At 41.8% G+C, this 144,179-nt stretch overlaps 1 pseudogene; it reads right to left on the bottom strand.

Moving 5' to 3' along the window:
• Positions 1-74,768: 74,768 nt before the first annotated feature.
• On the bottom strand, positions 74,769-140,419 carry LOC129519866 (tigger transposable element-derived protein 1-like; annotated as a pseudogene).
• Positions 140,420-144,179: the final 3,760 nt, after the last annotated feature.

The following is a 144,179-nucleotide window of genomic DNA, read 5'->3' as shown; positions in this document are numbered from 1 at the left end:
CACACACACACACACACACACACAGAGAGAGAGAGAGAGAGAGAGAGAGAGGCAGAGACACAGGCAGAGGGAGAAGCAGGCCCCATGCAGGGACCCCAATGTGGGACTCGATCCTGGGACCCAAGGATCACGACCTAAACCAAAGGCAGATGCTCAACCACTGAGCCATCAGGTGTCCCCAGTAATAGAGTTAATTGAAAGGAAGTATCATGGTCACCTATCAAGTTGTCAAAGATTATTTAAATACTAATGCCAGCTTTGTTAGGATGGCCATAAGAGTAGAATGCCCTTAGACTACAGAATGTGTAAAACTCACACAACTTTCTGGAGGTGTTGCAAAAATGTATCAAGAACTTTTTTTTTAATGCTACAATTTTTGAAATTATCTTCTAGGAATCTATCCTAGTTTTAAAAAGCTCACAGACAAGATAATGGTAAAAAAAAATCTGGTGCAGCCACAACATAAATGAATAAATGGATATTACACAGACATTAAAGTTATGATTTTAAAGAATATGTGTTGACATGGGAAATTGTATGATATAATGTAAAATAACTAAAAATAGTATATAAGTCAGTATGTACAGAGGGCGTTGGTCAGGATAGGCTAGGGTCTGCTGTCCTAATTTCATGATACTAACAGAGACATTGAGTTGATGCGAGAAATCACATAAGAAAGTTCCCAAGCAGTTTAATTAATAGTTTCTCAGATCTTGAGGGCCTAATGCAGGAAAGGTTTATTTCTTCGTCGTAGTCCAGTTAGATGCACATCACACGGCTCTGCTCTACTGCTCTCCCTTGAGCATTGACCCAGGGACTCCAGGATGCTTCCGCCATGAGTCAAATGAGCTTGTAGCTCAAGGATAGTATGTGGATGATTGTACAGGGAGTTTTGATACCAGTCCTGGAAATGTGTGCATCACTCCTGCACGTTCTTTTGACCAGACTGAATCTTATGGCCCAGCTAACTCTGAAGAAGGTGGTGAATCATAGAGGAACAGATGGATAGTTGGAGAGAATGAACAATCACTGACACATTATGATGTCAAATGTTTATAATATCCATACATGTATCTGCTTATCAGTTTGGCCATCCACTTATTCACCCACCCATGCTCAATTCACCCAATCCATTTCTCAAATCGTATTTAAGATGACATCGGAAGGAATTCACAGACATGCTTCCAGTGATCAAATGCAGACATCACGGGTAATTGTATCCGCCTTATCTTGTTCTGAATTTTCTAAATTTATTACATTGTAGGTACACTTATATAATCAGAAAAAAAGATGCTCTGTGTAATTTTCAAAAGAGCAAGCCAACACACTTCAGTAATCTCCTTGATTGAGGGGGAGGCTAATTTGAATTAGCAACATCCTGACTTATAGATTGTTTGCAAAAGGATGCAGCTTTATTACTTTTAACTGGCATCCTGGACCTGCTATAATGAATAGGTAGGAATGGTTTATAATTACTCTAGTAATTGTTTGTATCTAATTGAATACTTCTAATGTGCTTGGAAAGTTTGTTACGTGCTTCCTCGCATCAGCTCAATTTCTCTGTTAGCATCACAATGTCTTGAATGGATAAAATACAAATTCATGAGCTTTTATGGTGAACAAATCAAAACAAATGCTCACATTAGTAGGAAAATGAAACTCTACATGAGTAGTGGGGAGAGGCACTGACCAACGGCAGCAAGTATTTACTAGTGTCTACTAGGACTTAGGCCCACGAAAGCATGACGTTCATCATATAGGAATGCACAGCAATATTTTTTATTTTTCTCTAACCCATAGACACAAAGGGTTTAAGACGTTAAATTCTGCCCTAAGGCAGACTAAAAAATATCTCCCGTTTTCATTTCATCAATACAGGAACATTTCCTGGAGGGGGTTCTGAATGTGTTTCACTGCCTCTTCTGTTTTATCTCAGAGCACACACTCTATCAATCTTGCTCTACAGCCTTCCTAACCAACATACTTCCTGTCACCTCAGGGCCTTTGCATAAGCTCCCCACTGTGCTCTCATTGAGCCTCTTTCCTCCTTTTCTCTACTTTGTTCCTACTAATACTTCTTAGAACTGCCTGTTTATGCCAAAGCCCCTCGTCACGCACCATGTACCTCTCTTTCAAATACTCATCACAGGAATAATCTTACAACTTGCTATGTAGTATTTTGATTTATGCCCATTTCCCCCATTAAAGCACAAGTTCCAAGACAACAGAGTAACTCATCATTTTGTTCTTTATTTCTCCAGGGTTAAACACTGGGCCCGGCCCAGAACAGGTACTCAGTGAATGTGCGGTGCACTCATGGGTAAATGAAGGATTCGGTGAGAAATCTGTGGCACAGAGAGTTTACATAACTTGCCCGAGATCTTGCAGCTAGAAAGATCCTTCTGCCTCCTTAGAGATTTGTATTATGAAAATAGAAAAGAAAATAGTAAGTGGCAATTCATATTAATAAATAATGCTAATGATGTCTAATAAAGATAGCCACCGTTTATTGTCTCAGGCACTGTGCCAATGGCTTTTTTTTAAATTTTTTTTTAATTTTTTTAAATTTATTTATGATAGTCACAGAGAGAGAGAAAGAGAGGCAGAGACACAGGCAGAGGGAGAAGCAGGCTCCATGCACCGGGAGCCCGATGTGGGATTCGATCCCGGGTCTCCAGGATCGCGCCCTGGGCCAAAGGCAGGCGCCAAACCGCTGCGCCACCCAGGGATCCCTGTGCCAATGGCTTTATTATATTTTTCAATCCTGGAAGAGCTTCCATGGTTAGTTTCATTAGCGATATTCTACAAATAGAAGATTGGGGAGTTAACTAACTTTGGGGGGCTTATAAAAGTTGTTTTTTAAAATATGAAATATTTCAGGATGCCTGGGTGGCTCAGTGGTGGAGTGTCTGCCTTTGGCTCAGGTCGTGATCCTGGAGTCCTGGGATTGAGTCTCGCATCAGGCTCCCTGCAGGGATCCTGTTTCTCCCTCTGCCTGTGTCTCTGCCTCTCTCTGTGTGTCTCTCATGAATAAATAGATAAAATCTTTAAAAAATATGAAATATTTTAAATTTACAGGGAATAACCAACCACAAGGTCAGACAACATTAAATGGCAGAGTGAAGATCCACATTTCACTCCACCGCTTGACTCTAGACACCCACGTTTAACGGCTTTGTTAACTTGCCTCCTAAGATTCAAACAAAAATAACGAGATAACCCTGCAGAGAGTGATCAGGGAAGGTGGTTCTGTGAGAGCTCAGGGAGTGGAGACACAGGTCTTGGCTGCAGGAATCAGTGAACTTTCAGTGGGAAATTTGATATTTGAGGTGGTCCATCTGTGAACATGTGGAGATGTCAGTGGCAGGGATTCCAGACACAGGGAACAGCACAAGCACAGGCCTTGCAGGGCATGCAGCTGGGGCTGCAAGTACAGTGGGGAGGCACATTCAGGTGCAAACATGCATGGCTTTCCCTGCTGTGGGACTTTTTTTTTTTTACTTTATTTATTTATTCCTGAGAGACACACAGAGAGAGGCAGAGACATAGATAGAAGGAGAAGCAGGCTCCATGCAGGACCCCCGATGTGGGACTCGATCCTGGGTCCCGGGATCACGACTTGAGCTGAAGGAGGCAGATGCTTGACCACTGAGCCACCCAGGCGCCCCCGTGCCATGGGGTTTAATGGCCTGGGAGGGGTCAGTGGCCCCTCAGAAGATCAAGTGGCTTAGCAGATTAGAGCTCAGGTGTGCATTTGGCCTGAGCAGTAATATGTCCTGATCAAAAGAGGCAAGATTATCAGGCAGATTTCCAAAAGAATCCATCTAGTAGACTTATTTTCAGCTTTTTATTTTTTGCCTGGACATTCATGATGGATGACACTCACATGAGCAAAAACACATTTTTGTCATGAAGGACTGCTCATATATTAGCCAGAGTTCTTTACAGAAGTAGAACCAGTATTATAATGTTATATTATGTTAATTATATTTATCATATTACATTTATTATGGAAAATGCATTACAGATTATATAGTTATTATTGTATATTATTATATAATAACATATATAGTATATAGTATATATTAGCATATAAATTATTCCATATTCATATAAAATTTATTCTATATTGTTATATAGAACATATATAAAATTTATTATGCAGAATTTATTATGTAAAATGTGTTATATTGTAATATAATGTTACAATGTAATTTATTGTGTATATATCATTTATTATGAGGAGTTAGCTCATGTAGTTATAGAGGCTAAGAAGTCCCCTGATCTGCCATCTACAAGCTGGAGACCCAGGAAAGTGTACTTCAGTCTGAGTCCAAAGGTCTGAGAACTAGGAAGGCAATGTCCAAGGGCAGGACAGGCTTAAGTAGTCAGGCAGGGAGAGAGAATTTGTCCTTAGTCTGCCTTTTGGTTCTACTCAGGCCTTCAAGAGATTGGATAATACCCACTCACGATGGAGAGGGAGATCTGCTTTACTCAGTCTATCAAATCAAATGCTAATCTCTCCTGGAAATAATCTCACACACATGTACAAGAGATACTGTTTAACCAAGTATCTGGGCATATCTTGGCCCAGCCAAGTTGACACCATTAACCGTCCTACTTTGTTATGGTGCAAGCTGCTGCGTAGACAAGATGGGTGATGGGCTGTGTGCACTGCCTGCTGAGAGGCAGCTCCACACCTTCCTCTCCACCTCTCACAATACACCCTGTGCCTCTGGACAGCATGAGGGCCAACTACTACTTTAGGCTAAGACCTCTGTTTTCAAGGCTGGGGATGAGACACTTGACATATTTCTTCCTTCGGTGATCCAATCCATGGTCTTAGAGATTCCGAGAGAGGCAAATTTGTGGCATTGCTAAAAACAGGGGCTTTGTAACTGGAGACTCCTAGACTCAAATCCCAAATCTGCACCTACTAGTTGCTTGAATTTGGGGACATATCTTAACTTTTTGAATCTAAAACTCCTCATTTGTAATGTGATCAGAATAGGTCTCATCTGGGAAGATTTGCTATATATATGTATGCATATTTCATGAGGGAATATTTATACATTAATACAAAGAACACACAAAATCCTTCAAGGACATAGGCCAAAATGTTAAATGAGTTGTTTCCTCTATGGTGGTGGAAATACAAGTGATTTCCATTTCTTTTTTGTATCTTTCATTGACATATGAATTATTAATACTGAGAATGCACTGTTGGCCACACTTAAGATTTCAAAACGGAACATGCCTGGATGGTTCAGTCAGTAGAGTATGTGACTCCTGATCTCAGGGTCATGAGTTCAAGCCCTGTGTTGGGCATATAGCCTACTTAAAAAAATGTGTCCCTCAAAATATGAGCTAAATTCTAACAAAAAGAAAAAAACATTTTTAAAAATGATTTCAAAATGCTTTAAGGAAGAACTAACAAAAACTTGTAAACTCATCTCTAGTTTCAAAAATAAAATGCTACCAACACACATGTGCACACACACACAGCCCAGAATCTCTGCAGCCTGAGGCTTGTTTTCAGAACAATTAAGTCACTGGGTGGCGTGGAGCCCATAGAGTAGAAGTCCACTGAGCATTAGTGGGAGACTTTCTGCCATGTCATGGTCCCTAGGCTGAAGAACTGCCACAGTCTGGAGTATCTGCTTAAGAAATCAAGTACTGACCTGACCCTCAGAACTTCTACCTCATGGTGACATGTATCACATATATTCACATTTCATTGTCCAAAACAAGTCACATGGCTCAACAAAGGGCAGGGAGGCTCAGTCATTCCTTGGATCCAGAAAGTGAAAAGCCAGGCATATTTGAGGGACTATCATAACTATCATTAGCTGTGTGACTTTATGCAAGTTTCTCAACTTCTCTGTACCTCAGTTTTCTCATCTTCAGAATGGAGGTAATTATAATATCTAACAAGTTGTTGTGAGAAATAAATGCAAACTTGTAGAAGTATGTTCAGCACAATGCATAACTCATACATGGTCAGTGAGCATTGGTTTTATTATAGCTAATAAGTAAATTCCTATCATTTGAAGTGACTTGGTTCTCCTTTCCCCCTAGTCTCAATCAATGCAATGCGACATCTCTCCCTAGAATCTCTGTAGGTTAAATTCTCTCTAATTAGACATCCATCTTTAGGAGGTCAATAAGTTATATCCAGTAATCTATGACTATGTAAAGTTTCAGGTGAGTGAATCCAGAAATGTAGCTACATATTTTTTTTTTGGACGGGTCATTTGTTGAGTCAAGGAAAGAGAAGTGTGTAATTTGGAGAGTTAAAAACTGGGCAGACGCAAAGCACAGCAGGAGAAATAGGTCTAATAGGGGTGCCTCCAAAGCTTGCTCAGCACTGGGAACAGAGACCAGGGAAGCTCACGACTCAGAACGATGAGCAGGAGGCAGACTAGCAGATGGGAGTTATTTTTAAAAAGAGGCAGCAAAAAAGTCGTGGGAGGAGAATGCTATAGACAAGGGAGCTCTGCAGCTACAGGTTGGAATATGGTTTGGGAGCCCTGTGGAGAAAAATGCCTAACTGGGTTGAGAGCCGGGACCACTATTCTGGGAAGAAAGAAATTCCCTGAGATACTAGGAAAGCTCATCCCAGAAGCACCTCCCATTTTGATGCCCCAAGCTCCCAGAATAAGAACAGCATTGTTTCAGTCAAGAAACAGTTTTCAAGTGACAGAGAACTAACTTGAGCTGGCTTAAGCTCAAAGGAAGTTATATTGCTTTACAGAATGGCAAAGTCCAAGATCAGGTTCAATTTGAGGCAGAGCTGAATCTGAGTGCTGAAACAGTATCATACGTGTTATTGATTTCTCTAAGTTTTATTTTCTTGGTTTTGGTTTCATTTTCAAGCAAGTACTTCCTGGTGCCAGACGGCAGCTAGCACTCTGGGCTTGCATCCTATCTTCCCTTCCTTCTTACTTAAAGGGGGCACTCTTTCCCAGTCACTTGGGCAAGAGTTCTCGCGTTTTCCCTGACTGGTACGCAAGCACATTCTAGAATTGACCACTGTGGCAAGGGGGATATGATTCTCTGATTGGCCAGACTTGGGTCACATGCAGCTAACAAGGATGCCTGGGTGGCTCAGTGGTTGAGCATCTGCCTTCAGCTCAGGTTATGATCCCAGGGTCCTGGGTTAGAATACCACATAGGGCAACCCTCAGGTAGCCTGTTTCTCCCTCTGCCTATGTCTCTGCATCTCTTTCTGTGTCTCTCATGAATAAATAAAATCTTTGAAAAAACAGTAAATAAAAAAAAATTTAAAAAATAAAAAAACAGTAAATAAATAAATCTTGACTTAAAAAATTTTTTTAAATAAATAAATGTGCAATAAATAAATAAATAAATAAATAAATAAATAAATATGCAGGAGACAGATGGAATTAGCTCCCCTTGAACTACATGAACTGAACGAAAATAAAGAATATTCTCTAAGGTGCTCAATTAAGATTGCTAGGGTGGAAATAAGGGCAGGCAAATAAGAAATGTGAACAATTTTTATACACATCTAAGGACAACTGCAGTGTTCATCACTACCACCACCACTTTTTAAAATTAATTAATTAATTATAGCACTTGAGTTCTTTGACATTAATTAATTAATTAGTAATCTCTACACTCAACTTGGCGCTTGAACTCACAACCCCAAGATCCAGAGTCACACACTTTACTGACTGGGCCAACCAGGTGCTCCACCATCTTTTTAAAGTATCACTCTCTGCAGGAATGGATGACATTAATCATTGAAACTCTGGAGCCTGGAAGGAGTTCAAAGACCCATGGTGTCCTGGAGCCACAATGTCCCTCAGTCAAACCAATGAACACTGGTTTCCCTGCCTAGCTCTTTGGTTTCCCAGAGGAGCCCAAACCTTTCTTTAAATCCCAGAACATTGGCTGAGAGCTTGAGAGCAGATTTATTTGTGCCTGTTTTATGTCCCCAGATCAATGCATCTTTCCTTAAGACACTGGCTTGAGTCTTGCTGTATATTAGAGAGATAACCTAAATTAAAACACCAAACTCATATCATATTGACCACCGCCACTTTGAGGTGGAACTTACAAGGTAAAACCCAATCTTTTTTGGAGATGAGATTTAGAAATGCCTCTCAAAGTAAGGGGACTTTCCTTTTCTGGTTGGATCCATCACAATCGAAGCTATGCAAAATCTGGAGTGAAATAATAAGCCTCTTATTTGGGACCTTTTTTTTCCTTATTTGGTAAACCTATTCTTGAAGTTCTTGAGGGGGCCTTTCAAATATCACTTGTTCTCTGAGCCATTGCCATCTGCCCTAGGAGTAATTAGTTCCTTGTTTTCACCTTGCTCCCATAATGCATAGATAACATCCATTATAGCACTTGAGTTCTTTGACATCAATCTTTCTTATTCATTCTGGTATCATCAGTCCCTGAGTGGTAGGTAGGTACTTAATAAAAGTGTGATGGATGAATGAATGAATGGTATATGCAGATTGAGCCAGAAAAAACATTGGGAATTTATCAAATCCAAATAATTGATCATACAGAGGGAGAAAGTGTCAGCCTGAGAGGGTAAACAACTTGCACAAAAGAACACAGAAAATTCATAGCTATGCAACATTTAAGGTACCCTAATTCTCAATCCAGAGCTCTTCATGATACAAGTCTGTCCTACAGGGGCATTTTGCATTTTGCATATACTATTTCTTTCACTTTACCTGGTTAAGCCTTGTTATTACTATTTTAATGATAAGGAAGCAGAGGGCCAGAAAAATGACTGCTAACTGGTTCTCCCAACTCTGTGAATGCTTCAAGAACTGAACTCCAACAATTTCTGACCCTCTTCCTGATTGGTAGAGAAACTGAAAAGCATCTGGAACCCAGCCTGCCTAGTAGAACTTACACTCTTTTCTATCTCACTCCTTCCCCCAGGCAGAGGGCCCAGTAACCTGAAATAGAAACTCTTCAGCACAAACCAGTGTGGTTATGCCTGTAGCCTGGAAGCCTACTTCTGGCTGCCAGAGAAAGAAGGAAGGCTTTGGAGGTTCACACAACTGATTCTGTCTTGGTGGCAGAAACAGACCCTGACATAGCTTCTCACAACTCCCAACCTGGGCTTATTAGAAAGAGGGAAGAAATAAAGGGACATGCTGCAAAAAAAAAAAAAAAATAGATAGTTCTGTGCTGAAACTGTCCACAAAGTATCTTTATTTTCTTCCCTGGAAACCCAGTAACTAAGGCAGGCTATATTCACTCTTGATCATAATTTTAACATCTTACATATTACCTGCCATATGTGCATTATATATATTCTTGCTTTGATGCTCACGACAACCTCACAAGGAAAGTACTATAATTATACCCCCTTTATTGATGAGGAGAAAAATGAATCATACTATGATTAGAAAACTTACCTAAAGCCCCTCATTTAGAAACTAACATAAAACAGAGTGGAACCTAGGCGGTCTGACTCCAAAGCCTGTGCACTTAGCCACTGAATGAAAGTGTCTCATGATAAAATCAGAATATTAAAGCTTACATCCTGCTTTGGGATCTCTCTGCTTGTTCAACTCTGTGCAAGTCTTGGTTTCCTCATCTATAAAACAAAGCTTAAAAAAGTCTATTTGATAAGTTTATATGGTTGTCATATAAAGATATGTACATGAGTATGCATCACGAAATACAAATTATTTTTTCAGAAATATCACAAAGAGCTTTGGAGAAAAGACCTAGTTTCACATCTAATCTCCATTTCATAAACTCTCTGCCCATAAGGAAATTCTTTAAGCCAGGTGAACCTCTGACTTGAAATTAGATACAAAACATTGTTAAGTAAGAGTAATGATTGTTCCTTATTTCGGATAGTTGTGAGTATTGAATGAAAAACCATGTGCAAACCTCTAGCACAGTGACTTGTGTATAATCAGCTTCCAGAGATGCTAGTTTCCATTCTTTACCCTTTGCCAATTTATTGCCTGTCACTTCTTTAAATATTCAGGCTGAATCTCACTATAAGGAGACCCAAATCCAAGCTCCAAGCTGTCAGATGCAAAGTAGGAGCTCAAAACTTGAATGTGGAGGGAAGGTGCTTAGAAGATAAGAACATTTTCAGAATGTAGATGAACTTAGAGAGATAATGAGGGACTTCAGATTTTGAAGGGCACAAATATAATAGAATCCATCATATACTTCTTAAGTCAGGAGCTGCTTAATACAAGCAAAAGTTGAATAAAGGAGAACTGGAGATATTTATCTAGCTTTTGCTGTTCTTAAAAGCTCAGGGACTGCCTTTAAAGGCAGAAGTAGAGAATTCTGATAGTATGATAGTGGTCATCACTGCAAGGCTAACAGAGCTGAGCTGCAGTTTCAATGCTTAACAGCAGGTGTCAATGTTGGTATGATGTGCAACACTGTGAAGATACCCTGTGTGCAAAGCTGTTGGTTCTGGAAAGCAAATTAATTGTAAATTTACATAAGTCAATAAAGCTTTTGTTTTAAATAGGAGTCCTCATACTCTCCATCACGAGTGCAACATGATCATGGAGAAACAGAGACCCGGTCTTAGGACTTCTCAGAAATCCTTACTCTCAGGATGCCTGGGTGGCTCAGTGGTTGAGCAGCTGCCTTCAGCTCAGAGTGTGATCCTGGAGTCCCGGAATTGAGTCCCACATCAGGCTACTTGCGAGGAGCCTGCCTCTCCCTCTGCCTATGTCTCTGCCTCTCTCTCTGTGACTCTCATGAATAAATAAAATCTTTTTAAAAAGAAAAAGAAATGGTTACTCTGATTATGGGCTAGGAACATGTTCTCTAAATTCTTAAATCTTGTTTATAGCCTCTCCATGGAAAATGAACCCATTAAAATATGCCCAACAGGGGGGTAATCCCTGGGTGGCCCAGCGGTTTGGCGCCTGCCTTTGGCCCGGGGAGCAATCCTGGAGTCCCGGGATCGAGTCCCACGTCGGGCTCCCGGCATGGAGCCCGCTTCTCCCTCCTCCTGTGTGTCTCTGCCTCTCTCTCAATCTCTGTGTCTATCATGAATAAATGAATAAATAAATAAATAAATCTTTAAAAAAAATATGCCCAACAGAACGGGTGGAAAAATACAGGAGAAGATGATGGGGGAAGGAGAGAATTAAGGATCTTCAATGAGGCCGATTCTATTACTTAGAAGAATCTTTTTTTTTAGATTTATTTATTTATTTATCATAGAGAGAGAGAGAGGCAGAGACACAGAGGAGGAAGAAGCCCACTCCATGCCAGGAGCCCGACGTGGGACTCCATCCCGGGACTCCAGGATCGCGCCCTGGGCCAAAGGCAGGCGCCAAACCGCTGAGCCACCCAGGGATCCCCTACTTAGAAGAATCTTAAGTAAGATTCATGGGTATAACAGTGCAAATGCCAGATGGAAAACTTACAAACACACGCAAACACACATAAATGAATATATGAAATATGAAAAGGTTATTTCAATTCTGTAAAAATACATGCATCTGAAAGGAAATTTAGTATGGTAGTTAAGAGTGACAGTTTGAGTTGAAATGTCTGGATTCAAATATCAAAGTCATTACATGCTAATTGAGAGAACTTGTACACATTTATTAATCTCTCTATATATATATCAATTCAGTTTCCTCATCTATAAAATGTAGATGGTACTAGTACGTGCCATGCCAGTTTATAAGAGTAAAATCATCCATGCTAAATGCTAAACAAATTACCCGCATTAGTGAGCATTCTTCAAATGTTAGCTATTATGTTTGCATATAAATATGTGTCTGTTTTTGCAGGGGAAAGGCTGGAAAGCTATACATAAACATGTTGACAATAGTCATTAGAATTTTTTTTTTCCATTAGCTTTTGGGTTACCTTATCCTCTAAAAAAACTTATTATTTGTATCATAAAATTATTTAAGGGAGGGATAAATAACTGGTTAAAGTTGTTTTTTTTTTTGAAAAATAGTAACAAAAACTTAAAAAGCTGAGCTCCAAAATGTGTCATTTATTTCCATCTAGATCTGTGTAACGTCTCCAATGTCAAGGCCTCTGATGTATCTCAGACCCATCTCTGCAACATGAGGTCTCTTTCCTTCTTGACTCTCTCCTATAGAACTTTTACTAAAATCAGCTAAGTAACTTAATGAGACTCCCCAAAACTAGGAGCAAAAAATGAGCTTTGAAGATAGAAAGAGTAATATGTTCAAATCAAAGTCCTCCTCTCACCACATAATGTCACTTAAATACAGAATCTCATAACACTAAAACAACCAATAAAATAACAAACAGGTGTAGATAATAAGTCAACAAAGGAGATAAAATGGAATAAAAAATCAATCAAACAGAGGACATAAAGAGGTAAAAGGGAACAAGAACAAATTGAGTAAGTAGAAAAAACAGCAGTATGATTGACCACATCATATCGATGATCACATTAAATGTTAATGGTATAAATACTTAAGTTAAAAGGCAAAAGATTGCCAGATTAGACTTCAAAGGCAAGACCCAAGCGTTATCTGCCTACAGAAATACATTTCAAACATAAAGGTTTAATAGGTTAAAGTAAAAAATGGAAAAAGATACACCATGTGGATACTAATCCAAAGAGAGTTGGAGTGGTTATATTAATGTCAAACAAACTAGATTTTAGAGCAAAGAATATTACCATGAATGAAGAAGGTCATTTCCCAGTGATGAAAGAGGCAATTCATAGAAAGGACATAATAATCCAAATCCTCATGAACTTAATAACAGAGCTTCAAAATACATGAATCAAAACCCAGTAGAACTGAAAGTAGAAACAGGCAAAGTAAAAATTATAATCATAGATTTTAATACCCTTCTCTCAATGATTGATAGAATAATTAGAGAGAAAATTGGGATGAATATAGAAGTTTCAAATAATAATATCAACAAACTTGACCTAACTGATATTTATGGACTATTCCATATAACAATGGCAAAACAGACATTCTTTACAAGGACACTTGTAATATACCCTTGTAAATATTTATCACAATAAGCCACATTCTGGGTCATAAAATAAATATCAATAAATTTAAAAGGACTCAAATCATATAAAGCATGTTTTCTGGACACAATGGAATTAAATAAGAAACCTATAACTAAAAGATTTTTAGAAAATCCCAAAGTATTTGGAAGCTAAATAGTATACTTTTAAGTAAGACATGTGCCAAAGATGAAATCAAAAGGGAAATTACAAAGTACTTTGAAGTGAAATAAAATGAAAAATCAATATATAAAAATTTGTGAGATGACTAAAGCAGAAGTAAGGGGAAAATTTTATAGCACTAAATGTTCAAATTAGGAAAAAGAGTCTCAAATCAAAGGCTTCAGCTTCCACTTGGAAGAATGAATAAAGAAAGAGCCAATTAAATTCAAAGAAGAAAGGATACGATAAAGAGTAAGAGCAGAATACAATGCAAGAGAAAACATAAAGAATAGAGTATACCAATAAAACAAATCTGGCTCTTTGAGAAGACTAATATAATTACCTCTGGCTAGGAAAAATAATGAAATACAGATAATCAATATTAGGAATGAAAGAGATGCCATCATCAGAGATTCTACAAATATTAAAAGAATATTAAGGGAATATTATGAACAACTTTGTGCCAATCAATTTGAGAGCTTAAACGAAATAGACAAATTCCTCAAATGACCAAAACTTCCAAATCACATTGAAGAAAAAAATAGCTAATATGAAGATAGCCCTATGCTTCTTATAATACATTGAATTTTTAGTTAAAAACCATTCCACAAAGAAAACTCCAAGTCCAGATTATTTCTCAGATGAATTTTACCAAATATTTAAAGAAGAAATAGTATCAATTGTATATAAACATTTCAAGAAAATTGAAAATGAGGGAATACTTTCCACCTCATTCTGTGAGGAAAGCATTACCATGATATCCAAACAAAAAATATTTTAAAAAATTACTACAGATGACTTCCCTCATAAATTTTTTAAACAAAACTCTAGTATGTTGAATCCAACAATATTCAGTAAGAATGTTATTTAATTATAAAATGATCATTATGTATTCTTGGGTGCTTATTCCAAGAATGCAAGTTTGGCTTAATTTTGAAAGGACAATCAGTTGTAATTCACTATGTTAACAAACTAAAGACAAAGATCATTCTATAAATGCAGAAAAGGTATTTGACCAAAAGCCATCCATTCCTGATAAACACTGTCAGTCAACTGAAAATAGAATAATCTCAACTTGGCAAGAAGCACCTATGAAAAATCTACAGCTAACATCATACTTACTGATAAAAGGCTAAATGCTTTCTTGAATGTGACATATCACAAATTTATATATGTTGAATTTTTATATTAATTCATTTAAAAATACTTATAATTTCCCTTGTAACTTCTTATTTGACACCTGTGTTATTTAAAAGGTAGATACCCGCTCTAATCATAGTTATTTGATATTGTACTGGAGATCCTAGAAAATGCAATTAGACAAAAAAAAAAAAAAGAAGAAGGTATCTGATTAGAAAATGTAGGAAACACACACACACACACACACACACACCAAACTTCTAGAACTAATGTACAAGTTTAGCAATGACATAGGATGCAAGACCAATATACAAAAGTCTATCATAATTTCTCTATACTTGCAAAGAACAGTCCCAAAAGGAAATGAAGAAAACAATACCATTCACACTAGCATTAGAAAGGGCAAAATAGGGACGCCTGGATGGCTCAGCGGTTGAGCACCTCCCTTTGGCCCAGGGCATGATGCTGGGGTCCGGGGATCGAGTTCTGCATCAGGTTCCCTGCACGGAGCCTGCTTCTTTCTCTGCCTGTGTCTTTGCCTCTCTCTGTATGTCTCTCATGAATAAATAAATAAAATCTTTAAAAAAAAAAAGAAAGGGCAAAATAAATGCAAATCTTGTACACTGAAAAACATTGGTTACTAAAACGTTGGTAATAGAAATTAAGGAAGAAGTAAATAAATAGTGAAATGTATCATGTTTATGGATAAGAAGACTTATTATTAAGATCTCAATTATCCTCAGATTGACCTATAGACCTCATTCCACTTATTTAGATTTCCCATACTCAGTTTTCTCCTTGGCAAAATACAGATAACAATAGGACTTAATATGATGAGACCTGAGAGAGTTAACTCAGTCACAGAAGATAACTATCAAGAGCATGGCCCAGTGAAAGTACAAGGCCTGATGTAGAATAAGTTTTCAATAAATATCCATTGGGAGAAGAAATATAAGAGTTGTCTAAGGTGACGTAATTTTCTCAATTTTAATTTAGAAGAGATTGGTACCCATTTCCAATCCAGCCATCATGATCCAAGTGAGAAATGCAAGCTATGATTGAAAAGGATGAATTATTACCCAAGACTCGACAATTTAAAATATATATATAAGTATATAATGCATATGTCTATATATATAATAATGTATGTATACATGTTCATATACAAATTATTTATATAATGAATATAGCTGGATATTATAAATACATAATTATTCATATATATTCTGATTAGCTGAGGAAGTAATACAGGAAGTCATGTTAAGAACTATCCTGTTTCTTAGGATACTACTCACTGAGTGAATGGTGGTAACTTTTACTGAGAAGATGGAGCCCCAAGGGAACAAGTTTTAGATCTCATTGGCAAATTCAGTGAAAAGCTGGAGCTAAACATGCAGGGAATGATCAACAGTGCAAATCTACATCATCTAAATCTGTTTTCCCATTTTTTAATATCTCATTTGACACTGGGCTACTTTACTTTTTTATTGTTAACAGTATAGTTGACATATAATATTATATAGTTTCAGGTGTGCACAGAGTGATTCAACAATTTATACATCACAAAATGCTCACTGCCATAAGGGTAGTAATCCTGCAAAATTATTATATTATCATCAACCATATTCCCTATGCACTAGGCTACTTTAACTTCTAAGATCTAGAGTCCTTGCCTGTTCCATTCCTACATATTTGCAGTGCTTCCTCAGGTGGTTACCTACACAAAATCATCACCTGTAACCTTAGCAGGAATCCACCACCAACTCTCTAAGCCCAACCTCAAGGGTCTTGGGCTATTCGACGGGAAAAATCACCAGATTAGGCAACTGACCTAAAATGAGGAACAGCTGTAGATTTTCTATATTAAAAAAATTTTTTTTTTCAGCTTTGAATCTGGATCTCTGGCATGAAGCTCTGTGTCCTTGGTCCCATGCATGCTCGTCTCCAGTGCTGCTTATCTGTTTAGGAGCTTCTGTTTACAAAGATGTTAGGGATGGTGGATAAGAGATTGTATAAAATATGGGCCGATTTTCAAACAGGAAGGTGATAAATGAACAGATTTTCTCCCAGATTGCTGAGCAAACATCAGCAGAGCAAACTAATGTAAAGATATAATCGTGATTAATCTCTTGATTAAAATAATTAATCTTGGTTAATTCTGCATTTAATCATTTCTTTTTATCAATGTCTAACATGCAGCTTTATAGAAATATTCATTTAGACTAATGGATGTTTCATTCCTTCAATTAGTCTGTTTATTCTGAGCTTCTAAATGCCTCAAACTCCAGCTCTTTCATTTGTGGCAAATTTCGGTCATATTGTAGCTTTGGACAGAATGTTCTTTTCATACCCAAGAAGTCCCTACAGTGTTCAGTTAAGGACAAAGGTGGAGAAGTGGGCATGAAGGCGAACTGGGGGCTTCCTGGAGGAGGTTATCCGGATAATCCTTGTCAAACATTTGCTTAGGGATCCAGTTTTACCTTGTGGCCACTAAACCATTTGTCATAGTAATAACAATGCCATGCATTTGATAGGAATTTACAATTCATTTTTTCACACTCAACATCTGACTTAATTCCTGCTAAGACGGGATTAACTTTCCTATTTTACTGATGAGGAAACAACAGTTTACGGTGGTTATATGGCTTCCCCAAATTCACAGCTAAACATTGGGGTAACATGGGATCCTGGCTTCCCAGACTATCAATGCTTTCTCCCAATTTGGGTAAATCACACAGAAAACAATAGTTGCCTGGAAAGCCAAGGGCTGTAAATTCTTATACAGGTTCTACGGTGGGCATACTGGGGGAGGCTGAACAAGTATTTTTCCCACCTGTGTGGAGAAACGGTAGATCATTCATGCCTCTGATTTGGGGCTCACACATTCAGTGAACATTTTCTGAGTACCTACTCTGCCAGGCACTGTCCTAGGAGTAAGGGCTACATTAGAGAGCAAAAAAAAAAAAAAAAATGTCTAAAACTTTGATTTCCAATCCTAGTAAAGCCACATGGATTGCAAGTTCAGCGCCTGAATCAATAAATTGAAGGTTGCTTGACCCAGCACTACAAGAATATATGGCAGGAGAGTGGTTCAGAGAAAATAAGTGAAGAGGAGAGGAAAAGGTTGGTTTGGGGACAGGACTGGGGGAGATGAAGTTGCCCCCTTAAGTCACTTGCTGTAACTTTAGCTTCTCAAACTACTGACTTGGACCATAGCACTCTATGTTTATCACATTACTTGGGCCATATGAGTTTATCTGATTTATTTATCAGTTCTTTTGTTCGTTTGTTTGTTTGTTGTCTCTTTCCCCACCAGAGGATAAGCTTCAGGAAGACATAAATAGTGTCTTGTTCATTGCTATATGCTCAGTGTCTGACTCATGAAAAGTACTGGGTAAATCCTTTTTGAGTGAATATAGGGGAGAGTTTAGTGTCTGCATGACATTAGTTAACACCGATTGAGCTATATACCAAACGCTTTGCAGATCTATTTCATTTTACAGATGAGAACAATGAGGCACAGAAAAGCAATTAAGTAGCTTGCTCAAGGTCCCAGAACTGCCAGCTGGTCTAAGTCCAGGGCCTGCCTGTTTGCCAACTCTGTCCTAATGCCCCTGTATGGCAGCTATGAGATACCTCGGAGGATCCATGCACCCTGTAGGACACCCCACAGGTAGATTCCGAGAGATCTTCTTGCATGAGGCTTCTCCACCCTGTATGAAACTTTGGGAAGGATGTTTCAAGTGCCATGGATTTTGATGAATTTACTCTTTCTATAAATCATAATAAATTCAAAGCTATCATTATATAACAAGTCCCTCTCTCCTTTTTTATTTTGATTGTGATGTCTTTTATGAGAACTGAAAGCAATGAAATCTAAATGATTTAGTTCAGCCCCTTCTTTTTTTTACTCATAAGGTATCCAAGCCTCAGAGATGATGCATGGCTTGTTTAAGGTCACACAACAGTTTTCTAGCAAGCCCATAACAGGCTAGTGACTGTAAGGTCTGCCATCAACACCACTATACCTCCAGTTCAGAACTGTGCCTGACACCAATTTTCTGGCTGGATCAGGGATGCTTTTTCCATCATCCATCTGATTTCCAGTTTGGATCACAAGCCTTTCAAAACTCCTCCACCTTCCTGTGAATCTTCCCTTACTCAGATTCTTCTTTGGGCTCTACACATTATGGAACCTGATCCCTACCTCTCTACTTTTAAAACAAGACACAAAGTTTATAATACGATTATAAAACAGACTTCAAAATAATTAACCTGCAACCATATCACCCTAGTTTATCTTATTGCCACAGTATAACTTCTGCTGCAGTTCCTCTTTGCTTAAAATCCCTAGTTATGGTCTCCTAGCCCCAGCTAAGCACAGAGCTTACTGCCTGATGTGCCTGCCAGTTAACCCTCTAAATCCAGAGATAGGATCATAAACTCTGGAATGAACTATGAGAAGTTCTCTAATTTGACTCTTCACTTCCACAGATTGGGAAACAGAATAACCTAAGTCATATGGCAGGTAAGTGGCATAGTTGGAATTTAAACCTATCCTGTCTTTTTAGCTCTTGTTTTCTTTCAACCATGTCCATCCACTTTGAAGAAGACCTTCTCCGGACACCAAAGCCCTCCAAAGGCCTTGGGGCAACCAAGCTTCATATATGCCCAAGCACACTGGCCAAGACCGTCCTCTGTATTCAAAAGTTTGAAAAACAGCAGAGTCACTCTCTTAACAGCCGCCATTTGTAGAGTTTCTATCATGTGCTGTCACTGAAAAAAATTCAACACTACTATAGCCCTGTGGGATCCATGCTACCATCCCTGATCTGCAGATGGTAAAACTGAGACACAACAAAGTAGGGTGACTTATCCAAGGTGGCCCATCTGCTAAGTGTGGTCAAAAGTGAAATGGTCTGTCCAAACAACCCATTTGTGTTTTTTCCAACCTCATCCATTTCCTTTTCTTATGAAACCCAAAAGCTCCTGAGATAAGAGAGTGGGAATTTTTTTTTTTTTGCTTAGATAGCATCATAAACTAACTTGACTTTTCAGATTAACCCTAAGCCAGAACAGGGGTTGGATGAATGAGACAGAAGACAGATACACTTCCCTGCAAAACTTTCATTTGTTCAACCGCCCAATAAGTATTTTTCAAGATTGATTTATTTGAGAGACAGAGAAAGAGAGAGACAGCATGCACATAAGCAGGGGGAGGGGCAAAAGGAGAGGGAGAGAGAGGAGCCCAATGGGATCTTGGTGAATCCCAGGACCCTGAGATCATGAGTTCATGGCTCAACCAACTGAGCCACTCAGGCGTCCCCACCCAACAGGTATTTTAAGAAATTTCAGTAAGGCCAGCCCTTGTGATACAAGACTGGACAAAAGGTGTGACCAGGGAGAAGGCTGAAGCTCTGCATCCTTAGGCTGAGTGTGTTCTTAGGACCTTTTCTCTTCTTTTGACTCTTTAGAATTCTAATCTCCCTTGTGGTCATTACGACAAGACTGTCCTGATGCTTCCCTCTGCTTGATGACAGATATCCCCTCTCTGTAGAGAGGCAACTCCAACCTTTCAAAGCCAGTCCTCATGAAGAAACACTCTTTCCCCATCATAGGCTGTGATAGGCTATGGGTCTTGGGTAAGGAGACTGTGTGGCTGCCTAACCCTGTTTAAGGCTATAAACTTAGTTTTTTACTAAGCTGGCTGCAGGATGCTCGGATCTACTTTCAGTATCCACTTCACTGAAAGTCTGCAGTAGCTTTTGGAGCAAAATCCTGATAAAAATAATTGTTTTTGTTTGTTGTTTTTGTTTACTTGTTTCATTGTTCTTTTTAGATTCCACATATAAATGAAATCATCTGATGTTTGTCTTTCTATGTTAGACTTATTTCATTTATCATAATAGCCTCTAGGTTCATCCATGTTGTTACAAATGGCAAGATCTTATTCTTTTTTTATGACTGAATAATATGCCTATATATATTATTGGCATATTATATATATAATATATATATGAGATATATATATCTCACATCTTTTTTTATCCATTCATCTATTAATGGGCACTTAGGTTGCCTATATCTCTTGGTTATTGTAAATAGAGAACAAACTTGTGGTTGTCAGAGGGGAGAGAGTGGAGGATGGGCAAAATGGTGAAGGGGATTAAGGGATACAAACATTCAGTTATAAAGTCAGTAAGTCACAGAGATGAAAAGTACAGCATAGGGAATACAGTCAATAATATGGTAATAATGTTGTATGGTGACAGATGGTGACTATACTTATCATGGTGAGCATTGCATAATTTATAGAATTGTCAAATCGCTATGCAGTACACCTGAAACTAATACAATATTGTATGTCAATTATAGCTCAATAAATTTTTAAAAATGATTCTCAACTTAACTGACCTTCAGAATCAACTGGGATGAAAACAATGGAAATATCTGCCCTATCCCCAGAAATTCTGTTTCTGAAGATTTTCGGAGACAGCGGTACATATCCAGAGCGGAGAACCATTGCATTTTGAACAATATAATGAATGATTTTGCTTGGGATGTCTCTTCCCCAAGACTATTTTTTTTTTGTCTCATAGCATGGGAGGCAGTTGGCTGGGAATCTGAGCATTTGGAGGTCCTAGGACCAAGCCACATACCATCTCCTCATTATCATAGGGGTTGTGTGAGGTACTGAGCTAGCCATTAACAGAGTCCCTTCCCTTAAGGACCTCACATTTGTAAGCAATCTGAGGACCATGGAAGGGAAGAGATGGGTTAGAAAATGATGATGTGATGGCATTGCCCTCCGTTTCCTGCCCCTGCCCCACCCCAAGAACTCAGATCTCTAAGGGAAATTTCACCTCTTTCTGTTTTAGAGCCACCCCCGGCAAAGAGAATGCCCAGCTTTGCTTTCAGTGAGGCATGGAATGAAGCATATCTGGCTCAATTCCTCCAAGGTCAGAGCGCTGTAATATCTCTCTTGGGAAGGAGAGGTGCAAGTTGTTTGGAGGCAGAGGGATGGTCTGGTTGACCTTTCACCTCACCAGCTCCAGATGCTTTCAGGACTGTTCCACCTCAGCAGACAGAAGTCCTGTAAGTCAGCCTGGGGCTGGCATCCTTTAATTAATCTCATAACCTTCCTTGTTCAGGAGGTGTAATTGCAACTTTGAAAGCCATCAGATAAAGTAGAGGGGGAGTCTCGACATAGAGCTAGCTATGTTATAGAGGTGACTATAGTCTGAGGTCTGGAGCTACGGGGCAGAGGAGAGATGGATTAGAGGATGTGTGTGCCATTTCCAATATTGAAATTGGATTCTTCCCGACTGGGGATCTATCATCCTGTGGAGTCAGATCAATGTTCAGAGCATGATGCAAACTCATGCTGGGTCTCCACACAGGCACTGCTCCCTCCCCACCCAGCTTTTGACAGTTAGTTGTTCCATCAATAAACAATTACTGAGCCCCCTGCAGTGTTCTGGCCACTGGGGTGGGGATTTATTTATTGCTTCTAAGTTCAAACTGTTCATGGGACAGTGGGCTAGGTGTTCCTTCATTCACAGACACTTCCTAAACATCTATAGTGATAACTCTTATTGTTTCCTAAAGAAATGCTAAAGTTTTGGCAGGAGCTGTTCTAAATGCTCTAAAGTCTTTTATGTTCCATCCTCCCAACAACTCCAGGATGACAGTATCATCATTCCCATTTTACAGATAAGCAAACTGAGAGCTAGTGAGTGAGAAATTTAGTGATTGAACCCAAGCTTTGTAATGCAATTTAGTCCTCTGTAACTATTCCTTGTGTGCCTGGCAGAGTGTTAGGTCTGTACCATGATATGGGAGTAAGAACACTGACGTCATTCAGGTTCTGGATGATAGAGTCCATGCTGCTTCAGTCTGAAACTTGTGTCCACTGCTTACATCTTGCTTCTGGCAAATTGTTTAAACTCTCTGTGCTTTGTTTTCCTCAGCTGTAAAATGGGGAAAATAACAGATGATATTCAGAGCTACTCTAAGGATTGCTTGACAGAATTAGTGTGTGGCACTTTATCAAGTATAGGGTGTGGCATGTAGGTATAAATCAGTAAATACCAGGGGTGATAATTATTAATTATTAATAACATAATTATATAACATACTAATATATAGTAATATACATCTTACCTGGAAAAGTCATAGTCTAGTTAAAGAGAAAGAGTTTCCATCCCCAAATGTCTTACATTCCAGCTAATTTATGTGCAAGATCTGGGGAGAGACAAAATGCCCAGAGGGGCAGTTCTCTGCAGGTCTCTTGAGACAATGGACTTTTCTGTCTCATCTTTCACAACATAGGTGAAACCCAATTATTACATATTTAATCAATCAATTGGTTCACCAATCAATGGATGAAAATGCCAGAGTGAATCTGATCTGTGTCTAACAAGCATGGATCCATCATATCCATGCTGGGGTTCAGAAAAAAGAGAAAAAATCTTTAAGGCACCCTGAGGTCTGTATCTTAAAAAACAGTAAGATGGCTTGGATGGGAATTAAGGTGGTGGGCACATCTGGCATATGTCAATGGCAAGACATCTAAGAGTTCAAGATGCATTTGGAGGACAGGGTCCGATCAGTCAGGCTGCGACGAGCATGTTATTTATGTGAAGAGGAGAAAGACTATAAAGAAGGCATGGAGCTCCATTGTGAAGGGCTGTCCAAGAGTCTGGACTTTCTCCAGTCATCATGAAAACATGTCCCCTGATTGTGATACACTTGAATAAACTGGGAAACTGACCGCACTGGAAGGGGCATGACTGGAGTCTGGGATATTCAATAGAGACACTTGCAATGATACAAGCAACAGGCTTGTGAGATCTAAGGAAGGGAGAGTGCCAATAGAAAGGAGATAAGCTAGTCCATTGCTGGGATTCTGCTAACAAAAATAATGGATGAAGAGACACTGGAGAGATGATGGGCAGAGTCTGAGCTACTCAGCCATCATCTCTGGGAGCTACACTTTGGCATCAGTTGATTCTGGAAGTGAACCCAGCTCAATTCCTTACTGGCTGTATGAGCGTGGGTGGGTTCAGTGTTCTCTGTGAAGCTCTGTGTGCTCATCATTAGGAAATCAATTTCAATGCATATACATGCATTACACATGGGTAGGTATGTGGGTACAGGTGTACCTGTATGTAAATCCCAATGCCTGATATGTGTAAAGGATCCTATGTATATAGGATCTTTGCCACTTTTTACTGTATAATTGAAGAACAAAGGCTCTGGTATGTTTTGCCTTCAGAGTCCAGGTACTGACTCTAAAGACAGACATGCATTTAGAGAAGGTAAGTTGGAACAAATCTCATTCATGGTTTAGTTTACTTGTAACATGAGACAATGATATTTACATCATAGTGTGGCTGAAAATGTACAAAATGCCACTACATAAAATACCTAGTATTGTGTCTGGTACATAAGACTTACACAAAATAAACAAAAAAAAAGCAATCCTCTCTGACTTGTTCACTCTTTGCACATGAAAACATTGGCAAATGGTTGAGAGAAGTTACCCTAGCTTCTAAGAAACATCTAGAAGCATGCTCATCAGGTTGGGTACATATCAGTGCCCAACCTGGTGCCATCTGATATGACTATGATTAACAGACCTACTAAAGTTATGATTTTTCGGCAACAAGACCTGGTATATTTGACACACAAAAAAAGTGCTAAGTGAACATCATTCAATTTTCCTTTGGAATTGAGATTTTCTCTGTTGTTTTTTTCCCCACAAAGCTGCAGCATGACAGGTAGCAACCTATTTTGGAAAAAAAAAAAATCCCCAATTCCTTTTTTATTGCAGATGTCTGCTTCAAAGGAGCAGTTTCCCCCCACCTGCTGCCTCTTTTTCCCAGAATCAATCACAGGTTATTTTGGTACCTCCGTGCCTTTATCTTGCAATGACTGCCCAAATATAGATGCAAATATTGTTTTCTTCCTGAGAAGCACCTCCCACGCTCACATGGTGACTTAGCAGCTCCCTGTCTCCCTACTGCTTGTGGCAAGCCCTCCCGGCACCCCTCTCCACCTCCCTCCCCCGTTCTCTCAAATTGTGGTCCTCTCTTGACCTAGTTCACTGTGTAGGGTAGGCTGGGCAAGAAGGCTGCTGTCCCTCGTTCTGAAAATAGATTGGCTCTGCCCCTCCCACCCGACCCCTAAGAAGTGACACATGTGTGCAGGAGGAAAAGCCCTGACCCACTTTGATTCCCCAGTATTCCCTGGCAGATCCTGTCTTCTCCAGAACATTCAGTGTGATCTACTGAGGGCCATTCATCTGTCCAACAGAGGCAGATCTGAGTCAGACCTGATCTGAGCTTTAGCTAAAAATTGGAAGTGAAATGGTGCCCCTAGTCAGAACCAGAATGCCAGAGGACACCACAGACTTTGGCACAAATCTCTCTCCTTAACCCTCACGGAGGCACCAACTGATGAACTGGAATCCCCATCCCATGTTTTTCTAAGTTTCTCTTCCTTGAATATTGCCTCCCTTCCTCTTTTCACTTGTATTCACCTTACTACTCTTTTGCCATATCACGGTTAGTGTGTGGAAGATAAGTATATCTGGCATGATTCCTTCATATAGAGGATCACACAATACTTTATCTTTCCTTTTCTGAAGAACAGTTTTGCCTTTATTTTGCCTCCATTAATTTCTTCCAGTAACATTTTGGAACTTTCAGTATATAAGTCTTTCACTTCCTTGGTTAAACGTACTCTTAGGTTTTTTATTCTTGATGCATTTATAGCTGGAATTGTTTCCTCAATTTCCTTTTTTGAGTATTTGTGGTTGATGTATAGAAACAATACTGATCTTTTTGGTGTTGATACTGTACCCTGAATTTTTTATCAATTCATGTATTAACTCTAGTAGTTTTGTGTGTGTGTGTGTGTGTGTGTACTTGGATTTTTCTACATATAGGATCATGTCATCTGTGAATAGAGATAGTTTACCCTACAACCCAGCAATTGCACTACTAGGTATTTATCCAAGGAATACAAAAATAATGATTCAAAGGGGCACAAGCACCCCAATATTTATAGCAGCAATAGCCAAACTATAGAAAGAACCCATGTCCATCAACAGATGAATGGATAAAGAAGATGTAGTCTGTATACACAATGGAATATTTCTCAGCCATCCAAAGGAATGCAATCTTGCCACTTGCATTGACGTGGATGGAATTAGAGGGTATTATGCTAAGCAAAATAAGTCAGTCAGAGAAAGACAAATACCATATGATTTCACTCATATGTAGAATTTAAGAAACAAAATAGATGAACATAAGGGAAGGGAAGGAAAAATAAGATGCGATTAAAAACAGAGAGGAGGAAAACCACAAAAGACTCTTGACTCTAGGAAACAAACAGGGTTTGCTGGAGGGGAAATTGGGGGGAGATGAGGTAATTAGGTGATGGGCATTCAAGAGGGCAGGTGATGTCATGAGCACTGGATGCCATATGCAACTGATGGACCACTGAATTCTACCCCTGAAACTAATAATACACTATTTGTTAACTAAATTGAATTTAAATATTAAAAGAACAGGTAGTTTTTCTTCTTTTTTTTTTTCTAAATTAGATGCTTGTTTCTTCTTCTTGCCTAATTTCTCTATCTAGACCTTCTAGTACAATTTGGAGTAACAGTGGTGAGAGCATGCATCCTTATCTTTTTCCTGATCTTGGGTAGTGAGCTTATAGTCCTGCACCACTGAGTAAGATTTAGTTCATTTCTTTTTATTACAGAATAATATTCCATTATCTGATTTATTCTTAAGTTAAATATTTGCTTTGTCTAGAATGTATTTATTTTAAGGAGTGAAATAGGGACCTAGATTTTTCCATATGCCTTGTAATTTTCCCAATAAGATTTATTGAGTAATTCACCTTTTTTCTCACTATTATGCATTTCCTTTATTATTCGTTAAATTCATCTCTGTATTTGCTTCAGTTTTCATATTCTCTATTTTCCTCTATTGATCTGTCTTTATTCACGTGCTGGAACCACACTACTTTAATTACTGTTGCTTTATAATCTTTCTGTATATCTGATAATATTGTCATCAAAACCCTTCTTTTTAAAAGTCGTCTTGAATATTTTTGTTTTCTTCAGTATACTTTAATATCAATTTCTTTGGTTCAAGAAAAGTCTGTTGGTACATTTTAACAAATCATATTGAATGTACAGGTTAATTTAGAGAGAATTAACAATTTGTGATAGAAATAATATGGCTTTCCATTTGCTTATGTAGTATTGTGTGCCCTCTACTATCTTTTAAAGATTTTCCCTTTGTGTCTATTGTATGCGTGATTTTTAAAAATGTATTTCTGGGCAAATTGAATCATTTCTCATAGAAAAGCTTTCATCTTTATTTGATTTTGAGGTTTGGAATATCCCCACAAGCACCCTGTAAATCTGTTGTTATTATCCTTGTATTATGCAGAGAGTATCAGAGCTCGTTTTCAAACTCAAGTCTGTCTGACAACCAGCAGCTGTGCTGTTAATCACAATATTATATCACCTGGTTAAGGGAGATGGCTTGGGTTGCACTTAATACTTAATAAGTCAGTCTTCCCCAAAGAAGGTTAGAACATAACACCCACCGTGCATAGAATTGGACTCTGAAACTTAACTAATAAAAATAAAAGTACAGAGAGCTACTCCTAGTCCATTTGGAAGGAACTGTCTTAAAAATCAACCAGCTGGGGCATGTGGGTGGCTCAGCGGTTCAGCATCTGCCTTTGGCTCAGGGTGTGATCCCAGGGTCCTAGGATTAAGTCTGGCATCAGGCTCCTTGTGGGGAGCCTGCTTTTCCCTCTGCCTATGACTCTGCCTCTCTCTCTGTGTCTCTCATGAATAAATAAATAAAATCTTTTTAAAAAATCAGCCAGTCAAGGCCCTCCTTTTTCCAAGCCCCAAACCCCACTGTGATTTATATGTTGATTTCAGCCCTAAAGCCCCAGGAGTAGAAACACATCCTGCTTGCCCTGGTGAAGAAGGTGTTCATGGAGGATACCATCTTTGACTTGTGGCTCCAAGATGACAGAAGGTAGAGAGGTACAGCCTGGATTTATTCCATTCTAAGATTTTTAGTAAAGTTAGGTTTTGCTCCTTAAATGATACTCTTTGTACTATTAGGAGTATGAGTCAGAATGAAGGAGGTGGAAAGCCATAAAAGTAAAAAGAGTAAAATTTCTTGAAAAATCAATTTTATTGGAAATATGTGGGGAAAAACTATTTTTCAAATACGTATCCACATATTTATGCGGCTTCAGTTCTGAAATTTTTGGAACAGCACCCCAAAGATATTTTGCCTGCATAATGAATCTGATATGTAGAGTTACTGTGCTTTAATGCAGTGGCACTTTGAAGAAAATATAATAAAAAATAAATTTCTCCATGACGTAGGACACTGGCAGGCTCTGCTTTTTTCATTGCTTGAGGACCTAGATTCAGTCTCTAAGCAATTAGGCAATCTTCAGTGTGTGAAGCTCCTATCGAGAAATAACTAATGTTGGTATTTGATACATTTCCCCTCTTATCTATTATCAATGTGTTTATATGCTCCTGTATTGGGACCATTCTACAGCCCACTTCAACTTTCCATGTAACAGTATACCTCATATTAGCCAACACTTTTTTCAAAATATTATTTTTCTAAGTGTGTAGCATTCATATTATTAATATACCAGTTTCTGACTCTAACTCCTCTTATGAGAAATAAGGTTTTATTATGAAGGATGAGGCTATGAAAACATATTTATGTTGTGTACCACTCTGCAGGCAAAAATCTAACCAACATTAATTTATTGCCCCTACCTCAAAATACAGGCTGTGGACAAATGCATGAATCAAGGGTCTCACTTATGCCAACAGCTTTGCTCTGCACCCTGAGAGGAACCAGTTGACAAATACCTCTGGTGCTAGCTTTGACTTCCAAGAAGGTAAACTGGAGAGAAAATATAGTGAGAATAACATAATAACAATAATAATACTAATAATAATGCTTATAAGGCACAAACCACACCCCAGGCATTATCCCAAACACTGTGTGGATTGGTTGATGGAATTGTCACAACAACCCTGTTCCCATCACCTAAAGGGTAGGAGTAAGGGAATGGAAAGGGTAAGGGGAATGGAAACATAAAAGCTATAAGCGAGCTGCCTAAGGATGCATAGCAAGTAAAATGGCAGAAACAGAGCCCAAACCCACATGGTCTGGCTCCAGCATTTGTGCTCTAACATCTACACCAAAATCTCTGCTGAAATCATAAAATCAGATACCGATGTCTGATAAAGAAGACAAAAAGGAGGGGAGAATGGAGAAGAATGGCAGGAAGGATAGGGGAGGCTGCCAAGGTGTACTGGTCCCCTTCACTTCTCTTGAGCCTCCAAGTAACGCTGAGTGGTAGAAACATTTGTCCCACTTTATAGATGGGAAATTGAGGCTCAAAACGCTGATTTTACTTCCCCAAAAAGACAGAAAATAACATCCCTCCTGTGGGATGTAGCCTGCATTGTCTCCAGGAGTGCCTTATCGGAGGGCCCCATGAGAGCTATAAAAGAAGTCTTTATAGTCCAGATTTGGTTTTCATTTGGATAAGTCTTTAAGTCACCTGAAGTCTCTTGCATGTATGCATGTATGTCCACAGAGCATCTCCCCAGGCTTGCACTGAAAGAGGATATCTGTCATCAAAAATGGCTCTCCAACCACCCAGCCTATCTGTTAAGGACCAAACATGCTGAAGAATTGCTTACCACTGGATTTTATTGACTCTAAACCCAAATCATCCTTCTTTAAATAGGGTGTTTTCAAAGGGTGAGTGGAGTGAAGTGACATTCTATTGCACAACAGCCAAGACAAATCGTCAAAGATGTTGGCAGCCTGGAAGAAAACATTTCCTGAAGTTACAGATGTGGAATTAACCTTTACATCCATCCTACAAAGTGGGAAGACACAGGCAAGCGAGATGTAACTGGGGAAATGAAAAGAAGATTCTTAGGCAATGTTCAGACAGAAAGTGGAAAATGCCTGAGGAATCTATTACAGTATTGGGCAGGCATCTCCAATCATTAGAAAAGCCAGAGTCTTGGCTTCGTCTAGCACCTTGCAGCTGTGAGCTCTTTGCAGCATACAAATCTACGGAGCTCTCCTCGCTTGTTGGTGAACCCTGAGAGAGACTGTACTGGTCACTTAGCACTGGGCCACTACTTCCAGCACCTATAATCCCCCACCCCTTTAAAATTCTCTCCCACAAGAGGTCTTCTTTAGGAAGCCACAGGACTACTTGACAACTGAACAAACCTTTGGTCAATCATCTTGCACAATCAGACCTCTGGCCTGCACTCTGGCATCATCTCTTCCCATCCATCCTTTTTATCCCGATTCTTCAGCCATGCTGATCTCCCCACCAATCTTCCACATCCCCAAACCTTTGTCTTGCCTCAGGACTTTGGATTATTTCTGTCTCCTTTTCATATGAACAGCCCTCTCTCAACTATCAAATCTCACAATATCCCCAAGCCCCTTGAAGACCTTCTGTGTCTACATCATGTAAGATGTCAGAGGCAAGAGAGAAGAATGTGTGAGGTGTGAGATGGGGGTGGAGACAAAGCTTAGCTGTAGAAGTTATTTGATCACAAAGACTTGCTTGCCCCTTTTGACCTTTGCTACTCTCTGTCATATCACATGCTTGTCTTTGTAGAACTTATTGAAATGTACCCTCTCTATGTGTGTTCTTGTTTACTGTCTCCCTCATTAGACCAGAAGCTCCACAGAAGCAAGAGTCCTGTGTCTCTTTGGGCGCCTGGGTGGCTCAGTTGGTTAAATGTCTGATTTAATTTCTGCTCAGGTCATGATCTCAGGGTCATTAGATCATGCCCCATGTCAGGCTCCACACTAAGCGCAGAGTCTGCTTGAGTTTCTCTCCCTTTGTCCCTCTCCTCCCACTCACACACACACTCTCTCTCTCAAACAAATAAATAAATCTTTTAAAAGAATACTAAGTAGCTCTGTCACTTGGGTAAGCTTCCCTTTCTCATGGTGTGATGTAAGCCCATTTTCTCTGTTTCTGTTCCCAGTGGAAGTCAAAAATATCCACTGAGAAAGTGTAAGCAAAAGGAAAAAGCTCACTAGGACTGGAATCAAAAGAATAGATTCTAAGTTTTATCTCTGTTACTTAATTATCAGGTATTTTAGAGCAACCCCAAAGTCTTAGAACATTAATTTCCTAACTTTTTTTATGAGAGAATTAATGGGTCTTCTGGACAAATGTAATATGCTCAAGCTGAACATACATTCCCCTAATACTCATGAAATTAATAAAATAGTAAAAGCCACAAAAAAAATTGCTAGCAGCAACCATATAATGAAGGGCTCCCACTTAATGTTAAAATCCTTACAACATGAGAATGAAGAAAAGGAACAGAATATTCTGTCAAAGTGCCACAGAGCTTCTAACCCAGCCTGCGATCTCCAGCATAGTAGTAGGCATGGGGAGCAGAGGGAGTCAAGAAAATGCTTATCAATACTTCTTGGTTTAAGGAGATTTGGCCTGAGGAACTGCCCATTAGAAGTTATAGAACAGCTTTCAATCTTGGCTACTCACCAGAAAATTCTTTTTGCTGAGACAGGTGAAACCATTAAGTTCTGCTTTTTTTTTTTTCAGCCCCCTAGACCTAATTAGGTATAATATTCAAAGTGTGAATTAATTTTCTCGAGTCATTGAAATACACCTTCAAATAAGGAAGAAGACCTAGATCTCAGGCATTTAACGAGAAGGGAAAGATAGAGATGGAGAGTGAGAGAGAGTGGGAGGAGGGGGAGGGAAGAGAATGAGAGCAAGCCTTGGTGATCTAGCAATTTCTATAGCTATAGCCTCTCTCTGCCCTATCTCACTTTCTTCTTATGTATGTATATGAGTCGGAGTACGTGTATGTGCGCAAGTACATGTACATATATGTGTATGAGTATGTGTGCGAGTACATGTGTATGTATGAGTGTGTATATATGTATGAGTATATATGTGTGTGAGTATGTATATACACATGTGTATGTGTGAGTAAACGTGTGTATGCGTATGAGAATGTGTATATGCATACACATGTGTATAAGTAGAACATCTGTATGTGTGTCAGTATATGTATGTGTCCATGTGTATGAACATGTATATGAGAATGTATATATATATATATGTGTATGAGTGTGTATATGTATGTATGTGCATGAATATGTGTATAAGTATTTGCATGTGTGTAATGTGTATGAGCATGTGTATGTGTATGAGAATGTGAATATGTTTACATGTGTGTATGTGTATGACTGTGTATCTGGATGCATGTATGTGTGTATAAAAGTGCAGGTAAATAATGCTCAGACTCAGGTTCCTGCTTATCAGAAAGATAAGCAGCTTTCAGAAAAGGACCAAAGAGGGCAGAGAAAATCCACTCTTTTTTTTCTTACTTCAAATAGAAGGTGTGAAAAGAGCACCCACTGTTAGTATGAACAAGAAGCTTATAAATACACTGCAACACTGAACATCTACTAATGCAATTAAAAGACAAGTAATAGAGGAATATACAATATAGCTCACAAAAGACTGGTGAAGAAACCTGTTGGAAAGAAAACAGCTCAGAGAATTGCATGAGGAGTACCTGAAGCTGCAGAAAAAGATGCTGATTGGAACAAGATTTCAGTAATATGAAAGCTCAGAGTTGTGGTAATAAAACAACAGAATGGAATAAAAGAGGTATTGCGGATTTCAGGAAACAAATTGAGACCCAAACCATGATTATTAGATTAATGAATTAAATGGAAATCACAAGAGTAAAATAGGTTCAGCAACAAGGAAAAGAACTGCACAGAAAACCAGCTTTGGATAACCACATGAAGGGAGAGGGAAAATTCACAAGAGCTTCAAAAGTTGAAAAGATCATAAGTATGTTTTTTCTTGTTTTGCCACCATGTAGGGAGAGCCTATTTCAGTGTAAGACCAACAGAGAATAAACACAGCCAAGAGATAATAAAGACGGATTCCAGACAGTATCACTTAATCACTGGTTCGTCTATGCCTAAAGTTAGGAATTCCCCCTATGGACTTTCTAGTTACCTGAGCAATAAATCCTCCACTTCTTTGCATGAGACAGTTTTGTTATATTTTTCACTTGCTCTTAACAACAACTTCCTTAATAAAATACTAAGAGGTGAGTGATCCAAAGCAACACTGTAAGCTTATACCCTCACCTGCAGCACAAGAATAATAATAATTATACAAATCCCATGTTCATGTGGTAGGTACACATGTACAGCACCTAACATAATGTGTGACATCGAGTGGTATTCATAGAAGCCATTATTACTCACTTCAGAGTGAATTTTGCTCTACTTCTCTGCATGAAGTGGAGATTCAAACTTTTTTTTTAAAGATTTTATTTATTTATTTGACAGAGAGACAGTGCAAGAGAGCGCAAGCTAGGGGGAGGAGCAGAGGGAGAGGGAGAGGCAGGCTCCCCACTGAACAGGGAGTCTGACTCCAGGCTTGATACCATGACTCTGGGATCATGACCTGAGCCGATGGCAGATACTGAACGGACTGAGTCACCCAGGCACCCTGAGACAAATTGTTTTCATAGTGTTTGGATTTGAAAGATTTTGTTGACTAACTCTTATGTGGCACTTATTATATGACAGGGGTTTTGCTAAGCATTTTTACGTACATTAAATCATTTAACACTTACAAAACCTATCTGGTGGATATGTTATTATTCCCATTCATTCTCATTTTATAGGGGGACAAAGAGATTAAGTGATGTGCCCAAGGCCAGACAGCTAGTTAGTGATGGAGGGGGGATGGCTCCAGAAGCCATACTCTTTGCCAGAGAACTTCCTGCTGCCTCAAAGACAGAGCTGAAGAACTTGCTGTGTTAAGGAAAAAGAAATCACTAAAAATTCCTGACCCAAGAAATGACATTATAAGGAGTGAGGTATGAATTCCAGGTAACATAAGTCAAAAAGTTCAACACGAGATGCTATCGTAGCAGTGTCTGCCAAGCATGTGCATGAATGAGTATCTTCTGTCCGCCCTCTCTTGGGGAATTAAGTGAAGACACCGTGTGGGTTCGTTTCAGCACCTTAGAGAGAACTTTGGGTGTAAGCTGAGCTCTACCTAATGACTTCCAAGCAGTTCTTCCTCTAGCATCTAAAATAATCCTTTGACAAAGATAATTAAAATGTACATAGAGCAAATATGCCTTTATTGAGAAAATTTCTGAAGTTCACGAAATGTGACTCTTTTCTCTTGTGATATATAGTCAATCATCTTAACAACATAACAAGTTACCATTGTGCATCTCAAATGAAGAAGGAACAATAAAAAGCCAAGAAAGGGCTGTTAATGGTTTGAATGAAGGCAGCTGCCTCACTGAGCTGCGGGGGTGAAGAAGGTGCTGATATGAACCTGACAGCAAAGGTGGGGGTGGAAGGCAGAGGGCAGATGCCAAGAAGCTATCCCAGTAAGGGAACAGGAGAGAAAAGTAGAGGACAGATTCATAGGAACAAGAAAATGAAGATCATCTCCCCTATTTATTAAGAGCCTACTATATCCAGGCAATGTTAGGAATTTTATTTTTTTTAAAGATTTTATTTATGTATTCATGACACACAAACACACACACACACACACACACACACACACACAGAGGCAGAGACACAGGCAAAGGGAGAAGCAGGCTCCATGCAGGGAGCCCAATGCGGGACTCGATCCCGGGTCTCCAGGATCAGGCCCTGAGCTGAAGGTGGCACTAAGCCACTGAGCCACTAGGGCTGCCCAATGTTAGGAATTTTAAATGTGTTTTTTTTCCTAAACATTGAAACAGGATGATACAGTTAATTTTCCTTACTTGACAGATGTAGGAATAGGAAGGAAGAATGAGACATGGAGAAAAGCAATGTGTAAAGCAAGGTGTGGTAAGGGAAAGAGAAGTAGAAAAAAGAAGCAAAGGCTCAATATATAAATGGGGAAGGTAAAAAAAGAGGAGAGAAAAAAGATAGTGTTCTTATAGAGGTACAGAGAGAGAGAGAGAGAGAGAGAGAGACAAGAGACAGAGACAGAGAAATAGGAAAACCAACACAAATCTAAACACCAGTGATCCTAGAGATAAGACACGTTGAGCTCTTTTTTTTTTTTCCAATACAGATTCCATGAAATGAGAAAGATTGTTCCAATTTTTGCCTGAGCAGAGGACACAGAAGGAAAAATAGACCTTGTGCCGGTTGAGAAGGGGGCAGAGATTTGGAAACTACTTCTAGGAAAAAAGGTATCAATGGATCTGCAACCCTGGTCTGGATGCTGGGTGGCCACGGAGCATGTCTTCTTTCTACAGGGGCCTTCTCTGTTGAAGGAGACTATCAAGGTACTTCTGAGGATGCATCACCTCTCCTAATCCTCAGAACACACAACTTTAGGTGGTAGACATTATCATTAATACTATTACAAAGCTAATAAGCAGCTGAGATGGGATTCAAGCCTCGTGTGTTGTAGACACCACTGTTTAATTGTTGAATGAGTGGAAAGAAAATTATCATTATTTACTCATTCTATGAAGATAGCTGGATGGAAGTGCTCCATAGTTCTCTTGATTGGCTCTGCTCAGACCACACCAGATGAACAGCTCACAGGGCTGCTCTAGAAGCATGCCTTCTTAGAAGGTTTAAGCCAGAGTTGACAAAGATACTGCCCACTAGTTGCAACCAGTGTTTGTTTGAATCACACCATGTTCCTTCTTAAAAACTGAAGTAGTTGTCGGGCACCTGGGTGGCTCAGTTGGTTAGGATCCAACTTAGTTTTGGCTCATGTCATGATCTCAGGGTGGTGGGATGGAGGCCTGCATCAGGCTCCACATTCAGCAGGAAGTCTGCTGAAGATTCTCTCACTCCATCTGCCCCCACCTTCCTCTCTAAAATGATAAATATATAACCTTTTTAAAAGATTTGAATTAGTTACAAATATTAAAATATTGGAAGATTTCACATACAAAGTGAGAAAACTCCTTCCTCACATGGTAGATCCTGGAAGCTAACGGTACCCTCATAAACAGAATCCTTTTCTTTTATAATAAGACCAACAAAAATATAGAAGCAGAAATCTGTTAGCTCTCAACAACCAGTGCTTTCTTGTTCATTCCATGCTCTGACTCACTAGGCCTTGCACACATGTCCACCATCCCTGTCGCTGGGGTTGTGGTCATTAAGCCCCAGGCTGGGTAAGTGGGGAGAAATAGCTGCTCAAAAGAAAACCAACCATACTATCGGGGCACATGGGTGGCTCAGCAGTTGAGCATCAGCCTTTGGCTCAGGGTGTGATCCCAGAGTCCTGGGATGGAGTTCCGCAACAGGCTCCCTGCAGGGAGCCTGCTTCTCCTTCTGCCTATGTCTCTGCCTCTTTCTGTACGTCTTTCATGAATAAATAAATAAAATGTTAAAAAAAAACAGCATACTGTCATAGGAAGAGGAGAAAAGGATGCTATAAAAACAGATTTCTCCTACAATTCCAAGAAATAACCTCTGCCATTAAAAATTTTTAAGTGAATAAATAAAAATAGGACACTAAAGAAAACCTCCTGGGTCTGATTTTGAAGATGTTTAAATCTGCCTGCTAATGACTTGCTGGGACTCACTCATGATAAACACCACCCAGCCTCCTCAGAACCGCTCTGAGCATTTTCAAGGTGATAGGCATGATGGTTTTCTGCATCCTCGAGGCACACTGGGTCTATTAGGACACGTTTATAGGTTAATACTGTTCAACAACAGAGGCTGTATTATTTACTCTCAGAGGGTAGAACTTCATGAGATGAAGTAAATGCAGGTTGGGAGAAATGCCTCCCCTCCAATCCTTGAAACTTGCCTAATAATGGAGAAAGGACACAGCACAGGGATTTGAGAGAAAGTCAAAGATACATAATTTTACCAGGATTCTACTATTTTCCAAGCACTCTGATAGACAATTTATAGTTACTATTTCACACAGTCCTGTAAGTTGGGGGATTTTTAGCACTCCTTAAAGAGGGGAAAACTGAGTCTAGAAATTTCTATGCACATACCTATGTATTTATTGTGTCAGAATATGAACATAGGTATTGGCCTTTACGTTCACTGAGTTGAAGTCAACTGCCCCTTTTCTAAAGTTTTCCCATTAAAGCATTTATCGCAGCATTGTGTTTGCTCACCTGCTCACACCCAACATCATATTGGGCTGCAAACTCCTTGAAAATACAAATCACATCTGTTATATCTGTTTAGGTCAGCACTGTATCATCCAACGAGGTGCTTGGCTTAATGGATAACTTGAACGAATATATGGATGAATGGTTTAACCCATGGTTGTAAAATTTGTGATATTTATTTTACTCTACAATCATTTCGTGTGTTTGTTTAAGATGCCTCTTGGCTACCCCAACCACTGGAATACATTGTTCATAGCTATTACTCACACAATCCCGTGTAAACTTATACACAGAACATTTTATGAAAATTATTTTACAAAATTAGGTAAGACTCAGATGAGCTCTTGCAACCTTGTTTTTTGCATTTAACAATACGTTGTAAATATACCTATAGAATAATAAGTGTGAGTATAATTCACTATCTCTCTCTTTCTCACTCTCTTTTTTACAACTGCATAACGTCTCACAGAATAAATGTACTGAGATTTGTTCAACTCATCTTTTACTGATTAACATCTAAAATGTTCTGGTTTTTGTTTTTGTCATTTTAAACATGTCTCAATAACATCTCTATATACACATCTTTTAATTTATTCATACATTTGTTTTTGTGCAATAGATATCCTAAAGTGGGATTTCTGGGATGGAGGCTATATATGTAGTTTTTTAAAAAAGTAAAATAGATATTGTCAGGAACCTTTCCAAATAGACTGTAGCATTTCTTATTATTAACAGAAATACATGAAAGTATTCCTTCCCCTCCAATCTTTCCATACCTGTGTATTAACACTTTTATTTCTTTTCAGTCCATCGAATGAGAAGTGATGCTTTAATTTGATTTTCTCTAATACTAATAAGCCTGGGGATCTTATCATGTGTTTATTGGCTACTAATTTCTTCTCTGGTGAATTGCCAAATTGTGGCAATCTGATCATCAAGCCTCACTTCCTCCTCTTCTTGAGCACGCAACTAGACTACACTTCCCAGACTTCTTTGCAGCTTAGTAGGGTCATGTGACTGATTTCTGGCCAATCGGTATGAAGAGAAGTAATGTGCTTTCTTTATTCCCACATCTGTTTCCCCCAAGCCTCCCACCTGTGATGTTTCATCCTTTTCTCCCAAGTGTCAGCTTAATGCAAAGACCCTGAGGCCCTAGAGAAGTGTGGACCTGTAAGATGGAAGGAGCCTGGGCCTGTAATAACCACAGGAGTGACCACCTGTACAGGAAGACCCATTCTGGTACCATACAGAAACCTATATTATGTTATACTGTGGAGATTTGTGGGTCATAAAACACCTACCATTGTCTTTACTTATACTCTATCGATATCATTTGTTAGTGACATTTTTTTGAGATGCTGAGGTTTTTTTCTTAACGTCCTGGAAGGATTTCCACAAGATGGTGGTATAGGAAGATACTGAATTCACCTCCTGCCATGGACATACCAAATCTACAGATACATACAGATTATTGACCTCTGAAAAAGAACTGAGAACTAGATGAACTGCTTCTCCACACAAAAGATAAAAAGACCAACTAGAGAAGGATAGAGAGGCAGCGATATGGTCTCACCAACCCTTTACCCCTCAGTGTAATAAGTATAATAGGGGGCAGTCTCACTAATCTAGTGCTCCTCTCAGAAGTTCAAGGGGTTTGTACCCTTGATAAGGCATCCACACCCCTGGGATCTACACTGGAGAGATGATATTCCAAAACATCTGGCTTAGAAAAACAGCTGTACTGATGTCCAAGAGACCTAAAGTACTATAGGAAACTGAGATTCCCCATTTAAAGGGGTCATGTGTGGTCCCATTTACCCCTGTTGAATTCTACCAAACTTTCAAAAAAAAGTTTTAGTATCTATCCTTCTCAAAATGTCAAAATTTGAAAAGGTGGAAACACTTCCTCATTTTACAAGGCCAGCATTACCCTGATACCAAAACCAGACAAGGACACCACAAAAAAAGAACATTTCAGGCTAATATCTGTGATGAATGTAGATTCAAAAATCCTCAACAAAATACTAATGTACCTAATTAAACAATACATTAAGAATCATACATCATGATCTTGTGGGATTTATTCCAAGAATGCAAGGATGGTTCAATATCTACAAATCAATCAACATGATATACAATACACCACATCAGCAAAATGAAAGATAAAAATCATACGATCATCTCAATAGATGGAGAAAAAAAACATTTGACAAATTCAACATCCATTAATGGTAAAAACTCTCTACAAAGTGGGTTTAGGGAGAACATATTTCAACGTAATAAAGGATATGTGATACACTCACAGCTAATATCATACTCATTGGTGAAAAGCTGAAAGTTTTTAAAAGATTTTTGTCCATTTATTTGAGAGAGAGAATGAGCAGGGGTCATGGGCAGAGGAATAAGCAGACTCCCTGATGAGTGAAGAGATAATCCAGGTTTTGATCCCAGGACCCTGAGATCATGACCTGAGCTGAAGTCTGATGCTTAACCAACTGAGCCACCGAGGCACCACAAAAGCTGAAAGTTTTTATTCTAAGATCAGGAACAAGACAAGGATGCCTGCTCTCTTCGTTTTTATTCAACATAGTACTTGATGTCCTAGCCATAGCAATTAGGCAAGAAAAATAAATTAAAGGCATCCAAATTGGAAAGGAAGAAGTAAAACTGTCACTATTTGCAGATGACATGATACTATATATACAAAACCTTAGATTCTACTGAAAGCTATTAGAATAGATACATTCACTAAAGTTGCAGGATACAAAGTTAATATACATAAATGTGTTGCTTTTTTCTAAAAATAAATGATTAGAAATAGAAATCATGAAAATAATTGTACTCACAATCATATCAAAAAGGATAAAATATCTAGGAGTCAATTTAAACAAGAAGGTAAAAGACTTATACACTTAAAACTATAAGACATGGATGAAGGAAATTGAAGATGACACAAATATGTGGAAAAATAGTCCATGCTCATAGACTGGAAGAATTACTATTGTTAAAATATCCATACTACCCAAAGCAATCTACAGATTCAATGCAGTCCCTACCAAAATTCCAATGGCATTTTCCACAGAACTAGAATGAATAATTCTAAAATTCATATGGAACCACAAAAGACCCCAAGTAACCAAAACAATTTTGAGAAAGAGAAAAAGCCAAAAGTATTACACTCCCTGATTTCAAAGTATACTACAAAGCTATAATAGTCAAAGCACTACAGTAGTGGCATAAAAACAAACATATAGATCAATGGAACAGACGAGAGAGCCCAGAAATAAAACCATGCATATATGGTCAATTAATTCATGATAAAGACAGCAAAAATATACAATGGGGAAATGACAATCTCCTCAATAAATTATGTTGGGAAAATGGGGCAGCTATATGCAAAAGAATGAAACTGGACCATTTACTTACACCATATAAAAAGTTACCTCAAAATAGATTAGAGACGTGAATGTAAGATGTGAAACCATAAAACTCCTAGAAGAAAAAAATACACACAGGAATACTATTCAGCCATAAAAAAGAAACCTTTTTTGACAACATGGATGAAACTTGAGAATATCATTGTGCTAAATGAAATAAGTCAGATGTAGAAATACAAAACTGCATGATTTCACTTATATGTGTGGGGGGGGCAAAATGAGCAAAAAGGATCAAGAAGCAAAAATTTTCAGTGAAAAAATATATCATGGGCATGTAATGTACAGCATGGGGAATACAGTCAGTAATATTGTATCACCCTCGAATGGTGAAAGATGGTAACTACAATCATTGTGGTGATCATTTCACAGTGTATACCATCAAATCACCTGAAACTAATATGTATGTTAATTATACATATATAATATATATGATAAAATGACTAAAAACAAAAACTCTCATTAACAACCAAAATTTCTCAATCACCTGCATAAAAACATTAACTTTTTATTTGCTATGTCTCAGATTTATATTTTTCTGAATGTATCACTTGTCTTTTGATTTTATGACAATATATTTTCCCTTCCTTTATTTTTTCAATAATGGTTTTTGAGTGTTCTGTGTTATTTAAGACATTCTCGTTCAACCTGAGGTCTTGCAAATATTTTCTTTAAGTGCATATTCTTATTTTACTGTGAATTATTTTAATTATTACATCATTCATTCATCTGGAGTTTATTTCTATATGTTGTTTATTATAGGGGTTAACCTTTGCATCTTCCCAGAAAGATGGTCTGTTGGGTCAGAACATCTTGTTAAATAACCTTTCATTTTCTTATTTGAATTAAAATATCATCTATATCATATATTAAATTTACTTATATACCAGGATCTTTTCTGTATTCTCTCACTTTCTACTACAGAATATGTTACTATACCAATATTGTTTTGATTGGAGAATCTTTAGAGTATGTTCTTATATAGCTGATAGGATAATTTCCTCTCTGACATTTCTGATTTTCAAAATATCTAAATTTGTTCTTTAATCAACTTATTTTGTCCTATTCCCCTAAAAAATAACCAAGGCAAAAAAGAAAGATATATTTTTTTTAAAAATGGGGTTTCTGATAGAAATTTTGGTAAATAGTTTTATTAATTTGGAAAGGATATTTTACAATACAAAGTCATCCCATTCAGGAGCATGCTATATCTCTCCATTAATTCAAATCATGTTTTATGTTCCTCAATAAAATTTTATAGTTTTATTCAGATAAGTACTGTGCTTGCTAAATTTATTCATAGATATTTTATAGTTTTTATGACTATTGTGAATGGGCCTCCCCTCCTCCCACTTTCATTTCTAACTGGATATTTTTAGTATTGAATGATCTTTGATTTGTTGCTTCTATAACTCACACTATACTAGGAGACCCTCCCTGTAATGCCATAGAGAATGTGGAGGAATGCATACTACTGATGCTTCTTTTATTCTGACAAAATACAGAGCTTCACAAAATATGCATTCTAGATAAGATATTCCAGAGACTTGGTTTAAAAACTGGTGGCCTACATGTGTCTAGAGAATGGGATGAATGATCAGGGTATGGGCAGAGAATGAGCTAAACCAATTTATCTGTGGCAGCTGAATTTGTTTATCTTGAAAAGGTATAGTAAATATCTTGGGTACAATGTTTCTCAAGTGGGCATCAACACGTGGTAGTAAACAATTGTGAGGTCAGAGTAACTTGTAAATGATGAGCTCAGGATAAGCTGGCCTTCACGATAAAGGCATGAGAACTGGGACCAAGAGTACCATGTAAGGGTCCAATACGTGGGCTGAGACTGAGGCAAGTAGTAAGAAATACTCAAAAGCTCAACAGCGTAATGACACAGAACAAGAACTGGAGACCAGTGGAGGACCCAGGCACATAGACAAGCTCAAAGTGCTGTTGTAATGACTCAGGATAGAAATTCAATTGCATTTCTCCATATTACTTTTTTTTTTAAAAATGAAAGACATATGTATGATTTTGCTAAAAGATGTAGGATACCTATATGCCAAAAATGATTTTTTAAATTGACAAGATAAATTAAAGTAGACCTTAAAAAGTGAAGAGATAGACTGTGTTTGTAGATCAGAAAACTCAATATTTGTAAGATGCCTATTCTCCTCAAACTCCAATCAAAATCCCAGCAAGCTATTTTCTTGTGGTAATTCATAGGCTGATTCTAAAATTTATATAGAAATGCAAAGGATTTAGAATAGCCAAAACAACTTTGAGGAACAGAGTTGGAGAACTTATATTATCTGACAGTGCACTGGTGTAAAGATCTATCTACATCTCTATATAAAGATATATATGTATATATAATCTACATAATATATATAGTATATAAAGATATAAATTATATAGATAGGTAATTAAAGTCCAGAAATAAACCCCACATATGGTCAATTTATTTTCCACAAAAGTGTGAAGCAATTCATTGGGAAAAGAATAATCTTTTCCATTATTTAGCCATATGCAAACAAACAAACAAAGAACCTCAACACTTGCCTCATATACCAAATTTAACTCAAATGGACTATGGATCTATGCATAAGAGCCAAAATATAAAACTTCTAGAAAAAAAACATGGAGAAAAATGTTATTGACCTAAGCTGGGGAATATTTCTTAAGCAGAACACACACACACAAACCCCAGGAATTATTTTTAAAAACAATATAAATATATGAAAAAGTATTAAAATTTAACATTTTTGTTCTTTGAAAGATGTACAGAAATCAAAGGGCAAAGCACAAACTGGGAAGAGATATTTTCATAGTATTTCACAAAAATTTGCATGTCAAATATATAAAGAATGCTTACATATTTCACTCCTAAGAAAACAAACAATCTGGTAAATTGATGTGCAAAAGATTTGACATATTCTTCACCAAAGAAGATATATGGATAGCAAATAAACACATGAAAATATGCTCACTGTCAGTCATTACAGAAATTAAAATAAAAAATTTAATGGCATACAACTATTGAAATGGTTAAAATTAAGAAAGACACCCATGCCAAGTGTTGACAAGGATGTGCAACAGGAGGATCTCCCATACACTGATGGTGGAGTTTGATGTATAACCATTTTGCAAGACAGTTTGTCAGTTTCTTTAAAAGTTAAACATCCACTTACCACTAGACAAGTTATTCCAGCCCTTGGGATTTCCCCGAGATAAATGGAAGCAATTGTTCCAAAGACTTGAGCATGAACGTTCATAGCAGCTGTATTCATGATAAACCTAGATGGGAAATGATCTAGATTCCCATCAAGAGGTGATTGGATAAACCAACTATGGTATGTTCATACAACGGATTATTATTATTTATTTTTTTATTTATGATAGTCACACACAGAGAGAGAGAGAGATGCAGAGATACAGGCAGAGGGAGAAGCAGGCTCCATGCACCGGGAGCCCGATGTGGGATTCGATCCCGGGTCTCCAGGATCACGCCCTGGGCCAAAGGCAGGCGCCAAACCGCTGCGCCACCTAGGGATCCCACAACGGATTATTATTCAGCAACAAAAAGGCATGAATCAATAAAACACACAACGGCATGGTTGAAAATTAATTATCCTGAGTTAAAGAAGCCAAAGGAAAAAAAGTAGAGTACGTGCTGTATGATTCCATTTCCAGAGAATGACAGAAAGTGCTCACTAATCTATAGGGACACAGCAGACTGCTCAGGAATGGGCCGTGTGTAATGTAATGGCAGGGCTGACAAAATGGCTCAAGGAAACTTGTGAGCATGGTGGTTGTGTTTCTTAACTTGCTTTTGGTGATGGTTTCCCTGGTATATGCATCTATAAAAACTCCTCAAAGGGTACGCTTTCGATAGAATGACTATAATACGTCAATTATCTCTTAATAAAGCTGTAAAAAAATACCAAGTTTCAGACAATGCCACTCTCTCCATCTCTTCCCTGCGCTTTCCTTCGAGTAGGCCCTTCCTGCAATCTCGTAGCTTTGAGCCTGTATTTCTGAGTGTCCATGCTACTTATTTACCAATCCCAGTGGATAATTTCTCTTTCTCAGTAGCTGCAGCGAAGCGCCATATGGCCTTAGGCAGCTCAGTCACACATCTAACTCTGAAACATGATCTGTTTCTGGGTAGGCCAAAATTATATCATGGGTACCAATATGGAACCAGAGAGTGGGGTCAACCTGACTCTAAGGACTGAGGGTTGGGAGGTTCACAAAGGAAAACTGGCATCTACTAGGAGATATATGGAGGGAATGGGTTCAAAGCACACACAGTCAAGAGGTGTTCACTAATGTTGCTCACCACAGGATTCTCAGTGGATTTGGATTTAACAGCCAGAAGCCCCACTGTGGAGTAGCTCCTGCTATCCCACCTGCTCAGGGAAGGATTGGCCTAGCAGTTAGTGATGCCTTCAGCATGCAGATGTGGCCCTTGAGAAGCCAAAGTCCTTGGGATCCCCAACAAATATTCAGTAAAGGCAGCATCAGCTTAGGGCTGTAAAAGCCCCCAGATGAGCAAAGCAATGCACCAAATACTAATAAAACCTGGAGCCAAGATCAAAGCCTGAGAGCTCCGAATGTTGGCGAGGTCATGAGCAACTGTACTGTCACACATTGTTAATGGAGGCGAAACATGGTGCAACCACTTTGGGCAGGCCAAATGGATAGGCAGATTGTGGTAAAGTCACCACACTTGACAACTATTCGGCACCAAAAGGAACCAAATACAGATAGATACACACTGCTTGGGTATAGCTCAGTAGTCATGAATCTCAAAAACAATTATGTTGCAGAAAAGAAGAAAAACACACTCAAACAATATACATGCTCATTCTATTCCTGTGGCTTTCAAGAACAGATAAAACTAACCTATGATGACAAAAGTCAGAAAGTGATTGCCTCTCAGGGAGGGAGCACTGACTGGAAAGGGAATCAGGGAACTTTCCAGGCTATGGAAATATTCTTTGTGTTTGTGGGATGGTCATCAGCCTTTTGAGTGTAGGGATCTTTTCTGCCTTATTTGTTGATACTGCTCCAGGGTCTGGAATAGTGTCTATCCAATGTCTAACTATCTGGTAATTAAATAAATGTATCCACCCCTCCTTCCACCATTCTATCAACTGCAAGCCCTCTGACCACTGTCAGCCTTGTTGAACTTTACCATAAAGTTAGGCATGCACTATTGCTTGTGGCCATATTAAACCCATTTGAAGGCATCTCTAGAGAACCCAGATGTTTTTGAGGACAGATAGCCTTTCTATTGTAGACTAAGGAGAGTGGACCACCATGGACCTCCTGCACAGGCCAGTTAGAACAAGAGCCCCAAGCTCTCCTTGCTCTGCCTGCTTCCAGAAGCTCACAGAGCCAGCATCCGACAGAGTTAAGATTTGATTTGACACCCCATCGGGGCACCACTCAGGAACTCAATTGTGCCAAGCAATGGAGTAGCACTTATTGGTTTCAGAGGGGATGGAAAACAATTTAAGCAACCTCTGTTCTCTTCATCCCAGACACACACCATTGCTCTGTTGACTTAGGAGCAGCTGCTGACACTGAGCACAGACAGGAGCTCTCTGTGAAATCCCACCTTCATTTGTCTCCAGCACATCAAGGAAAAACTGCATGCACAGATCAGTCAAAATCCTTTCCTTGGACCATTCTTCTAATTCAAGTCCTGACTACTTTTCTCTGGGAAGTCAGGGTGAGGCTGTGAGATATGAAAAGACCTTGAGACTTGGGGTTGTGGGTTTTTGAAAGGCAAGCAGAATATAAGAGAGAGGTTTCTCTAAGGATAATGCTGGGGCCGCAGGGAAAGCTAAAAACCTCTGGAGACGCAAAGAGAATGAAGACGTGACCCAGGAATTTTAACTGAGACCAAGTAGGTGGATGGCCTTACACAGGCAGGAAGTGGCATTGGAACAAATTTACTTTTCAAAGTCCAGAGGGCAAGAGACCACAAAATACAAAAAACAAAAAACAAAAACAAAACAAAAAAAAAAAAAAACAAACCTAAAACCAGTTCAGTGCAGGTCACAATAAACACCCAGGATGTGACAGTAAATTTCACATGTCAACCTGATGGTGTTAAGGGATGCTCAAACGGTCGGTAAAACATTTTTTTCTGGGTGTGTCTGTGAGTGTGTTTTCAAAAGAGATTAGCATTTGAATCAGCTGACAGAGTAAAGAAAATTGTCCTCACCAACACTGGGTGGGCGTCAAGTGGAATAAAAGGGTGAAGGAAAGGCAAATATGCTCTTTTTGTGTCTTGAGCTGAGACATCCGTCTTCTGCCCTTGGACATTGGTACACCTGGCTCTCAGGTCTTTGGACTTAAACTGAATTATACCATCAGCTTTCCTGGTTCTTCAGCTTATAGATGGCAGATCATAGGACTTCTTGCCCTCCATAATCACATTATACAACTCAAGTGTCCATCAATACATGAATGGATAAAGAAGATGTAGTGTATATACATACAATAGAATTACTCAGCCATATAAAAAGTTGAAATCTTGGGGCGCCTGGGTAGCTCAGTCGGTTGGTTGAGGGTCTGCATTCAGCTCAGTTCATGGTCCTGGGGTCCTGGGATTGAGCCCCGAGTCAGGATCCCTGCTCAGCAGGGAGTCTGTTTGTCCCTCCCCCTCCCCCACCACTCATGCCCCCTCCTCAAATAAATAATCTTAAAAAAAGAAATTTTGCCATTTGCAACAACATGGATGGAATTAGAGAGTATAATGCTAAGTGAAATAAGTCAGAGAAAGACAAATACTGTATATGATTTCACTCACATGTAGAATTTAAGAATCAAAACACATGAACAAAGAAAAAAAAAGAGACCTTTAAAAAAAAGAAAAGCAGAATCTTAACCATTAAAAACAAGCCAGTGGTTGCCAGAGGGGAGGTGGATTAGAGGGATGGATAGAATGGGTGAGGGGATTAAGAGTACACGTATCATGGGGCACCTGAGTGGCTCAGTCAGTTAAGTGTCCGACTCTTGATTTCGGCTCAGTTCATGATCTTAGGGTCATGAGATCGAGCCCCAGGTTGGGCTCCATATTGGCCATGGAGCCTACTTACAATTTTCTCTCTTTCTGCCACTCCCCTCCCTCTCTCTAAAAAAAAAAAAAAGAGTAGGCTTTGCTTTTTTAAGATTTTATTTATTTATTCATGAGAGACACAGAGAGACAGAGACACAGGCAGAGGGAGAAGCAGGCTCCCTGTGGGGAACCCAATTTAAGACTCGATCCTAGAACCCTGGGATCACGACCTGAGCTGAAGGCAGACACTCAACCACTGAGCCACCCAGGCACTCCCAAAAAGAGTACACTTATCATGATGAACACTGAACAATGTACAGAATAGTCAAACACTATATTGTACACCTGAAACTGATATAATACTATATGTTAATTACACTGGAATAATAAAATAAAGAACATAAAAACATTATAATATATATGTATATATAATGTACATATATATATATCCTTTTGAGTTTTTTTTTCTGAAGAAACCTAATATAAAAGGAATCTGAACTGTCAAGATGTCTGAGTAACAGAGATTTTCAGAATTAAGTAGACATGTAGATTCTAGTTGGAAGAACTTGAGACACCAAGAGAAATTCTAAAATCTGGAGTCAGTCCGAGTTGGAATGTGGAGTGGCAGGGAATAAGAGATATCAGAACAGTCATCAGAAGCCCCTGTATTTTGGGGTTAGGTCTGTAGGGTTAGATTTTAGAAAATATCAGTGAGGGTGACAAAACATGAGAGACACCTAACTCTGGAAAATGAACAAGGGGTAGCGGAAGGGGAAGTGGGTGGGGGGTTGGGGTGACTGGGTGATGGGCAATGAGGGGGGCACTTGGCAGGATGAGCACAGGGTGTTATGCTATATGTTCAATATGCAAATTGAACTCCAATAAAAAAAAATTAAAAAAAAGATTTTAGAGGTACTATGAATACAGTCCAGCCTGTCTTCAGCAAGTTCATTGGCCACTGGGATGGACACAGAGGGGCTGACAAGCACAGTGAGTTGTGGTTGTGAGTTGTGGACTGTGCGGTGATCAAGGAGCATGGGGTGTGGCAAGTGGAGTCAGGTATGTTTCCTTGCGGATGTGACCCAGAGTTACTAAGGCAAAGGCGCACATGTGCATGCAGGTGTGCATGCACAGTATCTGTCAATCTAGGAAGAGGTGACAATAGAACAATACATTGTGCACAAAATACATGTGCACGAAAGCAATGCATGTTAAGGTCCAGGTGAGAAACAGTAGCAGTCAGTGCAAGCAGAGTTTAGAGCAGAGATTTTCAAACCTGGCGACAAATTGGATTCACCGAGAATGGAATCACTGATGCCCAGGTGTCACCCCGAGAGATACTGATTTAATTGGTTTTGGGTAGGACTTCAGAATCTGAATATTCATAAAGTTCATCAGGTTATTCTAAGGTACAATCTCAGTTGAGAGCGGATTGAGAATAGCCGGTAGATATTAGCAGGTTGGTTGGTTGTTGTTTGTTTTTGTTGTTGTTATTTTGTGGACACTCAGCATACACCCTCACTTCTTTACAGATAGTCCTTAATTCTCTTTTGAGGAATTACTTCTCCCCACCTGTGAGCAATCCTGACCAGGTGGCCACATGCAGTTGTGCAGGTTGTGCACCTGCATAAGGGTGCCCGACCAAGTCTGAGCTGCGGGCTGAAATCAAGCCATGGGTCTGGAACAGTGGTGGAGGGCTATGCCTATCTCAAAGGAGGACATTTTCTCCAAAGTTGCACCAAGATACCACACGGGCTAGCAGCCACTGTGGTTGTCAGACAAGATGCCATGCTCCCGCTTAGCCAAGAATGAGATCCACAACCACATATATGCTAATAGGAATTGATCTCTCCTTGGAATTTGCATCAAGCATGGAAAAGTCATGAAAGCTAACTCACCCCAAGGATGTGCAGCAACCCCTTCCACTCCTGCCACAAGAACCTTCCAAAACCCCTTGGCCCCTGCTCTTTCCCAGCCTGCTCTCCTGCCTTCCCATTGACCCAGTGCTTTGGAGAAAACTGGTGCAGTATGGGGGATTCATGGCACAGGAAGAGAGCTCTGGTTAACACAGGTATGGTGGCCAGGGCAAGGCTTTTGGCAGAGGTGACACAAGGACCCACGCAGAGTTCTGACACAAGGATGTTACAGGCACGGGGATTTAGCAGGAGAAGAGGCCCAGGGGTTGGAATGGATGTGTTGAGTTTGAAGATCAGCAGCAGCATTAGGGAGACTGCCAGGTGGACCAGGACCGTGCCAGACCCCCGGCCGCATCTGGTGTCGCTTAGGGAATGAGATCTAGGGCTCTGGACTCAACCCATCCCTTGTGAATTCACTACCTTCCAGACCTGTGCCTTGATCAAGCTGCTTGAGCTCTCTGCTCCTCAGCTTCTCCATCTGTCAAATGGGGCTCATAAGAGAATCTACCCCACAAGGTTGTTATGACACGTCAGGCACTCAGAAAAATGCCTGGTACATTAAGCGCTCTGTGAAAGTTGCCTATTGTTGCAAATCTTGATGAGGTTTTGGGGTTATTCTCAAGGAGATGGGAAGTCTTTGGGAGGGTTTTTAGCAGGGGAGAGACGGGGACTGATTCAAGGCTACAACAAGTGCTCTGGCTATTATACAGGCTGGCTCTGGCAAGTAGAAGGGCACAGATCCAGGCAAACAGCAGTGGGAGCTTAGAGTCAGGTGACGGTGATCTCTTCATTCTTCCTTTGCTGCTTTGGTTACTCAGAGCCACTTCCTGCTGCTCCCAAACAAAATTCCCTAAGGTGATGGGAGATGAGGCAGGAGAGCCAGGCAATGGTCAGATCCCACGAGGCCTTAAATGTGGTTCTTAGGAGGCTGACTTTTAGCAAGCAGACAGTGGGGAGTCATTTGAGGGCAGAAGCCTGCTACAATCAGATTTGCATTTTCCAAAGATCGCGCTGGTGCTATGTGCCATGTGGAAGGTGAACAGAAAAAAAGAGATTTAGGATCAGAGACCCAGAAATGAGTATGACTGGACAGGAGGCTGGAGGGAGGATGTTCTGATGCCGACATGAAGGTGGGGGGAATAATGACCAAGCCGATTTCTCGCTTCTGCCGGTGGTGGTTTGGGACTTCTATTTTTTTTTTGTAATAATAAATTTATTTTTTATTGGTGTTCAATTTGCCAACATACAGAATAACACCCAGTGCTCATCCCGTCAAGTGCCCCCCTCAGTGCCCGCCACCCAGTCACCCCCACCCCCCGCCCTCCTCCCCTTCCACCACCCCTAGTTCGCTTCCCAAAGTTAGGAGTCTTCCATGTTCTGTCTCCCTTTCTGATATTTCCTACCCATTTCTTCTCCCTTCCATGCTGAGTGAAATAAGTCAATCGGAGAAGGACAAACATTATATGGTTTCATTCATTTGGGGAATGTAAATAATAGTGAAGGGAATAGAGGGGAAGGGGTTTGGGACTTCTAATACAGGAACTTCGGGTTCCTGGCTTGCAGTGGGTGAGTTGGCTAGAATCCAGAGAAATACCATCCCAGGCTGGTTGGTTTTAAGCTGGTGCTGGGAGAATTCTTTCAGGCAAAAGCAGCATGACTTAATCAAAGCCACCAGAAATAATCCCAGATTCTAGCCTCCAAGCCAGAGGTTATGACGAGGCTGCAAGGGAGAGAAAGAAGACACAGACATGCTTTGTTGACCTACTCACTATTTAAAAATATGAATTAGGGACACCTGGGTGGCTCAGTGGTTGAGCGTCTGCCTTGGGCTCAGAGCATGATCCTGGGGTCCCGAGATCGAGTCCTGCATCAGGCTCCCCACAGGGAGCCTGCTTCTCCCTCTGCCTGTGTCTCTGCCTCTGTGTGTGTGTGTGTGTGTCTCATGAATAAATAAATAAAATCTTTAAAAATATATATGAATTAGTTGCTATGGAGATTTCATATTAAAATTTGAGTTTTCTATACAATAAAAATCTGTCTGACCAGGTCAGGCCCCCCCCTCCCCACGGGCAGTAAAGAATTGGAGGAGGCAAATGGGCCTCATCTCCAGTTTGCCTGAGACCCCAGCTGGCCCATCTACCCAAATCTACCCTACTGCCCAGCTCCTAGAGGGCCTTTGGGTTGCCGACTCCTACAAAGATGCATTCTGCACACAGTTCTGGGCTAAAGAAAACATTCAAAGCTGCAGTGAGGCTCAGTGCTTTCCTCTGAATAAAGGGGTCTGGGGTGAGTTACCTATTCACCCCATCAAATATGCCCAGCCCCCTGGACACCCTGTGCTTTGCACCCAAAAGCATCGTGGTCTTTATCCCCGGGCTCTGCTTCCCCTGGCAGCCCTACTCCCTCCCTTTATGCATCACTTTCGCCCAGCTTCCAGGCCCTCAGAATAATTGGGTCTGAGCAAGCATTCCATCTATAAATATTAATTTGGATATGCTTGGAATACTCTGCCTCTTTGAGATGAATTGTTAACTAGCTTTCTAATCTGGAGCTTCTTGACGAGCAAAGCAAGATCTCTCTGCTGGCTTCCTCTTTATTGGGGGGTGGGGGAAGGTGGCATTCGCTAGAAGATTCAAGAGTTTATTTAGGAGAGGTGAGCTATGCATGGTCAGGCTCCCTAAAGCTGCAAGTACCCAGGCTCTTCCAAAAAATCTCTAGGGGACTACCTTCGCCAAGATATCAGTACTGGTTAGGAGACAGGCTTTAGCAACCGGCAGATTATAATTAGATTCTCAGCAATGCCACTAAGTAAAAGTAAGAATTGGGCAAGTTAGATAACCTGTCCAGGCATCAATTTTCTCACCTGTAAAATGGCATTGATAACATGTGCCTACTATGGCTGTGACAGGGATTTACCTAGAATCCCTGTCATATATAGCATATATGGTGGGTAGTGTGTAGTGGCTTTCAGAAAAAAAAAATATTATTAATGAAATGCAAAGGATTTTTTTAAAAGGATTTTATTTATTTCTTCATGAGACACACAGAGAAAGGCAGAGACACAGGCAGAGGGAGAAGCAGGCTCCCTGCAGAGAACCTGATGTGGGATTCGATCCCAGCACCCCAGGATCACACCCTGAGCTGAAGGCAGATGCTCAACCACTGAGCCACTTAGGTGTTCCAAGGCATAGGATTTTAAAGCAATTTGAGGGAACTCCATGCATTCAGACACTTCTGGCCACCTGCACAAACGTCAGGTCTTTTCCTGGATCATAAAGAGTGCAGAAGTGGCCCTAAAACACTAGTGTCACATTTAAGTCACAATGTGTCTTGGGGTAGCAAATCCACCCATTCATTCAATGAACAATTACTGAGTACTTACTATGTGCCCTGTGCGTGCCAGCTCTGAGGCTGCAGTGGGAAGTGGGCACGGTGGATGGCGCCTGACAATGGGAGGGCATTTGTTGCTGGAAGTGGGGTTCTGATGGTTAACAGCACAGATTTGGTACTACAGGGTTCACCACCATGCAGCTGTGTGACCTTGAGCTCACAACTGACCTCAGCCCACCTACACCCACTCTCTACATCTATGACATGGGAAAAACCTCTCCCATCAAAGCTGGGAATAATAGTTTCTGCTTTTCTCACCTACCAGGACTTATATTTTTAAGATTCAAATTCAGTGAGCCAATGAATGTGAACTTGCTTTGCATGCTGTGAAATGCAAATGAATGCATAGTGTTCCTTTTATGAAAGGAAATTTGCCAGGTCCAGCTTTCTCAGAATTTACACCAGGCTCCCATCACTGTCATGGGAAGCCCGCCTTGAACTGACCAGCTGGCCAGTAATCAGTTCCCTCTGCCAACCAGTTTCATTTCCTGGGGGAATAGGGAGGTAAGAGAGGGTTTGGACCACCCTTGGATGAATGGATGAGTGGGTGGATGAGTGGATGGATGAAAGGATGGATGGATGGATGAGTGGGTGGATGGATGGGTGGATGGATGAGTGGATGGATGGATGGATGGATGGATGGATGGATGGATGAGTGGATAGGTGGGTAGATGGGCGGATGGATGGATGGGTGAGTATATGGATGGACAGATGAGTGAATTAGTGAATTTCTCTACATCTCCTGTTGCAGCACCCCTATTGCTGTGTCTCTTAAGGTCCACAGATAATCCCAGACTAGCTCTCAGACTCTTCTCTCAGAATTAGAGGTTTTATAGCCAGTCATTTCTTAGCACTTCATCAGATGGGCTCAGTGCCACCTGTCTCCACCCCACTGGCTGACTCCACTGCAGGCTCCTCAAGGTTCACCAGACCTTAGAGTCCCAGCTATTACTCTCTGGCTAACCCAGTCTCCTGTACTTAAATTCTGAACACAGGTATCCTGGTCAGGGTAACTCACACCAGTTACTGCAACAATAGTTGTATCTCACAGATTTAGCACGATGGCACATTTCTTACTCATGTTACAATCCAATCAGCTATTGAGTCAACAATCTCATATGCCAAAATTTAGTAGTGAAATTTCCTTCTGTCTTGAGGCTCTGCCTTCCACATAGTTATGTTGTCCTAAACTGGATCCTCGTGATCTGAATAAAGACAGTAAACCAAGGATCTCCTGAGAGATTAGGAGCCAGGACTGGAAATAGCACACATGTCCCCCACCCAGATTCCACTGGCCAGAACAAAGCACACGACTTCAGCTTCAGCAAGGGAGAGTCAGAAATATGGTGTCCCTATGTTTTTAGGTCAAGGACATGGGGTTGGTGAGCACCTAGTCATTCTTTGTCACAACAAGCTTCCTCTGAATTCCAGCTCATGCTCTGATCCACAGGACAGATCTTCTGCTCTGATTCTCGTACCAGTTCTTCCCTAGGCCTTGTATAAGATGGAGGCCATGCCATGCTGTTACACATTCTCTTCACCGGGGTCTGTAGCTCTGTCCTCTGAATGCCAGACTAGGGGCTGAGGTTCTACTCCCCAAAAACCATGGGTCTGGCTTCCTTATTACTGTTTCTGCCCATCTGCCAACAGACCTGGATGTTTTCCTCACCCCAGACCTCAATGTCCACCATCTACCTGTACATGATAAGTGATGGCCAAGATCCTTGGGTAACATGACTTGTCTACCTGGTTATCAATCACTTCCTATTTGTCAGACTATTCATCCAACTGCTCAAATCAGAAACAGAAAAGTAATACTTGACTCATGTCTTTCTTTATCACCCCATATTAAATCTATAAACAGGTTCTATCAGGCTTTCAGGACCAACCTCTAAAACATGTCCTCAGTAAACCATTTCTGTTAACTACATCATTTAGGTATAAAATACACACAAAATTGCCTACAGATCTTCAGTATTAAGCCCCATCTGTTTTTATGTATGAATGCAAAACTGTACATAAGCATTAAGCTCCTTTCATTTTTACGTATGAATGCAACTCTGTCACTATCCACAAGACATACATTTCCAGCAACCCAGAAGGTTCTTTGTGTCCCATTCCAATGAATATCCTTCTAAAAGTAACTACTGTTCTGACCTCTATCATTTGTTCCTGAATTGGACATTAATGGACTCTTACACTATATACTCTTTTTTTAAAGATTTTATTTATTTATTCATGAGAGAAAGAGAGAGAGGGAGAGACACAGGCAGAGGGAGAAGCAGTCTCCACACAAGGAGCCCGATGCGGGACTTGATCCCAGGACTCCAGGACCACGCCCTGAGCCGAAGGCAGATGCTCAACTGCAGAGCCACCCAGACGTCCCAGTATATACTCTTTTCATCTGGCTTGTATTGCTCAACATGATCTATATGAGTTTCATGCATGTTGTTGGATGATTCAGTAGTTGGTGTACTTACCCATTTTCCATGCTGATGGACGTTTGGTTTTCCAGTTTGGGGCTTCCATAAAGAAAACTGTTATAAATTCTTTTGTTCTTTTACTCTCTTTCTCTGCATGTGTGTATGTGTGTGTGTGAGAGAGAGACAGAGAGAGAGACAGAGAGAGAGAGACAGAGACAGAGAGAGAATACTCATTTCTGTTGGACATATTCCCAGGAGTCAGTTTCCGGGGTCCTAGGATAGATGTATCTTGAGCTTTAGAAGATACAGCAATTTTCAAATGGTTTATACAAATGCATATGCCCACCAGCAGTGCCCAAGACTTCCAAATGACTGCATTTCTTTGCTATCACTTAGTATCATGAGTCTTTTTAATTTTGGCCATTCTGATGGGTGTAGATATAATGACATCATCTCCAGGCCCCTACTCCAAGGCACTGTTCTCTGTTGCTGGACAGCTGCAGTGCACTCCTATCTGGTGCCCTAACTTTCTGTAATCTATTTCCCACCCAGCGTCCAGACCCTCTCACTTCCCTAAAGCCCTTCAATGGCTTCCAGTGGCACTCAGAAATAAATCTTGTGCTCTTCCGCTGACCTTTAAGCTTCACCTGTCCCTTCTCATCAGTCATATTTCAGCCCAAATACTGCCTCCTCAGTGGGCCTTTCTTGACCAACTGATTTAAATAATATCCCCAGTGCATGACCAGCTTTTGAATCAATTGTTATAATTTCTACACATCTCTTCCCACTGCCTGCATCATCTAACTCACTGGCTCAGCTCTAAATTATCTCTTTCTACTTAACTATGGACTCTGTAGGAAAAGGACCTGGTAGCCCAGGCATTCCTTGCTGTACCCAGCACCCAGCTAAGTGCCCAGCCCACTATCAAGCCTCCCTAACTGGTGCTAGATGAGTGCGCTCACCTCCATCCAGGGATGGGGGTTTGTGAGACCCCAGGGCATGTTCTTGCAGCTTTTCCTGTCATCATCAAGCCACTACAATTCCCAAGTAAATCACAAATCATGGCAAATGATCTTAAAAGCAGACAGGCCCAGTGCTCACACTTCCCAGTGGGTTGATCCAGCTGGAATTCAACTCTGCAACAAGATTCTGACTCAGGACAGACCAAATCCACAACTTGGCAGCCAGCTACCATCATTCCAGGCTTTTTTTCACCTGTGCCTCCTTGAAACATATCGCCTCTTCTCTGAACATGCCCTCCCCTACCACTCCCTCTGCGGCTTCTATAAAATCTGCCTTCCAGGGAACTCCTGGCAAGTAAAGATTTACTCTCCTCTTCCAGAGTCACCTGTGAGGGCAAGAAAGGTATAGTGACTATTTTCCCCATTTTTCTCTTGGACGACCTGGGGCATGATCTAATGGGATGTCTTTCTCCCTCCCCAGCCAGCCCCTCCTTCCCAGGATAACCTGGAGGCCTTGCCACCTCGCCGGAGAACGGAGATGGGCTGCGGAGAATCCATCTACTTCTCTGAGACCACATTTGAGAGAAAATAGAAACAGGGAAGAGCAGCTTTTATTGGTTTAAAAAAATGAGGTCTTTCCTACGCAATTTCTGGTCATGTCGAGGAGGATTGACATGCCATCAAACGGACAGGATAATCACAGCATGTGGGGATTCAAGTCACTCTGGGAGAACAGAAGTCCCCCCAGGGAAGGTGGGGGGTGAGCCTAGAGCCTCTGGGAGCCCCTGTGTAGGCAGTACCCCTCGGGTCTTTCTACCTCTCTGTCTTCTCTGACTGTCTTTCTCTAAGTTTCTCTTTCTCCACCTGCCTCTTTCTCTCTCCCTCCTCCTAATTCCTCCCCAGCACCTTCACAAGCCATAGGGATCCAAACTCTAAAATGACAGAAATAATGTCTCCAAACCTCTTTCCCTAAAGCAAACAAACACCCCCTGAAATGTGACTCCTCAGAGGCATCTCTCAAGGTGCTTCTCTCATTTACATGCACGCACACCAATAAAAACACACATAAACACAAACGCAAACAACCACTGGTGCGCGCGCACACACAGCCACACACATCCCCGTACACCCTCTCTGTTCTCAGGGAGCAATTCTTGCTCTGTCCTCTGTGCTCTCCCTTTCTGCCCCTCTGTTTCTCTTCATGACTTAATACATACCTGGACCTCTGAAATGACCGCACTCAGAATCCTCTTTCTGGAAGACTTGGTTTCTCTCTGTCTCTAGATGTGGATATCATATATCGGCACATGCACTTACCTTTTCTTTCTGCTCACGGATTCTTTTCCACACACCTGTGTAAAAGCAGCCCATGCATTCCTGCTCCACTTTGCTCCATAGTGGAGCTTCAAGACATTCTTTCCTCAATATAGCTGTTCCTTTGGTGGGCAATGCATGGTGGTGACTTCTATCAGCCTCTTGGCAAGGTGTCACCATGAATGAGGGCAGTAACAGGTGGTCCTGGATTCTCTTCTTAGTACAAAAGGGTACACAACAGTATGGCAGCAGCCACAGCCATGGGTAAGGGCCCTTATAACTAGGGTCAGCAGAGTAGGATTCTAGTTCTGCTCCCTGTCTCCCATGTATGTCTACAGGCCAGATGCTTTCCTCCAAGAACCAGTGTTTTCATATTCATCTTAAGGGTGGCACAGCATTTCTTCTTCATATACAGCAACAGCCTATTGCTTACCATTTTTCACTTGCTCTCTATTGACTGAGAAAATCTTAGTCAACGAGCTTCTTACAGGAAATCAGTATCTCGTTGCATTCAAACAGCAAGAAATCAAGGATAAAAGGCACAAACTGTGCATTCCTTTAGAGTTGAATCATCACTGAGTCATCCATCCATCTACCCATTCATCCACCCATCCACCCAACCATCCATCTATCCATCCAACCATATATCTATCCAATCATCCATCCATTCATCATCTATCCACCCATCAATCTAACTATTCATCTGTCCACCTCTTTCCATCTCCATTTTTATCACCTAATCAAAACCGAGTTATCTTATCCTGCACTACTGCAATGTCCTTCCAGCTGACCCTCCCGCCTCCATTTTTTTCCCATGCTTCTTGCAATCTATTTTCCACCTAGCAGCCCAAGTGATCTTTCAAAAATATAAACCAATTCATGTCATTCCCTGTCTAAAACCTGTTCAAAGACATCCCATATTCTTAGGATACAATCCAAATCCCTTATTTATTGGAAGGTTCTGATAGCTCTGTCCCCTACCTCCCTAGCTGACTGTTCTTAGACCATAATCCCTCAGCTTCATTGCCCTTTAGCTATTAAGTGTTCTTTCAGTTGTTTTAAGAAAGACCTCTCCCATCTAAGGTTTTTCCATTGCTACTTAGATTACTGTTTTCCATGAGCAACATGGTCTTATTGGCCATCGATGCCAATGTCTAACTGACTAAACTAGAGTTGACCACAGTCCCTGGGATGTCCCACTAGGCCATGTCACATCTGGGTAATATTCCTAATTCTGATTATGCAAAAATTTTTTCTTATTATCTCCTCCCACTGTGCCAACTTAATGAACTTCCCCCTGACATAATTTATTCAGATTATGACATCATTGAATTAAAATTCAAGACACACTAAACACTTTTGGGCTCAGAGCTCAGTAGACCAGATCTATTTATAAGATATGACATTAGGTAGAATTTCCTAATATAAATAATTATGTGGTTCTGTAATTAGTCTCTAAGGACAGCAAGATCTTATATACAAGGGCACCTGGATTTTCTACTATATTTGGTAAGGCCACACTTAGGCGCTGGGACTCCATCTCCTCAAAATACATCTCTTCCACTTGCCGATTTCAGAATTCCATTGCAAATCCTCTACTGCGTGTTTCGTTTTTCATATCATTGCTTCGGATGTAACAAGTGTTCTCAACTCCTCCTAATCTTATTAGACTGCTGTTCCTGCAAAGTAACTGGGTGATTTTCAGTCCGTGCACGTTGGGATTTAGCACAGCATGCAAGCAGCTGGGCTGATGTCAACTCCTGAGTCATGAAGCAGCCATATGCATCCAACGTTCCCCTGCTCTCGCCTCAGCCAAGGGGCTTCCCTATCTGTGAGGGCTGGGGGCACACTCCACCTCTCTGACTTCTGGGAGTGAGGTAAACAGGAAGGTCAGAGGTGGCTGAAGGAGGCAGAGGAGAAAGCTTTTTCTTCTAGTTCTCTCCAGCGTGTGGAAAAAGAAAAGAGGACTGGGAGCTAGGACACCCAGGTCCTACCTGCAGTTTTGCCCCTCCTTACCCATCCCTCCCTGGATGATATGAGTCCGCATGGGCCCCACTTTCCTCATCTGTGGCAAGTTGGACAGTCATTCTGAGTCTTTTGTGCTCAGGTGGGTGGGGATCAAGTTCTCCAGGTTATGGCCTGATGACTGCCTGACTCGGCGGGGATGACAAGTCTGACACACTGGCCAAAAAATCCATCCCTCCAGATACTCCAGATATACATAAACATTTTTTTTAAACTCTAAGAGGAAACAGAATTGGTCCCTCTGAAAAATTGTCTGCAGAGTGTTTCTTTCTAAAAATTTTTTAAAAAATAAAAAATTAAAAAAATTAAAAAAAAATAAATAAAAAAAATTTTTTAAAACTAGTCTATTTCCTCCTTCTCTCCTCCTATTTCTCCTTCCTGTCTTCCTTCTTTCGTTTTCTTTCTTTTATACCCCACCTCCTCTCCCTCCTCTCTCCCTCCTTCTTTCCTTCCATACTCTCTCCTCCCACCAACCTCCCTTCTTCCCTTCTCATTTTCTTCTTTTCCCTTCCTCTTCTTTGATGACTACAAGCCAGCCTCATTTTTTTCCTGGAGTCTACTTGCCTTAGACCCCTCGGTGGTACTAGGAGCTTGGGGTGTATCACTACCCACTAGAACTCCCCAGAGAAAGAGAATGTGTGTGCGTGTGTGTGCAGTGTCCATGTACATGTGTACATATGTGTATATATTAAAAGATTTATTTTAAGGAATTGACTCATGATTGTGGGAGCTGGCACGTCTGAGGTGTGTTGGGCTCAGCAGCAGGCTGCAAACATGGGCAGGAGTTGGTATTTCAGGCTCAAGGCAAAAATTTCTTCTTTTCCGGGAAACCTGGAGTTTTGCTCTTAAGGCCATCAACTATTGAACAAAACCTACCCATTTTATCAAGGTTCAGCTCTTTTACTTCAAGTCAATTGATGGTAAGTGTTAAGCACATTTGTGAAAGAACTTCAGAGCAACCCCTGCATGAGCATTTGATGAAATAACCACATACTATTGGAGGGGAATAAACCCAGCATCCAACTGCTCCTGGTGGTTCAGATCAGCAGGCTTGTCCATCCAGATTCTTTTTTTTTTAAGATTTTATTTATTTATTCATGAAAGACATAAAGGCAGAGATGTAGGCAGAGGGAGAAGCAGCCTCCAGGCAGGGGGTCTGATGTGGGACTCGATCCTGAGACTGCAGGATCACGCCCTGAGCCAGGGACAGGTGCTCAACCGCTGAGCCACCCAGGCGTCCCTCAGATTTTGTAGGTTCATCCGACACCATCCTCCAGTGAGGCCCCCTTTCTTCCAGTTCGGGAGCGCTGACAGGCAGTAGCTATGGCTGCAGGGCTGGGCATCCACCTGAGGGTAACTCAGGGAACCTTCTGGAGGGCCAGCCGTACAGTGACTATGTAGGAGCAGCCCTGGGGAGTGAACAGGGGTATTGAGGACAAGCACATGGCTCTGTCCCTCAGGTTAGGCCTTGGGGCCGGTAGGGTCAGGTCTTCTCTTCTTAAACCCAATCAATGTTGATATTCCAGTCTTTCTGGCAAGAAGGCAAAGAAATGGCTGATGCTCATAATTTGAGATAGGACGACACAAGAGAACAGTGAAGGTATGTGTTCCCTAAGGGGGCACTTGGTCACTGTATGATTTTATTTTTTTTATTTTTTTATTTTTTGTATGATTTTAATTTAAAAAAAAAATCTTGGATAGCTTCAGATTTGGGCAGATAGAGAACTCTCCACAGGGAGAGTTAAGAGAACAGAACTGGATGGAAAGTTGGGCTTTCCTCTGTAACCATGAGGCAGCCCATCTATACTATACTTCACAGTAATCTTGATGGTGGTAATGGTAGTGATAAAGAGCTAACGCTTGTTCGTCTCATAGTATGTACTAACACTGTTTTATGTGCTTTTTATGTATTGACTCATTTGACCTTTGCAGGAATGTTATAAGGTAGTAACTATTATCATCCACGTTTTATGTATGGGGAAACCGAAGCACAGAGAGGTTAAGTAACTTGTGGAAAGTCACACAGTTAGCAAGCGGCAGAGCCAGGATTCAACCCAGGAACCCAGGAAGTCTGACTGTAGACTCTGAGTTTATAACTACCATACTATATCATAAGAGAACCGGATTCAAGAGGGGACAAATTCGGGCCTGGCTCTGGCAGGAGGCCACACCTAACATCACAATCTTATTGAGTAGCAACTATGTTCCAGGTGTTGTTGTTGTTTAAAGATTTTATTTATTTATTCATGAGAGACACAGAAGGAGAGGCAGAGACACAGGGAGAGGGGAGAAGCAGGCTACCTGCAAGGAACCTGATGTGGGACTCGATCCCAGAACCCTGGGATCATGACATGAGCTGAAGGCAGACGCTCAATCACTGACCCACCCAGGCATCCCATTTCGGGTGTTTTTATAGGCACTAGTGACATAGTGGGGAAGAGGATGTGGTCATGGGTTCTAGTCATAATGGATGGAACACAGCAAGGAGGACCTCATGGATACTTCCAGCTTACTGGTGGTCAGCAGCATATAGATCTAAGTAAATCTGGATGTCCCTAAAATTAGAGGCTTGAGGAATAAAAGAAGTCATTTTCTTTCGTCAAAGTCAAGAAATATGGGAAACTCAGTCACTTGCAGATCTGTGGTTTGATACTGACATTCGCAAGGGCGATGTCATAACCTGGCAGTCTGGAGAATGAACTCTGGGGTCAAAATTCCCAGGCTCCAATGCTCACTCGTTACATGACACTGGACAAGTTCCTAAACCTGTGTGCCTCAGTTCCTCATCTGTAAAAGGGGGATAATAATAGGAAAACCTGCCCCCTCAGGGTTATGAGTATTTAATGTGTCAATATATGTGAAGTACTTAGAAGGTACTTAGAACGTGTTTGACTGTAAATGCTGTAAGAACGCTATCAAAATAAATTCCTTGATCTTTCATATCAACAGGTCTGAAACAGGTGGAGAAGTTTATTATACAGAACTATTTCCTTTTTTTATCTCTTTCTCACATCCATGGATGACATCAGTCATTACCCCAGTCTCCCTGATTCTCAGGGGACCCACGCGGAGCATCCTCCGGCTTTGCCCTGGGGAGGCTTTGGCGAGAGAGAGTTGTGGAAACCCAGCACTCAGGGGACACCCTCAAGATCCCAGGGGTTCCCTCTGTCCTCTGTAATGCAATCAATTTCTTTCTACTACTTGCATGTTGACAACATTTAATGGCTCCTTACCTGCTACTCTTCGGTGTAGCGTTTTGCATCAGCTACGCCCACACTACAGGTTTGGTGTCCTGTCCCACATCCTATTCAAGAGGTTCCCAAAGTTCCAGTCTCCCTAAACCAGGGGATCCCTTCCATTTCCACCTCCAGGCCTTTGTGTGCATTTCATTTCTATCTGGGGAGCATCCTAGCTCTATTCGACCAAATGCATCACCTCCTCCAAAGGCCAGCACACCGCTGCTTGCAGGATGATGCGTCCCTTGATTTGCTCTCCAACAGCAGAGCTTTGCTCCCTGCTCTGAACCTCCCAGGTGAGATGCTTGCGCTGCATTCAAGGAGGATCATATCCAGCCTTTGGCTGTCATTATCTGGGAGACATCAGATCACAGGGGTTAATGGCAGAGATTCTGTAGTCAGAATGTCCTGGCTTTGTCCTCCTGTCTTTCCACTTAGTAGGATTGAAACCATGGCTAAATTTCAGCTTCAGACCTCAGCTTTTCTTATCTACATGGTAGCAATAGTAGCACCTGCCTCCTTAGGACGTCCTAATGGGTCCCCTGATTCTACTCTTGCTCCAGCAGGCCATTCCTGACCCAGTGGCCACCAAAATTCTTGGCAGACTTAAACCAGCGAATGTTACCCCTTTGCTTTGAAATCCAGAAAAAAATCCACTGCCCTCAATTCAATCTAGCATCCTTCCCTGGGCCCGTAACACTTCTCTGGTCAACTTTCTCACCCTGTGCACCCTCTCCCACTCTGCTTCAGCCTAGGTTAGGGTTAGGGTTAGGGTTAGGGTTAGGGTTAGGATGGTCCAAAATATGCCTCAGGGCCTTTGCACTTTGCTGTGTCTTCCACTTGGAATGATCTCCCTCCCAGATATTCCCCCTGGGACTCATTCTCTTACTTCCTTCATTCATTGGAGAGGCTTTCCCAGACTTAACTCAGCATAAAATGGCACTTGCACCCTTTTCCACTTACTGGACATTTTAAATTCTCACCTCCAGATATACTATGTCTCTCTTTGTTAATTTCCCGTTATCCCCCTCCTCAGCACCCATCATTGGGTATATAAACTCCACAAAGGTCGAGGGCCATCGTGTTGTCCATTATTTTATTCCAGGCACTGGAAACAAAGTGTTCTTGGCACACATTCAACACTAGAGTGGTAATTATGAAGTGGATGAAGCTTAGCACAGTGCCAGGCTCCAAGTGGTCACTCGACGTGCAACCACCGTTCTCATGGAACCTGTATGTGGGAGCTCACATCTATCCTCTCCGCTGACTGAGGAGTTCCTCAAGGGCAGTGACTGTGTCTGATTCATCTCTGTATCCCCCACAGAACCTAGCACAGAGCAGGAGCCAACCCATGCATGTTGATGGCAAAGACCTCTGCAGATATCAGAGGGCAACCCCCCCCCTTCCGTCCAAAAAGAACAAAAACAGCCCCTTGATGGGTATGCAGGCACTTGATGGATGGGCAACATTCCATCACCCTGTTATCTCTGGCAGCGAGGACACAGAGCCTTGACAGAATGGAGAAAGAAGAGCTGCAGGGAGACCCTGTGGGTCCAGCCACCTCCCTCGGGGCTGCATGTCCCCAGGACCTGGCCCATGCCTGCCTCCCAGTCCCACAGTCCCTCCCTCGCCCCTCCCTGCCTGCTGTCTCCTATGTAAGCATTAGTCACTCTCCAGGAGAGAGTGGTGACAAGATCCCATCTCAGCGGTGCCCGGGGAATCCGACACCTGGAGAGCCAGGTGTATTTTCTCCCAACTTCTTGTCGTGCTGTGAATATTATTAAAATGTCCTATTTATCAGAGGAGAGGAGTTGGGGTGGAGGAATCCAGCTTAAGCCAAACAATATATAGGATTTAAAATACAGGCTGTGAATTTAATTTCTACAGAAACAGTAGTGAACAAGGAAAGGGAGATAATTTATGATTCTCCTGAGACAAAAAGCAAAAGGCAAGCCAGACACTCAGAGGCGATCCTTTCCTCTCCCCCTGGCCTGTTCAGACCCTCCCTCCCAGGCCTCCTCAGCTCCCCACTGTCCTTGGAGCAATGCTGGTCCCCAAGCACAGAGGAAGTGGAGAGCCCAGCTGGTGGTGGTGTGGATGTGGGAGGCAGGGGGAATGGTCCTGCCAGCTGCAAACAGCTGGAGCATCCCCAGGTGTGTTTGCCTGAAGAGGGAGGGTGCATTACATCGTAGGTCAGTGTCAGTGTGGTGGTTTAAAGAGAAAACAGAAAAAGATAGGTAACGTGTGTCCCCAAAACTTGGCATCTGCACAACTGCACTGAGCAGAGCTCAGCTTGGCAATCATAGCCCACCTCTGTGATTATTCACTATGTATCATGTGGTAGGCTCTCTACCCTCGCTGTACTGAATCCTCACAACCACCCCGAGGCAGGTACTGCTGTCAGTCTTCTTTTAGCATTAAGAAAACTGAAGCTCAGAGAGGTTCAGAATTTACTCAAGGCCGCACAGCCTGTATAGAACTGGTGGGTGGATTTCAATGCAGGTTGTCGATCACACAGACTTAACATTGGAGGGGAGTGTCTGGATCCCTCCACTACTGTAAACATCACCTTGCATTTGAACATTTGCTTGGTAGTTCCTTACTACCAAGATAGATAAAGGGCTAGTGTCCAAGATCTATAAAGAACTTATTCAACTCAACAGCAAAGAAACAAACAATCCAATCATGAAATGGGCAAAAGACATGAACAGAAATCTCACAGAGGAAGACATAGACATGGCCAACAAGCACATGAGAAAATGCTCCACATCACTGGCCATCAGGGAAATACAATCAAAACCACAATGAGATACCACCTCACACCAGTAAGAATGGGGAAAATTAACAAGGCAGGAAACCACAAATGTTGGAGAGGATGCAGAGAAAAGGGAACCCTCTTACACTGTTGGTGGGAATGTGAACTGGTGCAGCCACTCTGGAAAACTGTGTGGAGGTTCCTCAAAGAGTTAAAAATAGAGCTACCCTACGACCCAGCAATTGCACTGCTGGGGATTTACCCCAAAGATACAGATGCAGTGAAACGCCGGGACACCTGCACCCCGATGTTTCTAGCAGCAATGTCCACAATAGCCAAACTGTGGAAGGAGCCTTGGTGTCCATCGAAAGATGAATGGATAAAGGAGATGTGGTCTGTGTATACAATGGAATATTACTCAGCCATTAGAAACGACAAATACCCACCATTTGCTTCAACGTGGATGGAACTGGAGGGTATTATGCTGAGTGAAGTAAGTCAATCGGAGAAGGACAAACAGTGTATGTTCTCATTCATTTGGGGAATATGAAAAATAGTGAAAGGGAATAGAAGGGAAGGGAGAAGAAATGTGTGGGAAATATCAGAAAGGAAGACAGAACATGAAAGACTCCTAACTCTGGGAAACGAACTAGGGGTGGTGGAAGGGGAGGTGGGCAGGGGGTGGGGGTGACGGGCACTGAGGGGGCACTTGATGGGATGAGCACTGGGTGTTATGCTATATGTTGGCAAATTGAACACCAATAAAAAATAAATTTATTTAAAAAAAGGGAAAGTAAGACGTTCTGAGTATCAGGGAAGGTCTAAACAAGTACCCAAAGCAGAGTAAGCAGGAAGATGGGATAAAGGGAAGAAGGGGGGCATGAGGAAGGGGGGAGGGGAGGAAACGGCAGAGCCAGGAGGGAGGAGGAGGATAGGAAGCCCAGGAGGAAGGAAGGAGGGTGGACAGGAGGAGGAGGAAGGAGGAACAGAGAGCTGGAGATTTGAAAAATGGATTCCTAGGCATTTAAAAAATACCTCCAAAGGCTAAAGAACCCTTCAACTGGCATTTTCTCTGTGCCAGGCACTGCTCGAAGTGCATGTGCGTGTGTGTGTCTTGTAATCCCTGTGAGAATGCCATGATATAGCTAACACTGTTTCCATCTTGCAGATGAAGAAACCGAGGCCCAGAGAGGCCAGATGTCTGCAGAGGACTGCTCTGCTAGTAGGCAACACAGCGTGGGCCGGAGCCCCAGCAGCCCGGCAGAGTCCACACTGCTAACCTAGAGCTGCTCCTTCGAGGGGCAGGGGGCAGGGAAGGGGGCAGCCTTCCCCAACACAGAAGCTGCCTCTGTTCCCTCGTCCCCAGCTCAGCACTTTGTTGGCCCCTTCAACCGATTTTGCCACATTAGGATCTTCGTCACCTGTGAGGCTGGCATCAAGAAAAAGGAGAAGAAACAAGGAACAAATTATCTACTATGTGCTGGATTCAGCTGAGGCCTTGGCCTTGGCCTCATCCACAGGGACTGTCTCCACTGGGGTGGCACATGGAGAATCCAGTCAGCCTGTAAAATCATCTACTTTCCTAATGTGTGTTAGGAAACAGCAATGTTACTGAGATTCACATGATGCTCTTAATGGGGTAGGGAGAAACAATATTCGGGGTAAAAATAAAAATAGGTCAATACAAAGGGAAAAAAATTAAGTAACCTGGAGCCCTGGAGGTACAATTCTATGAAGCCAAAACAAGGCTGACGGAAATTTGGGAAACTGTGTCATTTCACCTAATTCTTTCCAGACCGCTGCCTATGAATCCGTTATTCCCATTTTATAGATAGGGACTAACAAGGTCTAGATCAACCAAATCATCTGCCCAAGGTCTCAACACTTACAATCAGCAGAGTGGGACTTAAATGCTAAGCACCTGTCCAGTGTGGGGCTCTCTTTGCACCATTTCAATGGTTTGCTCATCCTCCTGCACCTTGAGGCCCAGCTTAGGCTTAAACTCCCCCTCCCTGATCCTTGACTTCCCTTTCTCTCAAGGTACTCGCTGAAATCTGCAAGAGCCCCTAAAGCCAACAGAAGTGTATTTATTTAAATTGTCAAGATAAATTAACTTTCAGAGCCCCATTGGAGGAGTCCTGCAAGTCTGGGCTGTGGGTCGGGAGCCATGAATATGCAAGTGCACGCAGCCACTGAATTAGGTGGCTGCAAACATATTTGGAGGCAGCTGCTCATTTAATAATCTGGGACAACCGCAAGAATAGACAACCGGTCGCTCTGGCCCATTTGCGTGGGTAAAGTGATAATTTTATAACACAATTGCAGCAATTAGGTTTCCCCCGACAAAGCCAGGGAACACCATTTGGGAGCAATCTTGGGTGTTGTCAGCCAGAGCCAGCTGCAGCTCACCCCAGCTGTCAGACAGAGCAACCTGTTTCCTATAGATGCAGCCTTGGGACGAGGCGGGGCGTGTGGCCCCAGGAGTCAGAGTCAGGTTTGAATCTCAGCTTTGCTACCCATGAGCCCCAGCACCCCTAGCTGATTGCTCAAACTTTCTGAGCCTCAGTTCATTCACCTGTGAATGGGGATACTCTCAGTCTTTTGCTTTGGTTGTGAGGACTGACTAAAACTTTAGAACACTGTCTAGCATGGTGGTTCTCGAACGTCTCAGCACATCACAATCACTGAGGATGTTGTCAACTCTCACTGATGTCTGGACCCCACTTCTAGAGAGTCTAATTGAAGCATGAACATTAGAATATTTTAAAACACCTTGGGTGATTCTGATGTATTGCCAAGGTGGAAAACCACTCTTCAGGTACAGAAGAGAAGCTCAGTAGATAGAAGCTACCTTGATAGTTATTACTTCCTTGGTCCCGGCACTCATGGAAAACGCATAAATCTCCTTTCACACATGCAAGGGGCAGGGGGTTGAAACTCATCAGAAAGTCAAACTTGGCCTCATCCCTGATCTGGCCAAAGTCCATTCTTCCTAGAAGGATTGAGAAGTGGCCTATGGTTGCATGGGGAAAAGCAGAGCTTCTGGGGGAACTGGCTGAGAATAGAGCATGACCTCTGAGCACATTTTCTAAAATTGGAGACTTTTATTTTCTAAATAAAAATAAAAATAAATAAATAAAACATTTAATAAATAATAAATATAAATAAATAATAAATAAATAAAAGTATTTTCTAAAATTGGAGACTTATTTCCTAAAAGATTTTATGTATTTATTCTGAGAGACACAGAGAGAGGCAGAGACACAGGCAGAGGAAGAAGCAGCCTCCTTGCAGGGAGCCCAATGTGGGACTCAATCCCAGGACCCTGGGATCATGACCTGAGCCAAAGGCAGACGCTCAACCAGTGAGCCACCCAGGTGCCCCTAAAATTAGAGACTTTTAAATAGTCACTAAAGGTAATGTATGGACAGAATTGCTAGAAACACTGGAGAAAGCAATGCTCGAGCAAGACCATGAAACACACAGACAGAGTGGTTGAAGTGTGTTATGCCTTGAGATGCTCACACCCCACCACCACCAAGTGATGCTGTGGGAGCCAGTTACACCAACCCTCATCCCCTTATAATAGTCCTCACCCAGTGCTGTAACATTCCTCCAGGAGAAGCCTGAGGCATGAAGCTAACTCCAAGGCATCTGTCTCTGTGAGAAAAAAAAAAAACTGTAACTACCCATGGTCATGGTTCTAGGCATCCTCCCGTGGCACCTACTGTCTAGGACTGAAATCCAGCTTAAATCTTGGCCTTCTAGACCAGGTCATTCACCCCATGTCAAGCCCCATCTTCTGCCTCTGACATCCCCCTTTTCTCATGGGCTGGGACACTCTGTTCTAAGTCGTGGGCACAAGAGCCATTCTCAGTTCCCTGTGTGCTGTCATAACCCACTTCTCATCTGCTCTTCAATGCCATTGTAGGAGGACGTGGTACTTGTCAATTGTCGGGGAGACTGTAGTGGTCCCTAATATCCAAGTTTCCTTCTGCCCAGGTTAGCACACTTCTATTACATCTTCCAGTTTCCTTTGGAAAAGGAAGTTTCTCCAACCAGGTTCCTAACTGTCAACAGTACTAATTATGTTCTCCACTTCCATGCTTGACATACAAGACCTTCCAATCATGATTGTTGGTCTTTCATTATCTCTCCCTGGCTAGAGGACAACACTGGGGGACTGAGAGGAGGGCAAAGCCACAAGATGGGAGGAGCCTGGGACCTTGAGTGACAGAGAGAAAGACCCTTTCCCTAACTTTCTCCCACCAACCCTCAGTAGACTATGATGTACAAAGGAGAAATATTCCTTTTTTGAGAGTATTTGTTATTGATGTTTGTTATGGCAACTACACTGCACTAATAAGGAAGTACTACAGTTATGTGGCCACCGGGTGGGTGATAAATCTGACTGAGAATGACAGCCTGGAGATAGGAGGAACATGTGGTCTGATGACTTCTCTAAGCTGCTACGTAACTTGAAGACTTCTACTTCTGGACTTCTTGGCGTAAGAGGTAATAGTAAAACTTCCTGACCTCCTGCCATCCTCCGACAAAGCTAGGCAAGGGCCAAGGAGACACAGGGGTCTGGGGAAGAGGGACTGTAGGTTAGTTCCTGGCACCTCACAGGGGAGATTTCTTTTTTTAAGATTTTATTTATTTATTCATGAGAGACACACACACACACAGAGAGAGAGAAAGAGAATGGCAGAGACACGGGCAGAGGGAGAAGCAGGCTCCATGTAGGGAGCATGACGTGGGACTCGATCCCGGGTCTCTAGGATCACACCCTGGGCCAAAGGCGGTGCTAAACCGCTGAGCCACCCGGGCTGCCCCACAGGGGAGATTATTAAAGAGGAACAACCAGGGCTTTGCAGTGGTTTGGAGTAATTTTTGTATTTACAGGATACACTGGAGGTGTGATGGTCAAAGAGGGGAGAACCCCTTTGTTTAGAATAAATGTTACAGAACTCAAGCCACCACATGTTGACAATCGTTCATCCCAGGACTGGTGTTTGTGAAGCTCAGCCTCCATGGATATTGTGGCTCACTTTTGGTTTGAGATTCAACATGTGCTTTTTGAGCACCTTCCCCTCACTCACTGCCTACCCAGGGGGCTCCCAGGTAAACAGAAGAGGGAGAGGGGTTCAGCTGCTCTCAAAGCACCTCAGCCACAAGGTTATAGAAGATGATCTCAACCCACTGCAATGGCCTGAAGTAGGAGAGTGGAAGATTCAAGTCTGAACATCAGTGATGTCCTAGGAAGCTTTTCTTTGGCTCTTGTCCATGCACTGAATATACTGCAATGATAGGAAATTAATCCAAGGGGACACACGGGTAGCTCAGCAGTTAAGCGTCTGCCTTTGGCTCAGGGCATGATCCTGGAATCCCGTGATCGAGTCCCACATTGGGCTCCCTGCATGGAGCCTGCTTCTCCCTCTGCCTGTGTCTCTGCCTCTCTCTCTCTCTCTCTCTCTCTCTCTCTCTCTGTGTCTCTCATGAATAAATAAAATCTTTTTTTTAAAAAAGGGAAATTAATCCAAGTTCTGGAAAGCAGTGAAGTCCCTAATCAAAACAGTTATATTTCACAAAGACTCTGCCTTCCAAGTCCTCAAAGCTGTAATAAGGGCCCTAGAAAGTCTCCTGTCTGACCATAAAATTATGGTGGACTCTAAGAAGCCAACTGTTGATATTATAGTTCAAGATTATGATAACAAAATAATAATTTTTAAAAATATTTTATGTATTTATTCATGAGAGACACACACACAGAGAGAGAGAGAGAGAGAGAGAGAGAGAGAGAGAGAGGCAGAAACACAGGCAGAGGGAGAAGCAGGCTCCAAGCAGGGAGCCCGATGTGGGACTTGATCCGGGGACTCCAGGATCATGCCCTGGGCCAAAGGTAGGCGTTAAACCACTGAGCCACCCAGAGATCACCATAATAACAAAATAATTACACACGGCTTATGATCTGGGCATGTGGCCCCTCCCTGCTCTTGAAAACATTAAGACAGAAGTCCTGTCTGTATCTTCTGATCTAATGACAGCTGTAAGGCACAGTAGTAGCTGGCTCCTTGGTAGAATTTGGGATTCTTAGCTGATGACTAGAGGTGTCTACATTAGACATGGTGGCCATGGTGGCCAAATGCGTACTGAAAGCCCATTGGAACTTCTGCAGCAATGACATGGGATTATCAAGGACTGTGAACACTCAGTTGGGCCCCTGGGTTGGAAAGCTTAGGGACTTGGATGCTGGGGTGGAAATTTTTCTCTTTGAAGAAGACCTACAAATGTTTAGTGCTACTGCTATGGATTGAATTATGTGCTCTTCAAATGCATACATTGAAGTCTTAACCATCAATGTGACTGTATTTAGAGATAGGGCCTTTATGGAATTCATCAAGGTTAAATGAAGTCATAAGGGCAAAGCTTGGATCTGACAGGACCATGGCCCTATAAGAAAAAAAATAAGTCAGTCTCTCTCTCTCTCTCTCTCTCTCTCTCTCTCTCTCTTTCTCCACCTCCCTCCCTCCCTCCCTTTGCCATGTGAGAACACAGTGTGAAGTTGGCCATCTACAAGCCAGAAGAGAGCTCTCACCCAGAACTGAATAGACTGGTAATTTGAGGTGGTTCTTTTTGAGGATTGTTTTCTTTATCTATTTGAGAGAGAAAGAGAGAGAGCTCACAAGTAATGCTGGGGGTGGGGGGAGGAGAAGGAGAGAGAGAAGTATACTTCCTGGCAAGCAGGGAGCCTGACTCAGAACTGGATCCCAGGACCAAGACCATGACCAGAGCTAAAGGCAGATGCTTTACCAACAGAGACACCCAGGCGCCCCTAGACTCGTATTTTGACCTGGGATTCCCAGCCCCCAAAACTGTACGAAAATAAATTTCTATTGTTTAAGCCACCAACCTATGATATTTTGTTATGGCAGCCTGAGCAGACTATGCCAACTATATATCAGACTACTCAGAATTACTTGAGGAGAGGTCAGGAGCCCCAAAACAAAGGAAAGTCTCTTCTCTTTGTCAAAGGGAACATGTTCAGTAGGCAGCTGATCAGTATCCTGGGTTGACTCTCTGAAGGCTGCTTCTCTGGACTGAGGTTCTAGTAAAAGTTGCCATCTGCCTCCACACTCTACTATGCTATAAAGAAAAGATACAGAGCCCTTTCTAAGAGGGTTAAGCAGTGTCTCCGGATCTCTGATGTTCCCTTTTACCTGCTGAGACTAGAGTTCGCAGAATCTTCATATCTTCTCTATCAGGCAGCCAAGAATCCCAAGAATGCCTTTATGTCAGAATGGATGTTCTGCAGAACCTAGAAAAATGCACAGAAGTCCAAGGCAGGTATGCGCTGCTACACTGGGGCAAGGGCGAATCAAAAGAGCGCTGGATTTTACATGCAAGGAAAAGAGGCTCTGGAAGGTTATTTAACTCATCCGAGTAAGTGATAGAACTAAGACACAATCCTAAGCCTCTGGTCTTAACTGAAAGCCCTACAAAGTACTGGAAATAAGGTGTAGTATAAATGAAAAACTGAAAGTCTCCCTTCATCCCATAGTCAAAGGTTATAATTGTTAACATTCTAGTTGATTTTCCTCCATTTTAGAATTTGGAATTGCGTTATACATATTCTGTATTCCTCTTTCGCTTGATCTACTATCATAAATATTTTTCATGGTATTAAATATTTTTCTAAAGCATGAAAAAATGAGAGAGGACTGGCTGCAAGTTTATTTCTCAGGGACATGTGTAAATATTTTTATCTTCTATTTGGTGAAGAAGAATCCATCGTGCAAATCTGGAAACTGAGGCATGTTGATGACTGAGGCATATGTGGACACACATCTTGGGAAATCACATGAAAGGAATCTTTTTTTGAAGGAAGGCAGGACCAAATGGAAAACCTGGGCACAGCCCCATCTCTCGCTAATTAAAATCAGCGCTCCCAGATATGTTTTTGACATGTTTCTTTTTTTTAAGATTTTATGTATTTATTCATGAGAGGCACAGAGAAAGAGAGGCAGAAACATAGGCAGAGGAGAAGCAGGCTCCCTGCAGGGAGCCTGATGAAGGACTCGATCCTAGGACCCTGGGATCACACCCTGAGCCAAAGGCAGATGCTTAACCACTGAGCCACACAGGTGCCTCATGCTGCCATGTTTCTGACGAGAGGACATACTCCTTCAAGTGCACCTACATGAGATGGATGGACTGGATGGCTGGCTTGCCTTCAGCTATTAACGTCCCACTTCCCTCATTTGAAATCAGACATCAACCAAAAACCAAACTATACCAAAATCCAGTCTGAGGTGGAGGGAAGAGGACAAAAGTCTGTTACCCATGGTGGTGTAGGAATTTCTGTCTAGCTGCACATCCACCATATAATAATATGCCCTTGCCTACTCTGGTGTTCCCTTACATTCAATTCAATAAAATACTTGTATTTTTAAGGAACGGAGGAATAATAAACCACCTTATTATCAGTTGAGTGTTGTATTATCTATAGCCAAATACAATATAGCCCCAACTTATACAATGAGAATCTTTATCATTCTCTCAAATGAGACACCATGTCCATTCAACCAATCTCAGTTACTCCTGATTTTCTCCATCCTGGATTTCTAAGTGTCCTGAATGATAAACCCATTTTTTCGGTGGGGGGTGGGAGGGGGCAGGGAGCAAAAGGAGAGAATCTTAAGTAGGCTCCACACCCAGAGTACACAACCCCAACTCTCTGCACAACCCCAACTCCTCCCTTCCCAATGTGGGGCTCAATCTCACAACCCTTAGATCATGACCTGAGCTGAAATCAAGAGTCAAACACTTAACCAACTGAGCCATTCAGGTGTCTCAATGACAAACTTATTTGACCAGAATAAGCTTTCCATGAGAAAGGGAGCCTTTCTATCTTCCTATCAACCTCCACACCATGAGGAGGAATACCCAGCATGTAGCAGGTGTTCACTGGTGTTATTGAATGGAAGGTGTTCCTAGACACCTTCCACCAGAGTTACTGTTTCTTAATGGCGGGCCTCTCATTCTTTCATCATCTACCTCATCATACTCCAACCTTAGTCGGACTCCTGAAAGAAATGGAGGGTGAGGCAGTGCACAGAGACGAGAAAGCATACTGACCCAAGAATCAGAGTAATTGATGGTCTGCTTGCCAGCTATGTGGTCTTTGGCAAGTCACTCGATTCTTTTGAGCCTCTTCTGCTAAATGATAGTGATGGTGATTATCACTGACAATCAATGAATGGATTAATTAATTTAATGATAACCACTAGATTGATTATTCATTGATGCCTAGTATAATATTCCACTCAGATCCCCTCTTCAGGCCTGATACACTGATCTTCCAGGTGCTGGGAATATGGGTTATTGATGGCTCTGTCTTCTCCACTCAAGATTACATCTCTTCTATGGGGTGGCCCCAGCCAATGAATGACTAATGTGTGGACACGAGGAGCAGCTTTTGTTGTCAATTTCAGATGACTCTAAAGGCCATCCCGCTCCTGAGTTCCCTAGGGGAGCCGCTGAGTCCTCAGTTGGGCCCACATGGTAGGTCAGCTTCTCTCTGCACAACCCCAACTCGTCAGTTTCCTTAGTGGTGTGTATCTCCAGAGAGCAATCCCGTGTAACCCTTCTGCCTTTTAGAGTCTGTTTCCAGGAAACCTTATCTTAAACGATGCTGAGGAGGAAGAGGATAGCAATGATGGCTTCTTCAGCAGGACTGTGGGAGTCTGGGATGAAACGGTCACTGTTCACAGCGCTCGGAGTTGGTGCTAATATGTGTTAGTTAAATCTGAATCTGAAGCCTTTCTTTGGAAGGAAAAAAAATAATCGATCCCCTTGAGAGACATTTGGTGTGATTTATTTCTCCTTATGATGTCGTCCCAAGAGGAGATCCATTAGTCTCTCTGTTCTGGTTCTTCCTGTCCTGGGTCCCCAGGGAATTATTCCATGAAGTGAGACCATATCCTATAATATGCAACTTGAGTCCTTGGCATTCTGTATGCTGTGAAAATTGCACTCTCTCTGGGCTCTTCCATCAGAATCCATCCCCACAAGCTATAAACAACCCCGATCACCTCTTTTCTTAGCTTCCAAGAGAGCTAATCCCCTGTCTAGTGCTTTATCAGTCTATTGAGAAACGCCCAGAGAAACCTGCCAATCTAAACAGAATATAGTGTGGGAAATCATATTAGACCTCCCTGTAATTCACCAAACGTTGCAGGCAGTAAAATTCTAATACCACACTGACTCTTTTATTGTAATGAGAATAGAAACTGACGCAATGTCAATCCATCCTTATTGCAGTATTAAGATTCTCCTAAAATACTACACTGAACTCCAACTCTGGGGAAATCCCATGCTAACTTACTCAAAACTGCCCTAAAATCAGCCTTAGATTGTTCAGAATCTTTAGCCTGATGATATGAAGAGAAGATTGTGCCTCTTAAAAAAAGATCATTCCCACTGGGATCTTGAAATAGACGCTCTTAGAAAATTCACTAATGGAAGAGGGACTGGATGGGATAGAATTGATAACTTGAGACAAGGTGCATGCAAGTGAATGTTGGTCCATATTTATTATTCTCCACTGACAACATCCTCAGGCCTACCTGTCAAGGAAGAGCTCGGTCATGGCTCCAGAGAAAAGTAGGCAATGGAGACAGAACCAGGATGGAAAGCAGGTAGATAGTGATAGGAACAAGACACACTTGGAGGCCAGGAGGGGTAAGAGGGAGGATGTCCATGTGAGTGGCACTGACATGATTCTAGACAAATTCACATTTCTTAGAAGATCCTGAGCTAACAATCAGGAGGAGATAGCAGAGTGCAGTGGTACCCACTTAACATTTCTGTGTCTTCATAATCAGACGACTGATTTTGATCAAGTTGCATTGTACCCAGCTCCAGGGAACAAATTATATCTCTAAGATATTCTAAGGAATATCTTCAGAGTGGGCTTGTAATGAACCAAGTAAACACTTGTGGGAAAGACATTCATCCATGGAAACAGAGAGGCAATCCTATAACCCTGCCATTCCACTCCTAGGTTATCCCGACACAAATGCATATGATATATATTTACCAAAAAATACATATGAGGGGTCATAGCAACACTAGTCATGACCTGCAAAACTTGGAAGCAGCTCAGATAGCCATAGACAATGCAGTAAATAAATTCTGGCATATGTATGCAATGGTACACTATATGGCAATGGCCATGAACGAGCTATGCCTACTTTCAACTGTGTAAGTTAATCCCACAAAGCAAAAGAGGACAGTTGTCTCCAAGTACATGCTGTGTGATTCCAGTTATATAAAGCTTTTTAAAAAGGAAAATCTCACCTATGGTATTTGAAGTCAGGTTATCAATTTCCTTTGGGGGCCTCTGAGATTAGAAGGTGGCCAGGGGTGCTCTGGGGTGCTGGTGATATTCTGTATTGTGGTTTGTGTGCTTTGTTTCATGTCTGGGTTTACTCTGTGTAAAGCCATTCAATGCATACTTGATTTATGCATTCTTTGTATATATAGTGATGTTATACATTTATATGAAAATTTACATCTAAAGTAAAGAGAGAGGAGGCTGGCATGCAGCTAGAGCTCTGTTATTGCTACTGTGTTGGTACTGCTGTGTGAAGAAGCAATGGCTAGAGCAAGGATAGCCACTTCACTACCACAAGGAAACACTCATCAGGATGAAAAACCAATATCCCCAGGAAAGTGGAGCACAATAAATAGCTCCAGTCGTAGATGGCATGCCTGAGCTGTGGAGTTATCTTGGCACTTCTTACCCCTGGACTTGGATTTAGGAATAGAATGTGGGGTGCCTGGGTGGTTCAGTCGGCTAGGCATCTGACTCTTGGTTTCAGCTCATGATCTCAGCATTGTGGGGTCAAACCCCACATCGGGCTCCGTGTTCAGTGGGGAATCTGCTTGAGATTTTCTGTCTCCCCCTCTCTCTGCTCCATCCCCTGCTTGCACTCTCTCTATATGTAAAATAAATAAATAAATAACTTTTTAAAAAAGGATTAAACATCTTTATGGTTCAAGCCACATGTTGAGTTTTGTGTTGCTTGCATCCCAAAGAAGCCTAACTGATTCTGAAGATGGAAGGTCTGTGGTACAGACTCCTATAGGGAAAAAGGAGCTTGGAAGCTTCAGAGAGAGGGTTGGGGAAGTTGTCAGATAGTCTGGTAGTTGATAGGCTTGGAGGAAGGTATGAGGAAGCCAAGACTTAGTGTTAAGACCTCTATGAGACTGCACATGACTTTCCAAGCAGCAGTCCTCCTTTAAGACCAACATCTTTATAGAGCTGAGACTGTGGCTGGAGTTCTTGTATTTGTCAGGACTGGCTCAGGAACTAGACAAAACCACCAAGACGGTGGGGCTTGGGGAAGTAGGACATCAGTGACAATGGAAGTCTATTGTCTATAGTTATGGACCTATGGTATGGACAATGGTTGGGAGGGCCATAGGAAACAGGACCTGCACACAAATCCACATTCTTTCTTGCTTTTGATGTTAGGTTTCATTCCATTCTCCATGTGGAAGTGGAACTGTGTTTTAGAAAATCTCAATTTTCTCTATGCTTTATCTGGGCTCCCAGAAACCCCTAACCGCCATTTGTGAGTTCACTGCTTAGCAGAAGTTTCTCTCTGATGATCTCATCAGAAAAGCTTACAAATGTAGTCCGTTCTCTTCTTGTGCCTTTCAGAAAGAAACTCCTACAAAAAAGAAAGAAGAAAGGAGGAAAAAAAGAAAGAAGAAAGGAAGGAAGGAAGGAAGGAAGGAAGGAAGGAAGGAAGGAAGGAAGGAAGGAAGGAAGGAAGGAAGGATAAACTCTTTTTTCTCTGCTGACCTGGTCATTCACCCTCTAGAATGTCAGAGAAAAGGGGAGCCTTAAGATACGGCTAAATTTGGGTGTCACAGTCCCACTGAGCTACAGACTTTCTCCTTCCATCTCCCTTGGAGAGAGCCTGCCAGCCAAGATGTCAGAGAGAATCCCACAGGGTCCTGTGCAAATCCCATGTGACAGTGCCCCATGACACATGACTTGAGTTGGGTTCTGACAATAGCCTGGAGGCAGAATTTGTCCAGAATTGTGGTGGCCACTATCCTTGAGAAAATGGCAGCTACAAGATCACCTGATGTTAGGTCTCCTCCACCCTGAGCATCCTCTCCTGGATGCAACCCTCCACAACCCAGAGTTAGCCTCACACATAGCACCAAGGCACCAGACTTGGAGACCCGAAGAAGCCAGAAACTCCTTCCCTCTCATGATGGCCTTGGTGCTCATCACAAGACACAGTGCTGGTTATAATATATATATATAATATGTAATATATATAATATAGGTTATAACAGTACACATCATATGCTTGTTACTGGGAGGAGCCTTCTCATTATACCATGCATTTCTCATGATCATCCTTTTATTATCTGCTTCTTACATACTGAAGGTCATGGCTCAGCTTTCCCAAAGTCATATAATTAGAGGCAGCACTGGGGTAGCAGAGTTTTCTTCTCCCCTCTGCATCTGGTGGCAGCAACAACACTGGAGCACTGACCTACTTCTGGGCCATTTATCTGTGAGGAATTGAGCAAATTCTGTCCTCTTCTGACCACTCAATCTCCACCTGGAAAATAATGACTTTAACCAAGACCCCGTTTGGAAGCTTTTAAATTCAAACTTTTAGAAACCAATGATCTGATAATGAAGAGTACACCTAGGACCATACAGAGGGGGAATGAAGAGTACGAAAGTAGAGAAATCAGAAACTCAGAAGCTTAGAATCAAGAAAGAAATCTGTACCTATTTGGTATATTATGGCCTGAATTGTGTTCCCCTAAATTCATATAATGAAATCTTAACCCCAGTACCTTGAATATTGACTATATTTGGAGACAGAGCCAATAAATGGAAAAACTAAGTTTAAATGAGGTCATATGGGTAGAGCCTCACCCAATATAACTAGACAAATACCATATGATTTCACCCATATGTGGAATGTAAGCAACAAAACAAATGAGTAACAGAAAAAAATAGAAAGACAAACCAAAAAACAGACTCTTAACTACGGAAGAGAAGACTAAGATGTAGACCGCAAGACCAAGAGAAGACCATATGAGGACACAATGAGAAGGTGGCCATCTGCAAGCCAAAGAGAGAGGCCTTGGGAGAAACCAGTCCTGTAGACACCTGGAACTTCAACTTCCAGCCTCCAGAACAGTGGGGAAATAAATTTCCATTGTGTAAGCCCATGTGTGGCAATTTGTTATGGCATCCCAATCAGACTAACACAGGGTGCTCTTAGATGTTAGGGCCTTTAGATACAGTACCTCGCATATTGTAGGTATTTAGCCATTCCCAACTTTCACTGTGCAGCAAAATCACCTGGAGCCTTAAGAAATAAATATGTAATTGCTCTGAATTGGCTGTAGCAACATTTTTCTTGCTATGCCTACTGAAGCAAGGGAAATGAAAGCAAAAATAAACTATTAGGACTACATCAAGATAAAAAAGCTTCTGTACAGCAAAAGGGCATAAACAATAAAACTAAAAGAAAACATACTGGATGGGAGAAGATATTTGCAAATGGCATATCAGATAAAGGGTTAGTATCCAAAATGTATAAAAACCTATGCAAGTCAACATCCAAAAAAAAACCAAGTAGTCCAATTAAAAAATGGGCAAAAGTCATGAACAGACATTTTTCAAAAAAGATACAGACGGCCAACAGACAACATCACTAATCATTAGGGAAATGCAAATCAAAACTACAATGAGATACCACCTCACACCTGTCAGAATGGCTAAGATAAAAAATACAAGACACAAAAGGTGTTGGTGAGGATGTAGAGAAAAAGGAACACTCACACACTGTTGGTGGGAAAGCACACTGGTACAACCACTGTGGAAAAGGTATGGAGGTTCCTTGAAAAGTTAAAAATAGAAATATCTTATTATCCAGTAAACACACTGTTGAATATATACCCAAAATATACAAAAACACTGATTGAAAGGGATACATACACCCTTATGTTTATTGTAGCATTATTTACAATAGCCAAATTATAGAAGCAGTCCAAACGACCATCGGATGAATGGATAAAGATGTATATGTAATATTATATATATTAATATATATATATGTATAATATATATGTATAATATATATATGTATAATATATATGTATAATATATATTAATATATATAATATTACTCAGCCATAAAAAAGAATGAAATCTTGCCACTTGCAATGACATGCATGGATCTAGACAGTACAGTGCTAAAAGAAATAAGTCAATCAGAGAAAGACAAATACCATATGATTTCACTCATATGTGGAATGTAAGCAACAAATCAAATGAGCAACAGAAAAAAATAGAAAGTGAGACAAACCAAAACCCAGACTCTTAACTATAGAGAACAAACATGGTCAACAGGGAGGAAGTAGGTGAGGGATGGGCTAAATAGGGGATGTGGATTAAGGAGTACCCTTGCCATGATGAGCACAGGGTGATGTATGTCAATCACTATACTGTACACCTGAAACAAATATAACACTGTATATTAACTATATTGGAATTAAAAAATAAAAAGCTTCATAATTTTAAAAATATGTATGTTTAAGCTCTGCTTCCAATAATACCATTTCAATTGGGCTAGAGGGGATTCCAGGCAACTCTAATGAGCAGCCACACCAAAGAATCATCTTCTTAGGTGGTTTTGTCATTGCCTTTTCTTACATTCAGATATAAGCTCAAGGGTCATGGCCACAGGAAGGCCCCCACTGTGACCACCCCACCCAGGGCAGTCCCTCTATGTCCAAACACTGTTTTCCTTTCTTCAGAGCATGAATCACTCTGTAAAATGATCTTTGACTTACAAGCATACTTCAGAGATACTGCAGGCATTCCGAAAAAAGCAAATATTACAATAAAGCAAGTCAAATGAACTTTTTGGCTTCCCAGGCATAGAAAAGTTATATTTACACTATACTGTATTCTATTAAGTGTGCAATAGCATTATGCCTAAAAAATGTCCATAGCTTAATTTTAAAATATCTCATTGCTAAAAAATGCTCACCATCATCTGAGCTTTCAGAGACTCACAATCTTTTTGCTGGGGGAGGGTCCTGCATCAATGTTGATGGCTGCTGACTGATTGGGGTGGTGGTTGCTGAAGTTTGGGGTGGCTGTTGTAGTTTCTTAAAATAAGGTAACAATGAAGTTTGTCACATTGATTGATTTTTCCTGTCATGAATGATTTCTCTGCAGCATGCAGTGCTGTTTTGATAGCATTTTACCCACAGCAGAACTTCTTTCAAAATTGGAGTCAATCCTCTCAAATCCTACAACTAAATGTATGCAATATTCTAAATCCTTTGTTGTTATCTCAACAATCTTCACCGTATCTTCACCAGGAGTAGATTCCATCTCAAGCAACTACTTTCTTTGTTCATTCCTAAGAAGCAACTCCTCATCCGTCAAACTTTTATAATGAGATTGCAGCCATGCAGTCTCATCTTCATGCTCCACTGCTCATTCTAGTTGTCCTGCTATCTCCACCTCATCTGCAGTGATGTCCTCCATGGAAGTCTTGAGGTCACCCTAAAGGTCATCCTTAAGGGCTGGAATCAACTTCTTCCATGTTGGTATTTTGACCTAGTCTCGTGAATCACAATGTTCTTCATGGTATCTAGAATGGTGAATCTTTTCCAGAAGGTTTTCAATGGACTTTTCCCAGATCCATCAGAGGAATCAATGACCATGGTACTATAGCTTTATGAAATGGATTTCTTAAATAATAAGACTTGAAAGTCAAACTCGTTCCTTGGTCCATAAGCTACATAACAGATGCTGTGTTAGGAGGCATGAAAACATAAATCTCATTGTCCATCTTCATCAGAGTTCCTAGGTTACCAGGTGCATAGTCAACGAGCAATAATATTTTGAAAGCATTTCTTTTTCTGAGCACTAGGTCTCAACAGGGGGCTTAAAATATTCAGTAAACCATGTTGTAAATGCACTGTCATCGGGCTTTGTTGTTCTACTTATAGAGCACAGAGCAGATTTATCATAATTCATAAAGGCCCTAGGATTTGGAGAATGGTCAATGAGCATGGGCTTCAGCTTAAAGTCCTCAGCTATATTAGCCCCTGACAAGAAAGTCAGCTTGTCCTTTGAAGCCAGGCATAGGCATTGATTCATCCTAACTATGAACATCCTGGATGGCATCTTCTTCCATTCTAAGGCTGTTTTGTCGACACTGAAAATCTGTTGTTTGGTGTAGCCCTCTTCATTAATGATCTTAGCTAGATCTTCTGGATCACCTGCTATGGCTTCCACATCAACAATTGCTGCCTCTCCTGGCATTCTGATGTTATGGAGACCACTTATTTCCTTCCACCTCCTGAACCAATCTCTGCTAGCCTGGTTTTTCTTCTGCACCTTCCTTGCCTCTTCCAGCCTTCACAGAAGTGAAGAGAGTCAGAGTCTGGCTCTGGATTAGGCTTTGGCTTAGGTGAATGTTGTGGCTGGTTTGATCTTCTATGTAGACCATTCAAACCTTCTCTGTATCAGAAATAAGGCTGTTTCTCTCTCTTGCCATTCTTGTGTTCATAGGAATAGCACTTTACATTTCCTTTGAGAACTTTTCCTTTGCACTCATGACTTAGGTAACTGTGTGGCACCAGAGGCCTAGCTTTTGGCCTCTCTTGGCTTTCAGCAAGCCTTTCTCACCTAAGCTTAATTGTTTCTATCTTTTAACACAACAGACTCGTGATTCTTCCTTTCGCTTCAACACTGAGAGGCCTTGGTAGGGTATTAATTGTCCTAATTTAAACATTGCTGTGTCTCAAAGAATAAGGAGTGAGAAGTGGGGGTGGGTCAGTGGAGCATTCAGAACACACACAACCTTTGTGGACTAAGTCTGTTCTCTAATATGGGTGTGGTTTGTGGTGTCCCCGAACACTGACAGTAGTAACATCAAAGGTCACCGATCACAGATCACCATAACAAAGATAGTCATGACAAGAAGGTCTGAAATATTCTGAGAATGCCCAAAACATGACAGAGGGACATGAACTGAGCAAATGCTGTTGGAAAAAACTGGTACCAAAAGAGTTGCAAAATGCAACGTTGCCACAAATCTTTTCCACCTGTGAAAAACAAAGGATCTGCAAAGCACAAAAAAGCAAAGCACCATAACATGGTAGGCCTGTATATGGTTGTTAATTTCTCTCTCTCTCTCTCTAGAAACCTAAGTTTCATGAGGTCAGAGACCCAGACACTTTTCTCTTTTCATTCTGACAACAGTCCCATGAGTCACATGTTATGATTCCCGTTTGCAGGGGGAGGACTCTAAGGTGTGGAGAAGCTAGTGGTAGCTAGCTTCTTGGGGCAGAAGTGGTAAAATCTGAGTCGGATCACAGGTTGGACTGAATTGAAAGCCACCCCGAGAGCTGTTTCTTTTGCCACGCTGTACATTATAAACCATTTTATCACAGAATCCCCATTTACTCTCACAAAGGAACTCCAATGAGGGAAGTGCCATTAGCCCCATTTTACAGATGAGAGAGTTGGAGGCTTCCGGGGGGGGGGGTCAAGTGATTTGCCCATGACCACACAGTAGAAAGTGGGTGGTTCCTTCTGTCCACAAAGCCCAATATGTTTCCTACTTCATTCTTTTGTTTTCTGTTCCCTTCCCGTGCCTGCCTGTCACGTGTCCTCCTCTTTGTGCTAAGCAGGGAGGGGACTTGGCTGGCTCTCGGAGGAGGGGGCAGCCGCCAAGGAGCATCCCACTGTGTGTGCTCTGTGCCCGGCTTCTCCCTGGCAGCCCTGCCAAGCCAGAGCTGCCGCTTGGCACTTCATGGCTGAATTAGAAAATGATAAGGTTAGAACATTCTAGAAGGTAACAAGGATGAGAGTCCCAGCCCTCCTCGAAAGAGTCTATGGGAATCAAATGGCAAAAAAACTTATGGAAACAGGGGGATGAGAAGTGTTATGTATTGGGCACCTACGATGTGCCAGACATGGGCCACAAATGAGTTCATTTAATTCTGAAGTGGCCTTGTGAAGAATGAGCAGGAAACAGAGGAGGCACTTTTGGCAGCCGCCTCTCCTCTTGGCCCAAATTCTGTTCAATGAATCACATAATCCCACCCCTCACTGTGTCCTCTGCTCCCTACTAGGACACACTTCCATCATTTCTACACCACTAACCATTCAACCAGTCTCTCAACATCCTCCTGGTCCCCTTCCAAGGTAGCACCCCTACTGCAGCCAGAGCCATCTTTTCAACATGCAGATATTAACGAGTCTCTCCTCTGGTTACAACCTTTGACGGCTTTCTATTTTTCTTATGATAAGGGCCAAATCCAGAAACAAGGTGTCCTGGTACAAATTCCTTGAGGACCCACTTTCCACCTCCCCCCACCCCCCCCCAGCCCTCCCTCTTGGCATGCCAGGCCTTCCAGCCCTCTCTCAGTTTCTGCAACACATCGTATCCCCTCTGGTTACCAGGCCTTTCTACAGCTGCTCATTTCTGCCTGGCAAGCCCTGCCCACCCCTGCCCACTCCCTTCCGGATTAACACCTGCTCATTCTTCAGATCTCAGAGCCTCTGGACAAGGACACTGCCTCTTGACATCTGGCCTTGCCTCTTGCCTTCCAAGCCGGAACTGCACATTCATTAGTGATCCATTGTGGGGTTTTTTGTTGCTGTTGTTGTTGTTGTTGTTGTTGTTGTTGTTGTTTTAATCCATGTTCATGGGAAACAGAAACTTCATCTGCTTCTGTCTCCCTCTTAGCCTAAAAACTAGCACAGTCCCCGAGCCCAGAGGAGGTTAATGTCAAGTGTACCAAATGTATGTCTTCATTTTACATGAGGGGAAACGGGGACTTAGAAAGTTTAAGCCACTTGCCTAAGGTTGCCCAGCAGAGCTGTGACACAAACCCCTTGACTGCTTGCTTGGCCTGCAAACATGTCAGTGGTGGGGGGTGGGGGCGTGCACTGTGCACTTGAGCTCCGAAATAAGTAGACGTGCTAAAGTCAGCACCCTCTCCACTCCATCACCGGCCACTTAAGAGGCCAAGCTCCTCCGAGCCGCCCTCAGCTGTGGGGGAGAGTCGGATGCTCCCTGAAGACCCATCTCATTATCCCAGGGCCAAACTGGGACCCCGCTAAAGGATAACTGGCCCATAAATAAGCCACATGCTAATTCTGCTACTGCACCAGGCAGAGACACTGACCAAAGGCCCGCTAATGCAGCCTCGTGGGCACCCTCCCATCCGGGGCTAATGGCCATTTGCAGAACATAAATGCAGCCCTGCCCAAGCCCCCAGAAGCCATTTGCTCTAATGTGAGTGCCTACGTGAGAGCCTGATGAATTAATGGGCCTGTTGCTCACAGTTCCTTGTGCAGCTCCGTTCACAGGCCATGTGCGCTGGTCATCTGGGGAAGGCATCTGGAAGATCGGTGGCAGACAACACAGGACGGAAGGGATGGGCAGCTGCACGTGCGTGCACATCTGCACACGAGCCCACATCTGCAGCTGATCTGCGCTTCTGCAGACACGGGTACCTGGGCATGCACGTGCACGCACAAGCACTTGGGAGCACGAGTTAGCATATGGTGCGTGCACGCTTGTGAGGACCTAGTGGTTGTGCATTTGCGGAGCTGTGCAATGACACCAGTTCCTCCAGGCTCACTTCATTGCCCACTATGCAATAGGTTACATTTTAAGACCCGGTCCATAGGAATTACTCAACAATACTCGTGGTTTTAATGACTGATGAAGGCTGCCCACCACAATTAGTACTCCTACCAACAATACTACTACTCGCAATAATTACAATAAACAGAGAGAAGAAAGCATTTCTAGATGGCAGGAGAAAGCAGAACATTCTCACAGGCGTTCGCGAGCTGAAGGTTTTTGGGGAGAGCATTTTCCTTCTCTGATGCCTCAAAGGGAGGCTACAGTTAGCAGAGCAAGCAGGGAGTCGGAGAGAGTTTATTCCCACAGGCTTCTCTTTCCATGTAAAAGACAAGGCCACTCCTTGAGAAGGGGGTTGGCTGAAGGATCACATAAGGGGATTTGAGGACTGGTGGCTCAGTCTTGGAGGATTTCCCAAGATAAATAAGCAGAAGTGATGGCCACAGTCGGTAACAGGATTATTTGAGATGCCCTGGGTGTCCAGGTGAGATTTTACCCTGAATATGGGCGCAGGGCACCATCCTGCTCGCTCCCAGGCATCTGCCACAAAGACAAGGCTTCTGGGGAATAGGAGATGCCCATGAAAGGACCATTAGGTAATTGAACTCAGGAGTCCAGGCTGAATGCAGCAGGAAGTCAGGTCAGTAAAATGAAAGATTAGGAGGGAGAGGAGGGACCCAGAAGCTTTCAATCTGCTGGTAAAGCAGAATTAGCATGAGGAATTGAATAAGCTGTTGCTGGTGGGAGTTAGAGGGGCTCCTGCAGGGCAGGGACAATGGGGACAATGATGGGGAAAGTCCATAATGGAAGCCAGGTGGAGGTGCACTCCCCTGAGGAAGGGGAGTGGCAGAGATGGCACCAGGGCCATGAGCAGTTCTTTTTCAGAACAGGTGCAAGCAACTCTTGCACCCTTTGACAGTCTTACAAAGATGACAGACCCTTGCCCTGCAGGGATGCCACGTTCATACTCTTTCATTTAGGACCCAAAGAGCCTGAACACTGGCTGGCTGCCTGGTCCTACCTGGGGGAGGGTGGGCGGGGCTGGCAGGGGAGAGGGAGACTGAGCCCCAGGAGTCTGAGGCCCCATTGAAGGCCGGGCAGTGATGAGGTGATGGAAAGACAAGAGGCAAAAGATGCAGGGACAGCCCCCCGCTGAGACACCTGCTAACTCTTGGGACTCTGGGTTCAGAGTGGAATTGACTACAAGGGCTCCTGCGGGCATCGCCAAGAGCCCAGGGCACTCTCAGCCCCCTTCATTCACAGCTGCCGTCCTGTGGTCTGTAGGTACCCGCTGGAAAGATGAGAGACACAAAGATGGTCCTGGGATTTTCTCCCCACAGCTGCTGCCTTCTCCGTTTTTCTGAGCATGACTTATTTCCATTTTTATTCCTGTGACTTCTATTCCAAGCTCTGCCTCCAGCTGTCTGTCTGCCACCTGGAGTGCTTCAGTGTCCTTACCCAGCTCCCACTGCAGTGCTCCTGGCCCTCCTTTCTTCCCCTGGGGACCCCAAGCCCCTCTCTACAGGGGCTCCTCTTCCCTTACCTCCACACTGGAAGGAGGTCTTTTCCCAGCAGAACCCTTACAAGCACTCACAGCCTTACAGCCCTCTGCCCTCCCTCCCTACTGGGCCTATTTACTCCCCTCATCCCTCCTGAGCAGATCCAGACATGGCTCAGAATCTACAGAAACTGAAGATGGCTCATCATTGCTCTCACTGCTTCCAGCAGGTACCAAGCTGCTCGGTGGCTCAGACCAGCAGCTCAGAAAAGAAAAACCTTGACCATTCATTTATAACTCACAGGAGCAGAACACATCACATGGCTTTCCCACCCACCGGGGCTGTGGAAAGCAGGTAAACTAGCCCTTGCCACTGAACGGACAGCTTCAGTGTGCATCACCCATCAGCCTGAATGTGCCTGTGACCATAGTAAGAGATCCTCAGCCTGATAGCTTGGAGTAGCCAAGAGCTGACCCAGACGAGGAGAACAAGGCAGGAATCTATAGGCAGCACTGAGCCAGGACTGGAAGAGTATTTTTGGAAGAGTCTGAAAAACTCACTGTCAGCCAAAAAAGGAAGATAGGGAAGTCTTTGGGTTTCTTGTCCTTATCCCAAAATAATGTTGAGGATCCAAAGGTGGGATATGCATCCCCACAAGCAGTCCAGGAGCTGTCCTGGGAGCCTCTTTCCTTACTACCACTACTCTGCACACTCGTCGCATCCAGGATGTATCGTCCTGCACCAGTCTCTTTCCTTATTAGACCCGTATTATCAGACCCATTAGACTCATTATTCCCATATTCCCTACAGGAATATATCTTTTTTCACTGTTGTGTCTCCAGAGTCCAACACAAGACCTGGCATACAGCAGGCCCTCAGTTAGTGCTTGTGGAGTGAATCGCGAATGGAACAAATGATGGATGTTATACACATAAATTCATATCCCAATAGCACATTCAGGAAGAATTAAGTAGTATGAACACTCTGCAAATGGCTATATTTTAGTAGTAAGATAACGTTCAACATTGTTCCCAAGGAATTTTATGTATTCGTGTCTACCATATTGGTTCACTCAAGGCGCTGAACTGGACACGACGTAGACCAAAGTTTGGAGGACGTCAGGTATAGGCACAAGGAGACAGAGGAACACTTGCAACGGTTATCTCAAGAGCTTGTAGAGAAGTCTGAATTGCAAGTATTCTCCTACAATACATACCAAACCAAATGCTGGAATACGGGCCTGATTGGGAGTTCATGAATTATGGAAGCCAGGTTAGATCAAAAACCGGTGTCACAGTTTCCAACATGATATGAAGTCTTCAGACTTTTTTCTTCCCGGAGAAATGTTTATTTTTATTTTTCCCACGTTCTCCCGAATGCAGAAACCGAGAAGAAGCGGAGTTGGAAGACAGCTCTACAGAAACAGTGAGGCCATTTCTGCCACCTTACGGGGTATCATTACACCAAAGTGTAATGATAGAGCCAACGAGGCTGGGAGACAAGGGGAATCACTGCTGCTTTTTCGATTTACATAGTAAGAGACGGTGTAAGAACCAAGGAGGTGATCATCTCTACAGTTTCCTTTTGTTACTCCTTGCTGAGAGTCATCAAGAGCTGCTAGAATGAACAGATCAGAGCGGCAAATACTGCATAGCACACCCAGGAGCAAGGGGGGCATTAACTCAAGATCAAGGCACAGGCTGACACAGGCTAGTGAGACATGGAGAGCTAGAGTTCTCAGGACAACCAACCCCGGGCAAGGCCAAGATGCAACACAGAGACAGGTGACCAGGGAGGCAGGAGAGTGGGCATGGTCTATGGGAAGAGTGCTTTTCATCTGGAGTCAGGAGGACTTGGGATGGAATCCTTGCTCCAAGTCATTATGACTGTAAAAATCCAGGTGATTTTCTTAAAATCACTCATAAAATGCATATAAGCATGTTTGCCATGGGCAGTAAATGAAATTGACATAGGAAATGCTTGATTGATTAATTCATTAATTCATTTCATTATTACCATTTGTGATCAATGATAATAACTAGCATTCGCTGGGTACTTACTATGCACCAGACTCTTTCTTTCTTTCTTTCTTTCTTTCTTTCTTTCTTTCTTTCTTTCTTTCTTTCTTTCTTTCTTTTTCTTTCTTTCTTCTTTTTCTTTCTTCTTTCTTTCTTCCTTTCCTTTCCTTTCCTTTCCTTCTTTCTTTCCATCTATTTATTTACCTTAAGATTTTATTTATTTGAGAGAGACAGCATGAGCCAGAGAGAGGGGGAGAGGGGCAGAGGAAGAGGGAAAAACAGACTCTCTGCTGAGCAGGAAACCAAACTCAGGGCCCCTCGTGAGGCTTGATCCCAGGACCCTGAGATCATGACCTAAGTTAAAGGCAGATGCTTAAGTGACTGAGCCACCCAGGCTCCCCTACGTTAAGTCTTTCAATCTTTAGAACACCTCTATGAAGAAAGAATTACTATTATCACAAATGAAAAAAGTGAGGCACAGAGTTTCAGTAATAGGAGAAAGGCCACACAGAGAGTGAACTGCAGACCTGGGATTTGAGCCCGGGATAGCTGGCCATGGAGGCCATGTGCTTAGCCACTACGCTTACTAAGGACGGGACAGGATATACAGTGGTGAATAAGACAATAAGACCTTTGTGCTCATGAGGAGAGAGATAGTGAACAAATAAGTGAAGAGAATGACCACAGACAATGATGAGAACTAGAAAGAGAATAAAACAGGCCGAGTGATTAGTGATAGGAAGAGCTACTTCTGGGATGCCTGAGGGGCTCAGTGGTTCATCATCTGGCTTCAGCTCAGGTAGTGACCCTGGGGTTCCGGGATCGAGTTCCACATCAGGCTCCCTGTAGGGAGCCTTCATCTTCCTCTGCCTGTGTCTCTTCCTCTCTCTGTGTCTCTCATGAATAATAAATACATAAAATCTTAAATTAAAAAAAAAGGAAGAGCTACTTCTGATAGGGTGGTCAGAGTCAGCTTCTCTCAGTAAATAAAATCTGAGGTGAGTTGAGATTCCAATGACTAGAAAGAGCCAACCAGACAATGACTTAAGGGGGAACGTGTACCAGTAAGCACCAAGGTCCTGAGGTCAGAACAAGCTGGGAGATGTCAAGAAACAGAACCAATAGCCATCCTAACAGTTGTGAGGTGATATCTCATTATGGTTTTGATTTGCATTTCTTTGATGATTAGTTACACTGAGCATCTTTTCATGTACCCGTTGGCCAATATGTATCTTCTCTGAAGAAATGCGTATCAGTTTCTGCTGGCGATGATGGAGAGACACTGGAACCCTTGTACATTCCTGGTAGAAATGCAAAACGGTGCAGCTGCTATGGAAAGCACTTCAGAGGTTCTTCAAACAATTAAAAATAGAAATACCATAGGATTCAGTAATCCCACTTCTAGGTATTTATCCCAAAGAATTGAAATCAGGGTCTCAAGGAGATATTAGCCCTCCCATGTTCATGGCAGGGCGATTCACTGTAGACAAGGTATGGTAAGAGCCTAAATGTTCATTAGCAGTTGGATGGATAAAGAAAATGTGTTACCTGCATACAATACAGTCTTAGTCAGCTTTTTTTTTTTTTCCTTTTTGGTGTGGGGGTGGTGGGTGGGATGGGGAAAGGCAGAGAAAGAGAGAGAGAATCTTAAGCAGGCTCCATGTCCAGCTCAGAGCCTAATGTGGGACTCAATCTCATGACCTTGAGATCATGACCTGAGGGAAATTAAGAGTCAGATGCTTAAACGACTGAGCCACCCAGGAGCCCCTTAGCCTTTAAAGGGAGGAATTCCTGCTATATGCAACAACATGGATGCATGTCAAAGACATTATGCCAAGTGAAATAATCCAGCCATAGAAGGATAAATATTGCATGATTCCACTTATATGAGGTATCTAAAACACTCAGGCTCATAGAAGCGAAAGAGTGGTTGCCAGGGGCTGGATGAAGGGGGAAATGGGGAGTTGCTAATCAATGGGTAGTGTCAGTTATACAAGATAATAAGTTCTAGAGCTCTGTTGTACAACATTATGCCTGTAGTCAATGATCCTGCACTGCACACTTAAAAATTTATTAATAGGTAGATCTTACGATGCATTCTTACCACAATAAAAAATATATATGTGATGAAACTAAAATTGGAAAGAAAAAAAAAAACAGAAAAAAGCTAGACTATAGTAAAGCAGAGCTGTGGTCACTTACCAACTAGTTGAGAAAACAGTGGTCAGATCAGGCCAGGATAAGAAGTTGGGTCTTTCTGAATACAAAGAAAACACCTCTTGAATAGTCTTTGAGGAGAACTGAATGATCTGATTTCACTTTTAAAAGGTCACTCTGTCAGATGTGTCAAGAATGGATCACTCCTGCCTGGCAGAGATTAAGCACTCAGTAAACAAAAGTTCCCTCTACACGCTGGGAGATGCTTGGACAAAAGACAAGGAAGCTGATGTTCAGCACCACTCCAAGCCCTTTCTCCTCCAAGAATCACGGATGCTGCAGGCTCCTGGAGGGAACAAGGATTTTGACCCACTGCTCCCATTATGACACCTTGCAGAAAAAATGAGATGTATTCTATGGCTATGCTCTGTCCCCTTTCCAGAAACCTCTTTGTGTAGTGCAGGATCTTGAAATGCCACCTGAACTAGCAAGTTCTTTCTGAGCAGTACTCATGGGTTAATAGCCCAAGAGTACTAATCAATTTGGCAGGGGGAAAAGGCAGTAACTTTATACCCACTGGCTATTCAAGGCACCGCCAATTAAAAGGATCTTTCCTGGGCACGCACCTGGGTGGTTCAGTTGGTTTAAAGTCTGCCTTCAGCTTAGGTCATGATCTCAGGGTCCTGGAATTGAGCCCCACATCAGGCTTCCTGCTTAGCGAGGAGTCAGCTTCTCCTTCTCCCCACTACTCGTACTCTCTCTCACTTTCTCTCTCTCTCTCTCTCCTCTCTCCTCTGATAAATAAATAAAATCTTAAAAAAATAAATAGAAGGATCATTCTTCAGGTGGGCTGCTGAGATAGTAATCCCTAATTCTGATGTCTGGTACTGTTTTCTTCCTGCTCTGGACCAGGAGGACTGACTCATTCTATCAGCTGCCAAAAAAAAAAAAAAAAAAAAAAACCACAAATGACAACACCAAATTACTTTTCTTTAAAGAAAAAGAGGCATTGCATTTATCAGGGAACAGTGTGCCCAATGGGAATAAGACCCACATTAACCCTGGTCAACCCACAGATGTTGGACATCCCACGCCATGTGCAGGACCCTCATACCATTATTTTTCCTCTAACTTGTAAGGAACTGCCCACAGAATCAGAACTAGAAGTGGCCAAAAGTCCAGAGCTCAGTTATATGCTCATAAGCTGCACCGGATCTTGGTTCTCTGAACAAGGAGAGGATCTTTGGGTGTCTCTCAATTTCATAAAGTCCCCACAGTACGGGTTCGAAGCCTCTGATTGCCTGGAGTCCTGGCTGGTAGGAAAGTCTCTAAATGTTCAGTCTCAAACCCGCAAGTTATCACCAGCTTAAAAATGATCACGAGAAGCTGCAGAAAGCAGGTACTGAAAATCAGTGCAGCACTCCTGGCGAACGAGGTGAGACAAAAACATTGTGTAAAACCCTTTCTCCATGCTCAAAACTGTCACATTCCTTGAGAAAATATTTTCGAATAAAGAAAACGCAGCCCCATGTCAAAGCAAGGAAGGATAGTCTTCAAGGGATCTCGGGACAATGGGGACCCTACAGGCTCCTCGGAAAGCAGAGTCTGAGCCTTGGAGGCTGTGATGTTAATGTTCTCAGAGTAACTGTAGTCAAGCCTGGGACCTCTCTGGGCTGCAAGGAGCAGGTGTGGGGACTTCTGAATGAAGTAGAGCGCCAGGAGAGATATGCGAAGTCTGTAAACAGGGATGAGAGGATGAGAAGGTGCCTTCCAGTCCCAGGATGGAGCCCAGCAGAGAATGTCTGCCCAGGATGTCGCTAATGGAAGGTAGTTATTCCTAAAGAATTAGAACCCTGGTTGCATGGACTACAGATGATAAGCCTGAGTTCTAATCCTCTAACGGAGTAGAAACTCCAAGCCATGAAATTAATGGAAAAGCTAGCCAGGAACTGTGGAATCTCTTGGCAGAAGCCACTGTGAAGCCAGATTGCAGCATCCTTCCCTAGTGGAGGCATGAGCACAATTGCTGAAAGTGAGCTCACCGGCAAACATCACAAAATAAACTCCAGGAAGAGGTATGTCAGGAACTAGGAGAATTTGCTAGCAAAGAGACCGTGGCTGGGAGAACCAGTAAGACTATAACTAGCAAAAGAAGCAACACACAGCAGAGCCACAGAAGTAGAAGGAGGGGAAAGGGTAAAGTCAATGCAGTCCCTTCTTGGCCAGGTGGGTTGACAAGGTAGCGAGTGGACACAGGTCTTGACAGGGAAGGAAGCTCCCCAACAGAGAAGGGAGTACCACAGGAGAGCAGAAGAGCTCTCCTAGCCACATTTCCTCTCTCACCTTGCCCAGCTGGCTGCCCTGGGTCTTTGGAGCCTGGAGCTGATCCTGGTTTCCCTGGCTACGGAGTCTGTTTACCCACAGCATCAGAGGTTAAATGTGTTTGCACCAACGTGAATGAACAGAGGAGGAAACCAGCTTGCTTCGACCAACGTAGCATCCATCCCCGTGCACGGCCTGCCCCACCCACCTGCACCACCAGAGACCTCAGTGTATCATCCTGTTTGGTGCATTAAGCAGCTTAGGGAAGTCAAGAGCTGTTTTCCTCTCTTTCTTGTTCTTCCACTGCGGTATCTGCTGACCCAACCATGCCCTGCCGGGTAGCACACACAAGCCGGAGATAGCTCTGGTAGAAAAAAAAAATCACATGATGTCAGCACTAACCTATGCATTTGGATGCGAACCTGTTGGCAAATTACAGCCTGTCATTCTCAAATGAGTGAGCTGAGACGAAAATGTCAGTTTGAGCAAATGTCTTTTTTTTTTTTTTTTGGTTTTTGTTCTACAATTTAGGGAGATGGTGCGCATATCATAAAGCACATGCCTCACGTAGGAGTGTGAAATCCAATAGTGAATGAGAGAAAAGGTAGAAGAAGAAAGAGACAAAAGGGTTTTTATGGGCTTTTTCTGTTTTGTTTTGTTTTGTTTTTTGTTTCTTGTTTTTAGCAATAAATGCAGGCAGGCAATGAAAGAGGAATAACAAGAACTAGGGGACGTCAGCTCTTGCCCTCGGTTCCCTGCAGGGTAAGGAGAGTACACAGCAAGTTAGCAACAGTTAAGGAGTCTGCAGGAAACTTAGCCTGAGTTAAGGGTATATCATGGCTGCAAAAGACGCTGCAGAGATCTGGAGAACAGAAGCGAGTCTCAAACATGAAAGGCAAGAAACTGACAAGAAACAGACAATACGTCTGCAGAGGGGATCTGGTACCATGTAGGATAGAGTCCTTTGGGGCCCCTCCAAAGTCCTATGAAATTAAGCTTAAGCGAAAGCAATTTCTGTGCTTTAAGCTTCCCCATAGTGAAGAAACTTGGTTCTTTCAACAGTTGACTAGCAAGCAAAGCATAAGACAGCAATGTTATTTATTTGGCGGAAGTGTTCTTTCTCCCTGCGGTGGGCCCCAGGCATGTGGAGCAAAAGATAAACAAATGCCAAAAGAGAACACAGTCAGGAAGCACTGTGTGAAGGGCCCTGGTCCTTCCTGATTCTGGTTTAAGAGGCAGGAGGGCCAGGGTGGGGGGGGTCACTAAAAATCTCAGAGGTAAGGTCTCAGACTTGATCGCATTTTCTGCCCAGGAAAGCACAAAGCTACGGTCAAGTTTACAGAAGGGGATTATTAAAAAAGATTTGGGGTGAGCTATTTCAGGCACCCAGATAAAGGGCAGAGGATAGTTCAAACCATTTTGATCTGTATGTCTCTCCTTTTATTTTCCTCTGGGCAGTGTTTCCACAGCTTCCAAGCATCCTATCTTGGCTTCTCTTTTATGCACTTTGACAGACCAGAAATAATTTGAGCTGCAATCTTTCATCTTTCCCCTCACTGATGTGAGCATTGGGTAAGGCTTAAATAAATAATAAAAATAGCAGCTCACATTTATTGAACACTTACGAAGAACCAGGGATTCGCTCATTTAATCCTTGCAACAAACCTTGAGGTACGTGCTCACCATTCCCCACGTCGTCTCTGAAAACTCAGCCTCGTCCCCTTAGCAAGTGGTAGAGCCAAGAGTGTACCCAGGGAGACTGACTCCAAAAATGCAAGCCTGACCAATGCTCTGTAAGGTGGCTCACCTTGATGACTGCCAAACTGATCAGAATGACCACGGCAGCTCTTTGTCATCAGGTAGCAGGAGCCATGGCAAGGTGATTCAGCCACCAAACGAGAGCTCTGAGAAGCAATAGTAATGAATTTGGAGGAAGGCTGCCTTTCCAATGAGACTTTGCCCCATCTGCTGAGAGGTTCCCCTATTAAGGTACGGATTACCTCAGCAGCCATGACAAACTTAAAAAAGAAAAAAAACATTAACAGATATCTTTTTGTTAAAAAAATATTTCATTTCTTTATCTTACAAAGAAAGAGCACAAGCAGGGGGAGCAGCAGAGGGAGAGGGAGAAGCAGGCTCCCCACTCAGCAGAGAGCCTGAAGCGGGGCTCAATCTTGGGACCCTGGGATCATGACCTGAGCTGAGGGCAGGTGCTTAACCAACTGAGGCATCCAGATGCCCCATAGACATCATTTTTAGGAAAGTTTCAGCTCTCCCAGAAAGTTGAGCAGATCGTACAGAGTTCCACATACACACCCCACCCCACCCCGCTCTCCCTCAGCTCAGCACCTCATTTTCCCCATTATGAACATTTTGCATTCCTGTAGCGTATTTATTACAACTATTATGTTATTATTACCTAGGGTCCTTGGTTCATATCAAGGTTCTTCCTTTGTACTGTATACTTCTATGAATTTTGACAAACACATAATGACACATACCCATGATTCTGGTATCATATGAAATAGTTTCACCATCCAAAAAAATGCTCTGTTCACATTTTTTACTTGGGTTAGTCTTCTTCACATTGAGTTCTAAGAATTCTCTCTCTCTCTCTCTCTCTCTCTCTCTCTCTCTCTCTCTTTTCTTAAGAATTCTTTGTGTATTTTGGGCAAACGTCTTTTACCAGATACGTGATTTGCAAATATGTTCTTCCAACCTATGGCTTGCCTTCACATTCTCTCTTCTTTTATCAAAGATTTATTTATTTTAGAAAGAGAGAGTGCAAGTGCACGAGGGGCAGAGGGAGAGAGAGGGGAAGCAGGCTCCCCACCCAGCAGGGAGTCCTGGGATCAATCCCAGGACCCTGAGATCATGAACAGAGCCAAAACCAAGAGTCAGATGCTTAAGCAACTGAGCCACCCAGGTGCCTCTCCACATTCTCTTAAGTGTGTCTCTCTCAGAGAGAAGTTTTTAACTTTAATAAAGTCCAAAGTACCTATTTTTCCCTTTACAGGTTATACTTTTGCTGTTCTACCCCAAAACTCACCAACAAACCCATGTTCACCTAGATTTTCTCCTGTTCTAGGAATTTTATTATTTTGCAAGTTTCATTTAAGATCTGTTTCATTTTTGTGAATTTTTTTGCATAAGATGTCCAAGTGTTTCAGCACCTTTTGTTGAAAACGTTATCCATCCTTTCTCCATTGAATTTTCTCTGCTCCTTCATGAAAGATCAGTTCATTATATGTATGTGGATCTACTTCTGGGTTCTCTGTTCTATTCTGCTGATCATTTGCCTATATTTTTCACCAACCTCATGCTGTCATGATTATTTTATCTTTATGATAACTCTTATTAAAGTCCGGTGGTATCAGCGCCCTGACTTTGTCTTCTTCAGAATTATGCCAGTAAATATAGTCTTTCTCTTGCCTTTCTATATACAATTTAGAATCTGTCTGTCAATATTTACAAAATGCCTTGGTAAGATTTTGACAGGGATTGCATTCAGTAGATTGCATTGAACTAAGTTGGGAAGAATTGATATCTTAACAATATTGAGTCTTCTTAATCAATGAATATAGAAAATCTTTTCATTTATTTAGATCTTCATTTGTGTCATCAGAGTTTCATGGTTTTCCTCATATAAGTCCTATACACATTTGGCTTGAATTATGCCTAAGCATTTTTGGGGGGTACTGAAGCAACATCGTAGTTTGCTTTGCATTTCAAATTCCAACTGTTTGTTGATGGAATATAGGGAAAATTGACTTTTGATATTAATCTTATATCCTATGACCTTGATATAACCACTTATTAGTTCCACAAGTTTTTTTAACAGATTCTTCGGATTTTCTACATAGATAATCATGTTATCTGCAAGCAGGCATCATTTTATTTCTTCCTTCCCATTACCTACATATTTTATTTCCTTTTCTTGTGTTATTGCATAGCTAGAACTTCCAGTACAATGTTGAATAGGAGTCGTCAGAGGAGACATTATTGCCTAGTTCCTGATCTAAAGGAGAAGGTATCTATTTTCTCACTGCTAAGTGTGATGTTAACGGTAGGGTTTTTTAGATTTTTTTTTTTTATCAAGCTGAAGTTTTCTGAGAGTTTGTATTATGAATGGCTGTCAATTTTCTTGTTTTCTGAGGGCTTTAATTATGTATGGGTATTGGATTTTTCAAATGCTTCTTCTCCATTTATTGATATAGTTATAGGATTTTTCTTCTCTTACTGAGAAGGATATGATTACATTACTTGATTTTCAACGTTGAAACACCCTTGTAAGCTTGAAATAAATCCTGCTAGGTCATAGTGTATAATTAATTTCATAAACTGTTGGGTTCTATTTTCTAGTGTGTTATTGAGGTTTTTTGCATCAAGGTTCATGAGAGAGATTGATGTGCAGTTTTCTCTTCTTTTCAGGTTTGGTTATTAATGTAATGCTGGCCTCATAGAATGAGTCAGGAAGTGTTCTCTCTCCTTCTACCTTCTGGAACACAATGGAGAGAACAGGTTTCATTTCTTCCTTGAATATTTGATAGACTCACCAGTGGAAACATCTGTATCTGGCCTCCTTTTTTCAGGGAAGTTATTAACAACAATTTCAATTTCTTTAATAGAAATGTGCCTATTTGTATTATCTATTTATCCTTGTGTGAGCTTTGATAGTTTATGTCTTTCAAGAAACTAATTTATGTAACCAAATTTGGGGCACAGAGATGTCCACAATATTCATTTACTATCCTTTTAATGTCCATGGGATCAGTAGTGATGTCTCCTCTTTCATTTGTGTCTTTTGTATGCTTCTTGGTTGGCCTGACTAGTAGCTTATCAATTTCATTGACCTTTTCAAAACCAGCTTTTGGTTTCATTGCTTTTGTCTATCAGTTTCCCATTTTTTATTTTATTAACTTGCACTCTCATTTGTATTATTTATTTATTTCTATTTGCTTTAGGTTCATATTGCTCTTCTTTATCCAGTTTCCCAAGGCGGAAGCTTAGACTGTTGAGTTTTGATCTTTTTTTTTTCTTTTCTAAAATATATATTCAGTGCTATATGTTACCCTCTGCACTGTCTGGGAGTGGGGTGGGGATGGAGGGCTCCCCACCTCCAGCATTCTGGGCTGGATTCTGATACTGTATGATTCTGCTTTCCCTTCATATGAACATGACAGAAAACTTCAAAAACATGGAAAAATGCTTCCATTGTCCTAAAATAACTACTATTCAGATTTTTTGGGGGTACTTCTTTCATTTTTCATCCTTTGTTGTATCTTTTTATTTTTTAATTGTGGTCAACACACAAAATATGAGATATGAGATTAACCATTGTAGCCATTTTCATTTTAGGTGTACAACCTAGTGGCATTATTTCATTCACACTGTTGTGCAACCACCACTGGTATCTCCATTTTCATCAGCCCCAAAAGGAAACTCCATATCCATTAGCAGTCACTACCCATTCTTTTCTGCCTCCAGCCCTGACAAACACTGTGTCCATCTTTCTATCTCTATGAGTTTGCCTATTCTGGCTATTTCAGACTGAGAGGCATATTTGTTTAAAGCTAAATTCATTTATAGTGTATACCTGTACCTAGATTTATTTTTTAACTTACTACTATACTCCAAATGGACTTCCACATAATCATTGTAATCATCATGTTAAGGGCTGCATAATATTCTATGGAGAAAGTGTCATAACTGACATCATTTCTTCTTTGGGTTTGTTGCAACATTTCTTTGTGATTTTAATTTTTGTGTTTGTTTTACTGCTATAACTAACACCACAATGAACATCTTCACACATACAGTTTTTTTTTTTTTCCAGGTTGTAGTTCTTTCCTTGGATTTGATTCCCATATGTGGAGTTCCTGGGTAAAACCATGAAGCTTTATGGCAATCTTGGAGTGCTCTTTTAACATCTTCAGATTGGTTTATCAAGATGGTTATTTTAATTTTCAACACTACTGGCCAGACACACGAGGCGTGCTTGTTTTGCCATAACCTTACCATTGCTAAGTGGCCATGATTCTTTTTTAAGTCTCCTTGGCTTGCGACATATGACTTTGAAAACAAAGATCTTTTTAGCTCCTCCATTCTCTCACCACTGGCAGAGTGATTTTCCCAGGAAAACTGGCATATCAAGCCAGATAACATTTCCAGTTTATCGCTCCCATGAAAGTGGCTTCAGGATAAGAACAAATATAGTCTGTGTTCAATCTATTCAATTAGAACAAAACAAGGATTTATTTCAACACAACAAATCAGCAAGCCCCATTCTGGTTGAATCCCATTTAGTATTTATGTAAGCTTAATTAAACCACCGATGGGGTTTCTTACAAGGAGAACGGCCTTCAGGAAATACACTTGCTAAATACTCTTCAATAATGGTTGGGGGGATAAATAAGTGATATGGGCTGGTTCTCTGAATCCCTTGTGTCTCCCCCAAGTTTCAGATCTCTGCAAGAGCTCTGAGCTTGCAAACAATGAGTTGAAGCTAGGATGTGGATGTGGGGCTGGGGAGCACTAGGCTCTTTGTACTGTCTTTTCAGGAGTAAGCATGTCTTCTAATACAAGGCTAGGATATTTTTTTGTATGAACAACCCAATCCAGCCTTCAGCAAAGTGGGGTGAAGGGCAGGAAGGAGGGAGGAGAAGGCCATTATCAAAAATGCTTGTGAAAACTGGTGGCTTGTTCAGTGCTCACAACCTGGCTGGCTCTACAATCAAGTATCCTTTCCAAGAGCTCCCCATTCTCTCTCTCTCTCTCTCTCTCTCTCTCTCTCTCTCTCTCTGACATTCTTTCTTCTCTCAAGCTGGAAAGTATCCAATACAATGTGGTAAGTACCATTAGTTATGAGTAACAAGATCCCTCTGCCCACATTACCCAAGCCAGTATGACAACATTCTGAGAGCTTGGGCACATTGATGGCTCTGGGGGTTTCACTCTTGATCAGCTGAACATCACACTATCTTTCAGGCATGGGACTAAGCTTCACATGGATCACACTAAAGGAGAGTAGTACCATAATTGCCTCCATTTTTTCTTTCAATATTTTATTTAAATTTAAGTTAATTCACATATCGCATAGTATTAGTTTCAGGGATAGAATTTAGTAATGCATGAGTTGCATATAATACCCAGTTATCATTACATCAAGTGCCCTCCTTAATGCCCTTCTACCAATTACCCCCTACCCATCTCTCCTCCAGCAACCCTCAGTTTGTTCCCTATAGTTTACAAATAAGATAAAGACAGAGAGAAGCAAACTGCCTCCACTTTATAGAGGAGGAAACAGGATAAGAGAATTTAGGGGATGTGAGCTAAACCAGATCTTCCCCATCTGGTTTCTGAGTTCAAGCTTTGAACTGCTATCTTTTACCCAGATGATGGAGAAGAGAAAGCAAAGGAAAACTCTTCTAAGTGTATGTGTGTCTTGTATGGAGTCCCAGGAAAGCATCATATAATTGTCCTTGAGTGCTCTCTCCTGATAAAGCTTAAGTTCCTGGATTTTCAAGCCTTTAGGAGAATCTTGCAGCTAATTAGACCTGAGGGTGAGAGCCATATTAACAGACTGAAAGAATAAGAGGAGTTTTAAAGAACTATGCATCAACTAGTCAAATCTTTTCTCCCTAATTTATTTTCACTGAACTCCCATTCTCCAAGCATTTTGAAGTCTCCTTGGGAGAAACTACTATAAATAGAGCTTTCCAAGATGACGGAAAGAAACTTAGAACCAGCTTGTGCACTGCCCTCAATTTACAGATGAGGACCCAAGAAGGGAAGTCATCTTGCCAGGATCACACAGAACCAGAGCCGGCTCCTCAGTCATTATATCCTCAGCTCCATGCTCCATGTAGGATGACAATGTCATTTGTCTTCTTTCTGAAAGACAGGGGATGGCATTTCTCTGGGATCCATGAGTTCCAACTCCAGTGGCACTTATTTACAAAGACGTTAACTCCCTTTGCTTTGCTTGGCAGGCCCCAGGTGGTGGCGATGTGGTAGGTTAATAGTCTCTTTGAATATGAAGATGTGTGAATTGGGAAGCAGCTGAGTCTAATAGGAAAATAAATTTGAGAGTTGAAGACTAAGGTTGGGATTCTGGTTCTGCTGCTTACCTGTTTGATCTTGAGGAGTTGCATCATCTCTGGCAGGCTGTACCATTCACCAGGGTATCCTGGGTGACTATGGCAGAGCCTGACACCTATCAGGGGACATCTGGCATTGAAGCATAATTCATTATTTTAAAAAGTCATTGGATAATCATTCTCATGGTCTGTTTATCAGCCTACTTGGCTCAACTCTGTGTAAGTCCCTGATCATGGGAAATAATTTGATAACGCTAAACCTTAGTTTTATTGTCTAGAAAATAAGAGTGATAATAGGGCCTACTTCAAAGGGTTGTTGAGAGGACCACAGGCATAGAACTTGGTACATGGCAAACACTCAATAAACTCTCTGTGTTTGCCTTTCTATGTACATGTGGGGAGAGATGGAGTAAGTTCAGAAGGGACCCTATTTGGAATGACCCTCAATGCTACACTGTGGAATTGAACTTATTCTTAGGAACATCAAATTTTATGGAACTAATTCCAAATTGTGTGGGTCTTGGGAAGCCTGTTTCTACCATGCTAGAAACATGTCCAAGACAAGTATATCAGAAAGGCTAATAGGACTTATTTTCCTCTTCCTTTTTACATTCTCCCTTCTTTCTTTCCTTCCTTCTTCAGCCTGGACATCAGATGACACATCTCATGTGCAAACTTTACCCTCAGAGTTGCCGAAATCCCAGTTGGCTGCCCCTCTCAGAAGCAGTCTGTCTAACCCCGAGTGGGTGGTGAATACAGGGAGAAGTTTAAACCCATCCTACTTAACAGAAAAGCAAAACCTCCAGATCTTATTATAATCCTCTGTTCTCTCTCTCTTCTGTTCCTTGTCACCAAGGTAGTTGGAGCCTCTGTCTTCAGCCTCCTCCTCTCATCCTGTCTGATTCATGTGTTGATGTCTCGATTCCGAGCCAGCTGCTGCAGTGAACTGTGATATCACAGGCAGGATTTATTAGCAGCAAAAGCATCTGCCGGAGAGAATAGGAGAAGCTGGGGGACGTGCCACAGGGAGAGAGATAGACTGAGCTCAGACTGGGACGGTGAGTGATGCCACTGTCACATTATTGCTTCCTACTAATAAAAACAATAATAGGGGCACCTGAGTGGCTCAGTGGGTTCAGTGTCTGAATCTTGGTTTTGGCTCAGGTAATGATTTCCGGGTTCCAGGATCAGGCTCCACATCGGACTCCATGCTAAACGCAAAAGTCTGCTAAAGTTTCTCTCTCCCTCTCCCTTTGCCTCTCCCCTGTGCTCTCTCTCTCTCTGTCTCAAATAAATAAATCTTTTTAAAAACTTCATAATGATGATGCATAACCTATTACACATACATTATACACAACTAAGTGCTTTTCAACACATTACCTTCACATTTCCTAACAACCTATGAGAAGTGTATTATTATTCCTACTTTTAGATAGGAAAACTAAGATTCAGCGGCTTTATTAGCTTGCCCAACTCTGCATAGCTAGTCATTGATAAAGGTAGGGTTCAAACTTAGGTCTGAGGGAATATACAGTCTGTGCTTTTAACCTGAACTTGCTCTCATTCAAAGACCTGCCCCTAACAGGAAAAGGAATGTGGGACTCTATCTCTCACATTCTCAGGGGTGAGAGGAGGTAACATATATCAAGACAGGTGGAGAAAGGTGTGAGGATTGGCACATGGTTGATGCAGAAGGTGGAAGAAGTACAATGACCATGGCCGGGCAGAAGAAATACCCTTAGGTCAGAGCAGGTACCAAAAAATTCGATCTGGCTGCAGATACTGACCCAGGAGGTACAAGTAAGCGACTGAGGCTTGATGCGGAGGCATAAACTTAATTCCAACAGCCAAGATAGTAGCAGACCCTAGTAATATAAAGATCAAGGGAGCAGGAAGCCCCATCTGGGGACTTGGCACTAGGAATGGAGGCAGAGGATCAGACTCTAGCTCTGGTAACGAAGGCTGGCTGGTGGCAGGCAGAACTAGGTGGCTAGTACCTTGGACAGTGACAAAAAGGCTCATGGAATTATGAGGGGAACCAGACAAAACCTAGGGGCAGAGCTCAATCACTTTCATAGCCATTTCTGTACTAAGCACGAAGGAATCAGAGATGCCATGTGTGTACTTGAGAAGCTAGTTCACAGTCTACTGGCAGATAATTGAAGTGCAGCATGACAGGTGATAGCTATCACGGGGAAGCATGGAGCCCCATGGAGAGGCAACCAATTCCTCTTGAAGGCGTGGTGTCAAAGATGGCTTCACAGAGTCAGTGGTATGCTAACATCTCATCCAGGGGAAGGAAGGGGTGGGAGGTGGAGGGAAGTCTGAGCAGAAGGCGCAGCAGATGCAAACACAAGAAGGTGGGGAATAGCCTGATGCACACTGGAAATTAAATTGAGTCAGATTACCAATGCTGGAGGGCGAAATGTGAATAGGGACGAGGGGAGAGAGTTTGGGAAGATAGAAAGAGGAGCAAAACCTAAAAGAGTTCTGAAAATCCTGAAGATGAGTTTGGGAAAATTATCAAGACCAAAGAACCCCAGCATGTGGCTTTTATTTAGAAAACAGAACTAAAGATCTGGCAACAATGGAGCCACATTGCTGAACTTGGAGCTGAAGAGTAAACACCTCACTGAGGATGGCACGCAAACTGCAGTTGCAGGTCTTCCCCTTCCACATTCTAGCAAACTGGTAGGACATTCAAGTTTTATTTTTAGCATTTATTTTAAGCAGGAGAGGGATGTGGTCTTATCTTTACAAATACCTCTCTGACTACTCTAGGAAGGAAGGATAGAAAGAATGCTTATTACCTGCAACTGATGCTATATAGATGGGAAGTCATGGTGGTTCATATCACAATGATGGTGGAGATGGAGAAAAGTAAATATAAATACAGATATAAATATATATGAGAGAGAGAGAGAGAGAGAGAGAGAGATTTAAGGAATTATCCCATGCATACCACTGTGGAGGCTGAGAAGTCTAAAAAACTATTGAGTAGACCAACAGCCTGAATATGCAGGGAAAAGTCACACTTGGAGTCTAAAAGCAATCTGCTAGCAGAATTCTCTTCTCCTCCAGGGAAGTCAGTCTTGTTTTCTATTAAGGTCTTCAACTGATTGGATTAGGCCCGCCCACATAATAGAAGGTTATTTGCTTTACTCAAAGTCTACTGATTTAAATGTTAATTTCATCTCGAAAATACCTTCATAGAAACATCTAACATAACATTTGACCAAATATCTATGTACCGTGGCTTAGCCAGGTTGACCTCATAAAATTTACCGTCAGAAGGGAGAAATTGTTCAAGCCTGTTTACATCAGAATGCAAACATATAGTCTTTAATAGGCTTCTGAGATACGGGTAGTACTCTGTTTTATGATCTGAGTGGTGATTATACAGGTATGTTCACTCTGTGTAAAATGTTCTATCTGCACATCTATGATGTATGCTTTCATCTGCATATGTTATACTTCTACAAAAAAATGTGCAGTTACCTACCCATGATCCCTTCCTAACACGTTATTTCTTTACTTCAGAGCAAAACTTCTTGAAAACATTGTCTAGTCTCGATAGACCAACTCCCGCACATCTCACTTTCTTTTCATTTTATTCCAATCAAGTTATATTTTCACAACTTCACTGACATGATTTAAAATAACCAATGCTCCCCCCACCTCACTATGTTACCAAATCCAGGGGGCACATAGGCCCCATCTTACTTTGCATTTCAAGAGAATTTGACACTGCTTACCTCCTTCTTAAGATAAATGCCTCTCTGAGCTGTTGTAATACTATATTCTTCTGGGTTTCCTCCTGTCTCACTGGTTGCCTCCTGCTAAAGTCCTTCCTATGCCTATACTTCCCTGCTTGACCTCTACATGCTAGAACACCTCAGAACCTTCTCCAGATCCTTATGTCATTTGTAATCCACATTCTTTTCTACATTTATGTCTCCTGTTCAGACTTGAAGGTTGAGTTCCAGAAACACATGTTCAATTATCTGTGTCCAGAGTCAGCAACATTGCTTTAAAGGGACAGATAGTAAATACTTGTTATTTTTTTTTTGTAGTAAATACTTGTTCTATTGCCAGTTCATCCATCATATTCAGAAGTAGAGTCCTCAGAAGCCTTGTTTTACATTTTTATTATTAACAGAAATTATTAGAACATGTTTATATACTATAGGGAATGATTCTACGGAGCTGGAGAGAATGATGATTGAAAGCAGAAGGAAATATCCTTTAGAGTGGATACTTGCCCACCCAACCTGGCACATCCAAAGGGTAGATGTAAGGACTACTTATCAGAGAGAGGGCACGTGAACCACCAGTGGGACAGCAATGCAGGGAAAGTCACAGAAGTGAGGGCCTGCTCAACAGCAACTGTGGCTACAGAGAAAGACTGCTAGTATCAGGTCTGTGGGCAGGAAATTCAGAACATGCCGTATAAATACCCTAATCTTTTGGATCACAACCTACTATTTCCTGCTTGTGCTTTCAGTTGGCCAACTAAAGGGACTTCAAATGATGCATTCTACGAGATGGGTCTTCCAGCACCCTGAGAAAGGAAGATAATGAATGTAGGGTGGGGAAAATAGAGAACTATCAACACATTAGAGACCAACTAAACACATAAGGTCTTTGGGGCACCTGGCCCAAAGTTGGCTAAGTGTCTGACTCTTGATTTCAGCTCAGGGCCTGATCTCAGGGTCATGAGATTGAGCCCCATGTCCAGCTCTGCACTCAGCATGGAGTCTGCTTGATATTCTCTCTCCCTCTCCCTCTATCCCTCCCACTCACACACACACTCTCTCTCTCCCTCAAATAAATTTTAAAAAATAAAGGCATAAAGTCTTTGATAAAATAGGAGGAAATAAAATCCCGAGTGTAAAAGATTATTCTAAAGTGAAAAATGAAAGAAAGATAGTATAAAGTTACTATTTTCCCTTTGTAATTAACAAAATATTTATGGCAGTAAATACACATATAGCACAAAATTGACCATTTTAACTCTTTTAAAGTGTGCTGTTCAGTAGCACTAAGTATATTCACATTGTTGTGCAACCACCACTACCAACTACCTGCCAGAATTTTTCTTTGTCCCAAACTGAAACTCTATGCCCATTACACATGAACTCCCTATTTCCAGTTTCTACTCAGTTTACTCCATCTTAACAAGAGGAATATCTAAAAAGAAAAAAATAGGTATGGGTAGATTTATGGTGAGTTAATGATAAGCTTCCTCTACTGGCTTCTATTTGCCCAAAACATATGAAGCCGTATCATCCCTTGAAACTAAGAGACTTGCAGAATGAGAATGAGAGTTCCGAAAATCAGAAGGGGATTTCCAAAATAGTCATCTAGAGTAGAGGAAATGGTCTTCCTGGAGAAGCACTGTGGGATAGTACAGCAGTATTGAGCATCCATGCGAGATTCGAATTTTAAGTGAAACTAGTTGGCCTGCCTGTTTGATTTTTCTTCAGTAACATTTAGCCAGTTAGGGGAATTCAACCATTTGAACAAGATGAAAGAAGAGAGAGGGAGATGGGAGTTTAGATGTTTTCAAGAGAGTAATTATAAAAATGGGTCATGAAATCTAAGCTGGATAAGGAGACACCTAAGAGAATTCAGGAGAGGAATGACAAACGGTGAAAAGATGCTGTGGTCAAGGGACCAGAGGACTATAAAGATGAAAGAGCCATTCCATCAAAGGGTGCTACGGAGAGTATACAACTATGAGATAGCATAAGACTGGTCTGTTTGAAATATATTTTAGGGTGGAGAAGGGGTAAAATTACTGGTGGAACAAAGTTCAGGACATGAACTCTGGAGTGGGTGACAGAGGTGGGGTGGAATAAGACGTGGCTGGAGGACAGTACATCAAATAACCAAATGACCAGTCACATGAATTTTTAGGCCACCAAGAATGATGAGAAGATCAAGAGCAGGAAGAAAGATGGTGAGCCAGAAGCTAATGTACACAGTGAATAAAGAAAGAATAGAAGGTCTCCACTTCCACTTTGTCCCTCTCTCCTCTCTCTCTACCTCTCTCCCCTGTGCCTCCTCAGCTCAACTCTAGGAGAAGTCATCCAACGGCTAGGAGATCAAACCTCCTATATCTTAAAATAGCTTTGTGCCAGCATGTGATAATCTTCAGGAATTCACCTGGACGTCCATGTGCCTCACTCTGAGAGGAGAGTCTAAGGCACTGGCCAAATCAGTATTAAACCTCTTTTGGGATCTAACTTGTACTTGCTCAAGTTCTCTCTAATTGAAAAAAAAAATCTATTAGGGCCTTGAGAGAAAATAGCTATGTAGGAAATGTTAGCTTCTTCCCCAATATCCATTTATCTTATTGAAATGTAGCTATGTGGTTTGGGTGGAATTGACTCTACTTGAGTTAATCAGCAACATTGCATCCCCTTGGACAAAACTGCCTTAGCATTAAGCAAGCAAACTGAATGATACCAATCAGAATGAAGCTCGGGACTCCCTATGGTTGGGAAAAGAGAAGTTCTCTCAGGCTCTGATATGAAGTCTAGACCTGTTTCAGCATCTGGCTTTATCCATGAGAACAAAGTCAGGAGGACAAGCCTGCAGGATGACAAAGATTAAAGAAGAATCTTGATCAAACAATGCCTAAAACCTAATGACTCCAGGCTTCTTTTCTTATATGAGCCCCTTAATTCTGTCCATATCCAGTGTTGTGTGTGTAGGTTTTCAGCACACCGCACCCAAAAGCATTCTTACTAATACAAAAATATTTGGCATGCCCCCCTTCTGTGCCTAAGTCAGATATGGCCAGAGCCAGAGCATCGCAAGCTGGATGATGATATGTAACCAAGGCCAAGGCATGAACCAAAGCACACACTGATGAGTGGGTTTCCTGCCATGCTTTGGCAAGAGGCCTCCAGTCAGAGCTCTCCCAGAAAATAACTGAATGCTGAGTGACCTGAAGGTTTCATTCACATTTAGGTGTTCTCATGAACACCTGTTCTCATGAACATCACCCTGGCACTGTCGAATACAGAGAGCTCTGGTCTGGTTTCGGGCGAGGAGTAGGTACTGTGCAGACACACTTAACCATAATCAAAAAGGTTCCACTCTGCATATACAAGCCTTTCCCAACATTCTTTTTTCTTCTTGCTTCTGTTCTTTGAGATCTGAGCTGATTTAAGCGGTTAGATTGTGAAATATTGCTTGCTCTGATGCCCCTAGGGATCTCAGCGGAGAGGCCGCTGGCGGCTGATTAGGTCAGAAACGCAGCCATATCAAACAGGCCTATTGACAATCTAGCTTGAAAGCCAACAGTTTCCCTTGCCTATTAGGCTTGCTCGAGTTGGCATCATCACTGTGCACACCTAATGAGGAAAAAGAGTCAGGAAATGTCCATGGAAGAACAGTACCTCCCTCTAAACTGGCAACCAAGTGCACTGTTGCATAAAGCCCCATCTGATTTACCTACAGGAAGGAAAGCTGGTGTTTGAACAGCTGCAGATTCTGGGGAAGGCAGCAAGCTAACTAGGCTCCCCTTTAGGAAACTGGCCTTAATAGACTAAGGAGCAAGCAGGACCCAGGATCACAAGCACAATCCCCTTGGCTGGCATTTTACTGAATGAAAACTTAGTTTGAGCTCCTGATTTCTTTAGTTCCATTTGGCAAGTTGGTGTTTTTTTAACTTTGACTCACAGAGCAAACTGTCCCAGAACCTAAGACAGTGGGTACCGATCCATAGGGAACTCCATTTACACCATTTGCCTAGAACTAGGATTTTAGATAGATGTCTATTTCCAGGTTAGTTAAGCCATTGATGGTAAATAACTTCTCCAAAGTCATAGAGCTAATTAATGTTGCAGCTGAAATTTAACCTGAGGCCACGTGATAGCAAAGTCTTCCTCTTATAACTGTGGTTCTCAACCTTGGCTGCACACTGGAATCAACTAGAAACCTTTTTTTAAAAATTACTGATAGGGGCACCTGGGTGGCTCAGTCAGTTAAAAGTATCTGCCTTCAGCTCAGATCATGATCCCAGGGTCCTGGGGTGGAGCCATGTGTTGGACTCCCTGCTCAGCGGAGAGTCTGCTTCTCCCTCTCCCTCTGTTCCTCCCCCTACTCATGCACTCTCTCTCTCAAATAAATAAATAAATGAGTATATATTTTTAAATTATTGATAAAGAGATCCTAACCCAGGGCCCACCGAATTCATTAGAATATTTCAGAGTAGGGCTTGGAAATCAATACTTTATAGGATCTCCCCAGATGGGCTTGAATTGCTGATGGGGATGGGAACAGTGAAGCTATAGCAGATTCTCAAACTTTATTGTGTATACAACCATTCCAGGTGCATACAAATCAATAGGGAATATTAGTTTAAATGCACATCCCAACTCAGTAGGGCTTGGGTGAGGCCTGAGATGCTGCATTTCTAAGAAGCTCCCAGGTGAGGTTGATGGGGAGTCTGTAAACAGTGTTTCTCAACTTGGTATGTATGAGTGTATGAGTCACCTAGAATGATTATAGAGAATACAGAAGCTCAGTTTTATTAAAATAGAATAGAACCTGAGGCTTTTGTATTTATATCAAGTTCTTTAGAACCACTGTTCTGCCATATAATGCATTGGTTCTTAAATGTGGCTGCATATTGGAATCATCTGGGAAAAGAAAGAAAGAAAGAAAGAAAGAAAGAAAGAAAGAAAGAAAGAAAGAAAGAAAGAAAGAAAGAAAGAAAGAAAGGAAAGGAAAGGAAAGGAAAGGAAAGGAAAGGAAAGGAAAGGAAAGGAAAGGAAAGGAAAGAAGATGTTTCTGTTTCAATTGGTCTGGGTTGAGAAGACCACTGGTATATATAGCATGCTCCAAAATTGCCCAGTAATAAATAGCAGATTCCTTGGCCAGACCCCAGGCATTCCCTGTGAATTGTAATAATGGAAAATTACCCTGAAAATCTGTATTTTTAGCAAGCACCATAGGTCGATTTTGAAAAAAATCACGAAATCTTGGATCTGGTCTTCTAAAATTCAAAAGTTAACATTGTTTAGTTTTTTATCTCTGCTACTAATTATAGTCATTGCTTTGCCTCAAAGTTCCAGAGACCTGTCTCCTTCATTTATAAAATGAGGGCTGTCCCACTCTTCAGACTCTAAGGGCTCTTTTGTAACTATATTACAGGAAGGAGTTTCCTAAAAGAGACTTGTGCTGTCAGCCTCCCCAGAAACCATTCCACATTCTTCCACTAGCAAGCTTGTTTTCATTTGAGGATTTCCTGCTCTCCCACTCCCTGACACAGCTTCGGAAACTGGTATGCAGATTAGTCTGAGTTCTGCAGAGACACAGAAGCAATAGGATATATCTATATGGTCTGTTCAGGTCTCACTGGGTTGGATGAGGCTCACTCACATTAGGGAGAGCCATCTGTCACAGAATCCACCAATTCAAATGCTAACCTCCTCTGGAAACACTGTCACAGACACACCCAGAAACAATGTTTAATCTGGGCACCCCAAGGCCGCTCAAGGTGACAAAGAAAGTAACTATCACATCATAGCCCATAAATGAGACCTAAGTCAATCAGTGTATCCCAAACCCGTGCCCCATTATTGGCTCCAGATTGGGCACAAGAGGAGGCTTGTGACCCAAATGCAATAAACCAGAACAAAGCAAAACAAAGGAGCAGAGAGGTTTTTTTGCTTCTGGAGACAAGCAAGTCATCTTTCCCCATTAAGGTTGAACCCAAGAGCATGTAAAGAGGAGCTGCTGTATTCATCTTGCTTTCTGAGTGGGGAGCTTGGAGTCATTGAGCCTAATAATGAAACCAACACAGCAGTGAAACTGAAAGATGGAGACCCAGAATGTGGCTAAACATCCTACCCTGTACATGAAAGCCTTCAAACAAAGAACTATTTAGCCCCAAATGATAGTAGCACCAAGGTTGAGAATCCATAGCTAAAGGTCTGATTATGTTTGAAATCTTCCACCTAGATATTAATCATGTTTGAATTCGCACGGGAGAGGTTCAATATCCAAATTTGTTATCACTTTCAACCAAATTAGAGAATCCCAGTGCACTATTAAAGATTGCTGAAAATAATATAAAATATTCAGTAGCTCTGTCATGTTGCAAGGAGATGTGCTGAGTGTAAATAGAACAAGAAAGCTATTCAGAAACCAAAGTAAATCTGGAGACTATGCTGCTTTCTCTGATTTTTTTATGCCTTTGGTTGCCTATCTCTCATGGCATTTCTTTCTCTTTTTTTTTCTCATGCCATTTCTCTTTATCTGCCACATTCCCCTCTTCTGCTGGCTGTTGGCTGGCCAATTCCTTCTGTATTTGTCAGGCCAGTCGGTATGGGTAATAGCCAGACTGACAATGCCGGAAACAGAGCCACTTTTAATCCTCAGGGATCTCAAAAGCAACTCATCGGTTGGCATAACGTCTTTAAGGCTGTAAAAATGTGTTCACACACATAGACTCAATTGGTCCATGGTGTAGTTGTACAAGGAAGGCAAGATGAATGCCACTGGACTAAACCTACAGGTAAGGGCTAGAGGCTTAGAATGTTTATATTACTTTCCTGATGTCACACAGCTACTAACAGGAGAAGCAGGAATGCAGCCTGGTTTCTGTGACTGCTATTCTTATCTTATTTTTTAAAAGATGCTTTCTCAGGGCACCTGCATGGCTCAGTTGGTTAAGCATCAGATTCTTGGGATCCCTGGGTGGCGCAGCGGTTTGGCGGCTGCCTTTGGCCCAGGGTGCGATCCTGGAGACCCGGGATCGATTCCCACGTAGGGCTCCCGGTGCATGGAGCCTGCTTCTCCCTCTGCCTGTGTCTCTGCCTCTCTCTCTCTCTCTCTCTGTTTCATGAATAAATAAATAAAATCTTTAAAAAAAAGTTTTCCAGGAACTAAAAGAAGCAGCTGACCTTAGTAACTTTGGATAATGGTACTTTGACCAGATACTGTAAGGCTAAAGACAAAAAGAACTTTGTATAAATTCTGAGCTCTATTTTATATCATATGGTAGATAAGGGGAGCCAAGGATCTCCCTGTCAGTGAAAAATTATAAATAAGCAAGGAGGAAAGGGGACAATGAATCTTGAGATACTGGACTAATACAAATAAAGTCTGGACTATAGTCAAGAGATATTAGTATGAACTTGTGTTTAATTTTTAAAAATTTATTTTATTAATATTAATATTTAAAATTAAAATATATAGTTTTAAAATTTATATATTTTATTTATATATTTATATATTTTAAAATGTATAGTTATATATATTATGAAAAACTAGTATGTATATGTATGTGTATATATATGTATACAGTATATAGACTATGTGTCTGTGTATATATATGTGTGTACATATATATATATATACACACACACACAGAGAGGGAATATAGGGTATATATAGATTGAGAGGAAGAAAAAAATAATTATGATATATGCACATACATGGATTATGTATGTATCTTTCCTAGTTCTGTTTGCAGAGAGGTTCCAGAAACAGTGACACTCCTATAGCTATGACAACACTTCTGCCCAGATCTTGGCTTCTAAATTTCCTTCTTAGAGAAGGGATTGATTCTAAGGCAGGGGCAGGAAATATACAAGATGAGATATACAAGAACCAGAAGATTATCGTCCCAGAAAGTAAGGAAGTGCTCAAAAAAACAAGGAGAGGGATATGCCACAGGGATACAGGAGCCAACCTAAGAGAACTTCCACTGGCCAAAGCTTGAACAATTTGGGTGACAAAATAATATGGTATTAGATTATAACCCAAAATAAAAATAAATATACACAAGTTCATACTGATATAAATAAGTGATTAAATACTTAGAAAATGAGAGAGAAAAGACAAATCTTCTTCACAGAAGAATTCCAAATAATATACTATGTATATATTCCCCCATCTAGGACATAGAACTTAAACCTTCCCCTCCTCAAATGTGGGCTGCACTCAGTGATTCATTTCCAAAGAACAGAGTTCAGAAAAGGAAAAGTAGTAACTTTCAGTGGAGAAACCTGGAAGACACCAGCTTAACCAAGTGATCAGGGTTAACAATCACCAGCGCATGTTGACACCATAGTCCTACATCCCAGCGATGGGATGAAAAGAGCACAGCACCTCTGGTATTCCCCAACATCCAAAGTCTTGTTCTCATCATAGAAAAACATCGGACAAACCCAACTGAGGGACATCAAACAAAATACCTGAACAGTACTCTGCAAAACTGTCAAGGTCAGGAAAAATAAGGAAAGACAGAGAAACAGACTTGGACCAGAGAAGGCTAAGGAGGCATGATGCCTAAATGCAAAAGCAACATGGCAATCTGAATTGGATCCTAGAATAGCAAACAGAAATAGTCCAAAAAAAACAAAAACAAAAACCAACAATTGGTAAAATACAAATAAAGTCTGGAGTTAGTTACTGATAATGTACTAACGTCAGTTCCTTAGTTTTAACAAATTCACCATGGTTACATGAGATAATAACAATAGGGAAAATGGGGTGAAGGATAAACCAGATAGTCTGGATTATCTCTGCAAAAGCCTTCCTGTAAAATCTAAAATCATTTCAAAATAAAAATTTTATTTAAAATATGCAACTTCTGGGGTGCCTGGGTGGCATGGTCAGTTAAGCATTTGGCTCTTGGTTTCTGCTCAGGTTGTAATCTTGGGGTCATAAGATCGAGCCCCGAGTTGGGCTCCATGCTCAGTGCAGAGTCTGCTGAAGACTCTCCCTCTGTCTCTGCCCCGCCTCCCCGCTCTCTCACCCTCTCTTTCTCTCTCTCAAATAAATCTTTTTAAAAAATAATAAAATTAATAATTAATTAAAATTAAAAATATAATCTCCTAGGATTCAACTATACACAATGGGGTCGGGGGGAGAACATCCCAGGTGATTCCAATACTCAGCCAGGGCTGAGAACTACCTTCCCAACAACATTTGAGAAGGTAACCCTCCACACCATCCCCATGAGTATGCACATGCAAACACATAAACACATACTGACTTTCTAAATCATCAACGTGTGCTTTAAACTGATCATACGAAACACGTTATTTTGCAAGTTCTCCTCATTCAGCTGCATAACATCCCATAATAGTATGCATATGCCACCACTTAGTCGACCGCTTTTTTCTTGATAGATATTCTTTTCATCACATTCTCTCTTCTGTATGTTTCACGCTCTTGTTCCATCCAGGATATCTGTGTTGTCGATTTTAATGCTTCTGTCTAGTATTTTTACGGATGGTTTTGTGATTCCTCTTGGACAAAAGATGTATCTTCTCTTTCTGTCTGTTGCAAATCCTTTTCTGTTCCCCATTGACACAATGGCACATTCTGAAGGGTTGCCCACATTTCTGGTTTTGGATTCACTCTTCATCCTCCTCGAGCCCTAAGCTGAAACACCATTGTCACCTGTGCACCAGGGTGAGAGGCATTGCGGGTTGCCTGGCAACATGGGGGCAGTGAGAGAGAATGGGGCAGTGAGCCAGGCCAATGAGGAACACACTCACAGGGGGTCAGATTGGACCAGGGGAAATTAAGATGGGGCCCAGAGACAGCAGTGGGTGGTCCAGACACAGCATCTTCCTGGAAGCATTCTGGCTCCTTTCTTTACCTGGCTGCTCCAGGGATCATTATAAGATGTAATGCAGACCCTGCCCCCTCTCTGTCCCCTGCTCTTCCAACTCTTCTGTGATTTTCATTTTCACTTTGAATAAAATAAAACCTCCACACTGTGGCCTCAAGGACATGTATTTTCTGCTTTGAGGGCACTTCCCCGGCCCCATATCATGCCATGCCACTCTCTCACTTATCCCTCTGCATCCCAGTTCTGTCCCAATGCCTTTGGATTTGCATTTCTTTGAGTATTTGAATGACCGGCACCATGTCATCTCTCAATTTCCATCTAGGTGACCATCTCTACAGTCAGGCCCCATCACAATCCTTTCCCCGTATATCGGTCAGTGCCCACTATTGCACATCGCTCATTCCCTTCATGGCACGTTTTACCAGCTGTAAATGCTCCTATGTTACAGGCCTTCTTCACTAGACTGAAGCTCTATGAGAACAGAGACCCCACTAGCTGCTTTATTTCTGTATTCCTACTATCTGACACCTAGTAGATACCCAATAAAAATTTATTGAACATATAAACAAATGCCTCAGTAACTCTGAAATGTTTGACCTGCTCCCTACTTGTAAACTAACAAATTAGCTGGCCATGGATTGTGGTAGAAGACACAAGACGTCTGGACCAAGTTTATTAAAGCAAAGTTTATTACTCACAGCAATAGCAATACTAGTGTATCAGCATGTGTAATGGCTCTCTGTGCACCAAATCCCCCAGGATGCACAACAAGCAAGGTGACATCTCCACATAGGGTGCATTACAGGAAAGGAACCCCAAGTGTTAGGAATCTTAATCCTTTATAACAAGCAGTAAGTATGCCTACTTACTGATCCAGCAGGGAATTATCTCTATTTCCCAAGGTTGAAAGCAAACCTACTCCACACTCCAGAGGGAGACACTATCTTTGTCTTCCAAGATCAATCACTATATGAATACCCTTGGAAAGATGATCCAGAAAAAGTCGATTAATCTATTTGCTCTCAAGACATGCAAAAATGCAAGAGACCCAGGAAGATTTGTCTCCTTTCACTAATACTTCCCTGTTTCCTTTCCTCCAGCCTCTGGCAACCACCATTCTATTCTCTGCTTCTATGAGTCTGACTAGATTCATCATGTAAGCAGTATCACATGGCATTTGACTTTCTGTGTCTGGCTTATTTTACTTAGCATAATATCCTCCAGGTTCATCCACATTGTCACAAATGATAGAATTTCCTCAATAAGTTAGTTGTTTTTTTTTTTTAAAGAACTATCTCCTAATAGAAAGAATGGTTACTTTAATTCAAGGTTAAGACCAGTCCATGCTGAACCACTATTTAAACAGAATGGACACAGTAACAGTGAATCTAGACCTTGAGTTTTTCCAAAATATTCTTACATGTCCTGTAGAATTCCCAAAGTAGGTATGGAGTTTGGAGGCATTATCCAATTCTCCGAGATGGGAGATGGGAGCTGGGTGCTTCACAAAGCAGCAGGTGTCAAGACACATGGCCTGGGATCAAGGTGAAATTCTTGGGAGGTAGGTAGGCAACAAGTGATACAATGTTAAGTGGATGTTTGTCCATGACCCAGGAAATTACAGAGATACAAAGTTCTATGAGGACAGGGGAAGCATTCATCTTGATCATCTTGTACGCCCAGCACCCTGTACTGTACATGCATCTAAAAGACTTTCATTCCCTCTTTATTAAATTAAGGGCTAGATATCAGAAGAAATGAATAAAGCAAAGAAGTGAAGGTTTTGATGTTGTTTCTAAATGAGCACTTGTTTATGGAGAGGGGTGGGGAGAGGCAGGGGTGTCCCGTGTCCTGGAAACCTCAACAGCTATACCTTGCCTCCTGTTCTCAGGCCTCAACGTGAAGAACAAAAATTCACATCCCATTTTGGCTATGTGTTTCCCAAGAATGAAGAAAAATCTAAATCGGGTCTTTAGTCAGCTCAACTAGATGGCACTGAAGACTACAGGTGCAAAGGGAACCAGATTGGGTGGTTAACTGTTATGGCAGCAGAGGGACAAGCACTCATGTCTTTACCCTGAGGTTGGAAAGCACTTTCCTTCAAGGTTTATTTAGGAAAAATGATGGTGATGCTCTGAAGAATCAGTGACTTGCATGTACTGCCGTTAGGAGTGTAAGCTAGAAGTACCTTCTAAAACCAAAGATAACTAAGTGATTCCATTATCGTGATCTGCCCTAGGGACACACCTGCGTATGTTCTGCAGCATTACTTAGTTTAATGAAAATCTAGGGACAACCTAAATATCCATTAGGAGAGGAACAGCTAAATAAAACAGAATGGAATATTATAGAGCTATGAGATGGAATATTTTTAATGAGATAAGATGCACAGAAATTCTATTTATTTCCAGACATGTGATAAACACTTCCCTAGCTGATAACTGCTAACTTTGGGTATGGGGGGAAGAGAGAGGGATTGGGTTGGTGATCAAAAGAGATATTAGCTGTATGCGAAAAGAACTTTAAATTTATAGGAGAGTGCGTATGTATGCATTGTAGCACAGTGGATAGCATAGTGCATAATCTTTAGTGTCAGATACCTGAATTTGAATCCTGGCCTTGCCTGTTTACCTGCTGTGTGATGTCAGGCACATCACTTCACCTCGCTGTGCCCCACTTGCCTCCTGTGTAACGTGGGATAATACTTCTCTCTGCCTCATTGGGCATTATAAAGACTTAAAACACGAATGCCAGTACAATCCTTAGAAAGATGCCTAACACATTATAAGCCATCGATAAATGGAAGCTCTTAGTATCACGTTCATAGAACACATGTTAATATCATGTGTTACTTGTATAATTAAAATCAATTTAAGTATCATTCAGGAAATAAAGGAAGGAAGGAGAAAGATTTTATGTTGCTCTCTCCAAAGTAAGAACGGGCTTTGATCAGAAGACTATGTTTACAAAACAAAATGTCCTCTTGAATCATCTCGAAATGTCATCCTCTTTTCCCCACAATGGGGGTAATTATCTCGGCTGGGAGCTATTTCTTGAACACATATACAATCACGAAGTGGCAGCCCAAGAGTTCAGAGACAGGGAAATGTCTTTCTCTCTCTCTCTCTTTTTAACATAATCTAAATTTAACAAGCCCATTAAAGCAAATGTTTCAACAGGCGACATTGAACTGATTACAATATTTAATAAATCCTACTCCCAAACGAGGGCTTTTAAATGCCAGCGAGGAACCCAAGTTGTACTATATTCATCCCTTTTGTGCCAACATCTTGTGGGAGCGTTAGGTGGGGAAGTCCCTTTGTGATCCATCAAAGAGGGGGAAATAATTATGATCACCTTTAAAAGTGCCATTTATAACACCCAATTCATTTCATAATGCTTAAGAAAGCTGAGATCCAGTAGGGGTTTTTTATTCCTCACAGCAGAGGAAGATGCTATGCCAACAGAGAGGCAAGATCCCACTGTTTTGAGACCCAAAAACATGACCAGAGGTGTCTGGTGCCCACCGTGGCTTCGCACTGTGACATTGTGTGAGCCACCTTGCCTTTGTGGACTTTCCTCAGCAATACAACTAAAAAGGAGGCCAACAAAAAGGTTTCCATTTGCTGGTCTACACCTCAGTGGTTACAGCTCCAAAGTCACTTCTTTCTGCTACGTGCCCAAGGGGGCGGACAACTTCCTCATGAAGATGCATCCCCTGACAACACAGCCTTCCGTCCCGGGGACGTGTATCTTTCTCGTGTACATGTTGAGATCTTGAGTCTTAGACTGCTTTCCTGCTGTGCTCTGGAAGCGAGAAGCCTCACTCATTGAAGTGACAGGTGCGGGTCTCCCCATTCTGGAAAGTTCTCTTCTGGTTTGAGGAAGAGGTGACTCTACAGATGAGAAATAAGAATGCTGGGAGTGGACCCCACGGTGACCTGGGTCTGCCCTTGAGAAGGACTATGTCTCTTGGGTTGTCTGTCTCAACACCTGAGGGTGGCAGGATTGCCAAGCCTCCATGCCACTGGGTCTCTGACTCTTGCCTACACCTTTGTCTGACAATATTCAGTCCTCTCTGGCGGGCGCCGGTCTCTGTACCGCAGGAATTTTTGTCTCTCGGGGATGGCTATTTCGTTGGTCCTTGGGGGCATGCATCTCTCAGGTGTCAGCATCTGGATCTGTCCCTGCATTTCCTTCTCTCTCCCCTGCAGCATTTTTTTTTCCTCCATCTAAAATTTACTGACCTTTGTGGCTTATGGCTCATGTGGGTGTCAGAAATAGTCGGAGCTTTTAAAGATTCAAAATGTACAGTCAGATAAAAGGAAGAGAAAGTCAGCCTCTGAAAATCCCAGTGCACGGTACCAGCCCAAGGGTAACTGTCCTTGACAGCCAAGCAAGCATTCGCCGCCTTAGAGGATCCTCCTTCCCTGGGAGGCCCTCGGCTGCAGGCCTGATGGGAGGCACAGAAATGAATCAGCCGGGCCCCAGGTTCCCCAGAGGAAGGGAGACAAAGCCACAGAGCGATGCATCATCCATGTTTTCCTGCCTCTTGACTGTGGGTTGCTTAGAAAACAGCCCAGGGAGGTCCCTATATCAGACAGGCTGACGGCCTCATGCCCCGATGGTTCCCAGGGAAATCATGCTTTGGTTGATCATAGGATTTTCTTGGAACACGAGTCTAGGCATAAATACACAGCAGAAAGGCGAATGCCCTCCTGGAAGATGTACAGTCCGTTCCTGAGGCTGGCGGCCGAGCAGGCTCTCCTTCCCCCACCCTCCTCCAGCACCTGGCTACACAGGGAGGGACACAGGGCTCCCCCGGGGTTAAGATGCAGAGGGGACTGCACCCGCTGAGGCCATACCTCCTCCCTGTTAACCACTGCTCATTGTTACTGCTGGCTTCCCCCCTCCACCCGATCCAAGGCCACTTGAGAGCACGACCCGGTTTGTACCCTAGGATCTAATGCGATGTGTGGCACACAGTCAAGGGACATAAGTATTTGAGGAATCTGTAAAAGATTCAGACCCCTGGAAGGAAGCAGGAGGAGGTCTCATTTCAAAGGCTTGAGGGCACCCACCCCTCACCATTCCCACCAGGGGCAGCAACCACCTCCCCACCGTCTCCTTTATTTGTCCTCAAAAAAAAAAAAAAAGGTAGAATAATACATAAGACATAAATACAAATGGCTGCTTCAGAGGAGGATCTGGGACGTATCAAGGGGAGAAAGGAGACTCTTTTTAACCTAGATGAAAATAATCTTTGATTTTTTAAAAACCATATGTAAGAATTGTCCTACCAACTATGAATATAACTTTAACATTTGAATATATGCTCTTAATCCCCTTCACCTATTTATACTTATCTTGATGAGCACCAGGTGACATATGGAAGCGTTGAATCACTGCACTGTACACCTGAAACTAATGTAACACTGTATATTAACTACACTGGAATTAAAATAGAATTTTTAAAATGTGAATAGGTGATATAACACTCCCCATTCAGGAAGTACCACTGTCTCCAGTGACAATGAAGCTTTCTGTCCACCCTTGTGGATGGCACAAAAATGGTCCCAAGCGATGTCCACATCCTATTTCCCAAAACTTGTAATATGTTACCTTACATTTCATAAGGGACTATTTTTAACTATTTAATTTATTTATTCATGAGAGACACACAGAGAGAGGGGCAGAGACATAGGCAGAGGGAGAAGCAGGCTCCCTGTGGGAAGCCTGATGCGGGACTCGATCTTGGGACTTCAAGATCACTCCCTGAGCTGAAGGCAGATATTCAACTGCTGAGCCACCCGGGTGTCCCTTCAAAAGGGACTTTACTAATATGATGAGCCTCAGGATTCTGCAATGGCCAGATGATCCTGTGGGATCCAGATGAATCCAGTGTAATCCCCAGTATCCTTTGAAGAGGGAAGAAGGCGGGTGGAAGTCAGTCTGAGAAGAAGATGGGATTAGGGAAACTGAGAGAAATGCAGGGCCGTGAGCCCGGGAATGTGGCTTTCTCAAGAAGCCGGAAGAAGAAGAGAAACAGGTGGTCTCCCATAGCCTGCAGAAGGTCGGTGGCTCTGCTGACCCATTTTAGGACTTCTAGCATCCAGAACTGCAAGGGAATGCGGGCTGTGTAAGTGGCAATTTGTGAAGGCAGCGATAGGAAACTAACCCGACCTCTGACTTCTCCGCCCCTCTTCCCAAAGAGAATTACTCCCTCCCTGCTCTGTCTTCTTCCAGAAACAGTATACACACACCCATGTATATATGCATATGTGATAGGTGAAGAGACAGAGGGATGGGTGTGTAGATACAAAGGTAACAGTGCTTTACAGTACAGGTCGCCTACGTCACATATAAATCATGACAGATACAGAGTATACGTGCATAGGCATCTGCCCAAAAGTATTCACATGTATTCGCTTTTTTTATGCAAATGGCATGTACTCTACATCTCCCTTTACTTTGTGTTTTTCTCCTAAGAGTATATCTCAGAGACCCTTCAGTATCAGTGCACCCAGATACGTTTTGTTCCTCAGAACAAATACGTTAACAAACAATTATGGGGAAAAAATCAGCAAGAAATCCCTGGAGACTCAATGTGTTTTGATTTCTTGTTTCTAGCTACACTCACCTGTGAAGGGCACCTGCTTCCTACCTGCCCCATCTTTAGTTCCCTGAAGGAATTTACAGATAATTCAGTGGGTGGTGACAAAGGGAAAGAATGTTGTGCTGTTTCTTTTTTTTTTTTTAATTTTTTTCTTTTTTATTTATGATAGAGAGAGAGAGAGAGAGAGAGGCAGAGACACAGGCAGAGGGAGAAGCAGGCTCCATGCACCGGGAGCCCGACGTGGGATTCGATCCCGGGTCTCCAGGATCACGTCCTGAGCCAAAGGCAGGCGCCCAACCGCTGTGCCACTCAGGGATCCCTGTTGTGCTGTTTCTGATACTCTATTCACTTCTTCTCTCTGCCCCCCTCCCATACCTAATGTCTCCTTTTTTTTTAAGATTTTATTTATTTATTCATGAGAGACGCAGAGAGAGGGGCAGAGACACAGGCAGAGGGAGAAGCAAGCTGCATGCAAAGAGCCCGACATGGGACTCGATCCCAGGTTTCCAGGATCACGCCCTGGGCTGAAGGCAGCGCTAAACCACTGAGCCACTGGGGCTGCCCCTAATGTCTCCTTCTTACAGAAAGAAAACCCAACTCAATCAGAATAATTGGTGTGAGTAGTGTCTGGAGACCGTGCATCTGCCCCACATATGGATTTGATCCCTTTGGATGCTCAGCCCAGGGAACGCTCACTTCTCTGAAAAATCAGGCAGTCCTGGGCTCAGTCTCTGGCTGAACACCTCCGAGGCGGGTGAGCCTGCCCTACTGTTGCATCTTGGAAGACAATCAAGTCTTATGCCGGTTTCACCTCTGATTGAGAATGAATTAAATGAGATACCAGGAAAAAAGCACCTAACCCAGTGCCTGTGTTGGAGGTCCCCATCACCACTCTCGGATTTTAAAATTCTCCAGAAAAAACTCAGAAAAACACAGTTACTGTGTATCACAGTGAAAGGATACGTAGTAAACTCAGCAGAAGAAATAGACACCTGGGGTAGATCCTTCCAGCTGTGCATACCTCTCCCAGCAATGACAGGTGACCATGTGTGCAAAGTATCATTACCCAAGGAAGCTCATGGAAGCCTTGGTGTCCAGGGATTTTTTTTCTTTAAGATTTTATTTATTTTTTCGTGAGAGACACAGAGAAAGAAGCAGAGACACAGGCAGAGGGAGAAGCAGGCTCCATGCAGGAAGCCCATGTGGGACTCAATCCCAGGACCCCAGGATCACGCCCTGGGCCGAAGGGAAGTGCTCAACCTCTGAGCCACCCAGGTGTCCCTGTCCAGGGTTTTTATCAGGGGTCAGCCACAGAGGCATGGAGCATCCTCTCACCCCCAATGTCAAATGGATGCTAGCATGCCCCAAAGCCCCAGGCATACAAACACAATAGCTTGCCATACATCTTACCATTAGTATCATATTATTTATATATTCATCAGACACGTTATTCCAAGGACACTCAGGTCGGCCCCCAGGAGCTGGTCCAGGGCCAGGCCTGAAGACCCCTGGAATTTGCAAACCCGACCTGTTGCATTAATTCTTTCTGCACAAAGCCTATCACTGTAAGTAATTAAAGGCATACTACATGCAAATGAATAAGTAAATGAATTAAATAAAACAAAGGCTTGTTTCCCCCCCCCCCCCAAATCTTCCCTTCTCCTGACTCAAGCAAGATTACTGATAATCTAGCAAAAAACTGTCAACATTGAGCTCTGTTTTTGGTGCCAAGCACTGTGGTCAGTGTTAGCTCTTTGTTTTTTTCTTTTTTTTTTTTTAAGATTTTATTATTTATTCATGAGAGACACACAGAGAGAGGCAGAGACACAGGCAGAGGGAGAAGCAGGCTCCCTGCAGGGAGCCCCGTGTGGGACTGGATCCCAGGACCCGAGGATCACGCCCTGAGTAGAAGGCAGATAGATGCTCCACCACTGAGCCACCAGGTGTCCCAGTGTTAGCTCTTTGATCTTACAATGATTCTCAATGGTGTCACCTATTTCTTATTTTACGGAAAATGAAACAAAGCCCAGAGTCATCGAGTAATTTATTTAATGTCACACACCTCCCATGGACTGCGTTCAGGGAAAGGATTCAAGTCGAGCTTCAGAAAACAGAGGCTACATTATAATCACCTCCACTAGACCTACATTTCTTAATAGGGGCACCAAACAGAGATAACTGGCATAGCAGTTATGTGTGGATGCCCAGCACACCCATGAAGTTTCTCACCTTTTTCTTTTCTTTTTTTTTTTAAAGATTTTATTTATTTACTGATGAGACACACAGAAAGAGAGGCAGGGACACAGGCAGAGGGAGGAGAAGCAGGCTCCATGCAGGGATCCCAATCAGGGACTCGATCACAGGAATCCGATATCACACCCTGAGCCAAAGGCAGATGCTCAATTGCTGAGCCACCCAGGTGTCCCTCTCACCTTATTCTTAAATGTCATTTCCCCAAGGAAGACTTCTGTGGATTCTCAAACTTAATTCAATCTACCTGTCAGCAGAGTCACAAGCAATTTGTACTAAGGACAATCAGAAAGAAAGGGAGACTTAGAGAAGTGAATAAAGACAGGGCATCTCACTTGCCACTGTGGGCCAGTGGACACCCTGTCCTTGGCCAAGAGGGTGGGCACAATTTCCTCTGCCTGCTGTCGAAGAGGCTCAGCCTGGACTGACACCTGATTGCCCCAATGGCTGGAGAAGTAAGAGCATTACATGCTCGTGAGGAAGGAATTTGCTGAGGAAGAAAGGGCATGACATTTGTACCATCCTTTAAATCGTTGTTTTAAGTGGAAAATATTTAAATGTTGGGGACCGTGGGCCAAATCCCAAGCCACCTTGTTATTAAAAGCTCTCATCCAGGTGCATAGTATTGCTCCTTTGAAGTACACAGGAAAACTGTAACAATGATTATTTAAAATACACAATAGCTATTTTCCTACCACATATTGTAAGATGCTTGAAAGCAAGAACATGGGCACTTGGGTGGCTCAGTCAGTTGAGCATCTGCCTTCGACTCAGGTCATGACCTCAGGGTCCTGAGATCGAGCCCCACATGGGGCTCCCCGCTCAGCTGGGAGTCTGTTTCTCCTCTGCCTCTGCCTCTTCCCCCAACCTCGTGTGCTCTCACATTCTCTCTCTGTCTCAAATAAATAAATAAAATCTTTTAAAAATAGAAAGCAAGAATAATTTTTAATTTATTCATCATTATATAGCCAGTGTCTACAACAGTGGCTGGCAATTAGCAGACTTAGGGAAAGTCTGGATGAATAAGCACATGAATAAATTAGTACTGTGTAAACAAGAGGTGTGCTGTCCTTAGGATGGTTTCTTATACCCTTTGAGAGGGCTGATCCCTTAAGGATAAAATTCTATCAGAATAAACAGAAGAGTCATATGGACCAAACTGCATGTGCCTGGAATTCATATGTTGAAGCGCTAACCCCCAGTGTGACTATATTTAGAGATAGGACCTTTATGGATGTAATTTAGGCTAAATGAGGTCATAATTTAGGGTAAGTGAGGTCGGACCCTATAGAATTGATATAAGAAGAGGTACCAGAGGGCTCACTCTCTCTACCATGTGAGGGCACAGTGAGAATGAGGCCATCTGCAAGCAAAGAAGGGAACTCTTGCCAGAAACCAAATTGTCTGGCACCTTAATCTTATAGTCTCGGCCTCCAGAATTTTGAGAAAGTAAATTTCTGTTGTTTAAGCTACCCTGTCGGTGTGATATTGTCAACAGCAGCCCAAGAAGACTAATACAAAGGCTGTGGAAGTTGAGTGCCTGGGCTCAGAAGCCAGATCAGATCTGCCTGAGTTCAGTACCCATCTCTACAACTTACTAACTCTGTTAAACGTTGTCGTATTAATTACTCTCCCTGTGTCTCCATTTCTCACCAGTAGAATGAAGATAACATTCGTCTACCTCACAGGGATTTGAGGGTCTAATGGCTTAGGATTACATTGGCAACCCTTAGAACGGAGGCTGGGACACAATGGGAGCCATGGGAATGAGCCATGCTGTATTTCCAAAAAGGGTAGCCCAGCAAGGCTTCCTCCATGTACTCTTTTGCAATGGGATCTTTCCATGTGCCCTTTGCTCAAATCTGGGTTTCTCCTGTGAGCTGCTTTGACCAATAGAGTGTGGTAGAAGATAGCTATGGAATGTCAAGACCAGATCAACTTCCATCTTCATCTCTTGGAACACAACTTTTTGGAACCCAGCCTCCACACTGAGGAAGCTAAAATCAGCCACGAGGAGCCTGAAATGGAAGAAAAGCAAGATCCCAGCCCACATCCCTAGATGAACTCCCAGCAACATCCAACACCAATTGCTGCCACGCAAGTGAGGCTGTGTTGGACCTCTCAGCTTTCCCAGAACATTCACTGATAGCATTTGAATCAGGAATGCCACTTGAAAACCCACAAGGTCATGAGAATAGTAAATTGTTGGTTTAAGACATAAAATTTGGGGTGGAGTTTACACAGCGAGAGATAACCAAAACAGAAATTAGAACCAGATATCATATCCTGTGCAGCAAAACCTAAAACACGTGTCATCAGCTGTGGCCTTGGGAGACAGCATAGGCTGAAGAGCACCAAGGAGACCACTAACAAGGCTGGAAAAGCAGTGAGCAAATTGTTATTGGAGGTTTGAGAAAAGGGGACCTGAGTTACATAATGGCATTTCATTGGGCAACACCTGACCCACAGTAAAGCAACAGATAAAAAGCATGCATGATACATTTACAGATCTGACTAAGGAGATTTCCAGAATAATGTTGAAAGTACCAAATAGCTTTTTTTTTTAGCTTCCTGTGATAAATGGGAGAAAGAAAGATGGTCTGAAAAAGGAAATAGTCAAGCAGAAATTAGAAAAAAATATTTTCAACTTGCCAGCTTAGAAAACAAAATTGTTTCTATCACTCAGCTTCTCTAAGGAGTAAGAACATCTCAAAGTAAATAAAAACTTGAAACAAAGATCAAATCCAGGGCATTGCCCCTAAAACAGCCTCGGGTCAAGATCAAGTAAAGGGTATGGCTGTTAACATTCTTTGTTAGGGCCTCAGAAAATGTAAAGAGGTATCTCCTAGACCTCATCGCTAGACAAAAGGATTTCAAAGAAAGTCAAGAGTGTTGTGCTACAGGATCTTGGCTACACCCCAGAGAGTGATCTGTGGATGTGTTTTTTTGTCTAGTAGTGGGAACCCCAACAAGATTCACAGGAAACGACAAAGTTTTAAAAGAAAATTGGACAAATGGGAGTGACATCATCTTGAACTATAAGAGACAGAGATGGACTGGCAAAAATGAGTGAAGGTATGAAAGGCACAGCATAGGAAATAGAGTCAGTGAATTGTAATAATCTGCACTGTATGTGGACAGGTGGTAGCTCCCTTGTGGTGAGCACATCACAATGCACAGGGTTGTTAAATAGCTATCTGGTACACTTGAAACTAATGTCACATTGTGTGTCACCTATACTTCAGTTAAAAAAATTCTTAAAGAGATGGAGACATTTCAAAATGAAAAGAGCCATGGTCCCTCAAATTTTGATGACTTAAGAGTGAGCATAAGGAACAATTCAGCACCAGCTATAAATATAAGCCATTTCTAACAGAACAGGAAAAAAAAAATCACTCAAAAGGCAAATTCCAGAGTGAGGACAGCAGAGCCAAAAGCTACTGAGAAAGATCTCCCAACGGGCCCTAATCAATATGCACTCTCTGCCTGCAGAGCAAGGAGAATTAATAATAAGCACACTGGATTTCAGAATTGCTATGGGCCAGCGAGTACCCCCAGCCTCCCTGATCACCGCATGCTTGTGTCTGCTTTATGTTGAGCATGTAGAGGCAGATGGATGGTCCTTCTGACCCACAGGCCTCCCCATCTGAGGAACTGCACCCAAAGATCCTCACTTAGATTTAGAAAACAAGATTTTGAACCTTGAGGCTGAGCCTGATGCCATAACAGGATGGGAATATCAGCAGCCTTGGGAGGAAAGGACTATAGTTTGCATGCCAGGGGGAATATAAACTGTGGCTCTAGGGCAGACCATGCTAGATCTGGCTTCCAAGGATTGCCAAGCCAATGTTCCCATCCCACATGGCCTTTTCAATGTGATCCTGAAGGATATTTGTGGCAGTGACAAATCAGAAACAATGTAGATGTCCAACATCAGAGAATGGGTAAATTATGGTACAGGGCATTAAAATAATGTAATGATTGAATGTTTGATGGCATAGAGTGAATGATGCTCCTGAAAAATATTTTAAATGAAAAAAAAGGCAGAGTATAAAATAAACTTTTAAATAAATAAATATGTTTTTATAGATGGATAAATAAATATGCTTATATATCTGTGTATGTAGATAGATAGATAGATAGATAGATAGATAGATAGATAGATAGATAATTTTTAAAGCAATGGGAGGAGAGCACTATGCAATTTCCAAGGCTGGAGCTGAAGAGGGTTACAGCCTTCACACATACCTGGGAACACTGACCTTGGTACCCAGTCTCCACACCCAGAAGAAGCCAAGTGGCCAGGTGCAGAGGTCCACACATTGCAAAACAGTCTCCATCCTGAGCTCAGCTGGCGTCCCAAACAGCATCCAACACCAACTGCTCACCATATGAGTAAAGCCATTTTGGAACCTCTAGCTCTCCTGTGGTGCCCAGGTCAACACCACATGAAGCAGAGGAAATATCTGATCACAGAACTTTGGGAAATAATGCATTGTTGTTTTGTGCAACTATGTTTTGGTGTGATTTGTTACACAATAACAGATAACCAAAATGGCCAATGTCTATTTTTACCATGATTTTTAAATTTTTTTTTTAATTTTTAAACATTGGTTTATTTGAGAGAAATGGTAGAAAGAGAAAGAGTGAGAGAGGGGAGGTCTGAGGGAGAGGGAAAGAGAGAGAGAAGCAGACTCCCCACTGAGTGTAGAGCCCCATGTGAGGCTGGATCTCAGGACTCTGGGATCACAATGACCTGAGCTGAAATCGAAAACCAAAGGCTTGACCAACTGAGCCACCCAGGAGCCCCTTTATTGTGATTTTAGAAAAATACATATTTCCATGGTGTTTCATTTTTCCTTGCCTAGGCTCAGGCTCACACCGGATCCAGAGAAAGGGAAGCTCAATATATTCAGTTGTCACTCAACCTTTGCTTGCAGTGAAGCAACTCTGCAAATCACCTCTTACACAGCCTTCCAGAACCTAAATAAAGTCACAGCCTGGAAGACACAAAGATGACACAAACACCTGTCAGACGATGTGACGAAGTTTAACAAGGATGAATGCAAGGCTCTGAATTTGTATTAAAAAGCCAGCTGCCCAAGGACATGTGGCTTAGCAGAAACATACATTTATTAACTCAGCCTTTTTTTTTTTTGCATTAAGCTTATAAGTATTGCAAGAATAATGAGGCTGCCAAAAAACCTCATGTGGCTGTAGACTCTATTAATAGAAGTAAAGCACCAAGAATAAGGAAGGCTATCTGCCTCCCCAACAGGGTCAGACCACACGTAGAAGATTCAGTTTTGCACAAAGCACAAGAAAAGTGAAAGGAACGAATAGGAGTAAATTCAGGAGAGAGTGGCAAGACAGTTTGCAGTACTCAAGAATTCCCTTATTACTTTCAATTTAAAAAGTATAGGGAATAAGTCTTTCAAATTTGAAAACAGCCATGCTACACCTTGATTTCATCTGTGCGTGGAACAAAATACTTACTAAACACATTTTCCAGCATTTCTCTAAGTATTCGAAAGCAGTGAGTTCCCTCCCAGCTTGTAGCTGGCATTTTAGATAAAACCAAGTAAACCAACCAGATTATTTGGGAGAGGTATGTGTTATGAAGCAAATAAATAGGGTCAATTGGGTAGAAAGCCTTGTGGGATCAGCAAGTCTTGATTTTGGTTATTCAAAGAAAGCCTTTCCAAAGAAATGACATTGGGAATGGAATTTAACCAATAAGAAGGAAATTATGTGAAAGAACTGGAAAGTATCTTTCCGGGCAGTAAAAGCAGAGAGTGGAAATATCCTGCAGCAGGACCAAGTTGGTACGTATAAAAACAAATAGAGAAAAAGCCAGTGTGGCTGGAACATCGTGACCCAGAGAGTGGTTGAAGTGAAGTTTAATCAGGTGGGCATGTCCATCCTGAATTTAATATTTTATTTATTTGAGAGAGGGAGAGAGAAAGGGAAAGAATGGGAGGAGGGACAGCAGGAGAAGGAGAGAATCTCAAGGGACTCCGCCCTGAGCACAGAGCTCGATGCAGGACTCAATCTCACTACCCTGAGAATCATGACCTAAACTGAAACCAAGTCAGACCCGCAACTGACTGAACCACCCGGGCGCTCCCCATCTTGAATTTAGATGTCATTCCACTGTTCCCAAAGCATCATTTCCCCCATCACAGTTTGGGCCTTTGAAGTCAAGTTTGGGACTTGACTCATACAGTTCTTGTACATAGAAGATACAAAGAAAGATGAGTCTACTCTCCACAGAAGCTTTCTTCAGCTCTCTGGAAGGCTGGCGCACAGAATTCGGGTGGTGTAGAGTCAGAGTTTCTGTGTCCCAAGGAGGTGGCATTATGATCATCAGTTGGTAGAAACTACAGGAGTTGTTCAGCTCAGCAAAAGGTAGAGTTTTCTCATTTACATCCCTATCCGATGACACGATCTGTCCCGGTAGGTAATGGCTTTCTCATACCCGGAAAAGTCCAGGTGAAGTCTCAGTACTGCCTTAAGATTACAGTAGTTGGAAATCACACAATTGGCATTAGATTGGAATTAGTGTTTCCCAAAGGATGGGGCACATGCCTCAGTTGGCAATGGTAGATGTTACACAGACACACCATTAAGTAACATCAGATGAAGCAGGATAGAGACTATTGCTTTTCAATTTCTTGTCTATTATTCCAATGTTTTCATGGAAAACTCTTTTCTTTCTTATTCAGGTATAACTAACACACAGTGTTGTATGAGTTTCAGGTTTACAATACAGTGATTCAACTATTCCATACATGACTCTGTGCTCATCACAATAAATGTACTCTTCATCCCCATCACATATATCGCCCATCCCTCTCCCCGCATCTGGTCACCACCAGTTTGTTCTCTATAGTTAAGAGTCTGTTTGGGGGTTTGTCTCTCTTTTTCTTTGTTTGCTTATTTTGTTTCTTACATCCTGTCAAGGAGAACATCTCATTTGTCTTTAATAGCTAACACTTGCTTTGTACTCCTTTGTTAAAAAAGAGAAATAAGGGGCATCTGGGTGGCTCAGTGGTTGAGCATCTGTCTTTGGCTCAGGTCATGATCTCGAGGTCCAGGGATCGAGTCCCACATCGGGCTCCCCATAGGGAGCCTGCTTCTCCCTCTGCCTATGTCTCTGCCTCTTTCTCTGTGTCTCTCATGAATAAATAAATTAAATCTTCCAAAAAAAATTTTTTAATTAAAATGTTAAAGAAAAAGAGAAATAAATGCTTAGATGACTCTTTCCCAGGTAATAGTATCTTGCAAGACTTTTAAAACATTATTTGGTTCTCACTGTGTTTCTTTATGTATATATTTATATATTTAAGGTAATTGATGCAGGATTTATATTTGTGGCAATAATATAAAGACCACTTTTATCTATAAATTATATTATTGAAGAGTCGCAATGACTAAAGGAAAATATCATGCATATAGGTGTGGAGGTTATACACTGTGGGATCATAGTACAGAAAGAAAATCATTCTAGTGACAGGCAAATACTTGACATTTAGAAAACTCTGGTTAGACCTTAAGGTTTTCCAATTGTGAGCTCTTTCAATTCCATAGAACAAAATGGGGTTTAAATTGCTTTTGCTGATTCTCTTGAACAAAGTCAAATCTTTTAAAGAAAGCAGAATTCAGGATATGTATTTCAGCTGAGTGGAGGAGTCCTCCCCAGGGATTTTAAGCCCTGCCATCTACTCTCTTTCCTTTGTAGGGTTCAGAAAAACACAACTGTGATGGCTAATAGCAGACTTGACGTTGAAGTTGGAGCCCGATGCAGGGCTCAATCTCACAACCTTGAGATCACGACCCTGAGATTATGACCTGAGCCAAAACCAAGAGTCAGAGGTTTAACCAACAGGTTAAACCAACAAAGCCACCCAGGTGCCCCAGGTAAAGATATATTTTTAGATGTGATTAACATTCATTTGACTTTAAAGCTGGTTAGCCTCCATATGTGGGTGGGCCTGGTACAATCAGTTGAAGGCTAGGAGCAAAGTCTGGTTTTCCTGAAGGAGAAAGAATGCTCCCTCCAGGCTGCAATGTAGAAATTCTGCCTTAGTTTCCTGCCTTCAGACTCAAGACTACAACATCAACTTTTACCTGGATGTCCACGCTGCCAGCTTGCGATATAGATTTCAGATGTGACAACCTCTACAATCATGTGAGCCAATTCCTTTAAATAAATCCCTCTCTTTATATCTATATTATCTATATTGATCTACACACACACACACACACACACACAATAGTAACAAAAAGTTTAGAGGAATTTGTTTTGTGCTACTAAAACTATGGAGGTGGGCTTCAGGCAATATTTGATCCAGGGGCTCAAATGATAGCATGAATATTTGCTTTTACCCACTCTTGGCTCTGATTTCTGATTGTAGATTCATCATCAGCCTCTATAAGGTGCCCCTTGGCAGCTGACAGCTCCATGCTTGCATCCTCCAAATCCAAGTCCAAAAGTAAAAGAGTATCTTACCCTCCAATAGTTCAAACAGTTAGCATGGGCCTGTGCCTCCTTTCCCAATTACTTACATATTCATCCCTGAACTAATCACTGACCTCAGAGAATGGAACTAATCCTCTCACCCATGGGCATGAAGATGGAGAGGGCTGAATCCCCAAAAGGAGTGACTTCAAGGTATGGTTATCAGATCTAGAATGAGAAGATTTGGGATGGGAATAACAGAGCTCCCGTTGGACCACAGCTCTCAAACATTAAGAGGAGCAAGAAGCACCTGAGGGCTGGTAAAATGAAGATTCTGATTCATTAGTTCTGTGGTAGGGGTTGAAATTCAGCTTCTCTGATAAACTCCAGATGATCATTCTGATACTGCTGGTCCATGGACCACACTTTGAGTACCAAGCCATCAGGCCATATATTGCAGGGGCTGGCTGGTAACCATCTCTAATTACAGCAAGTGGTCAGAACAAGTAGGGGGTGGTTTTGCTTCAACACAGCATCTTACCAGCCACTACCTATCACTGCCATAAGGCCCTGGCTTTCACATCCAGACGGAGTCTGTCTCTTGCCTGGTGGAGGCATGGACAGAAAGATGGTCAGACACATACATCATGCAGCATGAGCCCTTGGGGCTGCTCAGTCATCCTTAGGGTAAGCGAGGACAGATAAAGATGTCCCTGTTACCCAGGTGCCTTTATGTAGAAGCCTGCATTCCTCAAGATTTACACAATTCACCAGTCGGATCAGAGAAACAGCCCAGAGCTGCTGTTTGTATGCTATGAGTGAGATTCACTAGAGAAACCGGAGGTCAAGGTAGAGTCATATAATTTCATGGTTGAAGATTTTAGCCCATACTGCGTACTTCTCAGATAAGGTGTTTATTGCTGTAGGGGAAATTTGAACTTTGTTGGACAAAAGAGACCAAAGTCTTTTACTTTTTAAATACCATGTTAGTCTTTCAGCCAAAGGCTTACCGTCAGGTTTCTGTGTCTGGGTTTTAAAGAGGGCAGGATTTGGGAGGAATCTGACATGAGAGAATCATCGAGCCTTATGGAGAATGTCTACAATTGGATCAACTGTTCCAAGTTATATGCCAGACAATCGATAGCTGATTCAATCACGATTGTAGCTGTAACAAGTAATAGTTCTATTTCTGTCATTAGGGGAATCTAAGTCATCTCTTCATGGTTGATCCGATTCTCCAATATTAACCACAATAATTGTCAAACAAATAAATAAAATAAATACAACTCTTCCTCTAAAGTAGTCTTAAAAGAGTGGTGATTTAAGTCATTGCATCCTGAAATGACTTTTAATAATATTTTCTGGCCAGATTTCACAGAAAGACAAAATGTAGCGCAGCCAGGTAAAGGGACTTTGAATTCACAGGATACAGGTTTGAGTTTAAAACCACATATGCCAGCTTTCCTGTACATCTACATGAGTCTGAAATCAATCTCCCTTGCTGAAATAAATTGTAAATTACGAGGATTTTATTTCCAAAATATCTTCCTTAATTTCACTTAGTCATTCAATTTTTAAATTCATTCATGTGTTCATGTATTGCTTTCCAAGATGAAACTAAATCTTTTATGGAAAAGATAATCAGGGATATTTGAGTATTGTCCTTGACTAAATATACTTTCCCTGAAGGCAGAGAAAGCCAGTCTTGTCCAACATGGATTTTTCCCCTTAGCATAGTGCCTGGCACAAAGGAGGCACTCATCTGTATTATTCAAATGAATGATATAATAAACAACCAGATTAAAATATCCAGTAAGACACTTTTTTTTCCTCTACCAGAAATGCATTTCTGGTGGGAAAGATAAAATAATGTAAGGGAATAAAAATGTATGTACAAAGAAAGAGAGGCGTAAAATTGCCTGGTGTGTTCCAAATTGGTAAAGATTTTGATACAAATCAAATGATAAGCTGCATGGTAGGGACTGATAAGAGATAAGTCTGAAAAGGAAGGAGAGGGCCAGATTATGATGTCTATTTGTTAGGGACTGTCAGGTGCAACTGGAGACTGAAATACAATCAGAAGTAGTTTAGGCATTAAAAAAAAAGTAATGGCCCATGTAACTGAAAAGTCCAGAATATCTGCTTTCAGGCATGGCTGGATCTAGGTGTCCAAATGATGTCATCGGGAATCTGTCTCCCAGGGCTCCTGGGTGGCTCAGTCAGTTAAGTGTCTGCCTTTGGCTCAGGGCATGATCCCTGGGTCCTGGGATTGAGTCCCATGTCAGCAGGGAGCATGCTTCTACTTCTCCCTCTCCCTCTGCCACTCTCCCTACTTGCGTGCCCCCCCTCTCAAATAAACAAATAAATAAACAAATAAATAAACATCTCTCTCTTTTTTTTTTTTTAAGGAATCTGTCTCCCTATATATCTTGGTTTAGTTTCTTCCAATTTGTTTTCATTTTCAGGTAGGCTTTCTCTCAGAGTGAAAGTGTGTGCATCTGCAACGCCGAGGTTACATTCTCCCAGTTGAAGAATTCCACCAGGAAAAAAAAAAAAAAAACTTCTCTACCTATGATGTGGACTCATGGTTTGTTAGCTTTAATCTATAGCCCAGATTAGGTCACATGCCTATTTTTCAGCCAATCAGTGGAGCTCAGGGACCACAGTATTCTTTTAACCATCCTAGTTCATATTCTCATTTCTGCATCCTCAAAGTGTGAGCAGTCCTACCCATATGGCACGTATTGAGTTTGGAAGTAGTAGGAATCCCTAAAAGAAAACTAGATCAAGCAGGAAAGCAGCCAGACCTCCCCCTCTCTGCAAAAAATTCATAGCATGCTCTCTGATCACACTTATAAAACTTTCGAGAAGATGCAAACTCATTTATAGTGATAAATCAGTGGTTGCCTGCTTATGGGAGGAGGAGTAGAGATGAGGAATTGCAAAAAGGCAAGAGGAAACTTTGGAGGTGATGGATACATCCATTGTCTTGACTATTTCTTGGGTATGTCCAGATGTCGAAATTTATCAACATTTATGCTTGAAATATGTGCAGTTAATGCATGTCACTTATACTTCCATAGAGCTATAAAATATTGGAAGAGGGAAAGGATGATGGTCAGGCAAACAGCTGCCTAAGATGGTATGCCAAAGCAACGAGGAGTTGGCACAAGTTTTTAATCAGAAGAGTAATATAACTAGAAGTGTTAAGATAATTATGGAAACCGTATGAGAAGCTATCAGAGTGACCATAGTTAGTGTAGAAACAAGGAGATTCGTCAAGAGGCATATTAGATGTCTCTCATGCCCCACCTGACACGTCTCAGCCCACCTCGTATTGAGGCTTTGCTGTGGGCAGGAACCGTGGTGCAGGTGCAGCCTGCCTCCACCACAGCCCTCACTTTCTGCTCTACACCTTTTGTGTCGCCAAAGCTGGGAGCCCTGCAGCCACCAACCTGGCATTCAAGCATGCCCACCCTGGGAGTCTACAGAAACTAATAGTCCAAGGAAGATGCAAGCCAGAGCATAAATGCTCCCTCTTCTAGCCCCTAGATGGGTAATTCCTTGTCATGCTCTGATTGCTTCCTTGGAACGTTCCAGCTGGCTCTAGCCCCAGTTGCCCATAGCAAAGACCAGCTCAATAGTGCTCTCTTCTACTGGTTTCCCTGCTTCCCTCTTCCACTTTCCCTGAATCGCTCCCCTCACTAAACCACCTGCAGTGAACACTGTAAGCTCTGCTTTCCAGGGCTTTGGGGGACCTGAAAAGGATGCAAGTGAATGTGATAACCTAAGGGAATAGTACTGACAACCCGAACTAAGGCAATGCTGCTTTGGATGGAGAAGCAGAGAAAGAAATGACGGGACATGGTGACCAGCCTTACAGAGAGGGGGAGAGACCACATACATCTAACTCATCCAGGATGTCAGCAGACACCCAGAGGAAACCCAAAGATAGAAATGACTGTTTTACAAAGAAAAACATAGTGTCAGAATTATCTGGGACCTCTGATTCTGAGAAGGACTTAGCATTTCAGTTTTCTGGACACTTGAATTGTAGACAATTTAGATTATTTTTTTAATGCTACAGCGATTGCTTACTAGTGGTTTTAAGACCTTATAAACAGTTCACCGTTCGTGCACAAAAAAGAAAGGCAATAAGGCAGAGGAATTCAGACAGGGCACACTGGGATGGCTGGTCTTTATACCATGTTATGTAGAGCCTCACCTGGAAGACTCTCAGGCCAGGGCCTGGAATCATCTGTTGGCTCACTTATTTGCCCATCTGGTGGTGGATATTGGCTAGCATGTGGAGGTTTTCTCTAACACGGCTGAGCCCCAGCCTCTTGGAGCGAGGCACATAGTGTCATTCCATTGGTCAAGGCGGTCTCAAAATGCTGCCTACTCTCTGCTGAAAGAACCATGGATCCCACATGTGATGGAGGATTGTCAATGTCACATTGTAAAAAGGGGATCATCTCTTAATTTCCTGTGCTGCTGTAACAGATTACCACAAATTTAGAGGCTTAAAGGAACACATCTTTAATCCCGCAGACAGTGCTGTCCAGCAGAAATATAATGCAAGCTGCATAAGTAATTTGAATTTTCCTAGAAGCCACATTTATGAAAGTAAAATGCAGATAGGAAAAACTAATTTTACTATTATTTTGTTTAATCCAGTTATCCAAAAGCCTGCTATTTCAATGTGAAATCAATATTACAATGACGGAGATATTTTACATTGTTTATATTAATCTTCAAAACTCATGATGTATTTTATATTTATATCACACCTTAATTCAGACTGGTGGCAATCAGACAACATTAGCTACAGACAATATGTTTGAAGTTATTCTGACGGCAAACCTCTAAAAAACCAAATACTTGGCTGATAGCACATATACAATCATATGCCAAAAGCCTCCATTCCCAGAGAGGTTTTCCAGTTTTAGAGATTGCTTCTCTGGTTTCTGTATACCAATCACAAGTTGGGTTAAAGGTGCAAGTGAGGAAATAGTATGCTATCCTAGGCTGACTCTTTTTTTTTTAAGATTTTATTTATGTATTCATGAGAGACAGAGAGAGAGAGAGGCAGAGACACAGGAGAGGGAGAAGCAGGCTCCATGCAGGGAGCCCCGACGTGGGACTGGATCCTGGGTCTCCAGGATCACGCCCTGGGTTAACAGCAGCGCTAAACCACAGAGCCACCTGGGCTGCCCCCTAGGCTGACTCTTGACAAAGGGTCGTGATCATTCACTTCCAGTCCAACCATTCTCCCCACTTCTATTTTCCCCACTTCTATTCTATTCTATTCTCTATAGTAACGAACTGTATTGGGAATGGTCAATTGAGCTACGGAGTGGTAGTTCAGTTTTGATAATTAAAATTTAATTCCTGCTTTCTCTCTCTGGTGCTGGCACTATCTCATTCTCTGAAGGGCAGGTTCCCAGCAGGTTGGTAGATGGACAAGGCTTACCTTCAGTATCTTTTGCCCCACTTATTAGTTTCCCTACAGCTCAGGGTCAAGTCCTTGTCCATATTTATAGCATAGAACATATTCCCTTTCCCTGCAGGTTCTTCTTGTGCTACTTACATGGAGAACCCTCATTCATTTGGACCCAGCACAAATGTTAATTATCCTTAAGAAACTTCTCCAACACCACTAATCTCCCTCTTTTTCTTCATTTCATTTCAAATTTCCTTGTATACCTTCTTTCCATCAGAGCCTTAAATGCTCTTTACTATGATGGTTTATTCATTTCTCTGCCACGCCAATGTATTGTTCCATTTTCCAAGGAAAAGAGGATGCCATTCATCTCTTCATTCTCCGTGATTATCACAAGGCTTTTCCCATAGTAGATATTCAACCATGGGGACTCCTTTGGTCCAGTGAATAGAGGAAAGCTAATTGGCCCGTATGGGGGAATGAATGTGTGACCTTGGCTTCATCTCTATGAGCTTGGAGACAAGATTTGCATGCTTTTGTTGTCCTGGGTCAAGGGAACCACATGCTGTTCAAAGTACTAGGGTTTGAATACAGGGATATTTGACAATACACCTGTTTAGTTAGATAAAGAGAACCTATTCATATACTGTGGGAAAGGAATCAATGAAGTTCCTGGCCCCTTTGCCTTTGACAATAGTCTTTCTAAGCAGCAGAAAGAGAGAGCCTCTAAGAAGGTGATTAATGTGAGCTCCTGCTGAGGACTTCAAATTGATCTTGGCAAAGAAAATGTCATTTCTCTGCCTGTCCCTTGGTCTCAGAAAGTTTTAAACAGACTGAAGAGTATACACAAGACGTTGTCAAGGAAGACAGAGGATACAGTAAAACAGAGGATATTCACACTTGGGGTAAATACAAGTGGATTCATCAACTCAATAATAAGTTTATTTCCATAGTACATTGCCTCCACTCTAAGTTGCCTTGTTGCTGCTCGTTAGCATCTTTAACAATACCCAGCTGATCCTTCCTGTGATGCCCTGATCTCATGGGCCATTGATCCCACAACTACAGTGACTTTCACTTTATTTTTCAGGTATTTATAGATATATACTATTCGTCTGACACTATCCTCAGTTCTGAAGAAATGGAAATAAATCAGGCATGGTCCCAATCCTAAAGAAGCTAAGATTCTAGTGGAGAGGCAGATATGAGAATATAAAATTGTAATCTACTGTCAATAAAGACAATAATAGAGATGACTATGAAACATATTGCTGATACAGAAAAGAGGAGTATTTATTTCCCTGTCATTTTGCTCATTCATTGTATATATAATATATAATTATATCACACATATAATTATACAGAATTATATAACATATTAGTATACATATATATGAGCATGTTACAGCAGTAGAAAGAACAGTCACTATTTTGAATGGTCCCTGAGCTGATAAACACTAGGACTGTTCAGAAATCTAAAGAGGTAACAGTGTGGCTGTTCTAAGTACTGACTACTAGAGCTTAGCAGTCAGTCAAGGGCAGAGTGGCATAAAATGAGGTTGTAGAAAGAAGTGGGCCTCATCATGAAGGGCTTGGTAGGGTATGCTAAGCAGTTAGCTTTGGGTGTTTGTTTGTTTTCTAGATGAAGGGATTTAGGCCACCAAGTAACAAAATATGATTTATATTCTTGCATGATCATTCTGGCTGCCAAGTGGAGAATAAATTTGGAGGTGGAGGTAGATAAAAGTGAAAGAAAGTCAAGATTAGAGGCAGAGAGAACTGTTGGGAAATTGTTGTGGTAGTTTAGATGAGATATTATGGTGCATTAGACCCAGAAATGACAGTAAAGATGGAGAGAAGAAGATAGATGGAAAGCCATCCTCCATACATACAGTAAGGCAGGAACGAGAGAGAAGAATACAGGAAGAGGGGAAACATGAAAAAAATGGAGGCAAAAAAACAATTGAGGGAACTTATCTTCTCCTTAGTCACCAAGAAGAGCTTAATCATACCAGAAACCTCACAGTCTCTGCCACCAAGATTATCATCATCCCTGCCACCATCATCACTGCCACCACCACCATCATCACCACTGCCACAACCACAATCATCATCATCACTACCACCATCATCACTGCCACCATCATCATCAGCATCACCATCATCACCACCACCACCATTACTACCATCATTATCATCATCATTACCACCACAACTATCACAACCATTATCACCACCATCACTATCACCACATCATTATCACTATCCGTCACCACTATCATCACTATCATCTACATCATCATCATTTCAAAAAACATTGTAATGAGTAATAATCTGTAATGCATACAGTTTTACATAGTGAACTTTCATTGGTATTAACTCATTTGAATTTTTTGAGGTGGTTCATCAATTTTGAGTACAACTTCTTATTTGAAGCCTCTTTCACACCACCCTATTTGTGGTCACTGAATGTTCAATCTCTAGATACTTCTCCATTGTCTCCTAGAGCTTTTTGTCTCCTCTATCCTCATGTGCCTTCCTTTCTAGTTTCATCATTTGGTCAGACTTTCCCAACCTGTCCTTTAATGCCCTCTAGATTTCCTCATTTCTTTGAAATCCTTTTATATCCTAACAAGTCCCCAAACTTGGATCACTCTGAGCAGTGATCAAATTTTCTGATCATGAACATCACAATTTGATGGAAAGGGTAACCACTATGATCCAACTTTCCCTATTTAATTCATTAAGAAATCTCTCTCTCTTTTCAAATCATTCCCACACCATCCAAGGCCTGGTGCCATCTTATACCATCTTACACCAACATCTTACGCCAGTAAGCTGTTCAGCAGTTACTTAGCTCCATGGGGAACTTCACCCCCTACTTCAGAGAGAAGATAAAAACAGCCTTCACACAGGTCCCTGTACCTTCTCTTACCTGCAGCTTAAAATCTTTCTTCAGACCATCCTTTTTATGATTTCAACTTATCTTTGTATCCAAACCATGTCTTTTCTCAGTGTCATCAATAAGAGATACCAAACTAGTTACTGATTGAGTTACTTCAATTGAAACTTTTACCAGCAGCTCATCAGACACAGCTCTCTTTTGAAGCCTTTAAATTCCATTTTGACTGAGTCTGGTGTCAAGATAACATCTGCCTTAATGGTTTTTAAGCTCATCACTATTTCATTCTCTCTATGAGAGTGGAATTAGAGGACTTGATCACTGATTTCTCAGCTCAGAAGTTAATACTGTCCTGTTCCCTAGGCTTTGCCGCAGAAAGAAGTGGGCACCCTTCTAATCAGAACTGTATCCTTATTAGGTCCCTCCAGAACTCTGCATCCACAAAAGGATGCTGTCCACTCCCGAATCACAGAAGTGTGATTTCAACTAGTTAAAAGGAGCTACTCTGTTTTTTTAATGCCACAGGATATGCTCTTAAACTCAACTCAATATTTACCAGAACACCAATTAAGATAATCTCTATACAAAGGGTTATTTAAAAGATACAGTCCATGGGGGAGCCTGGGTGGCTCTGTCTGTTGGGCATCTACCTCTGGCTCAGGTCATGATTCCAGGGCCCAGGATGGAGCCCTGGATCAGACTCCCTGCAAAGCCACTTCCTCTGCCACTTCCCTGCTTGTGCTCTCTCTCTCTCTAAAATAAATAAATAAAATCTTTAAAAAATAAAAGATACAGTCCATGAATTTGGAAACGTCAAAATATACCTCTGGACAAAGCCACATCAGTAGATTGCTAGGAAGCTTAATGATGCTCTACAGATACCTAAATATTTTTTTTCAGAATTATGCATTGGTATGATAACTTCAAACCCTAATGACATTCATTATTAACAACAAACGAACAAAAAAGTATTGTTCTTTACAAATATCCACTTTATAAGGATCTCAGCGATACATTCCAATTTGATCTTTGTACCAAGAATATTTTACCCTTCCGGAAAAGTGGGCTCATTTTTATTTCATGGGCATTGTGAGTAATGGGGGAAAAAAAAAAACAGTTAAAATTTCCTTAGGAAACTCAGAGTCAAATATTGGTTTCTTTTTCTGGAATGCAGGTCATGGTGCTGTGCATTCTAGCCTTACACCAAGTTCTATTGAATATCCTGTCTTGTTTTCCTATTAACTTTCCCCATACTACTTTGTGATGTTGCATGTACAGTTGGAAGCCACTGAGAATCCTTTCTGGGAAAGATGGAAGCATACACAAATAAAATATGTTCTTGGTATCTAGTGTCATTGAAATGTTGAATCTCTTAGGCTTTTAAGGAACTTCAATAAAAAGGTGGGGGAGGCTAGGAGAACTTTTTTTTTTTTTTCACTAGAACTCTGAATTCATCTTTAGCATTTTGTTGAACTGAGTAAATATTTTGATGATACCTAACTTTGAGATGGAAAAGACAAAGCAAGTTCACAGGAATCTTCCTCTGGAGGCGTTTTCTTTTTTTCTTTTTCTTTCTTTCTTTTTTCTTTTTCTTTTTTTTCTTTTTTTTTTTTTTTTGGAGATGACTTAAGCAATGTACATACCAACGGGCAATGTTTAGATACCAAGTATGTTTTAATCAAAAAGATATCATGAATCAAAGAGTGACTTTGTACTGATGAGCAGGACTCAGCCAGAAGGAAATAAAGTTCTGCATTATTAAACCAGCCTCCCAAAGCAAGACAGAGTGGTTGAAAGAGAAAAACAATTGCACTGCTTCCCCTGTGTTTGGATCTCGGAGGGTGATAAGCATCCCCACATCTGCAGTGACCATTTGAGAGACAGGCTGCCAAAAGGAAGCTGGTTTATCCTGATGATGTGGGAAGGTCAGGACAGAGGTTGTGAACCTAGTGTAGAATCTATGAATGCTGTGACTAGCATTGTGACCATACCATTAGGACTATTGAGATGCTAAAACAAACTCCATTTGTTCTACCTGAACAGGCTAGCCATGACCTAGAGGAGTCTCTAACATCCTGTCTGGCTTCAACCACATCCATCTGCACACAGACATACCAAGCTCCATCAAACTATTGATGACATTTCTTGTCTTTCTTTCTTTCTTTTTTTTTTTTTTTAATATCCAATGTTTAAGGGCTGCCAGTTGCATAAAGTATAAGAAAGGGCAAAGAGCAAACAAAAATAAGCTGTAATCATTACGGCTGGTCCACAGAAGTCATTCTGCATGAGTAACTCAAATTGCCTCTGGAAATGGGAAGTAAAGTTCTCAAAAATAGGAGCCCCCTATCCTATGCACCAAACGCCATTCCCATACATCAGGGGCACCAGGGCAGGATACTCTGGTTTTGAATTCCAATTTCAGCTACTTCCTAACTTTGTTGGCTGTGACTAAGTTATCTTTGACTCTCTTAATCTTCATCATGGGAGTAATAAGAGTACCTGACACATTGAGTTTACATAAAGGTAAAAATGTTTGTAAAGGTATAAAGATACATGAGCATTTAGGGGAAGAGATCCTAAGCACCTGTGGCTAGAATATTGGGACTCAGTTTCTAATGCCTTTTTACAAATGAGTAATTGATGTTCAGAAAGTGGGCACAATTTATTCCAGTGTTTCTCACAGCCTGCAATATTACCCTCATGGGGTACATATACATACACGTACACACACACACACACACACACACAAAATCAACACTGATTCCTTATGGATGTCATTTAATCCTTTGCTTGACCAACAATGATATCAGTGTCCCAGGGTCACCTCTTTATTCTTATTATACAAAACACTGAAACATTCTCCTTATATCTGAAGGGCTTTATTAATGTGCTAAATATGCCTGTCTTTGGGCCCCAAAGTATCAATAGATGGAAAGTTACTAGAAACCAACTTCAGACAGGAGCTGTCGGGAGGAGGGTTAGTATTT

This window comes from Nyctereutes procyonoides, unplaced genomic scaffold, assembly GCF_905146905.1.
Source record: "Nyctereutes procyonoides isolate TBG_1078 unplaced genomic scaffold, NYPRO_anot_genome, whole genome shotgun sequence".
NCBI lineage: Eukaryota > Metazoa > Chordata > Mammalia > Carnivora > Canidae > Nyctereutes > Nyctereutes procyonoides.
This window is presented reverse-complemented; position numbering and strand designations above follow the sequence as displayed.